The sequence below is a fragment of the Tiliqua scincoides genome, chromosome 2 (assembly GCF_035046505.1).
Source record: "Tiliqua scincoides isolate rTilSci1 chromosome 2, rTilSci1.hap2, whole genome shotgun sequence".
In the NCBI taxonomy this organism is placed as follows: Eukaryota; Metazoa; Chordata; class Lepidosauria; order Squamata; family Scincidae; genus Tiliqua; species Tiliqua scincoides.
In genome coordinates, this window is record NC_089822.1 from 206,145,118 (window position 1) to 206,288,874 (window position 143,757).

A 143,757-nucleotide genomic window follows, 5' to 3' on the forward strand; every position below is an offset into this window, starting at 1 on the left:
ATAATGTTCTTGAAAGAGCTTTGTGCTTTTTGCTGTCAGGAATTGTATTGTCAGAAAATATTTGCTTCAGTGCATGGTCAATTTACATCCTGAAACATGAGAGACACCAATCTGTATATTGTGTGACAATTTTAATCCAGAAAAGAAATGTGTCTCAGAGATCAAATTTGGAAAGCACCATTTTCAATTATAGCTGCAAACCATATACCCCAAATATTCAATCTGTAACTTCCATGTCACTTCACATTTTATGGCATTGTACTTTGGAGCTTGCTTTACGATGGCTTCACTTTACAATCAAATCACTGGATTCTCCGTAGGAAAACAAGCTTTGCTATACAATACATTATTCACTTTACGATGGGCTCCAGTTTGCTGCCAACAGGACCTCATGGGTGTTAGATAAGCCAATCAGTGATGCAAATGTGTGCATATGGTATCATCTCAGCCAACAGCAACATTTTCAACATTGCGGCTGTGTGTCTGGAGAGAAGGATACCGCCAATGAGAAGGCTGTTGCAAACGCAAGACTTCTAGGTAGCATCTCATTCAGTTGCAGTGTCTTTAACATTATGACTGTGCGTATGGAGAGAAGGATACACAGCCTTGTGATTTGTGTTTTATAATTTCAACATTGCATAAATGGCTAACCATGGCCCCTAAAGTTAGGGGCCCATGCAGTAGGAACCTCTGAAAATCATCATTTTGAGAGGGTAATAGCTTAGTTCTTTAGCAAAAACTTCAGCATCCAATGTCTTAGAATGAATTACTATATAAAAAAAAATACATTATTGTTTTGACATTGCAGTGCAGGTGCGTGTCACTTAATGACGGGGATACGTTCTCCTATCCCTGTTGTTATGTGATTAGGTTGTTAAGTGAACATTTGACCCAATTTAGTGTCTTTGTTGTGTAAACAGGCACTCCCTACCAGACACCACTTGGCTGCATAGGCTACTGGAGATAGATTGCCTCTTCTTTGCATTAACCCATTTTTGTCTGGCCCACAGGTGTACACATTAGGTCCCTATTGCAATGTTGGGCAGAAATGGCTTAAGTGCCTCTCTGCTGTATAAGCAGACACTCTGCTGCAGGCTATGGGAAACCTGACTGCTTCACTAAGAGCTTCTTTGTTGTGCTTTGACCACAGTTGTATATGTGGTCCATCATTAAGTGACACACTCCTGTACAATAGTGTCCCTGGAACACAGAGGTCCACTGTATTTGTACCACAGTTAATAACACTGTCCTAAGCACCTGCCATGGGCCTGGAGTGTTAACATAGTTTCAGGTGTCACAAAATCTGTCGAAATTAGCTTTTCCAGCTAAATATGGCAATTTACCAAGGTCAACCTTGTGATGCTTGAAAGAACTCAGATGAAAGCAAGTCACAGTGAAAGGATGGACACGTGCCTTGTAACCTGTGTGTTGTGATGTGACATTATATAACAGCTATGCTGTTATCCTTTGATAACTGATCTGTGAGGATCATTTCACACATGTAAGGCACTTTATATTGTGAGTCATTGAGGGGTATTTCACTGGTGGGTAAATTTACCTGAAGGCAAATGCTAAGACAGCAGATCACATGATCTGTAATTGCTAATAGCATGAGGAGATGCAGCCCACAACTAATCCTGTCTCATGCCAATTATTATTGCTCCACTTTTTCATCTTTTCACACAGGAATTTATAGCACATGAAAGCAATAGAAATGTTTCTGGTATCAGTCTGGATAGATGTTCAGCTTCCATGATCTCACCCTTTCCCCATCAGTACTGAAGCTCCTTTCCTTATTTAAAGAAAATTCATTTTACACAAAGTCTGCATACTTGGCTAGTGCGATAGCAGAGAAGAGAGGAGCTTTTTATTCACCTAGTCCTAGACCAACTTCCCTTCCTTCACAACCTCATCTTAAGATCCCCATTTTTTTCTAGTATGCTGCAACTGAGTACAATACACACATTCAGGGGAGAGAGAAAAAAAGTAAAACCCAAGGCAAGAAATGTCCAAGAGAATAATACCAGAAGGGGCGAGTTGGGGGGAGGGACAGTGACACAGAGCACTGATGTAGCTATACCCTGGGCCTAAGCTAATCTGGATCAGCAAGTGTTTGTCCTCAATGTTATACCAAGGCAGACTCACAAAACACAGTATCGTGTCAAATGTTTAGGGTTGAAAATCTGTTTTGTCCAGCAAAGGTTTACAGTAAATCTGATAGTGGAGTTGCATTCCAGTATTAGCATTACAGAAAATGCTAATAGTGGGCAAATTGAATGGATTTCTTGTTGCATTTTCCTAACTGTTGTACAAAAGAACATTTTGCCCTTTGGCTTGTATATAATTAAGCCTGAATGCAGTAAGCAATATTACACAAACGCACACAGTGCATATTCTGTACAGAGTTAAGCCCATCATTTGCTTTCACATGCTATCTCCAGAGTTCATACCAGAAAGTGTGCCTTTCTCTTTTTTAATGGACTCAACAACATTAACAAAACTTTCAGGTGCAACTGGATCGATTTTATATTTTATTTTTTCATAATTGACATATTTCAGATTAGTAGGGAATGCTGCTTATTTGAAATGGGGTTGGTGCATCTGATGGAAGAGAAATGATATACTCAGGTCTTCAGATCCACCTGTAAAGGAAGTTCCAGACGGTTTGTAATCTGCAGTTACTGAATGCCCATAAAAACAATTCCTTCCTTAAAACACACACATGCTCACAAACAGCTGCTCACTGCTGCCACCACTACAGTTTGAAGGGGAACTGCTGGTTACCCTTCTCTAGAAGCTTAACCCACTTAGGAGGACTTTTTAATTCCACAACAGCCCCTTGCCTTTGCCCCAGTACCCTGGGTAGAAATACAGTTTCTGGAAATCCAGCTGAGCTGATTAAACTCATCCTACCAAAGGGTTTCCTTTCTTCCTTTTACTCTGGTAAGGATGAAACTAGAAGGTTGGTGAGTAGCACATACATGTGCTGAAACAGAAAGAATTACTAAGGAGTAGATTTTTGCTTTCAGCATCTGAACATGAGGGAAGATTTAAAAAAAATGGGGCAAACACATCTTTCTCTTTTTCTGCACAGATCCTCAGAAAAATCCCAAACAACTTCTAGCTTCTCTCTATGGGGTTGGAGCTCGCTCTCCTAACCCTTCACCCTGTTCTTACTCCTATTGAAGGTTCAAGCAAACTTGCCAAACAAAAGGATTGCCCTCATTGATCTGTCTTTCCCAGAACCCTCCCTTTTACTTATAGTCTGGTCAGTGGTTTTCTAGAGTTAATAAACTCTCTCTTCTCTGTCCTGCCACCTGCCACACTGAAGCATGCAGTCATGCCATGGAGGTCTCCTCAAACCTACGTCAGGTTATATAGCTAGCATAGGTCTCAGGAGAGCCGGTGGCATATCAGGTTGGGCAGAAAATGGAGATAACATCCAGCATGTGTGACTGTCGTCAGATCCAACCCTGTTCCTCCTCTGAAATACCATATTACTCCCCCTCCCTGCCCAGTGCCCACCCCTATTACCAACATATCACCTCCAACAGTGGCTAGGTGCTCCAATGGCAATGGTTGGCATCACCAACCATTCATGCATGCATTAACACTGAGTCTGCACCACTGATGGAGAGGGCCTTCCACAGACAAAACACTAGTTCCATCAGCAGAAGGTACCCATAAAATTGGGGCCTCTGAATCTTTATTTTCTCTCCTAAGCAGAGCCATTGATTAACATCAGATTTATTTACTGATGGGTATTGGTCTTAGTTTGAGCTGATTTCACATCAGCCAATGGTGAAGGGTTGGTTTCAGCTAACCTCAAAGCATAAGAGTACCAAATTAGGAGTTTCCTAACAAAATTAAGCAATTTTCAATGACAATCTCTGGGATTCACTACAGGGTACATACCTTTGTGCTATGAGTCCTTGTTTACATCCAGATATTTCTTGAAAACACAGCCAATGAACTTGTAACACAACCAACTGATAAATGTAGACTTTACCCTTCTTTTGTGTCTTCTCAGATTATGTTGCTCTTCTTTGCCACCTCTTGATGTCTTTCTTACAATACAAACTAATCTCTGTAACAAGCCTATAGGCTGTACAATCAACAAAACCCAAATTCATATGCCTGTTTCTTTAAGCATTTGCTCCTGTAATATACTTGCACAATTTTAAGTGTTGAGGCTGCAACTTTAATAGCTTTATTTTAGTTTCTAAAAAGTGAGTTCTGAATGCTTTTATCATCATTCATGCACTGAGCTTTCAGATGGGTCTGGACCAAATCCCTTTACCCAAAGATCCCTGGATGTTCTTCTGAAGCTGAAATCTTTGAAATACAGCAGGCCAAAGACAGTTGAGATAAATGGGTTTAGCTATTCAAAAGATCACAGTTTGAATTAATGCAGAACAAAACCAAGGCCTAATTTATCTGTGGTCTAAAGGTTTGGGCAGTCCTGATAACTGATTGCGATTTATTAAAAGAAAAAGAAAAGATGCTTTTTGGGGAGAGGAGTTCTGCTTTGATTTCACTGCTCATAAACCTGTATCTCTAGCAGCACCTTTGGGTCTCCAGTTCTCTTGGGCTTTGTGCTTTCACACCAGATGTGATAAGCACAGTGGGAGTGCGGGACATTTGCACATCACAAAGTTGCTGAGCTTTGACTGGTTTTGTCGACAAAAATATGAGATTGTGCAATGAGGATGAGGACTGTATGGAGCAGGCATGGATGAATGTGATAGTGCTGAATGAATGGCCCTGAGGAACGCTCTCTTCACACATTCTTCTAAGGCATTCCAAGTGGACATCTAAAAATGTAAATGCAACACACATGCATATTATACCAGTATACTTTGCAGGAGCCCAGGACTGTGCAAATCTTCCTGTTAAGTGTGAGCTCAGGTTTAGCTGACACAATATGCAATAACCCTCACCAAAACCTAATGCAAGATCCCCAAATGATTCACACCTCACCCTATCAGGCAGCACTAAAATTGAAAATGACTCAAGCATCTTGCCTCTTTTCTTAGTTTTGCCTACTACTTTCTGTTCTACCAGAGGGTCTTCCTCACTTTTTGCACTGGTGAAACGAAAAGCTGAAATGAGCGGATGGTAGAGGAAAAGGGAAAGAACCAGAGATTCTTCATTGTACTTTCATGGTTGGTCCACCATAGACCATTATAGCTGTTACTCCATTGGAGAAGCAGGGCGCCATTACGCATACTGCTTATGCTGGGTGGCCTTATTACAGACAGATATAGGCATACTGGTGTCCATAATGAGTAAAACTCTTCAAGAGCATCCGGGGAAAAGGAGAGCAAGTAGGGGGGGAAAAAGCTATCCCCACTTAGTTGCACATAAATACTTTAATAACATCTCAAATACAGAAACACAATATAATAGTTATCCTACATTATGCAGACACTTCCAAGTAGCATGTAAGAAAGGGCTATTGCATTAGAAGAATACTGCATTACAAGGCTAGCAAAGTCCCCTACTGCTCTTTTAGAAAAGGTCATCAACACTACATTGTCAGAAGGCCTCCAACTCAGGAAGGTGCCTTTTGAGCGAAGGAACCAGTAATACTCCTTTTCCTTTCTAGGAGCATTCATATCATAGTATATATTTCAGAAATAGCCCATGATCAAAGTTCATGTTCGTAACAAATATGCAGTAAGTTAATCACTCAGCTTTCAAGTGCCTGAGAATTGCAAGGATTTCAGTTAATGGCACTTCATGGAACATATTGTTGCCCTTGGAAAATATGCTACATTTTCTAGTTTTTTGTTCATTTGGTTTTTTTGCTTCATTGATGAGAACACTTGAGATCCAATGCCTTTGTCACTGTAAAGAGGAAAACAAGAAATCCAGTTCTTTATAGCAGTGGCAGTACTGCAAAACACATTGCTTTGGGAGAACTAAAATAGCTGCTGCCTGCAGGGGAGCTGTCCAACAACTCAGCATTGGAGGCCATCTATGTCCAAACTTTCAACTTCCAAAAACACCAGACATGGGAAGTGATTTGAGTCCGATAGTTGGCTGGTGTAAATGGACCTGCTGCCCCTGCATTTTGCACTCCGAAGTCAACTGAATAAGGTAATTTTACAGTGGCCTAGGATCTGATCCTCAGCTTTCATATACTTCCATCTTAGCAGCAGAGCAGCCCCCACAAAATGCAACTAAAACAGCATGGGTGGTCAAGGTGTAGATTCCAACAGCAGCTGTTGCGTGAATTGAAAGAGAAGTTGAATTAAGGTCATCTGTGAACTGTGGAATCAAATAAGCCCTTGGAATCATGTGACTGCCTGTCCTGGGATGGGGTAGGAAGTTTTATTGATGTTTGTGTGAACGCTCATAGGAAAAGATTCTTGACTGAGAAAGGTTCCATGCCCCATCTGAAGTGATTATACACAGCTCAAAACAGTGGAAGATGATACAAAGGGATAGAGTAAAACTGGCTATGAAGATCCAATATATGGAGACAGACATTCACCAAGTTAGTCATGTGTATACTGTATTTCTATTAAACTCTTCCATAGGTCCATAGAAGACCTACTTTTGACAACTGCACACACTGAAAAAACTACTAGGTGACAATATATTGATACCACTGATGTATGGATGCATGCCCTGAGTATTTCACACCACTAATCAATCTGTGTGACAGCTGAGTATCTTGCATATGTCACACAGGCACAGCATCATGTGAGTTACACCCTGCATCTTGCACAAAAACTACTTTGTCAAACAAAACAGTCTATGGTGAGAGAAACTGAGTTTAGAATATGAAGGAAGGGAGTGATATTTTTATACATTTCTTAGTTTCTCATTTCAGTGCCAAGAGGAGGCAGCAGTAGAGATGGTTTTCTTATGACTTGGTATACTGGGAACACAGAAAAGACTGAAAATACTCACCTACCCAATGTGAGCCATACAGATATCTGATTTATCTTGGCATGAAATAGCACTAATACTACATTGAATTTTCCTTTGCCTTTCCACATGTAAGAGCTATCCACCAAGCTGGGTTCCACCCACACTAAACCGTTTAAGCACCCAAAAATGCCCACACTTACACTGTATATTATCTTGGGGCTTTACACTGCTTAATTCTTGCTGCTTAAACCTGCCATCTTCTGTTATAGAACCATTGTCACTCATGCTTTCTCTTGGCAAGTGCCCAAACAGGATGCTTTGCTTAGATAATCTACCTATAAAACCAAGGCAGTTGGTGGGAGTTGAAGACACAATAGATAAATATTCCACTTACAGTGTAAACCTAATGCCCCAGAGAGCTGGCACAAGTCCCTTGTGCCAGCTCCCAGCCATCACAAATGTACCATAAAGCACATTCATGACAACTCAGGAGTAGAATAGGCCAGTACACGGATGTATGCTGACCTTGCAAAGTTGGCCCCACACCCAGAGGAGGTAGGTTTGTGCCAGTCCAGGCAGACCGGCACAGTGGGTGGGAGAGAGTGCCGGGAGGAACAGAGACAGTAAGGGAGTGTTTCAGGGTGCGAGGGGTGGCCCGGGGGGCAGATCAGGTCCAGGAGGGGAGTAGGGTTGGCCACACCGGCACAAGCTGAATCCCAACCCCCATCCCTTGTCTAAGCAGTGTTACTTGGGCTGCTCAGACTTACACCCGCAAAATTGAGAATGCAGATCTGAGTAGCCCTATAGGTCTGCCCATGGCGTTGTTCGGGCTAAGGGGACTAAAATCCCCTTACTCCGAATTGCACCCTGGGCCACACCAAACCTGCACTGGATACAGTACATGACAGTTGGCTTGCCTATTCCAGCACAAGTTAGGATGTACCCTAAATCTTCGTGAAGGAAGAAGGGAGAGCTGAGGGGAGGGGAGCTGTTGATTTTCACAGTGATGATGATCAATGAGAGAGATTTTGATTGGACAAATCCCAAGTTTGAGGTTCTGGGTTTTTCTTGCTCATGATATTATTACAGGACAACACCAACTACCAGGAATAGATGGAGGGTCCAGAATGAGGAAATAATTGAGGGTCCTCATTTTCTGTCAAGAATCATTTTCCACATGAGAGTTTCTTATATTTGGTATAATTTGCTGTAACTGCTTTTGTGTAATGATGATTTCATTTACCCTCTTGGGCATGAAAATGGAAAGACCAAATACAATAATAAATATATAAATAATAAATGACCAGTGCATTTAGACAGAGGCATACCCGCAATCATACCACAGAACATACTGAAATCAGTCACGCAGAAGCTGGTTGCCACTGCAGATTCCCATGAATCTAAGTCTTTACTTTAAAAAGAAGGCTTATAGTGAAGAAAAATCTGAATGCTTCTTTTTGGCTAAACAATACAAAACTTTAGGCATCTGTACAACTACAGTTCCTTTCCATTTTGTGCACATTCTAATCCTTTTCTTCCTTGACCCTGCGTCAAAACAACTGGCACAAAAGTAGATAAAAACTTGGGACCTACCAAATAAATGGGAAAGCAAAACCAGATGTGTACATTTCATGGAAGTTTCACCTACTTTGTTGAATGTATTCAAATAAATTTGTCTCACTTGTCCCAAAATATACTTACACCCCCAGGACAAAACAGTGCTTAAAGCATAGAATTCTCCTGCAGTTCACTTTGCTTTTAATGTTCACACGGGGGGGGGGGGGGGGTTGGAATAAACCTCTGAATGCAGACCCTATGAATCTGAATGCAGATCAGGATCAGGCTTTTAACACTTTTGTATGGTGATGAACTGATTTCTGATTGTTAAGTATACACAAGAACATGCATGTGCACACAATATTTTTCCAAAAGTGACTGCTGTTCCACCAAATTCCACTGTGTTTGGTTGGAGAGGGTTGTGATATCTCAACATCATATTGCTTTTCTTATTCTCTCTTCCCTGTAGTATCCATGTAGTGCTATTCTCTCTCAGAAGCGGCGACACTGTTGATATACGAGAGCTCCACCAGCAGCATCCACTGCCATACAACCATGTTCCAAATTCTTCACATCTCTTCTAAGGCTAGCTAGCAGAATATCTGTGCTGGAGTGATCTAAATGATAGTCACAAGAATACTTCTAGACTTTATAATCGTGCTCAAGGGCAGCTCTTACTGCATAGAAGAAATTTGAGATGGGACAACCAGGTGCATATTTATGCCCTGAGACAATATCATATGCTTATGCAAACATGTTGAAAGTAGCTGCCCAGACTTTCAGCTCCAAAAAGTTACATCCATAAACACTGGCCGTAGGAATTGCTTTTTCAGCCTGCTGCATGGAATGGCTGGGGTAATCTGCAGGACTCTGAAGTTAGAATACTAACAGTTAAAATACTTCCTCCCAGAGAAAGGTTTTGGAAACTGATGCTCTGGTTTCCAACTCTAGCCTGCGCTACAGATATTCTGGCCACTCTATCTACAAATAACCTTGCACTTTCCATCGTACACAACTTGGTACTGGTATCACCAGTCAACCTCTGAGTACAGCAGCATAGGCCACTCTGAAAGCAATAGCTATACCAGCAGTCATCAACCTTGAAATGCATTTATTCCAGTGCCTTCTCTCTGGCTGGAATTTATGGTTGGCAGTATCATCTTCCTGTGTCAAGTAGAGGAAGCACTGTTCATGCATTGATGGCATTTGCCACATCTGTGAATACCAGGCGACTAGGTCTCTGGAGCACCCCTGGATTTGTCTACAATAAAATGAGAAATAGTTGAAGAAAGAACAGATTTGAAAGGAATATGTGCATACTTGTTCTCACATTCCACTCTGCAGCCTGTCAGGTTTTACAACACTAGCTGATTGTAAATCAATCCTACATAGGTCCGCTCAAAAGCAAGTCCCTTTAAGTGCAATGGGACTTACACTGCAGTATAGTAGATGGTTGCAGCCTTACAGTGCAATCCTATGTATGTTTACTTAGAAATAAGCTCCACCATGTTCAACAGAGCTTAATCCCAGGCAGATGCATATAGAATTGCTGCCTTCGTCTAAGGAAAACCTGGACATAGATTCATAAAGTTGATTCAGTAGCGCTTAATCTGTTCATTTTCATGATGACAATTTGCTCGCATGAGCATAAAGCACTATAATATTCCCAGGAAAAGATAACTGGCAAAGAAGTTTAATGTAAGGCTGCAGGATAAACAATAGATGTATCTGCAATTATGCAGTCAAACTTCATTTAGATGTGTTTATAGAGAAAATGTGTTCAAAGTTTTATACAGATTATATTATGCCAGCCAGATTATCCATAACATCAGGTATGGTTTCTGATCTTTGTTGGAAATTTGCAAGAGACACTTTCGCATTTATTGTAGGAACCTACATTAGTAAAAATCTCTCAGAGAAATACTTTGTGGGTTGTGAAAAAAATATTACAAACTATGAAATTACAATTACTGCTCTTCTGGGGTACTTGTAAGGGACATACTAGAAGTCATAGGGTTCTGGTGAGCAATATGTGAATCACAGCACAACATGGTTGGCTAAGCACGGTGAACAGCACAAGGACTACCTGTAGCTATTTGGAAATGGAAAGTTGGGAATGCAGTACTAATGAACAAACTCACTTGTCATAAACATCTCAGGAAACAAACTCAAATGACAGAGATTATTTATAAGCATCTAGACCAGTGGTTCCCAGACCAGTGGGTCACGACCCACCAGCCTAAGAAGCACTGGCTAGTGCCCCTTTAAGGGGCAGGAAGACAGCAACATGATCCCCAGGACTGCACTGCTGCTAGGGATGGGAGGGAGTTTTTCTATTTACCTGCAGCCAGCGCTGCAATCCTCAAGGGTCCTCTGCAGGGCTCCCTATGCCTGCAAAAGTGTATGGAAAGAAAATGTGCACTTCCGGTTTTATTGTGGAAAACCAGAAGTGCCTTTTTAACCTTTTTTTACACTTTTGCAGGCATGGGGGGCCCTGCAGAGGACTCTCAAGGACTGCAGCGCTGACTGCAGGTAAGCAGAAAACCCCCTCCTGTCCCTGGCAGCGGTGCGATCCTGGGAATCACATTGCTACCTTTCAACCCCTCCCCTGCAACTTACAGTGTTCCAAACTTCCTTATAGGAGTTTGGGAAGCGCTGATCTAGACTCCATTTACAAAATATTGGAATCAAATGCCATCCAGAGAGAATGTGTTTAAGGCCCAATCAATTAAATGGTTTTTGTATTTGAACTCTGCAGTTCCCTATTAAAGATAAAAGAGCTGTAAAAGCCACAAAATAATGTTATCAGAGCAACCACTATTCTATAGGTTGGGATCTAATACAAGAGAGGGGTCTACTTTTTAAAGCCACTGCACTACCAGCACACCACCCACACAGAAACATACCTGGTCCTCTTGTCCTTGCTGGCTAGGCTTTTAGTTACAGATGAACTTTTGTTAATTACAGAGAAAACAAAGAACATTGTGAAATCAGCTAAAGGCCCTCCCTTTCCTCTCTCCCATTAGATCTGTATGGGAGCTATGGCTTTGCTCTAGAACACATTTTCAATGACAATGCTCAGTTTAAACATACAGGGTCATAATGTAGTAGTACTTGAGCATGTGTAAACTGTCTCTGCTTTCTTTCTATTAAACTTTGAATTGCATCCAACATAGGTTCCAATGCATATAAAGCTGACTTCAATACCCTGATATTATCACATTAAAATACTTAATATAAAGTCCTTGCTTCTGCATTGTGGCATGAGAGGAGAGTCTATAGCTCAGTAACAGAGGCGTGCTTTATATGTATGGGATTCTAGGTTCAATCACAGGGGCATGAAAAAAAAAAAACTCTGCCTGGATGCCTAGAGAGTCACTGTCAATCAGAAGAGACAATTCTGGACTCCATGAGTCAAAGGCTTGCCTCAGCAGAAGGTACACAGAGTCATCAAAACTGTCATTGGAACAGCTCTGCAGTATGAAATAAAATGCACTGCAGCCATTTCCATCTATTGAAGTTCTGTTATTGCAGCTTAACATGAAATATTTTCATTTCAAAATATTTTTAATCCAAACTTAAGCTTAAATATACCTGTGCATCCAGGTCCCACTCACACAACAAAACTTACAAGTGTTAGAGGTGGTGACCCTAAGTACAATTATTGGAAGCAAATTCCATTTAATTCAATGGAACCTACTTCCACTCAAACATGCATAAGATCAGGTTGTAAGCATATCTAAAACTAGGACATTTATTTAAAAACTGTATTTCCTAAAGTAAAACAAAAGTGATTGCTAAAGTCTCTATAATAACTTCAGCCAATCCTTTATTGCCCATATAAATCTACAATTTTGAGGGCACTAAAACTGAACAAAAATGTATGCTCCTCTCGGGTGAGTGGGGGGGGGAATGGCAACAGCAGATCAGCTGTGGCTTGAGGAGGGCAAAAAGCACAGGCATCACCCTCCTTGTTTAGTGAGGATCTTGCCTGGAGTCAAGCAATGGGGGCAACTCCAGTCTTCCCTGAGGTGTTTCTAGTTTGCTCTCCAAGGGAAGGACATGCATTACCTTGTTCTGGGAGGCCTGCAAGGAAGCAGCATCTCTGCCGTGCTCCAACAGCTCTTGTTCCAGTTCATCCTGTTCTTCAGCAGGATCAAAGTTGTACATGGGCATGAGTTGGTGTCGTAACTTCTCTAGCCTATCAAAGAAGATGGACAGGGAAAGTTCTGCCATTAGGGAGTATCAAGCTGAACAGAAGTATTCCAACATCTACGCAAGGACCATTTACAGCCAAAGCCCTGTTGAGCAGATCTCATGTCAGTTCTGCGAGTACTCAAGTTGTACGCTAAGGAAAAACCATCCTGGGACTTGTTCCGGTATCTGCTTCTTACATGTGGAGTTTTTGTAAGGAAGAATTCCTGAGATGGAAACTAGCAGACATTTAAATACTACTTTATTCCAGTGCAGGAAAAGCACTTACCGTTTCCTCTTCCTAATGTACAGAACCTAGAAAAGACAGAGAAACAGAGCTGATAGCATACTTAGAACAGAACTCTTTCAGCTGGATAATGTAAATATATACACATAAATATACTATCTATCTATCTATATGAGCACAGTTGTGCATATAGGAAGTCCCAGGTTTAACCCCTGGCAGCATTTGCAGGTAGGGCTGGGAAATACGCCTGTCTGACACCCCAGCACAAGGCTGGTCCATCCATGAGTCCAACTGGAGGCTGCTTCAGGCAGCAGTTAGATGGGGGGGGGGTGGCACTCCACATCCACAGAACCTGTCACATTATCAGGTAAGGGTGGCCAGCATTTGGCACTCTGCCTCAAGTGCCAGGAGGTCTTGGGCCAGCTTTGTCCTGGAGAGCTGCTGCCAACCATTGTAGCCAATACTGAGCTTGATGGATCACTGCTCTGACTCAGCTTCATTTTTAATTCTCAGAAGACATTTTTAGGCCACACTTCTATTTTTAAAAATAGGCAAAGTAACATACAATAAACACAACAAAAATAATGAAAAAATTATTTTTTTCAATACAATAAACACAACAATACTTAAAATATAACAGCAAAATTACACACAGAAGATTAAACACTGAATGCAGCTGTTGAACAAGAACTAAACCAATTCTTCCTAAAAGACTGGGAAACTAAAAAAGTGTTGACCTACCATCCGAAAGGACATCAACAGAGGACAAGGCAAGCCTCCCTGGAGAGGGAATTTCACAAGCAGGGCACTATAACCAAGAAGGCCTTCTTTTCAGTCACAACATGCCTGACCTCCAGGGGCACTCCAAGGAGAGTCTCTAAAGGAAACCTCAGCGGATCCAGCAAGAAACATGTGGATGCTGGCATTGCTTCAGGACCCAGGTCCCAAGCTGGGCAGGACTTTAAACAGCACTTTGAACTGGGCTCAGAAATGAATTGATAGCAGTGCAGCTGCTTAAGCCATTTCTGCCCAACGTTGCATATACAACACAGGGATCAAATGTGTACACCAGTGGGCTGGGCTAAAATGGATTAAGTACAGCAGAATATGTTGCCGGCAACAGGTCTCCATTAGCAGCCTTGCAATTGTATTCTGAACTGCAGTTTATGCACCATCTTCAATAACAGCCCAACATACAACACATTATGGCCCAAATCCTAACCAACCATCCAGCACTGGCGTAGCTGTGCCAATGGGATGTGCGCTGTATCTCGCAGTTGGGTTGCACTCATGGAGGCCTCCTCAAGGTAAGGGAATGTTTGTTCCCTTACCTTGGAGCTGCATTGCCCTTATGTTGGTGCTACAAAGTGGGTTAGGACTGCACCCTGCATCAATCCTAGATAGGCTCAAGTGGATCTCTAACAAAATTTTCTCTGCATCCCAAACAAACTACAGTTTCCAGGATTCTTGGGGGGAAGTCATGACAGTTCAACTACTATAAAGCTGACTAGAGTAGATCTGCCCAAAGTCAGGCCCAGTCTTCAACATTAGGGAATATTAAAGAATGGAGGTCCTGAGCTTTGCAATCCTCTGCCTCCTATAGCAACCAGCAAAGAACTATACCTTACCATAGCAACAGCCAACCCAATCACAGTGATGATTCCAAAGGATAGCAGCATGGTCCCCATGCCAGGACTATTACTGGTTACATCTGGAAGTTTGGTGCTGTTAAAGCTGCTTGTTTCAGGGGTCATTGTAGCAGTTTCTGATCCAGTGCCATCAACAGTTGTTCCTCGGTCTGGCTCAGAAGTGCTAGTGCTGCCATGGTACAAACCATTCACAGTGGATGTGTTGTAACTCATCTTGCACATGAGCTTTTGTCCTTTAGTATCTAAATAATGTCTTAACCTTCAAAGGTCTTAACTTTCAGTTCTGAAGTCACTGACTCTTCTCTTCTGTCAAGAAGTCTGCTGGGAAAGCTGTTTTCTTGCATTTTCTTCAGTCGTTCTTCTGAACTGAAATCCTATTGGCTAATGCCTAGTAACAAAGATAGAATCTTACATTAACTCAGGTTATCTTTAGAACAACCCTGTAAGGTAGGCCAACATCCTCATGTCATGTTACAGATAGAGAAGGGGGACTACCTAATGATTGCCAATGTATATTTGAAGTTGTCTGGTGTAAAGGGGCCTATCCTCTCCTCTCCCAGAAGGCATAAGATAGACACAGGATTGCTCTGTTCAGCTTGATGTTTACAAAAATGGACTCTTCTTCCTCTTCCTATTTAGGCTTCTTCTGCATGCAACTTTAAAGTTCTTCCACATGAATGGAGTTTCTTCAATGCTTGGGTGCGCTCATTCAGCACACTGCAGACCCACAAGACACATGGCACCCATGCACAGCCTGCCCTGGTCTCCCATTCATCAAAATATGAGACTGAAGGGAAACTGGACAATGATTAGGTGCCACTGTCCAGCCACAGAAAGGTGCATTGTTGATACAGCTGAGTGATATCAACATCAATACCCAGCAGTACCCCTGTCTCTTCTCTGTACTTCTAATCATAAGGAATGAAGCATAAGGGGTTGGCTTTCGGTTAACTTTCAGGGCTGAGGGTTAAAAGGACAGAATAATTAATGTTAACACTCCGATAGAGAAAAGTTATGTTTCTGTTTCTCTCTCCCAAGCCTTCAGGAGCATGGAATGTGCTAAAGTGGTAATGTACATAAGTGAGGCCAGGGTGCTCAAATCAAGAAATACAATAGGACTTTACAGTGTATAAAGTGTGTGCACTTCAAGTGCATTTCATCTTCAGGGTCAGGAGGCCAAAGAGAGCAAGACATCTGTGAACTGGGATGCAACAGAAAGAGCTAATGGTAAGTCAAAATGAAAGCCAATGTAAGAAAGTGTCACTCTTACAAACATTTTCTACCACAAGAAACCAACAATTGTTTCAGGGGGTTGGGACAATTGTTTGTTTGGCTCTGCTATCTGTCTTCTGATCACCAAGCAAGTACTGCAGCAAGGCTACAGGCAAGGCAGGAGAACAATACGGATCTCCCAGGGCCACTGTTAATCCCCAGGGCCTGATACTCTGAAGGACACTTTTCTGAGAATGGAAATGGCACCGCTGGCTGTCACACTTCACAATAAGTGACACATCTGTCCTCAATGTATGAAATCAGACATTTTAAAGGTGTTTATGCTCATTATCACCACAGACTGTGGTGAGGAGTTACAGAAACTGGTGATACGAACATCCCCTTTGCTGCCTGTAAATTTCAGTGGATGGTCATACATTTTTCCATTTTGAGAATGTATTAATATTTTTCCTTTGATCATTCTCTCCATATCATTATAAATCTCTAACATTTCCCCCTTGTTGCTGTTGTCCTCCTATGCTAAAAATACCTACTGGTTAAGCCTTTCTTCATAAGAAAGATGTTCCTTCCTCTGGAACATTCTGACTTCTCTTTCCTGCAGCTCCTCCAATTTCACTGTAGCTCTTTTGGAGATGTAAGAGACTAGAATTGTACACAATATTCTAAATGTGGACATGAGCTGCTTTGTATTCAGGGAAATAAAGCAGGGTATAAAGACAGCAAATAAATAAAATACAAAACGGCATTAAGAGACTACCAAATGAACATGCATATGATCACACCAAAAGTAAGGCTGCAATCCTATACACACTTACCTGGGAGTAGATCCCAGAACTCAATGAGACTTGCTTCTGAGTAGACAAGCCTAGGAATGGATTGTGATTCTCTCTGTGTTTAGTGGGACTCTCTCCATCTCTCAAAATTGTGTTTAGGATTGCAGCCTTAGTGCCCAAACCTATCCAATTTAACAGTGCCAGTGCAGCTATGCCAATGGGGTGTGCAGCTATGCCACTGCATCCTATGGTGGAGAAGCAGTCACAGAGGCCTCCTCAAGATATGGGGACATTTGTTACCTCGGGACTGCATTGTGGCTGCACCAGTGCTGGAAAATTAGATAGGATTGGGCCCTTAGTTTAATTTCATCACTATGGCGATAAAGCCTACCACTGTATGTCTTTACTTTTACTGTACTGGACTTACACTGCTGCAGCTGTCTTAACCAAGCTGACAATTTCAGAGAACTTTCAACTACAACCACAACATCCCTTTCTGAGATGTCACAGCCACTTCAAAACCCATCCGTCAGTGTACTTGTGTAGTTAGAATGTTCTGCCCATTACTTCAGGCTTATTAAGACTGAACCTCACCTATCATTCTTTTGCCCAGTCACCCAGTTGAGAGAGACCCACCCACCAGACGCGGTACCCTAACAAAGGCTACTCATGAGAAAGGGGACAGGAAAAACAACTGGGACACTTGATTATACTGAAATGTTACATGCCTGTTGAGGTCTATTTCTGGCTAGAATCAGGCAAGGCTCCTGCCCTCCAGCATGCAACATCATGTTTCCTGCAAACAAGCTTTCAAAAAGTAGCTAGGTGACATTTGTGTTTACCCTGTGCAGAAACTGGACCCTCTCCCACCACAGACTCTGCATGGTGTCCTCCAAACCAGCAGCTGGACATCTCATCCCTTGGCCTGCTTGGCTGGACCTGGCAAACGCCCTGGAACACCTGCTCGCTAGAGTTCTGCTCCTGATGGGAGGTTGTGCACGAGGAGGAGCCGCTCTCTTGCCCAAGTCCAGCTCCTCCCACCCTATTTCCCTAATGCCTGGCCTGGCAGGGAGAAGGGAAGGGAGAGGGGGAAATGAAATCAGGGCTTCCCCCCGCCCCAGAGAAGTGGACAGGCAGCAGCCGGTGCAGGGTGGGCCACACTCCTGCCCTCCTCCATCACTCCCTGTGGCCTGCTCTAGAGGGAGTCAGCCCCGTCCCTCTGCACAGCCTCCACACAACCGTGACAGCAGTACTCACGGCGATGATTCCCAGCAGGCGAGGAGGAATCGAGAGAGCCCTGGGAGGGCAAGCAGCCCCAGGCCCAGATCGCCAGGAGTGGGCAGCTCCCCTTCCCTCCACCCACCTCTGAGACCCACTCGGGGTGTTTGTGGAGCGGAGGGGCTTCTCCGCTTCCTTTTCGCAGCGCAGGAGGAGATGGAGCCGGCCCTCGCCTGTGCCGGCCTGCAACTGGCAGAGGAGGAGTGACACTGGTGCAGTCGTGCCTGCGTGTGCTGGGAATGGCCAGGCTCCAGCCTCCCCCCCTTCAGTGGCCGCCCGCAATGGGCTTGGTGTGCCTCGGATCCCTGCTGCCAGTCGGATTACCTGCACCGAGGAGGCAGGAGCTGCTGCTGCTGCTGTCAGGCTCTGACTTGCTATTGTGTATTCCAAGATGCTTGGAGCAGCCCAGTCGGCTCGCCACTTTCATCTCTCCCTGGCCCGGGGTTGGCTCAGAGAACACAGCGGTCTGGCTCACGATTGGAAGCTGCAGTGTCAGTCACGACCAGCTGCTGCTGCTGCGAGGGGAGAGGTGGGCGCGCCAGCTCACGCCGGGATTTGTGCGGGCCTCGCTGTCAGTCAGGGCAGAGCGCGCGCCCCCGTCCGCCCAGCAGGCTGATGGAGGAGGCCTGGGATGACCTTCGCGCTGTCCCCAGCCCTGGCTGGAGTCAGGCCGCCACGTGATGCAAGCAGCTTGGCTTCTTTGGCTGCTCGCGCCTCCTGCCAGCTCTGCCGGGGCAGCATTTTGCACTGGCCGGGCCAGAAAATCAATCTCCCTTCCCACTCAGTTGCCCTCTTGCAGCCCCATCCTATGCATGTCTACTCAGAGGTCAGTCCCATCAAAGCCAATGGGGCTTACTCCCAGGAAAGTGTGGAGAGGAGTGCAGCCTCAGAGCCCAAGCCTATGCATGTCTACTCAGAGGTCAGTCCCATCAGAGTCAATGGGGCTTACTCCCGGGAAAGTATGGAGGGGCGTGCAGCATCAGAGCCCAAGCCTATGCATGTCTACTCAGAAGTCAGTCCCATCAGAGTCAATGGGGCTTACTCCCGGGGAAAGTGTGGAGAGGACTGGGCTGTTAGCAGAGCCACAGAGACAACTTGTCAGTGCCATAGGAGAAAAGGCCGTGTCTACTTTTAATATTTTTTACAGGCCTGATTCTTATGATTTGCTGCTGCTCTATGCTCTTTTTTACCTATTTTTTGTCTGACTACTGTTTTTATGATATCTGTTAATATGTTTTTATTTGTTTTAAACTATGTTTTTAATCTGTTTTAACCTGTTGTAAGGCGCCTTGAGTCCCTTCGGGAGAAAGGTGGGGTAAAAATAAAGTTGTTATTATTATTATTATTATTACTACTACTACTCCTCCTCCTCCTCAGGAGTGAATGCTTCATGGCACTTACTCCCATGTAGTGTGTGCGTTGGACGGCAGCATGAATACGAAGCTCTGTTGTGGGTATTTGTCAATGTTCTTTTAAAAAAAAAGAACAAAAGAAACTTGTGGCTCTTGGAAGCTGGCACTCTGCACAGGCCTAGGAGCACCATGTCAGGCTTTTTTAAAAGCCTCCCAGCAGTGACAGCAGTCGCTGGCTCCATTCACCCAAATCCAAAGCGTTTCCGTTCTCTCGCCCTTTCACAACACTGTCGAGGGTGGTTGGAGAGCGGGCGACAGGCAGGTTTCTCATTTAAAAACAACAGCACTTCCAGAAATTGGAATGGCTGAAATTCTGGTGCTTGCAACCGCTGGGAGCCAGAGCATGGTGGGTGCTGCAGAAGAACCCCGTGCTCTTCCACCCTCCCTTGTGTGCAGATCGGGGTTTCTCAGCCATGTGGCGGCTGGAGCGACGCTCGGAGCCGCTGTGATCTCCTCGGGCTTCCGCGCGGGGTCGCCCCCGCCCCGCTCACGGCACTGAAGGAGGCTTCCAGGGCGCTGGTGCGCGCGCCACTCCAGTCCCTGCAGCCGCGCCCGGAAGTGCTCTACGGGAGAGCCTCGGCTGCCAGCTTCGCCTGCTGCGGCCCCGGAGGAAGTGCTCGCGGTGGGCTGGCCCCTTTGGGAGCTCTCAGGTAAGAGCTCGCACTCACGGCTACCCTTCTTCTGGCTGAGCTCCTCTGCTCGCCAGGAAGCCACTGTACACGTGTACACACACACAATATACATACACGCATACAGACATTATACACACGCTACATAAATACACACATGCAGACACAATGTATATATATACATGCACACACTATACATATATGCACACATACAGACACAATATATATATACACACACAATATAGATACACACAATATATACATAGGCACTTTATACATATGCACACATAGTATAAATACACTATCTATACAGGCACACAGACGCTACATATATACACACAGACACTATATAGATACATTCACTATACACACACACTTTATATGCACATACATTCACTCTTTCTCTAGAAATAGGAAACTGTTCTCAAGTCCAACTTCGTTTACATTTTATTTGGTATTTCTTGCCATGCCTTTGTGTCTGTCTTCTGTTGTTTTGTTCACAAGTTCCTCCTGACAAGTGCATTGGTTGGGTGGCATACCCTGTGTGAGGACAGTAACAAGAGGGAAGTTAACAGTGGAAAATGATCCTTTTAAAAAAAAATGACACCAATCAGCAAATGAATAAAGCCCTTTTTAAGAAGAAATTTCTCTTTCTGCTAGTGATTCCTTGGTCCTGATTCCCACAGGAGACGTGACAGTGTCTTCCACTCCATGTTTTCTTCAAAAAAAGAGGATTGTGACCATGGTGGGCAAATGTATGCCAGTATCCTGGAATCCTGTCCTCTTCCAAGTTCTTATAACTTTGATTTCTTGCTTTGATCAGACATGACAACAGGACAAAAGAAGTCAGGTGTATGTACATTAGGAGGAGCAATAACTGTATTATGTTGTCATCTTTTATTGTCTCTTGTTATCTGGTGTGCTCCCTGGGGCATTTGGTGGGCTGCTGTGAGATACAGGAAGCTGGACTAGATGGGCCTATGGCCTGATCCAGTGGGGCTGTTCTTATGTTCTTATATATGTTTTCGAATTACTGGGAAAGGGGGCTATGGGGCAAAGTTGGATTCATATCGATTCTGAAAGAAAAGCTTTTTTAAAATGCAAAACAAAATGCCTGCATTCATGTAACTCAGACTTCATGTGTCTTCTTTTCTTCCACTCTTTATTTCTAGCGCTATCCATTACCATGTTGTTGTTTTTTCTTTTTAAATAGTAATAACCTATTAAAGAGAGAGGGACCTGGCCACTTACAGCTAGGTCAGTCTGACATACTGACATACAGTCTAACACGTATTGGAATACAGTACCATGAAATGTTTAAAGGAATGTTTTCTAGCCAGGTCACTATAAAATTTGCCAAATAGTAGACTTACAGTGAGCTAACTTGTCTAGCTCTAACCAGGCTAGCACTGATGGCATTAGCACACACACTTTTGCAAATGTTCCATAAAGCATGTTGCAGCATAAGAAGAGCCCTGCTAGATCAGGTCTAGGGCCTTTCTAGTCCAGCTCCCTGTATCTCACAGCGGCCCATCACCAGATGCCGCAGGGAGCACACACGATACTTACATCTCACTGGCACTTCCCTGCATCTAGCATTCTATTTACACTCTCATCCCCCAGTGAAGACACCAGATTGCAATTAGGTTTAACTTGTGCTATTTTATTAAACACAATGACCAATTTTTAATGCATGAAACCTACTGAATATACCTTCCTCACCAGTCTGGGGTAGGGGAAAAAACTGCCATCCATGGCAATTCGGATGACAGAAGAAAATTCCTACCCACTCATAATTAGTGACCAGCTAATCTCAGATTGTACATACTCATCATGGTTTGTAGAATGTAAAGGAGTTTTCCTCCAGAAATCTGTCCAATACCATTTTAAAGGCATCTAAGCTGGATACCATAACCACATACAATGGCAAGGAATTCCACAGACTAATTATACACTGGGTAAAGAAATGTTTTCTTTTGTCTGTCCTAACTTTCCCAACACTTAATTTTAGTGGATGTTCCCTGGTTCTGGTGTTGTGTGTGAGAGAAAAGAGCATCCCTCTATCCACTCTGTCATTCCCCTGCATAATTATATATATCTCAATCATGTCCCACCACAGGCACCTCTTTTCTAGGCTGAAGAGCCTCAAGTGTTGCAGCCTTTCCTTGTAAGGGAGATGCCCCAGCCTGGTAATCATTTTGGTAGCTCTCTTCTGCATCTTTTCTACGTAGTTCCACTATATCCTTTTTAAGATGTGGGGGCCAGAACTGAACAGAATGCTCTCGGTGTGGCCATATCATCGATTTGTACAATGGCATTATAATATTAGCTATTTTATTCTCAAACCCCTTTTTAATGCTCCGTAGAGTGGAATTGGCCTTCTTCACTGCTGCCACATATTGAGTTGACGCTTTCATAGAGTTATCGGCACCCCAAGAACTCTCTCTTCTGAGCATTCATAGACAGCTCAGACCCCATTAGCCTATATGGGGTGATCATGGTGCCTGTGGGAAGTCCTGCACTGGCCTGTCACCATAAGTGCAGGGCCTGTGCCTGACGGAGCAGGTAAATCCTGCGCCAAGGGGCAGGAGAGGGCAGAGAGTGGGGCAGATCGGGCCCAGGAGGCATGTGGGATTGGAAATCTGGCTCTCATCATATCCTCCTTCCTGGGCCTACTTCCCCAACACAAGTCTGCTCAGACTTGTACCAGTGATTTTGCTGGTGCAGGTCCAAGTAGCCCCATAGTGGCTGCTTGGCCGTACCCTGGGGGAAAGGGAAAAATGTCCCCTTACCTTGGGATACAGCAGAGGCCATTCTGGCATCACAGCACAGAAAAGTTCGTAGGTTTGGGCTGCCCCTCAGGCAGAATAACTGTAATCCATATCCATTTAAGTAATTTTGTTGTTATTCTTAAGAGTATTTATATACCGCTTTTCAAACAAAACAATTCACAAAGTGGATTACAGATTTTATGTAGTGTATTTGTTGGAACTTGCTTCCCTGCCTAAATAGTTCCAAGCTACAAGTCACTTCACAAACTGCAAAATTCCAACACATAAGGCAATTCTGAAGTGGCTTCTGCATGTAGACCAGTGGTTCTCAAACTTTTAATACCAGAACACACTTTTTAGAATGACCATCTGTCTGGGATCCTCTGGAAGTGATGTCATTAACCTGGAAGTGATGTCATGGCCAGAAGTGACATCATCAAGCAGAAAGTGCTTTCATGAGAATGCAGCAATTGCTGAAATGTGCCATTTTCCCTAGTTAGGTGGGATGTAAATAATTAAATAAAATAATTATAAATAATTACATTAAAGTAAAACAAATTATTAAATAAGGAAAGATGAGATGGGGAAGCCAGCCCTGTTCCACCAAGTGAATTCTCTCTGTAGCCTGCCTGCGATAATCTCAAGCTCCCCCCCTCCCCAAAAAAATCAGTAAGATTTTCAGCCCTACCCAGAGACCAGTTCAAATTCTTATATTAAAACCAATTCAGTGTGATTTGGGCCAAAATCAAATTTAAATCCAACATGGTTTTTTGTTTGGGCTGAATTGAGATTCAAAGCTTCTCTCTAAACAGAATAAAAACTCTAGAATGTTTAGGAGAGAAAATGAGGCTCTACTGTAGGGGTGGTGGTGTTGAGGAATCTGGAAAAGATAGCAACCTTTCTAATCAGGCAGTGGTTCCCAAACCTTTTAGCACTAGAACCCTCTTTTTAAACTTACCACACCATCAGGACCCACCTAGCTTTACTAGAAAAGAAAAAAGTCTTATCAGCTCAAGCATCTTTTTTACTGTACTGTGGGGAGGGGAACTGCCTTCTGGGCCAGTTGTTGAGCACCATGTTCATCAGATTGGGACCATTCTGGTAGCCTTGCATTCCCCTTTGCATGACCTTCCACAGGAGCCAAGGCACATTTGCTTACTTGTAAGTAAATGCAACCGTGTAGCTCAGTTTTGCTTTCCATAGGGCTCAATATATGCATCATCTTGGAAGATGGGACTTCATTCTTGGGTGTTTTTGGGGGGCTGTTTTTATCAGATTGGGACCATTCTGGTGGCATTGGATTCCTCTCAGCCTGCCCTTTGCAATGGGCAGGCGTGGCGGTCTCCTTGTTGGTAAATGTGTGGTGTGGCTCAGTTTCTCTTTCCACAGGGCTCAATGCACTTCCTAGTCTGCTATCAGCTTGTCAGTTTCACAACCTTTGTGATTCACCAACAATCAGGTTGCAACACACAGTCTGAGAAATCCTGATGCAAATAATCAGCAATCATCCACATTATGTGGGTGTTTTTTTGTGTGTTTTTTTTGCAGAGTGTGTTGGGAAGCTACTGTGACTACATGTGACCTTGTGTCACATTTATGATGAACATGACGATGTAAATACAGACTGTGTTGAATTAACACAGAAAATGAGTTGTTGCCTGGAATGTTGTGAGGAAACAAGTCTGGGTAGTTTCAATTATGCTTAACTTGCTTGTAAATATTCTTGGAAGTACAGTTGTAGGAAGGGAAACGTGTTCTATGTTCTCTATAGGCAGTGTTTATAATGAAATTTTTCTTCTCTTTCATTCTAACCTGTGTTGGAAGTGAGATTTTTTCACATCTGAGAGGATTGCCTTTGACTCTTTCTAGGTTTCTGTAGGATGAGTGAATTGCCTGAGTGCTGAGCAAAGACAAGGGGCATCTGAAGTCTTCTGCTGACAGTCTGCTATATGAGCAATTATGAGGTTTGAGTGTTCTGCAGTGATTTTCAACCAGCACTCTTGATAGAGGTTTTTAGTATACCATGATGAACCAGAGAAGAATCTGCTCTTATCATTGATGTTGTAATCTTCTGGAGGCATGAAGGTTCTTACCAGCCTTTTGTACAGGAAACTTTTGTATTTATTTCCTCACCATGGACCTTTTGGAATGCATCCTGCCAGAGACTCCATCCAAAGTCCTTGCCACAGGCTGCTACGCAACTGTTCTTACTATAAGACGGGTCTGGTTACAGCCTCTGAGCTGGTCAACTACTGGACAGATGTGTTTGAGAAGAATGAGATCCCTGAAGCACAAGCATCGTCCCAATATATTGTTTCCCATGTCCTGGGAGCAAAAACAGTTAAGTAATGTGTGTGAAATCATGGCAGTTTATACAGAGAGCTAAAATGAATGTCTGAGACCTGTTTCATACCTTTATCTCAAGCCACCACTTTTGTGCTCTTAGCTCCATCACAGATCTCTCTAGAGAGGAAAATATATATACAAGGGCTTTTTTGAGAGGTTGTCATGAGTACGTCTTTAAGAAACTAACAGCTCAATACTATGCATGTCCATTCAGAAGTACCATATATTTGTGAATAAGTTGAGAAATTTAGGACTTAAAATTGTTCCTAAAAACCTGGGTCAACTTATATATGAGAATATATGGAAAATCTGGTCATGAACTTGCTCTTAGAGGAGAGAGAGAGAGAGAGAGAGCCATTACACCCCCATCCACCTTTGTTTTTTGAGCTGCCCAGAGTGCGTTTGCAGCAACACCAGCCTGTGTCGGTTGAGGGAGGGAAGCCTGTATGGAATGGAACATTCCATTCCATTGCAGCAGCATCCAGTTTGGTTACAGCAACACCAACCTGGGTAGTTGGAAGGAAGGAAAAAAGCAAAGCCTGTATGGAATGGAACAGAACAAAATGTTCCGTTCCATTGCAGCAGCATCAAGTAACTCCATGGAGGCAATAACCTCCCCCAAACTTGACTTACCTGCAGGTCATAGGAAATGTGTGGATTTTTGGTTCCAGACTTGCCCTTGACTTAACTACAAGATTGACTTGTACACAGCTGTGTGCAATAAGTGTAACTGAGTGCGGTGGGACTTGCTCCAAACTAAATGTGTATAGGATTGCAGCCTAAAAGAGTCTTCAAAGATGTTGGCTGTTTCTCAGTAGCATCTAAGTATATTTTATTCCATTTGCAGACGCTTACTAGATTGCTGTATCCACTGGATGAAAACTGTCAATTGTTTGCCATAAACTGCAGCTTATCATTCCAGTAAATTAAAATTCATTTTAATGCTCAGCACCATGCCATTTAGCCTTGAAACTATGTAGTGCCCAAATTTGCCTTACTTTTGGGAAACCCAGAATTTTGGCTGTGAAATACTAAAAGGCAGTGAGTGGTTCTCGCACTTTTAGCACCAGGACCCACTTTTTAGAATGAGAACCTGTCAAGATCCACCAGAAGTGATGTCATGACTGGAAGTGACATCATTAAGCAGGAAAATTTTAAACAATTTTGTTAATGGGAAGAATTAGGAGGTTTTCCTTTCAAGGTGTTCATGTGTCTCAGATAAATGTTTCCTGCACTCCTATAGTACTAGAACTTGGGGTCATCCAATCTGATTGATTACTCATAGACTGAGAACCAAAAAGCAGAAGTATTTCATCACACAATATATAACTGATGAAATTCACTACCTTGACTGGTAATGGACATGCTAACTGGACATGATGACTAAACCAAACCTCCACATTCAAAGGCAGTATATATCTGAGTGCCAATTGCTGTGGGGCAGCAGGAGGAGAGAGTTATTGTCTCCATGCCCTTCTTCTGGCAATTACTTGCCAGAAGCATTTGATTGGCTGTTGCAGGAAGCAGAATGCTGGCCTAGATGGGTCTTTGGTCCAGTCTCTCATGACTTTCTTTATGTTCCTACAACTAACAGATACGTGTAGGTAAGCAGACTCAGAAGAAAGTTTTGCTTGTGGGCTAATAACATTTAGGAATATACTGTAAGTGCTTAAATTGGTTTCCTTTTCAGTTCCAGAGCCTGAGTGCCATTAGCAGCTCTACTCCCCTCTCAGCAAAGCAACAGGAACAAGTCCAGCAACTCTGTGAAAAGCGGCTACAAAGGTGGGCACTTGAACTGATAGGTTTCACTTTTTTCAGTACTTTGTATAAAAACAGGAGAACTGTGAGTTTGGTTTAGAGCAGTAGTTTGTACTAGGATGCCTGTGGCTAAAATAATTTATAACTGAAGTCAGAGATTGAGGCCAGTGTTTTAAAAAGTACTGAAGGAGGAGAAGTATACTTAATTTATGGTTTCCTTTAAGGGGAATTAATCCTAATTTTTCTTTTAGAGGGTGCACCTGTTACATACATATCTAATAATAAAAAATGCAAGACCAAATTACTCAACCCAGTAAGTGCTATTGCTGGAGAGAGCTCCTGAGCCATATCTACCATTCTGTAATATAACAGTATGACCTTCCATTTAGCCCTTCAATAAATTATGAACTTTGAAATCCTTTGAAATCCATAGAGTCTGGATGAGAACTTAGCCGGCAGAGAGGTGCAAATGACAAGCAGAACCATTAGACTTACAAGAACGCCATTCAGCAATTAAATGGTTTTAAATAATTGAGGCATTTCCAGCAAAGCATGAACCCTGAGAGATGGAGAAGGGTAATCTTTTGAATATTGAAACATTTATGTACAGTGGCTAGATCATTCAGTGCCATAGGTTTCTTACAACTCAAATTAGAAGTTTAATTAGTAATGAAAGGCATGAAAAATGAAATAATAAGTAATGAAGGAGTCCTAGATTGTCATCAAATTTGTATGAGTTTTAAATTAAAAGGCACAACCGTTCTTTAATTAACTATTTGTAGTCTTGAAACAATTAGGATTCTGAAAAATATGGCTAAGATAGGGTAGTGGAACTGGTTTATCTTGGATGCTTGAGCTTAATTACTTGCTTTCACTTTGGTTGTCGCTTTATGGGAATCTGAGTACTGATGAATCCTTTGGTCAGAACAAATATGTATATTGTAGCTCTGTTTTGTTGTTGTTTTTTTGCTTTAAAACACACGCAAAATACAAGCGAAATGTCTGTTAATATCCCATGTTCTTGACCTCATGGACACTGGCAAAATACTGGAATTTTTGGAATCTGTTGGCTGGTTTATTTTACTTCAGCTCCAGCCAAAAACACAGCCATATAAGCACGAGCTATCTAATCCTCACACCGGTTAAGAAGGGTTTGAAAATGTAGGTTTGTGGCTGCTAAAAGCTTATAAACCAAGGGAACTTGGTCCGGGCTTCCATTGGGGCACTGAACTTCTCTATCACAAACTCTGAGGTTGCAGTTGCACAATTCAAACATCATTGCTTTGAAGATATATGATTTCATCATACTAATGTGTGAGTCTGAGTCACACACTCTGAACCAGCACAACCTCTTAATCTGGATTAATGGCTATGCTTTTGTCATCAAATTTTATAGCAAGACAATTTTGGAAATGGGAAATATGTAGAGGGTCCCAGAGCTTGTGGATAATGCTGTTACTCTTTCTTTCCATAATAAAACTTTGTAGACAGCCATCTTTTAAATGTATTTACAGATTGCTGTCCAACTCTTCCAACAATCTGTCAGAAAAAAACTAATGATATTAATAACACTAAATATAGAACACATTTTGAGAGAAACTATTTAGAGGGCAGTTTATGAGAACTTAAAAATAGAAATGAAAACAATCCAATTAAAATAATAAAAAACAAAAATGTAGAACTACACAAAAGCAAAAAAGAATATTAAACCATTACAATGCTATATAAAATAAAATGCAGTGTTTAAAATATGAATTTTAAAATCTCTGTTCAAATGAGTAGATGGCTATCTACTCATGCTATCTGCTCTGACTCATACATGGAAGAGTAAGTTAGACCTTCAGAACAAATGTCTCATTCTAGATCTTAACTTTGTAATGTAAAACAGAGTAATGTGCAGGAGGTAGAACTGGTCAGGCTGTTGTTCAGGGCGCTGAAAACCAAGTAGTCACCCTGATTGACCAGTTGCTTTTGGACCATCTGATGGGCTTAGGTACGAATTTGGTCCTGGATAGGTGCAGAAAATGCGTTATAGAGTTAGCAGAGGGATTTCTTTTAATACAACAACTTCTCCCATTTAAAGAAAGTGCAAGCTTTTAAGCTTGATCATTTTTTTTAATGTTAAAGAAGAGAGCAGAATAAAAAGACACAAGACACTGGACAGCCTAATCCTGTACTTCCCAGTGCTCAGGGCTGCAGCGGTGGCGAAATGGCACATTTGTAACACTGAGTCCTGTCACGGGCCTGTACAATTGGACCCTGAGTTTATATACATAAGAACATAAGAACAGCCCCACTGGATCAGGCCATAGGCCCATCTTATACCAGTTGATATACCAGTTGATATATTAGGTTTGCGGAGCATTTCAAATATGTAGTGTTTTAATCAAAATGTCTTGCGACGTTGAAGTCTTGTTGAAATGATTTAGCTATCAGGGGATAATCATGTGTATAGTAAAAATGCCAAAGATCTGTAATCTGCACATCTTGCATCTGAATGTGTCTGAAAGCTAAAATCTGAAATCTTGTTGGATTCTTAATCCATGAATGGATCTTAAACTGGGCACAGTGGATCCTTGACTCTTAAGTATGCACATGAATGAGCAAGAGTGGGGGAGAGTGATCCCCTGGTTTCCAAGAGTGAGTGGTCCCCTGGTTTCCAAAATGTGACCTGTTGGGTAAGGCAAAAGTAAAGGCCTGATAGAGAGAATATAACAGCTGCCTGACTTTCCTGCAGCACCATAAACCTGAGAAATAAACTCCTACATAGGGGTGCTGTTGGTAGTGCATCTCCTGCCACACACACACACACACACACACACACACACACACACACACACACTAGCCCACTCCTATCCAACTTTCCAGTGTTGATACAGCTGTGCCATTGGGGCATGCGCTACATCCTGCAATGGGAGCAACATTTGCTTCCTTACCTCAGGACTGCATTGTGGCCGCATCAGTGCTGGATTGTTGGACAGGACTGGCACGTATGAGAGATGAAAGGCAGAGTCCTCGTGTACCTCCTGTCTTTGCATAAATTAAAAACAAAAAGATCTTTCACTAAAGAAAAGAAGCTGATGTTGATACACCAGAGCTATAAGCAGTTTCTGAATCAGAACCTAAAAAGGAAGTGTAACAAAAAGGGAACGCTTGAGTTAGATGGTGATGGTTACTTATTAATCATAGCTTGTGTGGGCTACAGATGAAAGCAGTATCTACCCATAGTTATAAATGTTTGCATTCAGTGAATATAGTTAGGAAAGATCAATATTATACAAATTACAGTATTGCCTTATGCCCTTCATTTAACAGCGCAATCCTACCTTGTGCTGAAACAGGCAGGCCAGGAGGCCTGCACTGTATCCTGGCCAGATTGGGACCAGAAGTGGCTCAACCAGAGGCAAGGAGAAACTCTTCCCCTTACCCCTTGGTAAGCCACCATGGCCCCAATGGGTCTCCTCAGACTTGCATCACTTCCGGAGATGACATATGTCTTAAGAGAGCAGAGTGGCTTCAAGCCACTCCGTGCTGCTCAGGGAACAGGGTTGGGATCTGGCATAACAGCCGGGTCCCAGCCCCGCCTCCCGCCCCTGCCTGCCCACACCCAGGACTGCCCTCTGCCTGCCCTCCCCCAACCTGGAACGCCTCCCTACAGCCTCCTCTCTGCCTCCTCCCCGTCCTCCCCAGACCCCTGCATCAGCTGATCTCAGCCAACACAACCCTCCCTTCCCAAGTCAGCATAGAGGCTGGATGCAGCCTCCTTGGGCCAGTACGCATCTCTGCGCTGGTCTAGCCAACTCTCAAAAGAGGCCAAATGTGCTTTACGGCACATTTGCGACCCTCCTGGGCTGACGCAAGGAACTTGCACCGACCTAGGATGCAGTTAAAATTGCACCCTAAGAGGCTTAACAGTTTGCATTTTACTTGGTGTTTGACCATTTCTGTGGGAAAGTTGGAATTGCTTTTCTGGAGCATCTGGGATGGACTGAATGTCAACTGTTCTCTAGTGATGGAGAAGTGAGTGAAATGAAATATGAAACTCCAGTTCAGAAGTTGGCAGAGCTGTGAATAATCCGATATGATATGGCCATAGTAAACCTTTTAACTCTTCATCAAAGAACATTTGGAAACTGCCAGCACTGAATGTTTTGTCTTTCCCTCCCACTCCACCCTTTGGAGAAGGTACTTCCAGTGCATTTGTATGTGGAGGATGATGGTAAACTGAGTGTGATAACTATAACTTGTATGTAATTGGAGTCCTGACCAGGTTCACTGTGTAACTCTCTCCTGTTCCAGAATGCCTGTTCAATATATTCTTGGTGAGTGGGACTTCCTAGATCTTACACTCAAGATGAAACCGCCAGTCTTCATTCCTCGACCAGAAACAGAGGCAAGTCCATCAGAAGCAAAAAATTTAAGCTCTTCTTAATGTGTGACCTTGCTTTGCACGTACCCACACTTCTCTGTTCTGAGGGAACCACATTATGAGGTCACCAAAAAGAATCCCTTTCTTTTTCCCAAGCTCCCCTTGAAGTGAGTGATCTTTGTTGCCTGATGCATAGAAGTGTGAACTTTCTCTGCTAAACATAAGCACAGAGTTTGTTATTAACTTGGGCAGTTACAAGTTCCAGGTAGAATATGATTAGAAATCAGTTGCTTTTTCTGTTGCTGTGTTAATGCCCAAGTATATTTTCATATAGATCTGATATGTGGAGTTTTTATAGATAAATTTGGGTTCCGTTTGTCTCCCTAAATGAGCTTGAATGGCTTGAATGAGGAGGAAGTGAAAGAAATCTATCGTACTGAGTTTATCTTCTTCAAAAACTTACATGGACAACTGATAAAGAGCTGCCAACCATTTTTTAAAGTAATAAAATGTAGTGATCTGCCTTTTATTCAATCCCGGATGCAACTGAATGTTTGTCCCAATCACTCTCTTATGATAGCTAACAAGAACAATGGATTGGGCCCTATGGAAACAGATCAGCATGTGTGTATTTACGTGTGAGTGAGACTATGCCTCAGTCCACTTCAAAGAGTAGGTTGAGTGGAACAGAATGCCACCAGAATGGTGCCAATCTGATGAACACAAGCCCCAACAAGAAGGAAGGCTCCAAGCTGACAAGGAAATATATTGAGCCTTAGGGAAAGAGAAACTGAGTCACATGTGTGCATTTACTCATGAGTAGGCAAACATGCCTCTGCTCTTTTCAAAGTTCAGGCTAAGGGGAATGCAAGGTCACCATAATGATCCTGATCAGATGAACATGAAGCTCAACAAATGTTCCAGAAGGCGATCCATCCATCCACCATAGTAAAAAGGATAAAAACAGAGGCTTGAGTGACTGGTACAGTGAAACTTTTTTTTTGTCTCGTAAAGTTAGGTAGGTCCTGATAGAGTGTCATTTTAAAAAGTGGTTCCCTGCGCTAAAAGGTTTGGGAACCACTAACCTAGATGCTAACATATGCCACTAGGTGAATTTTTGTTTGCCTCCTGCTGAGGCAAGGTCCTTCCAGTTCTTGGCTCTGATGCCCCTGTGCAATGGTATGGAGAAAAGCCTGCTCAAACCATGCTCATAGCAACTGCATGGATTTAAAGTCAGCTGGCCAGCAGGACATGCATAGGTCAACTTGAGAGACAGATACTTGGGACAAGAATAGAAAAGGATTGAATGTTCAGGCAGCACCCAGTGAGATAATGCTGTATGAATATGTGGCTTCCTGGAACTGCTAACATTGTATTTATGTATAATTTTGTTGCGCAAGTTGAATGATTGACCAGCTCCAAGCTGAACCACCCAGGGTTCATGGTCAATGCAATCAGTGTTTTGTGTTTCAAAACTGGGGACTTTTCTTGTGTGTACTATTCCAGGAATTTCATTTTAACTGTAGATGATGAAAGAAATTGTAATTTCAGAATTAATCTCTAACTTTCAGTCTGCCTAAGAAGCACGTAGCATGTTCTTGCTCCCCAGTGTAATTCTTTGACTCAGTTTTCTGTTGTGAGAGAAGTTTCTCATTAATAGTTGGTGAAAGCTGGCTGTTTGCCACAAACTTCTCTAAAATAATCTTGGCTACTAGATTACCAGAGAGGCTCCATGTTTTGTTCAGTGCCTGCCACAAATCAGGTTCTATATGTATGGCTGGGGAGGAAGGTGGGTAGAGATCTCCATTTACTGAGCAGTGGGGTAGAAGGAGAATTTGAAAAATATATGTTCTGTTTAGGGGCATTCCAAGGACATTTAGAAGTAAACATACTATTTAATGTGGTTTTGTTGAGATAACAAACTCTGTACTTGTTAAACTTACATGGGGCATCTTTCTTCCAGTTGTCCACTTTCTGTTAACTGAAATCATGAGCTCCACAGTGAGATGGCATGCTAACTATCAAGTCAGTATAGGATGGTTTGTGGCCTGCAACCAAGAAGCTAAGAAAACTGGAAAATTTGAGTTTAATTGTAGAGGGATCATTTGATGCAGAATCTAATTAGACTTCTAAACTCCCTTCTTGTCCAATATTTTTTTACTTTGAACACTCTAGGGGCAGCAGCCAAGCTCATTTTCATATTTTCACACCATCTAGCTAATTCACAGTTTGCTGAAAGCCTGTGGCTCAGCTTGGGTTCAGGTTTTCATGTAGCATCTAGTTTATATCTCTTCTCAGATATCTTCAGCGCGTTTCCTGGGCTGCTGGATAAATTTAACAGGAGAAAACAAAGTCAAATGACACTTTTAAAATGTGCATGTCTGAGCTAAATTATACTGAGGTGTTTATTTTATTTCTAGGAATTTTCTCGATGCACTGCAGTACTGCCTGCTGTTTGTGTCTGTGTACTATGCGTAAATAACAGAAAGGGGTCCACCACCAGAGGGCACTCTTGTTTTAAATTGGGAGAGTTGTTTTGACTTCCAGGAATTCTGGCAAGCTTTCCAGTGCCTCTTTCTCTTCCCTCAACATATCCCCATTTGACATTTTTCTTTGTACAGAAATTGAAAAATGTCAGACTTTTATTTTTATTTCTAAAAAGCCCTCCAAACCAAATCTTTTCTTCTAGGAAAGATGTATGCTCACTTCTTGTTCCATTGGTTCAGAGAATCACAGAACATACAAATCCCCTGAAACTTTATGAGACTTTCCAGGGATATGTTTGTACTTTACACCTACAGTGATTCCATAGAAAACTTCCAAAATATGCTGGAGTTTTTCTCTGTAGGATACATTGAATACATAAACATTCTTAAATGCACTCTGACACATTCTCATCCTATCCATTGACTGTTCTCTCATAAACTTCTAATACAGTGAAGTCTTTGGGGACCATGTCAGTCTTAAATGTCGCACCTTCACTACTCTCTCTGACTCTTCTTCTCCAAATGAGTGCTTTTTGGTGGACTTTTCAGGCCTGTATCTCCAAGACCATTGGGTCCCACAGACTGTTAAGGCTTTTACATTCCTGCAGGCATGTTTTATTGCTGTGCTGTTTCTGATTCTGCATTGTAAAAGACCCCATAATGATTAGTTTTCTCAATTTCTTGATCAAATTAGTTTATTTCTTAGGGAGAGTAGAACATCCATTTTTATATTTCATAAAGTTCTAGTAATATTCACATGATCTATGTCTGTTACAGCTGCCAAGAGCTGAGTTTCCTTTTAATACTACAAACCTTTTTTGTAAACGTTATGAGAGTATTCTCTCATTTGTGTTTCATCAAATTGCATCTCAAGGATTTGTAAGCTTTATGTCAACACATGTTATAACCCCAGAGACCTGGGAGGCTTCCCTTTTTCATATGAGTTTTACCCCAGCTAAACTAAGAACCATCTTTCAGACTCAGCTGCATATTCTTCAAGACAGCAAGGTCATTTTGATTCTATATGTGATGTGTCCGTCTGTCCTGATCCCGTCCCGTACCGTCCCCCAAATAACAAAAGAACATACCTTGCTGCTTTTGAGAAGCTAAGTGGGAGATCTTTTATTTTCAGAATGGAGAAAATGCCCAGTCTAATGATAAGGTGAATGAAATCAGAAGAAATACTAGGCCCAAGTTCATGCTACATTGGCCCATGAGCAGCAGAGAAAGGGGCATGATGAAATAGTTAATGACATATGGTGGAGTGTGTTTTGGCATTTAACAGTATTATCTAGATAAGAGCAGAAGGTTTTGTTTTGTTTGCCTTTTTAAAAAAAATACTGCATTATCACATTTAGCTGGAATCTGTCAATAAATTAGTCAGCAAAAACAACCTTTTAATATCTGTTCTCCCACACTGCCCATAAATGGCTTGTAAAAATTTCCAAATGCTTTGCCAGATGGTTTCAGAATTATCACTGGCTCTGCTGAGTCTCTGCAAGTCATTGACCGTAATGTCTGGAGCAAGGCTGGTAGTTTGTATAGATAATGTTTCTTGTAGAAACTCCCAGAGTAGACATTCTAGAGAAACTGTTCTCCATGTTGGAAACTTTCTTCTTCTAGGAACATGTCTTCTGGTGAAGGCCTCTGCTATGTTTGTGGAGCAAAGGGATACATTGCCTTCATCATTCTCTCTGTTACATTTTATTTTAAGTAATCTATGCCAAGTTCACATATTAAAACACAGTAAGTACTATAAGTGTTTTTAAAAACAAGATAGTAAAATAGGCTGAGCAGGAGCAACAGTCAACAAAACAGAGTGAAAAGCAGAACTCAGCTAAAATTCCATTAAAAGGCTTGGAGAATAAAAAGATCTTGCTTAACCTGGTGGTGAAAGGACAGCCAGGGATGCCTCTCTCCTGATCTTTCTGGGAGGACATTCCATAGACAGGGACCACCACTCAGTGATTACCATGTACCTGATTTCTAAAGACAAAGGCACCTAAAAAAGGCCTCTGGTTGGCAACCTTCAGTCTCGAAAGACTATGGTATAAGCCTACAGCACCCTGTATTCCCAAGCGGTCTCCCATCCAAGTACTAACCGGACCTGACCCTGCTTAGCTTCCGAGATCAGACAAGATTGGGTAACTGCTGGTGTTAAAGACTAGGCAAGTTCATATTTATCTATTTATCCATCCATTTTATCCACCTTTCATCCAAAGGTCTCAAGGCAGGTAACATAAAAATTAAGAATGCAATAGAACAGAAAACCAACTGTCTAACTCAGGGCTTTTCAAACTGGGGTGTCGCGACGCCCCAGCCTGTGGGCCCTGGCCTCTGCCCCCTTAAGGGGTGGGGGCAGCCTTGAGGCAGGGAGGGGGCAGCGGCATGATCCCCAGGATTGTGCTGCTCAGGGGGCTGCAGGGGCTTGGGTGCACTTACCCAAGCCTCCTGCAGCCTCCCGGGGGTGCGGGGAGCCCGGTGCAATCTTCAGCAGGGCTCCCTGCAGCAGCAAAAGTGAAAGTGGAGCGATCGCGCTCCGCTAAAGCCGAAATGGAGTGCGAGCGCTCCACTTTCACTTTCACTGCTGCGGGGAGCCTGCTAAAGATCGCACCAGGCTCCCCGCACCCCCTGGAGGCTGCAGGAGGCTTGGGTAAGTGCACCCAAGCCCCTGCAGCCCCCTGAGCGGCGTGATCCTGGGGATCACACCGCTGCCTTCCCCCCACCCCCACTGCCTCCCCCTGCCCCCGAAAGTACTTATAGTGGCTCAAATTCTCCATGAGAGTTTGAAAACCATTGGTTGAACTAATTAGGCAGTAAAGTCAAAGAAACCCACTTAACTACAGCACCACATTAACCACCGCCAAAGGCCTAAGGCTTTTTAAAAAAAAAAACTGGCTGGGTGGAGATACCCCTAACTCCCTGCTGAAGGGTGTTCCAAACCCTTGAAGTCACCACAGAGAAAGCCCTGTCAGTCAACAATGGTGCGTGAAATCTAACCCCCCAAAACTATTTTAATAGTTGGCTCAGCTGGCTCAGGTGATTCTTAAGATATTCAGGGCCCAGATCATACAGAACTTTAAAGGTGATAACTAGCACCAATTGAACCTTGAAGCAGATGAGAAGCCATGCATTTCACACACAGTTGCAGTTGTATCTGCCAATGGCAAAGTCCCTGGCAGCAAGCTCACTGCAGCTTTTTGCACCAGTTGCAGTTTCTGAATGTTTTGTGAGGGTAACCCCATGTCAAACACATTGCAGAAATGCAGCTAAGAAATTACCAAGGGATGGATAACATAGAAGAATGTGATCCTTCCTAAATTCCAAGCTAGGCCTTTGGAGCTTAAAAAAGCAAAACCACTCAGAGTTGTGCCTGGAACAAATTAGTAGCCAATGTAGATCTTTTGGTACTGGCAAGACAGATTCTAACCAGCACATCCCCATTAACAGTCTAACTAACTTATTCTGAACCAGCTGAAGTTGCCAAATAATCAAAGGCAGCCCCACATATAATCTATTACAGCAGCAGTTTTTACAGCAGTGGGTCTGGGACCTATCAGTAGGCTGTGACCCAATTTTTGGTGGTTCATGAAACTGACAGGGCAGATTTCAAGGGTTAAAGAAGCTGCTACTTGAGGGGAGCACTACTGTCCAATCACCATTATAACCACACCCTTTGGGGTTTATAAATCAGGCAGCAGCCTCTAGGGCCTCTAAAAAGTTTGAAAACCACTGTATTACAGTACTCTAGCCTGGCTATTACTGTAGTAATTCTGTCTAGAAAGGGCCATAGATCTAGCAAATGTGAACAAAGGAGAGCAAGGGAATTTCAGTTGGCATTCTGATTTAGGAGATGCCTCTCTCCTGCTGTGTGCTGAAAACATTATTGTGTCAGGTGAACCTGTGGAATGCCTTGCCAGAGGCTGCCGTGATGGCACCTGGCCTTTAAAAGGGAATTGGACAGATATATGGAGAAAAGGTTCATCACAAGTTACAGTCGTGATGACTGTACGCAGCCTCTACATTTTAGAGGTAGCTTGTTTCTGAGTGCCAGATGCAAGAAGTGGTAACAGGACAACAGGTAGAAAGCTAACAGGCCTCTGTGTGCTCCCAGAGGCATCTGGTGTGATACAGGAAACGGAACTAGAGGGCTCCTCTAAATCAAGGGAAAACAAAGCAACCTTTTTGTTTTGCTAAAAAAAAAAGCCAGGAACATTGGAGAATTCAAAGTCCAGAATTCTTTCCCCCAGTCACAAGCTTTCCAGGTTCAGAGAGTTTCTGATGTGGAAGAACATTCTCATCTGGATTACCCTTTGAAATGGTACAGTCCTGGAGGGTTATGCAATCCTTTTCTGTATAGGCTAGATTTAGCAGAAATAGCCTCTTCCCTTTGGAAAAAAACAACACTGACAGCAGAACGACTGAGAAATCCAGAGAAGCTGTGGGTCCTCGACTCCACAGGCATGCTTTGTTCCATGGCATACAATTATTCATTTATGTAGCATCATCTGTGCACATGGCATTTCACACAGTGAAAAAAATGGACATCCCAAAGGCTCCCAATCTAAGAGAGAGGAAAGGAGGGAAGTGGACTAGGGAAAAATATGGAAACTAATTTTCAAATACAATTTCCAGAAAGTTCAAGACCTCCCAGATCTGCCCAACAATATTAAATAATCAGCACACGCACATACATATGACATTGCTTTAGGTGCTCAGCTCCCAATGTTCCCATGTTTTACATGTTCTACCATCTCATAGATTGTGCTTGTGCACAACTTAGTCTCAAGGCACCCACATCCCATCTGCTTGCATTGTTGCGTGGCCTGCTTGGATGTGGAATATTGCGACAGGCAGGTAGCACATTGTAGCACCTGCTTGCATCACGTGTTGAGGTGGAGCATCCAGTAATTTTAAAATGGTGCTTGGCCCAAAGGGGGAAGGGCTGCTGTTGCTGTTCCCCCCTCCTCCAAGTGGTGAGTAAACTATGGGGTTGCTTAACGGGCAGTGGAAGGGGGGAGCCATAGCAGGTGCCCATGACACACAAAAGAGAACTCTCCTCCATCTTCTACGCAGAGACAGAGCAGGGCAGGGTGGTGTTTACTGGAAAACTTAGGGTAGGCATCCTATGTTACAGTTCCCAGGCTTTTTAATACATGAGCAGATGTATAAGCACCTTAATTCTTCTCTAAAGCAAAAGATTTTTTAAAATGCTAGAACTGCTAACTCAATAAATAAGGAACACTCAATAAATACTAGCACACAGTTTTTGGTTCTATTTAAAGCTGAAATCAAAACCTTTTATTGTGATGAAACAAAACCCACAAGGGCTTTGTCCGTAAGCACAGGAGTAACCTTTAGTCATTTGCTGCAATCATTTGTATTTTTGAGGTAATATTAGCATAGCGGGTGTCATGGCAGATTTCTTTACCTCAGGGTGACAGTCTGCCTTTACCATCAGAGAGCCCTGTTCGCCTGCGCACCTGTGGATGTTGACACCTTCTGTTCTGAAAAACAAGCAACTGGAAAGTGGGTCAGAGACCAGCAGAGGCTGCAGGAGCCTGGAAGAAAACCCATCTGTCTCTCCCAGTTATTCCCCACCATAAATGTGTTTGTGGCACTAGAATTGGTTGCTGTAGAAACAATTAGCATGTTGCAAACACATGAAAAGGTAGCAAAATGGAGCAGTTGGGTAAAAAAATCCCTGAGGGTTTTTTTTACAAAAAAAAACAAAAACATTGGTGGTGGGTAATTGGATACATTCACACTAACATGAGCGAAAAGATAGGTATTAAACTGGGTGTTTGCTCAGTTAGGGTCTTACATCCATAGGTTACTCGGTCCCAGCCATGTTTAGGGAGCGAAACAATCCCCCCAGCCAGATTGTTATGCATTCCAGAATTCACTCTCCCTAAGAATGAGGTGGGGGGAATGAGTCCCAAAAGACATTTACCCTGGGCTGTGGTCTCACTAATGGCAAGTAGTAATGATAAAAAGGAATTAATAGGAATCTCTGGGATATAGGAGTAATGCAGGGTTTTGTCTGTATAGAGTAACCACTCACAAAATCTCAGCACAAAACTTTGAAATGGAATTAAGAAACCTTAGTAAGATTTCACTCTCTCAACAACATCTGGTTTTATATGACAACATTAGTATGAAGGCACGATGCAGTCCAAGATCAGTACAGCCTGTCCCCATTCATGCCAGCAACCCACTCTCCTTTTCATACCACTTTCCTCAATGTGCATCATTTCCCTCCTCCCCCCAGTTATTTATTGCCATGTATCAACTACCAATCCTTGCCCCCCCTCTTTCATATAAACACATCAGTCTCTTGTGTAACCCACTCTTGTGGAATGACTTCATCACACCATTTTTGTGTGGGGTGTGTTTAACAGAAATTGTCCCAAAATGAAAATATTCAAAGTTATTAGGTTAGTAAAAAAGTCATTTTGAAGTTTCTTACACGGTGTAACACAGTAACACAATGATATTGGGGGTTTTTCATGAGAAAGCAGTTTCAGTTAGACTGGTTTCCTATGTGAAAATGAGACAACACTTCAGATCCACAATAAATGTATGCACTAGACAGCATCCTCTCATTCTGTCATGCCCTAACACACCTGCTGCTTTGTCCATCTTCCTCAATCAGTGGCTGTAGAAGAAAGGAAGGGAAAACTAAGTTCTGAGGACCGTTCAGATCTTTCCACTATGTCCATAAAGTAGAAATTGCAGCAGCACAGAGGTCTAAGTGGGTCACCAAAAAGAGAGCCTAAAAGAGATCACTTTAAAACACACATCTATTTCCTCAGGTTCTTGGTCTGAAAGGAAATGCTTGTATACTTCCTCAGGGACCTTCATCATCCCATTTAGCTGACATTGTTGATGTTATGCAGCAGAGAAACCTAGTGACCTATCAGCGAAAAAGGATTTGTAGTTCAGATCAGAAATAGTGGTTCACAAACTGACTGGTAATACATTAGACCGGCCATTTTCAACCACTGAGCTGTGGCATATTGGTGTGCCACGACAGATCCACAGGTATGCCGCGAGAGTTTGGGGAAGAGTCATTTATTAGTTGGGCCATTGAGGGATGTGAGCACCCCACCAACAGTATGGTGTGCCTTGTCAATTGTCAAAAAACTGATGGTGTGCCTTGGCAATTTTAGTCCCTTGTCAGTATGCTGTGAGATGAAAAGGCTGAAAATCACTGCATTAGACATTGTAAGCCAAAAAGGGCGAGCTTGCATTCCTCTAAGATCTCTGAAGTAGGACAACTTTTCAAGCAGGTGAACTTTCTGTAAGTCAGGGGAGAAGTTGCTCTTCTGGAACTGAAAGGGGACACATGTCTTTTTTTTAAGAATATGGTTGACTTTGTTAGAAACTATGATCAAAGCAGAATTTCCTTGCATTATAGGGAGGAATGAGGACAATAATAGGGTGGAACATTTACTGTTCTAAGAAAATGGTTTCTGGAGGACTAGGAAGTATGTTGCTGACTCCTCTAATAAGCAACATTACCTTGCCCTGACCTGATTATAGTTAAGGCAACTTTGACTTCAGTGGGAAAAGTCTTACCTGGGAAATAGTCATACAGCTGCTGCAGGAAGGTCCAAGAGCACACATAAACTTGAAAAGACAGGATTCCATTACCCAAGTACTTTCAGCTGTTCTGCTCTCTTGATTTTCACAAAAGCAATGTGCTGCTGGCAGCAGTGATAACAACAGTTTTCCTCGAATTTGCTGACGCAGTTTGCACCTACACCAGGAAAGCATGATCAGCAAAAGTGTCCTTAAACGATCCAGCCTTCTGGCACTTTATAGCAACACAGAGATTTCAGCACTCCAGGAATTTCATGTACCAGGAAAGAGTGCAGTTAATCAAGGATATAATCCAAAAGCATATATAGTAGTCACACAAGGTAGTGTTGCTCTGGGCTGCAGACTTAGGGTCAAGATTAGGCAACATGCAGCAGCAGCAGATTCCTTTGTTGATACCTGGGCCTGTGCAAATAAAGCGGAAGCTTGGGCCAAACAGGAGTGTGCAATGTGCACTGCAACACTTTCCCCCGGGCCCTGCCTGTGATTTACTCTTTTTTTCTCTCCACCAAATGTGAGCAATAAAAAAAAAGATACATAAGCAGACTGAAGTGTGCTGAAGCACTAAAATATGCCAGAATACAGAAATGTCTTGCCATTATAACTGATAGGATATTATTTCTCTAATGTTGCTCGTCAGTTTGGCCATCAAAGCGAAAAACCCACACCTTTTTTTGCCATTCTGTAGTAGATGATGATGGTGATGCCATAAGCATCCATAATTTCACATAGAGTATTCTGGCAATTGCAAACTAGATATGAAGCTAATTCTCTGCTGAATAGCATCATTAGTCTATGCTAGCAAAAAGAATAAAGGAATCCAAAAGGAAAGTATTTCTAACAGTATTTTTTTCCATTGAGTATATGCATTATGTACTGCAAAAATCACCTCAGTTTTTTGGGTATTTCCCAAAAAAGGTGGGTTGAGACTGGTCGTTAATTCTTTATAAAACCTGGAACAGAATATAACATGAGGAACTAATCACTTCTCATTTTTGTTTCAAGCCATTACAACTATGCTGTTCTATTCCTTGTTAATTTTTGTTAAGCCTCACTAAACCCAACATCATCATGGTCTTACAAATTGGTTACTTCACAATTCCCTTTCAAGGCCCTTCTTTCAAGCAGACTATATCAGATTTATTGAGGATGCACAGTTGCAATTGCACAAATTCAGCATTGATGAAGAAAATATGCTGGCCATTCCAGGAAGACAAAGTCTGCATGCCCAGGAAATGCACAAATGCATCTCCTAGAACAGTTAAAGATAAACACAAAATGAAATTAAATGCATCAAGAACTCTGGTCTGGAAGGAGCTTTAACTGTGCAACTGGAGAGGGTGAACCCTCTCTGCCATAATTACACTAAAGGCTGAAGATACATACAACCTAGGCCCAAATCCTAACCAACTTTCAAGAACTGGCACATGGCAATGGGGCATGTGCTGCAATCTGCAGTTGGGTGGCACTCATGGAGGCCTCCTCAAAGTAAAGGAATGTTTATTCCCTTACCTTGGAGTTGCATTGCCCTTATGTCAGTGCTGAAAAGTGGGTTAGGATTGTGCCCTTAGTTTCATATGTATCCCCACAGCACTGGATCGACAGATCATCAGCTTGGTAGAAAAATGTTCAACCCACAGGGATATTGCAATGCAAAGAACTGCTTGACTTCCAGTATTTACTAGTCACCATGAGTACATCCCACACACCAGACACCTTGTCAATCTAAATCAGGGGTCTCCAAACCCTGCCCTGGGGGCCAGATGCGGCCCACAGTGAACCTTTATCCAACCCGCAGCCAGCCTCTTGTCTCCTGAAAGAGGACTGAACACTCTGTTCAGTCTCCTGAACAGGACTGAATATGACCAGAGCTGTGTTCTGATTACATCTGGAGGGTGTTCTGAGGGCTGGAGAGGCTGAGTGAATGAGCCCACTCATTCATTTATTCATTCACCTAAGTTCCATCTCTAATTTATTTATTAAAATTTTATATTTAAATTTTTTTCCAACCCTCAGCACTGCACCAGGTATTTCATGCGGCCCTCTGGCCAAAATGTTTGGAGATCACTGATCTAAATAACTGAAAAAAATGTTGCAAAAGCAGCTTTGGATTTCAGTTCCTGTTTCCTAGAACTGGTGATTCAGTGAAAGCATTTCAGAATAAAACCTCTCTTCTATCTACCTTGAAAAAGCATCATCAGCTTTTCCAACAGCTTTGTTCTGGTATATATTGCATCATTTTCTTTTGTTGCAGCCAGGAGCAATGACATAAAGGCTAGAAGGTAAAAGGGGCACAATTATACTTAGACTACTATCTAAAAGCAGTTCATTTCAGAGACCAGAACACTGGTATGTAGAAGAAAGAGAACAGAAAAGCTTAAGATGGAGCAGGGGAAATAGGAAGGAAGACAGGAAAGTGTACTGAACCAATGCCCTGTCCCTGAAATGATCTCTTGGGTACTGAAAGCATCACAGCTACCTAGCTTGATAGGCAAATAAGAACTTAAAAGACATCCTCTCAAAATGTATGATGTTTTTGAGGTACATGAATAAATACTGAAATTAGATAGCTTCATAACTGGATTTCTTTCACTGCACTGGACTTGTATGTTTGGCTTTGCTCTTTTTACTGTTCTATATCTGAGCAACTTTTTCATTCTTTTTTTTTTTTACATAAGAAATAGCCAAATATGTAATTATATAAGAGTGGCATCAGAAAGGCTTATGTTGAGAACTGAACAGGAAATACAAAAACCTTGCCTTTCATGTTCCATTGGATCCCCACCATGTCTCCTCTGGTATACTGGGCCAGGGCCTACAAAGTTGAATTCCTCAAACCAGCTAATCTCAAAGGTGTCATAACATATTTTGCCTTCAGAAGAGGAACTGAGAAATCACAGATCTTGTTTTGCCTTCTAGGAACTAGTCTCCCTTGTTGTGAATGAAGAATTTAGCAAGAGATTACCCTCCGCGTGCTGGAAGATGCCCTGGCTATCCCCAGAGACTTGTGGCCCTGTGATCTTAGAGGTTGGCTGCGGCTCAGGGGCAATCGCTCTGAGTCTGCTGAGAAAACTGCCCCATGTGAGTTAAATTATTATACATACGAAAACACCAAGATACTTCATCCCCTTCATTAAGAAAAATAAATAAAAGAATGTAAATGAGAAAGAAACAGAAGAAAGAAGGGCTACTGTTTCCAAGTGTTTGTTGGCTAAGACTTTAGTAAGCATGGTCAAATACCACGTTCACATTTGATCTTACAGGTGATATCCACAGGGGATAGGTTCCTGCCAGTCACATCACTAGGGTTTGCTTCACCTGTGCAGGAGGCCAGTGTATCACCCCCATGATGGACATCCTCCCATACACTGGCAGGAGCAATGACCCGGGTGGTGGGCATGGTGATGCACTATTGCCCTGCCCCCACTGGTTTTTTGGCTATATCTTTGGCTATATCTTTTGATAGAGCACAGATATTTCACTCCAGTTTTTTCATTGCATTCTGCTGTAAATTATGCATTGAATGATATTATATAACATGATTGTATCATTCCTACAAACCGCCATTTTAGCAATTTTGGTCACTAGTGGTGTCACCTTACTAACTCCTTATTGGTTCCATGCTGTGTCATAATAACGTCTCATTGGCTCTTCAAACAATCAGTCTCATTGGTCCATTTTGAATTAAGGAAATGTACTTTTTTAGTTACATAAGACAGTTGCATTTTTGTTTTCCGGTTTTTTGGCCATCATTTTTGTTAGAATGGAGATATTTCACTCCAATTTTTCAATGCATTTTGCTGTAAATTACTAATCAAATTGTGTATAGCATGATAGTATTATTCCTATAAACCGCTGTTTTGGTCACTAGTGTTGTCACCCCCCCATATGCATCACCTGGTGCAGTCCGCACTCCCTGCACCCCCCTAGCAACGCCACTGGTTCCTGCTGTTGCTGTTGATACCTGAAGCAGCAGATAGCAGTGAACCCTGTTCAAATCCCCCTCTCTGTCACTCGCCTCTCTTCTTTGCAAATATTTCTGAGTCAGTCAAATCCTCAACCAACAGCACTTCCATCTTGTCTAATTTAGACTGACTCAGAAATGGATTCACACCCTTGTTTTGAATGGGGTTACATTCCCCTAGTAAGAGCACATTTGCCATTTGAGAGTGCTCCTTAGACCCAGTCATTCTGATGGAAAACCAAGTAGCGGTGGTGCCAAGGAGTACCTTTCACCAACTTTGATTTGTGTACTTCAACTTATGCCCCCTGGGGGCTGGAGATAAGAATAGGCCCTCAGTTTGGCTGTACTTGTCGTAAGAGGCGACTAAACAGCCACCGGGTAGATGGGACTCGTCAGCCTGGGAAGGCAGCTCATCTGAGAGAAGGAAAACTCTGATCCCAAACCTCCACTGCCTTGTGGCTACATCCAGTTATGGAAAAGGCTTCAGGAGTCAACCTCGAGGCAAAATCCGGAGCCGGAGTCCCTGAGGCAGTTCATGGCTGAACATAGTCACGTTCTGGCAACTCCTGCGACGCCGCTGGAACCAACCGTATTGGCTTCTGCCTTTCCATTGGACCATTTCAGCGACGTGGAGAGGGAGGATTTGCTGCATGGGTAATAGCCTATCCTCCATACCTACTTTACCCAGGCTTCACGCACTGGAGAGGACACTCTGTTCCAGAGCCACCATTCAGAGCGTGACACCATGGTCTTCCGAGACTGAAGGATGCCAACATGCACTTCAACTTATTTACAAATATCCAGTCTTGTTGTCAGCATATTGTTGTTGTTGTTGTTGTTGTTGTTGTTATTATTATTATTATTATTATTATTATTATTATTATTATTATTATTATTATTATTATTATTATTATTATTATAATACAGGTATTTCTATACCGCCTTTCTTGGTCCTCAGATTTCTCCTTAGTCTTTATTCAAGGCGATTTACATAGGCAGGCAAATTTAAATCCCCGTAGGGATTTTTACAATTTGAAAGAAGGTTTCTGTCTTTCAAGAAACCACAACATTCAGATGTTTCTTTCTTGATCTGGTCGCACATTCTGGCCTCCATCCTCCCATGCTCAGAGCAGATGGAAATAACTTGGCTCAGCTTGTCAGCTGCTTCAAGGTCGCACGGTGCCGGTGTCCTCAATCTGGCAACCTTTGGATGTTATCTTCAGGCAAATGGAGGCTCAACCCTCCAGACCAGACCTCCTGCCTGCATACTAGTGACACGACAACCCAAACCCCCAGATTACTTCAGTGGCTTCACGCAGAAGTTAGAAAGCCTGGGAACAGCATATTTCTCCTTGTGGCACCCCATAGACCAAAGGTCAGGAAACCGAGCAAAAGTTCCAAAGTACCTCCTGGGACCTGCTGTCAGGGAGGGAATGGAACCACCTGTAAACAGTGGCCCTCATCTCCTTTCCTTACAGCAGTCCCAGAATAATACCATAGATCTGGGGCTCCAAACTATGGCCTGGGGACCACATCCAACACGCCACAAGATTTTATCTGCCCAACATTTTTTCCCAACCACATGTTCTGAAAGTTAACATGTTCAATTCTATCCGCTACACTCATTTCCATATGGTCATAGTGGTGGGGCGGCCCAATCCTGAGCTGCCCAGAGCTATGGGACCTGGTGGCTCCACGGAGGGCTCTGGCCGGATCCAGTGCCTCCCGCGCTACCGCGGGAGTCTCCTCAGGAGAAGGGGACGTTCATCCCCTTCCCCCGAGTAAGGAAAGCAGTCCCACAATGGGACTACTCACTTTAGTGGCGACTGTTTGGTCGCCGCTAAAGTGAAGGCGCTCATGTAGGGCGAGCAGCCCTGCCCGAGCGCCCTGGATCCTGCGGAGCTCAGTTCCATGGACCGGCCTCTCCCCTGTCTCTGAGAATGCCCCCCACACCCTCGACCACGCCTCCCCCCTCCCCGGAACGCCTCCCCCATGCCCCCGACCACGCCCCCATTTCCTGTTCTGCAGCCCAGTGGTCACAGAGACCGCCGAGCCGCAGAACGCAGGCGCCCACCGCACACTGGCTCACATTTGCGCCGCAGAGGCGCAGCATGGACCACAGGATTGGGCTCTTAGCTGGCTGAACCTCATTTTCAGTCACTTGGGCCGTATGCTGTAAGACCCTCAAACCATAATTATTCAGTGTTAATCTCATCCCTACATAAAACAAATTCGGTTTCTGCATGTAGACTTTTCAACAATGCTGTAAAATGACCAAGGTGAGGAAATGGTGTCATTTGTGCACATACATAAACAAATCACTACAATCTGAATTTCTGCAATGGATTGGACAAAGATAGTATGCTGTGCATCGCTCCTCTCTGCCTTATATAAAACGGATTTTTTTCAACCAGCAAAAATGTGTAAAATATGCAATGTAGCTCTCATATGAAAGTTTGGAGACCCCTGCCATAGATGATGGTTATCAAACACCAATAAAAGGTCCAGGAGAATCAGCAGGATTCCCCCCCCCCCATCCATTTAAACATCACATTGGCATTGCTTATCTCAGTTGATTTTTTTCAGCAAGAACTTCATTTTCCATTTGCACTTCTTCTTCCACCAGCTTGAGAAATGTTTACATGTTTGCTTGTGTTGTACTTGTTTCCTTTCTTTCTCAGAGCCGGGTCATTGCCATAGATAAATTAGAATCGGCTGTACATCTCACCAGGGAGAATGCTGAAAGGTAAAAGTGCATCTGAGCTGTTTGTTTGTTTCTTAGTTGAAACAAGAACTGAATTACCCATTTGGGGGGGCTCTTGAGCTAAACCACAAGACAAATAAGAAGCTCAGCTAGTCTTCAACAAATAGTCAGCTTACCTACCAAAGCACTTAGTGTAGCTGGAGATACATGAAACTAGTAGAGAAAACACACTGGGCCAAAATAGTGGAAAATATCACTAATAACCAACGATCACATAAGTAGCTCATAATTCTCATGTTGTCAGTACAGGCAAACAGCTTGATTGGATTAAAAATGATAAATGGGAATTGATTTCAAGGTACAGGAGTACCCCAGTATCTACGGGGGTGCCATTCTGGAAGCCCTCACAGTTAAGTCAGTTATGTCAGATGCAAGGGAGGGCACCAGGATGAGGTCTCTTGTTATCTGGTGTGCTCCCTGGGGCATTTGGTGGGCCGCTGTGAGATACAGGAAGCTGGACTAGATGGGCCTATGGCCTGATCCAGTGGGGCTGTTCTTATGTTCTTAAGTGAAACCATGGATACCCAGCCTCTGCCAGGCTCAGAATGACTTTTAGAGGTAAAAAAAAATGCAACTTCCGTTTTTTTCAGAAAAAAACAAACAGAAGTGACATTTTAATGTCTTATAAGGCATTAGGAGGCCAGGGAAAGCCCTCAGTGACCTTATAGGAGCTCAGTGGCTTTCCCTAGCAGAGCTCCCCCTGCTTCCATAGGGAGTGCATGGTTGGGCGCACGAACCCAATCTGTAGATACAGGTCTCCCTGTATTTCTATTGAGCTACTTTCCTCATCTCTCTTGGTTGAATAGATACAGGGGTTCCCTCTTTTTCATTATTGAGGAAAGCTTCAACTTGATAGTATGTTCATTATCAAATTTTGCTCTCTTATGCCAAATGCTGAGTAATTCTTCATCTTATGGGTAGAATATCCCATCTGTAAATGGGGAATAGGAAAACAGCTTCAGGTCACTGGTAATATTTGGTTCCATGAGGCCTAAATAATTACAGTCGTGTTGCCATAATCCTGGGATTGGGTAATCTCAGTGTCTGTTTTGAATTGGTAAATTAGACATTGAAAAGTGTAAAAGAGAGTTGCCAACCCTTGCTCTGTACTTACTCTTATTTCAACCAAGAGAGAAGCGGAAAGAAGGAATGACTTGAGATGGGCAGCAGAAGGCTATAGCAAAAACAAACATCCTTGTTTGTGTACGCAGGCAATCTTGTTTTAGGCTGTCGACACTGGGAGCCTGAAAGCTGTCTCCAAATCTTGATCATGTCAGGGAGCCCTACGTGAAGAAATGCAATTGTGGCAAAGCAGACTCTGTCTTTTGCTCAAATTTGGCCCTTATGGTGATGCACAGTGCAAGGAATCCACCTGAATTCTCTAATTTTTGGGTATTAATTGGGTAAACTGTCTCCCTCCTTGCTAACACAGCAGAATATGTGAAGGAGCTGCTGGTGGGAAGCAAGTATGGAGCTTTTGCAGTCAGCTTCACCTTTTTGTTTCTCGTTACAACCTTGAGCTATTTTTCAGGAGAACAGCATGTTAAGCCTTGTTATCTTCCCATCTCCAATTGTGGACTCACCCTCCCTTTTAAAACTATATGTTTTAACGTTAGTGTTCCCCTTGGGTAAGACCCATTTTTGGCTAATGACTACCACACCTGTAACTCCCAAAGGCATGTGGTTGCAGATGGAGGGTGTGTTTTTTTTTTCTTCTCCATTTCTAATGAAGATATGCCTTGTGCTTATGATCCCTCGTAGTGAAACATGGGGCTTGGTCATGAGTCTTAGGTCCTAAATATCACCTCTGACTGCTTGTTATTTTTGTGGTCGTGTAAGAACTTGCTAAACAGCTCTTCTCTGCTCTTCCACTCATATAATAACTACTCTGCAGCCACGCCAGAATACTGTACAGCTGCAAAAATTTGACTTAATCACAGTCCTATGTGCAGTATCTGTCCATTGTCCAAAGAACTCAGGGTGGCTTACGTGTGGGATATCCCAGGTTAGTCTCACAACAATCCTGTGAAGTAAGTTAGGCTGACAGGTAGCAACTGGTCCACAGTTGCACTGTGAGGCTTGTGACTCAGCTGGGGCTTGAAGTCAGATCTCTTGGTCCAAGTCAAAGGCTGTATCCACTATACCACTGTACCCTGCCATGATATTACATGCTATGGCATTTACCACATCACTGCTGCCAATACACAAACCACACTCATAGTGCTAGTTTCAGATAACCTCTGTTCAGATTCAACTTTGTGACTTGTGGGCAGATGGGAGCAATGTGCTCTGAGGTGTTGGGGAGCTGGTGGCGGTAGATATTTCTCTGCACTTTGCTCCCTGTTGCTTTCTGCATCAACTGAAAAAATGCGCTTGAAATGCTGTAAGCACTCCCCTGTTCCTCCTGATGGCTTCTCTTTTTTATCTGTATACCATATATCCTTTCATCTTCCCTTTCTGTACTTCTTGATGGCTCAGTTTGTTTCAACCCAATCTACCTTGCTGCTTCTTCTTCCCCTCAAGATGTCTGACATTCTGAAGCTTTTCTATAAGTCAGACAGGCCTTCCCACTCCTGCATCAAAATTTCTGTCTTTTATTCTCTTTTAAAAATTTAATTCCTGCCTGTCCTAAGGCACAAATTCACCAACAGTTCTGGGAGTCAGTTACCTCTGCAAGGTGCATCTTACCCTATCCAAGAGAGAATCCAAAATCCTTATATGTTTATTTAAAATGGGGCATTTATGAACTTGGTGCAAAAGAAAAAAGAGGCAAATGAATCTGCTACAGGAATCTGCAGTTATAATGAGCTAATAGTGAAGCAAATAGAGTCCAGTGGACAGAATACTGGCTCGGCTAATGCAAGACTCACCGTGCAAGCTGGATGCAGCCTCTGTGTGCCAGTGCACCTCTGTGCGCTGGCACGGCTTGCTCCTGAGGAGGCACAAATGTGCTTTACGGCACCCTCCTAGCCTAACTAATGGTTCAGATTGCGCCCTGAGAGAACTACAGCAATAAGGAATGCAAAATTTGTCACTTAATTAGAAGTTCTGTAGAAATGGTAGGTGATGCATAAGTTTGTGCTAAAAGAGAACCACATGATTACTTCACAGTGTGAAGATTAGATAACATTGCTGCTGATTACAGTGGTGCTTTTGCACCTGCAAGTTTGCTGTGATGGGTTTTAATGATGTTTTATGTGACTTGATATCCATAGGTTACATCTGCAGGAGAGACTAAAAGTATTTCAGCATGATGTCTCTTCTAGTAAGTCCCTTTTGTATTTGCCCTTTTAAAATACTGCGAAGAGGGAGAGATGAAATATGTCTTGCATGTAAGTGCAAGAGAGCCGGAAGAATGCCACCTGCATGCCAGGTCACCATGCAGCCACCTACAGCATACAATTTCTGATAATAGCTTCTGAACCTCCAGTCGTCCATCATGCAGTGTCCCAAAACACATACAGGTGGGACCTCGATATCCACTGATTTGACTCACCGATACTGAGATCCACCTTTAAATGCCTTGTAACGAGGAAAAAAGCACTAAAATCCAATTTCCCACCTTTGTGCTGTTAAATAATTATAATTTCATTCCACTAGATTCCATTATTCACCCTATCTAGTGGCTGAATGTGGTATAGTATCTATACCAATGCATTCTGGGGTGACAGCAGTTGTAGATCTGGGGGGGCATGGATGTTTACTCCCCCCAACTGTCTGCAGCAGGGAAGGGTGCCAGTGGGCTGGGGAGCAAAATTGGGCATGAGGGGAGCGCCCACTTGACAGTGCGCCAGCAAGACTGGCTGGAATGGGAGCTCAGGTCTACCCAGCCGGTAGACCTGGACTCCAAGTCCAGGCAGGAGCCCAAGTCTATCGACCCAGCTAGCCTTGACCATGGAGGTCATAAAGTTCAACCCAGAGCCCAGGTCAACCTGCCTGGTTGGTTGGTTAATCTGGGCTCTGGAGTTGGTAGTGCTCATGGCCTCCACGCACCCCCCACCCCAAACACAAACACTGGATCCACCTCTGGACAATGGAGGCTGGAATGGCGGAATGTAACCCCCAGTGGATAACGAGGCATAACCTGTAATTAACAAACTCAGCATCAGAAAGAGTAACATTTACTATAATGTTACAGCAGGCATTCATACAGCATCAAAAAAGTGAGGAAGTTGCATCTGAGAAGCTCACTGGTATACACTACTAAGCCCCCGATGTACATACTAGTTCTGTTCTGGAGGTCTCTCCGGAAGTTGGAATACACGTCTCTCAAAACAGCCATCTCTTTCTGACCTAGCGCTATCATGCCTGCATGAGAGCACCACAAAGGACATATTGTGCCTGCACAAAAGCGCCGACACAGCTGTGCATCACACAGCTGCCCATCAGTGGGATGTCCATAACTGAGGAAGCCAGTGGATATGGTTTCAAGGATACGGTTTCATGATGCAAGCGCTGAGTGCATTCTTGCACAAAGCACTCAAGCTGAAGCCTTGTATGGTGCTGTAGGGCAGTGCAGTATTTTCAATGCTGTCATTCTGCCTGGTTTTGAAAACAAAGCTGCTTGAGCTGCAGCCACAGATTTGCTTATGAAAACCATAGTCTGTTGGGATTTGTGGGCTTTACTGCTGGGAAACACTTTATTATCTGCAGCCTTTTATAATAAGACTTTTATAATAAGACTTATGTTTACAGTCATTGGTAGCTCCAGTATAGCTCTCAAACTATTACTTATTCTAAAATTACCATATCTTACTTTATAGGGATTATTTCCATTTCTGAATGTAGCCAGATGCTATAGTTTCAAGTTCCATTAAAACTTATTTTGCAGTCTGCCATTTATATGTTTGGATGGGACTTTTTATGTGCTTGATTATTTGGGGGGGGGGAGAGGGCATGTATATTTGCAAGTTATTCTGGCAAGATGGGGAGGTATATGTCAACTGATGGATAAATGCATTTAAGTTGATAGAAATCTTTGAGCTTATTATGCCTATACATTTGTTTTGGTCCTTTGTTTAATGTAGGTTCTTGGAAATGCCTACTGCCTTGGGGTTTGGTAGACACTATAATCAGTAATCCGCCTTATGTTTTCCATGAAGACATGACTCACTTGGCAGCAGAAATCCTCAGGTACTCGGGCACCTCTTCCCACTGAGCTCACTTCATTTTGTTTTTCTCTCTTTTTAATGAAAACTGCTGCTGGGATACTAAGGTACATACGTGATAATCCACGAGAGGCCCAAAAATAAGATCTCCCATGATTTTTAAATTGTTAATAGCAGCCACAAGGGTTCTGTTTTGAATCAGGAAAGTGGCACAGGGGAGGTCCTCTCATGCTATGTTCCTGATGAAAATCACTCCCCCCCCCCCCGTGTGTGCCCCATAAGGGGAGGGGAGGAGGATACAGGTACTTTATGGGTAACTATGTGTTTTGCTTTTTGGGGCAACTAGAGCAGCTCATGGGGGGCAATTTTCATCAGGAAAATAGTGCATGAAGAAAGGATTAACACCCCACACACACACACACACACACACACACACACACACACACACACACACACACACACAATGTAACAGTCCTGATCCGGATCAATCAGCTCCACAGCTGCTCTTACCTTTTAAAAAAAAAATCCAAGAGATCTTTCTCATAGACGTCAAAATGTCTCGTTTGCTCTTTAACTGGCTATCTGCACTGGTACCTGGCACTGCCAAAACTGCATTTCAGTCTCTGGAGAATAGTTGAATCAGCTGAAGGCATTTGCAGGCATTTATTCAGAGAGCTATAATCACCATTACTAAACTGAAACAATATGTCAAAACTGCTAGTTCAGTTTGTCCATATGAGTTGCTTCTTATATTGTCAAAGATTTCAGGTTCTCCTAAACATAGGACAAAGAATCAAGTAGCAAATCCCATCAGTAGCTCATCTGCCCTCAGTCCCTCCCTCACCCCCTGGTGCTTTTCTGACTCCCATCAAGTTATGGTTTTGGAAGTTTGCGCAACTTGGAGAAAAGCAATTAGGGAAAAGGGGCTTTAAGGAGGTAAGATGGAGAAGAGAAATGTTCTGAACTCATTACCCCGCATCCCTTTTGCTGTTAAAATACCCTCCTTTCCCCCATTTTCTTTGTCTGGAGCAGATCTGTGTTGAAACTCATGGTTCTGACTTGGTCATATCTCATTTTTGTTCATAGTATTCAATGTAAACTAGTACTGTTACTTGTCAAAATGAGATGATAGTGAAACTTGGTCACAGCCACAACTAAACTCATGTAGTGAATCTGTTCACTGTAAATCAGGCAGTATGTTACAGTGAGAGAAAGAGCAATAATCACCACCACCCCAAGACACACTGTTTCCTAGTGAAAATTATATAATTGCTCTTTGTTCTCCATATTGCATTCTTGCTGGACTATAAAGTTAAGTGATGCTTTTTGTTTTTTGACCTTATCTTTGGTCTCTAGCTATGAGGATCTTGGGGCACTGGATGGAGGAAATGATGGCATGAGTGTGATCAAAGAAATTCTGCATCTGGCTTCTTACATCCTCAAAAACTGTGGGTGAGTTCTGGTACTGACCTCTTTTCGTACTATCAGTGTATTGAAGGGCTCAAGAACTGGGTATGATGCCTTCTGAGATATGCCATCTGGCCTTACAGGCCTTAGGGTGCAATCCTGAGGAGGTGGCGCAAGTCCGAGGAGACCCATTGGGGCAAAGACACCTTGCCCGGAGGTAAGGGGAAAAGTTTCCCCTTGCCTCTGGCTGAGCCACCTTGGGCCCCTATCCTGTGCTGGATTCAGCGCAAGCTCCTTGGCTTGCCTGTTCCAGTGCAGGGTAGGATTGTGCCCTTAGATGGAGAGAAATCAGGCTGTATGCAAATGAGAGCAACTTCTTTCTTCCTCAGTTCTCTTCCTTTTCTATCCCACCCAGCCTGAGATGGAGAAGGAACACACAAATGAGAGAAGAAATTCTATCCTTGCCCTCTTATTTTGGTCTCTTTCTTACTTCTGGTATTCCTCACACTGGACAGGAATGACCATTCTTACAAACAGTAAGAATATAGAGCTGGTGTGTCATAATGGCTAAGACACTGCGCGGTGAATCACATGTCTCTGGTTCAAACCTAGTCTGCTTTGGGCAAGCCTCTGTGTCTTAGCCATCTGTCTCAATAGCTGCAATATGGGAAGAATAATACTTATGTATCGTACAAAGTACAGTAGTTGTAAGGAACAGCATAATCATGTGAAGCATTTTGCACACCAGTGCTAAATAGTTCATAATTTCTGTGAACATACTCAGTTCTGCTGATAACTAAACTGTTTAAAGTTGTTCCTACCTTGTGGCTCACTCTAAGGGAGTGACCTGATGACAAAAGGAGTGGGGATCCCATTGGGTAGTCCTCACACTTGGCAGTAAATCCTACATGTAGGCAGGATCCGAACACATTGGTGTCTTTCCTTTAAAGTTAGAGTGAACAGAGAAATTCCTATATTGCGAAAGCTTGAACTTCCATATTCCAGTAACCCAGACCGAGAGAAGACATGTCGTCCTTCCTTTTCCCATGATAGAATACAATATAGCAGATAGCAGGTGACAGATTATATGTCTAACCCAGGGCTTCTCAAACTGGGGCGTCATGACCCCCAGCCTGTGGGCCCTGGATTCTGCCCCCTTAAGGGCCGGGGGAAGGCAGCAACATGATCCTCAGGATTGCATCACTACAGGGGACTGGCATGCACTTACCAGTCCCTTCTGCAGCCTCCCAGGGGTGCAGGGAGCCCTGTGTGACCCTTTGCAGGGCTCCCCAAGCTTCAGAAAGTGAAAGTGAAGCGATACACTCCGCCTCTGGTTTGCAATTGCAATCGCTCTGCTTTCACTTTCTGAAGCTTAGGGAGCCCTGCAAAGGGTCATGCAGGGTTCCCCGCACCCCAGGGAGGCTGCAGCCAGGACTGGTAAGTGCATGCCAGTCCCTGCGCCCCCCTTAGCGACACAATCCTGGGGATCGCATAGGTGCCTTCCCCCCACCCCCCCACTGCTTTCCCCACTCCCCTGCAATGACTTACTGCTGTCCTCAAAGTCCCTGAGAGTTTGAGAACCACTGGTGTAGCCTGATTGGTGTAGAGCAGTGTTTTTCAAAGTGGTGGTCTGTGAACCAGTGGTGGTCAGCAAGCCATCATATACTGGTCCCCAGCAAATTGTCAGGAAAGAAAGAAACAACAGTAATAATGCAGCACAGATATGGCACCAGTCCCTGGCACCTTGTGGGGGGGGGAATTTACAGTCCACCACATCAAATTGTTTGAGAAGCACTAGTGTAGTGGACAGGTGAGGTGTTTGAATTCTACTGCTCTGTTGCCACTGACAGTTCAAGCTGGATTAGTACCACCAGTTAGGTACTTTGACACATGTTTGGCCCATGAATATGTGGGGTTTAGAGCAGAGACTGTTGGGCCACATCCAACACTCCAAGCAAGTTTCCCAGTACCTTCTCGCTCAGAGCTTCCACTGCTGATGCAAGGGTGCTTGGGTGCTTGTATCAAGAGTGGTGTGGAAGGTGCCAGTTCCAAGCCAGCTTGTCAGCCTTTTCAGTACTGAAGGAAAAGATGCCTTGAGACTGAAGCTAACTAAAGTACCCCTCTATAGGTCTCCCAGCAATTTTCCCTTGACTGCAGGGAAACCTGTTGAGCAATCTGGCTCAGAGGTGGCACTTGACTCTCCGATGGGCTACATTATGTAATGTGCCTGAGAGTCATTTGCCACTTCTGAGCTCAGCCATTGCTTGGCCTTCCTGGCACTGGAATAGAAATGTTGTTCCAGAAGCCTCTGTGGTAATAGTTGCTCTTCATTCCAGCACTGGAAGGAAAATCTGAGAGTGGCATTGGCCTGGTCAAAATCAGCTTCACTTTCCTTGCAGCGGATGCTCGCAGAACTCAAGGCAGTGCACCTTCTCTGATCAAGGTGTGCGTGTGAGCAGCAGTGAACATAATGACGGCAGCAGTGAGAGATAATGGCAAGGAGAATTTCAGTCCCATTTATCAGCTTGATAGGCTGAAAGGTTGGCCTCCCTGATTCAGAGTATTTCTTACCAAGCAGACTACAGGAATGCTTAAATCAAAAAGAAAAATGAAAGTGTTAAAGCTTCTAGCACACGTCTTTTTAAGTTTCAAGAATCAAGCATGGAAGATGATTGAACATTTTCCAGCTGATTCTCCGGGGGGAAAATAAAACTAGTTGGTAATGTTTTTTCTGGAGCATGAGAATGAAAACTGGTAACAAATATAGTGCTAGTTATTTGTGGGTTTTCAAAAAGTGCTGATGATTTAACAGCCCAAAAGAAGCACTGGTGTTTTAGAAAAAGCAACTTCAAAAATCTCTTCTGTAAAATGGGAACTGGAAACCTGTAACCTCAGGCTTCAGGGTTTATAATAGTGCTTTTGTTTATAGCCTAGACCTGCGGTTTTCAAACTCTCCGGGAGTTTGAAACCCGCAGTAAGTCTTTGCGGGGGCAGGGGGGAGGCGGCAGGAGCAGGGGGAAGGCAGTGATGCAATCCCCAGGATAGCGTCGCTCAGGGAGCTGCAGGGACTAGGATGCACCGTCCAGTCCCTGCAGCAGCTGTCCCTGTGTGCGGGGAGCCCTGTGCGAGCGCCTGCAGGGCACCCCAGGTCAGGGAAAGGGAGAGTGGGGCGATCGCGCTCCGCTCCCGCTTTTGCGGAGGCAGAGCAGATCGCCCCACTCTCCTTTTTCCTGACCTGGGGAGCCTCTGCCGAAGGTTGCGCAGGGCTCCCCACACCCCTGGGAGGCTGCAGGAGGCTTGGGCAAGTGCACCCAAGCCCCTGCAGCCCCCCTGAGCAGTGCAATCCTGCGGATCGCGCTGCTGCCTTCCCCCTGTCTCCTGGCTGCCCCCACCCCTTAAGGGGGCAGAGGCCAGGACCCACAGGGTGGGGCATCGCAACGCCCCAGTTTGAATACCACTGGCCTAGACATATAACAACTCTTCTCTGAAGGTTTTTGATTTTGTGTTTTCCCCCTCAGAGGTGGAGGAGGCATTGAGGGGAAAAGCATTTAAAGTCACAAATGAGATCCACACCCATATGTGGTTGATTCAAAGGAAGTGTTTTGTGTGGGAAAGCTCTGGAATTCTGAGAAGCACTTACTGCGAGGGTTTGGCTGTTTCTCTGTCAGTTTATTTTGTAGCCTGCAAAACTGCCACAGGCAGTTATCCAGTTGAGATTCTTAGGGATGGGTGTAAGATTATGCAGTCATTAAGGTACACAGTCATTCAGATGACTATCAGTGCAAGCTCAAACTTGCATTTTGAGATTCTTAGTATGATAATATAGAAGATAATTTTATTCTGGTGATAGTTGATAAGTTCTTAAGGTCTTGACCACTGGCATCGTGAAAGTGAGCCGTAGCGCGTGTTTACTCACAAGTAGGCATACCTGCCTAGTCCATCGGAAAGGGCAGGCTGAGAGGAATCCAATGACACCAGAATGGTCCCGATCCAATGAATGCAACCCCCAAAAAAACACCCGAGAAGCTCCCCTCTCCCAGCTGCGAGTCTGAGCCCAAAACAAAGCCACGTGGTCATGTTTACTCACAAGTAGGCGAACTTGCCTTAGTCAAGGCAGGCTGAGAGGCAGGCTGAGAGGCTCCAAGGATGTCGGAATGGTCCTGATGCAATGAATGCAGCCCCCAAAAACACGGAGAAGGAGGTCCCCCCCTCCCAGCTGTGAGTCTGTGGAGCTCTATGGAAAGTGAAGCAGCCTCACATCATGTTTACTCACGAGGAGGCAGATGTGCCTTGGCTGGTCGTCAGGCCAGGCAAAGGGGAATGTGAGGACACTGGAATGGTCCCAATCCATGGAGCTGGAGCATAACAAATGCTCCAGAAGGCAGCCTCCCCCCCCCCCCCCCACTAAAAAGGACAAACAAGTGGCTTGATCTGGTGGTAAGGGGAAGTTCTCTATTTTGCACTTGCAAAGCTTTAAATATTTTCTCTTGGTCTAACAATGAGCTATCACTTTTGTTATCTCAAGGCACAGGCTACTCTAGATCTGTGGATATAGTTATGGGGGCTTTTTTATTTAACTTAAGGCGCAATCCTAACTTGTAGACAAAGTCCCTTGACAAAGTCCCTTGGGAGGGCCTCCGTGAGGGGCCGTGGTGTTGTGGGGGGGGTGCGGGGGATGCGGGCCGCACCGGGTGATGAACCGGGGGGGTGACGCTCCCGGGGGGGGGGGTGACGTGCTAAAATCACGGCTTTAGGAGATAGCCTGTCATTCCATACACCGTTGGATGTGGAATGTCCAGCGGAATGCAATGTGAAAAACAGAATTGAAACAACTCATTTCCTTCAAAAGGTATGGCCAAAAAACCGGAAACTTGGCTGGTGGTCAGGCCAGGCAAAGGGGAATGTGAGGACATCAGAATGGTCCCAATCTGATGGAGCTGGAGAGCAACAAATGCTCCAGAAGGGGGCCAGCCTCCCCCCCCCCCCCCCCACTAAAAAGGGGAAAAAAAGAGACTTGGGCTGGTAAGGGGAAAGTTTTCTATTTTGCACTTGCAAAGCCAGGTGGGTCTTTATCTTGATATGCCTGAAATAGAAGAACTTTAAACTGGGCACTGGGGAGGGCTGGAAATCTCACTGATTCTTTTTTTTGGGGGGGGGGAGTGTTATTGCAGGCAGACTACAGAGTAAGCTCCATTGACCACTGTGGGACTTACTTCAGAGTAGACATGCATAAGATTGGGCTCACAGGCTGCAATCCTATCCACACTTTCCTGAGAGTTAGCCCCATTGACCACTATGGGGCTTACTTCAGAGTAGATTCACTTGGTGGAACAGGACTGGCGCCCCCTCATGTAATTATTTTATTTTAATTTAATTATTTATAATTATTTATTTTAATTTCTTGATGATGTCACTTCTGGCCGTGACATCACTTCCAATGGGTCCTGGACAGATTGTCATTCTAAAAAGTGGGTCTCAGTGCTAAAAGTTTGAGAACTGCTGCAATAAGGTGTTAGTAAGTTGACACGGGGGTGTGTGTGTGTGTGAGAGAGAGAGACTCTAAAAGTTTTCAGAATCACTAAAATCAGAGTTTGGAGGAATAAGACCATCATGCTATATATCAATCAATGCGTAATTTCATGCAGAATGCAATGAAACAAACCACATTGAAATATCTGTGTTCTAACAAAAGGTACAGCCATAAAACCGGTGGGGGCAGGGCAATGGTACATCACCACACCCACCTGGGGCATTGCCCCGCCCACTACATGAGGTGACACGCAGGCCTCCCCCACCGGGTGACTAAAATCCTATTGACGTCACTGCTCTTGACCAAAAGTGCCCTCTTGGTGTACTCCAGGATAGATGCAGCTTTAGTAGAAGTGTAAACTCTTATACTGCCTTATGCCTAGTCTGAAACTACTGATTTGGAAAATGATAGGGAATTATGATGGTTAGTTATGTGTAAAATTATGCTTTGCTTGTTACCTTCCCAAGTCTGCTTGGCCCCATTAAGAGACAGAATGCCAATCTAGATGAACCCTTGGCCTGATCCAACAAGAGCCCTTCTTTTTGTTCAGCTTTAGTTTTCTGGCCCTAAGGACCAGATGGCTACAAAAAAGCTATTATTTGAATGTTGTTTTGTGCTGCTACTTTTATTCAGTACTTCCTTACACTTCCTTACTTCAGTTGAAATCCCAAAATATTTTTGGGTGTGAGCTTTTTCCTTGCAACCCCATTGCTTCATTGATGTCATAGTCCTATGGCTGTACGGCTTTGTTGTTTACACAGATGGTGTGCTTTGCCCATAGGAATAAAGATGGCTTGAAGTGGAAGTGTTTAAAATATCGAGAGACTACAAATCGTTTGGCACAGTGAGAATATAGATCATTCTGTGCCTATATATATATATATATATATATATATATATATATATATATATATATATATATATATATATATATATATATATATATATATATATATATATATATATAGGCACAGTGGCACAATATAGAGCATTCATGGTGCTCATTCATATAAATATGATTTGTTTGTTTCAAATTTTGGGTATATTTCCCCACCCAAACTCATCGTTTCATTATATCCCATTATGACCTCTAAAATCTACTTGGAATGATGCCTCCAGTACTTGATGCTCCAATGATATTGTCAGAGCTAAGAAGACACATAGAGAGGCAGTGCCCCTTGAATCAAAGAATTACTTTCCCCTAGAGACTTTTCACAAGTCTGAGCATTTTTTAGAAGTGTTTTATTATGTTGGGGGAAGAGGAGATTTTTATACCTGAGTTTCAGCACACATAGTATAATGTTAATTTGTTTCCATATATAGTATTTTTGTAATTCAATGGATATTTTAATTTTAATGCGTTTAATTTGCGCACATTGTGTTTAATCTGCACACATCCTGTACGTTTAATGTGGATTATGTGCTGTGGAATAGATTTAGGAAATGAAATTCAGAAATAGACTGTCATAATTCAGTGTCATAATTCAGATGCAAAGTCTGTCAGTTAAAGATGAGTGTTGCCTGCATTGTTTCTTTTAAGTGTTTTGAATTGGGAAGAAACAATACTGTCTTCAGTAGATTGCAAGTTCTAAAATGTGAGGCAATTTCCTTTTTGCTTATTCTATTTCCTAATACCAGTTGTTTCCCCTCCCATTTTTAGTTGTTCACATGAATTAGGCCCATCTCAGATGTGCGGTTATGCTATGGGAAAACACATCCATGAGTCACAATGATGACCATACATTCAGTGCAATCCAGGGATTCAGTGCAATCTAGGGATTTCTTTATAGCAAAAGCCATACTGGTCCCTCCTCCTATGCTGCCAGTCATCCTTTGGCAGACATCCTGTATCTGTATGTACCCCATCAGCACTTGCCGCTCTAAAAGTGCGGGAGCATTCCCCCGGGGGTTTGCTCAGAAGCACAGACTCCTTAAAAGAAATATAGCATATATATTGGTCCATGCTGCTGAGCACAGACCTGAGCCCTTTCTAGTTCCTCAGTGGTATTTTCATATGATTGGTGAGCACATCGTATGTCATCACAGCTTTCTGGGAACACTGAGCGGCACAGACCTCAGCTGAAGGCTGCAAAGCCTAATTGGAACAGTGCCTGGGAGTGGCCCCCATTGAACATAATGGGATTTACTTCTGAGTAGGCACACATAGGATAGTGTCAGAAAGCCCTTTTCCCCGCCTGGGAAAAACAATACTGTGCCTCTCTGTTGCTCTGTGAATCTTGTTGGAACCTGGGGCAGAGGAGGCGGAAGCCTCCATCAGTGTTCACTTTGGAACAACGAAAAGGTGAGTGAGAAGAGAATTAGATCAGGACAGCGGTAATCCCCTTCTTTCTGAGCTGTGCCGATGCACAATTTGAACACTTACTGCTAAGTGGGCCTGCACAGGATTGTGTCAGAAAGACCCTTTTGCTGACTGGGGAGAAAAAGTGCCTTGCCTCTGCCATGCTCTCAGTTGGAATGTCTAGGATGGGGAGAAGAAGAATGTCTAGGATGGGGAGAAGAAGCTTCCATCATTCCCTTTGGAACAGTTAAGAAGCAGTAACCCCTTCGTGCTGAGGCACACACATACACACAGCGTAACCCTCATTGAAGTCAGTGACAGCAGCACACTGTACTGGGCTTGCACCTAGCTTGTTTCTCCTCTGTCCTGAGGGGCTCCTTGAGGAAAGAAGAGACAGGGCAGCCCAAGCCACAGGGTGCTGATCCAGTTCACACACACTCATCCCCCCTTTGTTTTGGAAGATAATATTTCTTTGATGGGAACTGAGCAGGGAAAAAGAAGACAGAATCGCTCAGTGGAAGAAAGCTATGTATTTAATGCAGGCACTTGCAGTCAGGAGGCCAATGCAAGTGGAGAAGCAATAGATTGCAAGAAAAATTGTGAGTCAACTTAGCCGTGACTTGATCTGCAATCCTACACACGCTTTTCTGGAAGCTAAGTTCCATAGAACACAATGAGACTTTTCTGTAGGCATACCTAGGGTAATATAAACAATGGCACCCACGGCATCTCCCCACTTCTCCTTTCAGTGGGAAGAAGACCAAAGCACTGACTAGAGGGGCCTCATTGGCAATCCTGAATGGGGGCTTCCTTCTCCCTTTCTGCTTTCCACCAGACCCCAAGCAGATTCACAGAGCAGAAGATCAAGCAAAAGCCACTTTTCCTGTTGTCTCTCCTACTCACCACAAGCAAGAGGGCAGAGACAGCTACCCATTAAAGCTGAAAACAAGGAAAGATTGAGCTTTGGAAATGGGGGGCTCCAGAATGATAGAAGGGGGAATCCAAATAAACGTATTATGAAAAGCAAACTGTCATAAAATAAAAAGGAAAGGGTAAGGGAAGTCGTCCCACAATGGGGCTATTTGATTCTGCGGTGGCTCTTGACCCATCACAGAATCAAGAAGTCTTTTGTCAGGTTGCGAGGCCTGACACGGGGCTCAGGATCCAGTGGAGCTGAGTTCTGCCAGTCCCGCCTCACTCCCTCCCCCTACTGTACCCCTGCCCCAGAAAATCTTCTCCCCACTTTCCCCCACTAACCGCCACCCGGCAGTCTGGGCAGCAAACTGCCAGTCTCCCACTGGTGCTGGCCCAGTGTGGGTTTGTGCTGGGCCAGCTCCACGGCTCACTGGCACTAACCCTCACAAACGTGCTTTATAGCACGTTTGACTGGGCTGTCAGTCACTCCAGGAAGGCAGTTTAAGAAGGAGCTATTTTTATTCACGAGCAGAGAAAGGCTTCTGTTATTCAAGGTGGACGCATTGTGTATGCTCCAAGAAATATACTAGATTTGTTAAGAGAACCTGGAGGTTGGCTCACGGGGGTTTTCACCTATGGCAGCTAAAGGGATAGAAAAAATGCTGAACAGGTGGGAAGAGGGAAGAACAGATTGCGTAGTCAGTAGGCTGCACTCAGAAAGCATGGGGGCCCCTGGCCAAGATTGCTTTCCCAGTCTGCTGAGAGAAGTTGATACCTGAGGTACTGAGTTCAGCTGCTCAGGCTTTGTCAGCCAGATGAATCAGTGACCAAGGATATCTAAGGAAAGGAGTAAGGGTTAGATGAAGTGTAGAGAAAGAGGACCAGTGTGCATGCTCAGATTGTATCCATGCGCAACTTGGCTTGGTCCAAGGAAGAGAGGAGTGGAGAGGGAACAAGAGAATCGGAGAGACTGGTTCAGGATAGAGAAGAATGGAGAAGTAAGGAAGAGAGGGAAATTGGCTTTCAGGCTGTTGGCATTTAGATTTATCAACATGTTGCTTCCATGACCACATTGATTGGCTGTCGTAATGATTACTAGCAGTAAGCAGTACTGTGTAAGTCACTCCTAAGAAAAATCATTACTCAAGACCTCTCTCTTGTTTAAGTACTTTTTAAAATTCAAATTTCAGTTTATTTTAGATCCATCTTGAATTAGGCAAATTCAAGTATGCTCTACCATTAGAATTTATATAATGAAATACAGGTGTTTCCCACCTATATCCGGGGATCCGGTATCCACTGATTCAGTTGTCCTCGGATCAGGGGGGCATGCCATGAAGAACGTGATGTGCAGGCACCCAACCTGCATGCTAGAGGGAGATTAACTGAACATTAACAGGAAGTGCTTCCTGTTAACATTCAGTTAGTCTCCTGCCTGAGGCATGTAGACTGACTGCCTACAAGTTGCTCTTCAGTTTAGCAAGAATGTTGCTTTGGTAAAGTAAGAAACAGCCGCACTTCTAGCAATACTACACAAAAACAAAGGTATTGGGCAAAGGGGCTGCTATTTTCATAGGGTTCCCCGTATCCACAGTTTCCATATCCACAGGGGCGCTGGAACGGAACCTCCACAGATACAGGAGGCGCCTGTACCAAGTATTTGCCTTCCCAAGTAAAAACTGGAATTTGGTTCCAAAGGTCTTCCATCAGTATCATAATTTTCTATTGGATTTATGAACCAATTCATGATAGTTTTAGAGGCCCAATTCGCACAACCAAAGTAATCTGTGGAAAGTGAGGCAACTGTTGAATTGGACAGTGTTTGCCTCAGTGTTTGCCTGAGTTTATCCATACTTAACATGCAGCCACAAAGCTGCTGAAAGCAAGCCACATATGTGGTTGTGCTGGAAGCTTAACATGTTTGAGCAATCATACACATTACTTCAGTATGTGCTTTAACTCTGCACAGTTCCACGGATCCCACTGAACATGCCAGTTTGCTCATGTGAAGTGCCCTCCTCTTAAGAAAGTTTTGCTCGAGCTAACCGTTTTGTCTGCTTTCAGGAGTGTGTTTCTGGAAGTTGACCCCAGGCACCCAGAGATGGTAAAGAACTGGCTGTGCAGTCGCCCTGACTTGTCCCTCTCTGTGTCTACTACCCACGAAGATTTTTGTAAAAAGTAAGATTGGGGTGTTTTCAAAATCACAAATTTGTAGTGTCAGTGTTGGTCCATTATAGAAGAAAAATCCAAAGTCCAAAGTAGTTCTTTTTGATTGGTCCTAATAAAGGCAATTTCCATACTTTTTCTCCTAACGAACCAATGCATCCACCACACTTCTGTCCCACAAAAGTGGGACATTGCATTGCTTGGTAAAGCAACTTTATGAAAGGAACTGCAGCTTTGTAACCTCTTCAGTGGTATTTACTGTTGTGACTTGCCTTCTTCCTGTACAGGCCAAGGTTCCTGCATATCCGGAAACATGGGAGAGAAGACAACAGAAGTTAATGAGCTGTTCCATCCTCCGAGAATTGTTGTCTTTAACATCACATAGCAAAATAATGAATCTTTTTTTCAGAACTCAGTGCTGCAACAGGAATTTGAACCATTAATCTACAAAAGTGTGGTCTCAGACAGTCAGTTCGTTTATGGTGAATGCATCAAGTGTTAACTCATCTCACAGATGGAGACTTCATTTGTATAATACAAACACCCTCTCAAGAATGGATGCTAAATGAAGAAAGTCATAAACTATAAGTTATGTGTCTGTTGCGGTTATAACACGGAAGATATATTCCCTGCATCAATCAGAGTTGTGTGTGTTTTTTGTTTTTTTGGGTTTTTTTGCAGTGCTTTTTTCCTGGCAAGGGCTTTGCATCAGCAAGAATCAGTTTGAAGTTGGCACTGCTATTCAGTCACAGTCCAAACATGGCTAGGCAGAACATCTTCGGTGAACATAAGAAATGCTTTGCTGGATCAGGACAAAGCCCATCTAGCTGAACTTTCTGTTCCCCATAGTGGCCAACTAGCTTCCTCTGGGAAGCCCATAACCAGGAGAGAAAGGCATACTTCCTCTCTCTTGCCATTGCTCCCCTGCAACTGGTACAGTGCCGTAGAACCTGGAGCTTGTGCATAGCCATCATGTCTAGTAGCCTTTGACAGACCTGGGCCCCAGGAATCCCTTTTAAAACCATCCAAGTTTTTGATCTTGAGCACGTTTTGTGGCAATGAATTCCACAAACTAATTATGCACAGTGTGAAAAGGTATCTCTTTTGTCCATTCTGATTCTCCAGCCAATCAGTTTCAGATGAATCCCACACACTATGCTAGTGTAAACATTGCAAAAATGAATAAACTTTGATGGTAAAATTTGGCAGGCAGTTTGAACTTTGTATTATTAAATCTTGCAGCTATAGCTGTCCCTTTCTTGACATGCACAGCTTATTTTTGATTCCTGTTTAGTTGAGGAAAGCTAAAAAAAGTTTGTTTCTGTTTACCTTGATCTCTTAATCTGGCTGCTACCAGAAAAAGAAGCCCAGGGCAAGCCCAGTGATTCCAGCAACCAAAGCAATTCAGGTTGGCAAATGTAAAGCTGTGTGTGGTCCAAGAGGTGAATCTGACCTTGGTTTCCTTGCTGTGCAGCCGAGGATGCTAGTGTGCATCTCTTGGAGTACTCAGTGCAACCAAATGAGGTGGCAAAATGGAGGCAGCTCTGCGTAAGCTTGTATGTTCAGTTATGAAATACAGTATCTATTCAGCTCATTACTTGTAAGAAGTGTTATCCCAAAGGAGAGGGGGAGAGAAAATTTATATGTATTTCGACTGCAGTGACTTTGAATTAAACTTAGACCTTTGCCTTTAGTTCAGATCCATGTTCAGACTTGTTTATCCATAGTTTTTGATCAGAAAAAATTACTCACCCAGGAGGAATGTCTGGAGAAACAGAAGATGAGTTTGCCGAAGGAAAGAACCAAAGTGTGTGCAAGTTATAAATAATTGAGCAGTTTCATACTGAGTTATCTTTTTTATGTCTCAACATGTGGCTCCATATCCTAGCTGGCCAGTGGGATATGGTCTGAATATCGGGGGGAGGGGGTTAGTAGTTTCAGGGATAGATTCACTAGTTTGACTATGAACCCCTGACCAAGGATTTAGAGCATTCCTAAAACCACTTATAAATCTGGATTTAGGAAATGCTGGGTCTATGCAGTCCATTTAAAGATCACAAACAGTACAGCTTAGAAGTAAGTTCCCTGAGATCAATAGAACCTACTCCCAGGTAAGTATGTGTAGGATTGCTGCCTTAGGGCCCAATCTAGAGCCCTTTGCGACAGCTCAGCACTGGCACACATTGCTGCAAACATGCCGTAAGACACATTTGCAAGCCCCTACCATGGGCCCAGTGCCAGAGCTAGCCCAGCACGAGCCCACTATGGGCCAGCTCTGGTGCTAGGCCTGCATTCCACCGCCTGGCAGTTGCCCACACCGCCTGGTGGTGAAGAGACTGGGGGTGTGGGGGAAAGTGGAGAGGAGGTGTGACAGGAGGGGGGGGAAGCAGGGAGAGGGTGGGGAGGAGGATGAGCAGGGAGGGAGGGGGAAGGACCAGTGGAGCTCTGCTCCACCAAATCCTGAGCCCTTTGTGGGACCTTGGAGTCTGACACAGGACTCTGATTCTGCGGCAACTCCAGAGCTGCTGTAGAAGAGCTGATGCATTCACCATCTTAACACCCAAATTCCTTAAAAGTACTTTGAAGAAGTTAACAAGAAGCACACCATATTACCCATTAAAGTGGCTGAAATGCACTGCAGCAGATGTTCAGTGTTCTTGAGGACATGCCCTCGCTGGCTGTAGTCTGTTGCACTGTAGGTGAGGACAAAGGGCATTTTGAACTATAAAATTTTAAAACCACATGCTCAGGTTCTCTATCTAAAGGAGCTTGTGATTTCTTAAAGAGGATTTTCACACAGCTGGAAACCATTCACTAAACATCACTTCCTGTGTTAAGATTGCTGAAAGGGTAAACCTTTCTGATTATGAACCCTATCTACAATTTCACACACTGAGATAGCCATTAAAGATGTCATATTGCATATTTCAGATTATGTTCTAAGGCACCCTGTGCAAAGAGGTACTCACTTGACTTAAATCATGGGCTGATTTAGCAAGTTTGTATTTTTTAAGCTTGCAATGTGTTTTTCTATTCTTATTTCCTTTCTGGCAACAGCCTGGTGAGGTTTACTACCATTCGTGTATTTTCATTTTAGGAATGCTAAAGGGATGCTGTGGGTGATTTCCTTCAGGGCCAAACTATATGTCAGAGAAAGCGCATTGCTAATTGATGATCTGAACTCTGGAATATAGCCACCCTTCCTCCTTGCACACTGCAGTCCCAAGGCCCCTTTTGTTTGCTGTGTTTTCTTTGCTTTTTCTTTTCAGCAAAGGGGCACTTCTAGCTTTTTTTTTTTTCCTCTTCCAGTGTCAGTTAATGACTGTCTTATTGTAACATGTAATTTTGGGCAGCCACTGAGTTTTGCCACTAAAGTGGGATCTAGAACCCAGGCTAAAATCAAACATGATCTCCACCAATCCATACTGCCTATATCCCTATATTTGGCCTCCTGTTTTTCTTTCTTTAAGCCATTTCTGCCCAATGTTGCATATACACAACATGGACCAAATGTGTACACCTGTGGGCCAGGCAAAAATGGGTTAATAGATTATAGATTATATCAGAGTTGTTGACTTCACAATTCTTGTGCCAGTGATGTTGCTGTCTGCTCCTTTTACATCTTTTATCTGATTGCTGTTTTTAAGAATGTTCTTGTTATATGTTTTTTATCTTGTTTTAATTTGTGCTTTTAACTGTGTTTTTAATTATTATTGTAAGCCGCCTTGGGTCCCTTCAGGGAGAAAGGCGGGGTACAAATGAAATAAATAAAGAAATGGTCTGTAAAGTCACAGAAATCGTGACCTTTTTTTAAGGACACAGGTAGAGATAATTTTAAGGACGTAGGTAGAGAGAGAGCACTGCTTGCTTTTTCATGTCTGTGATGCAGTAGCAGCAGCAAAGAAAAGGCCAGCCTTGCTTTATGCAAGGCCTTGTATAGGCCTTGCACAAGGCCTTGTATAGGCCTTGAGCTATTGCAAGACCTTCATTCATTCATATAAGTTCATCTTTAATATATTCATTTATGTAAACATTTGTAAATTTATTCAAATTTTAAATGTAAATTAATTCTTTTTTTCCCTGGCCCCCGACATAGTGTCAGAGAGCTGATGTGGCCCTCCTGCCAAAAACTTTGGACACCCCTGGTCTAATTGCTTAATAAAGCTGCAGGGAGGTATTATTGCTGTATTTCTCATTTCATATAATTGTATCAAAACTTAATACACCTTATTCTTATTCTGGCACATATTTTAATACCTTGGAGCTTCCAACAGGAACAGCGAGGAGCATTTTTCCCCCCTGAAATAACATTTGCCGAGTCTGGGTTTTGTTTTCCTTCTGAGGCTACTGGAGATTGGGTTTCTTTGGGGACAATGTACCGCATCTGTTTGACCGTTTCGGCTTTCTTGGAAAAGTGACTAGAAATAACATGGGTTTGGCTTAAGTACCAGGAGGTGGCGCAATAATTTTGACTATGGATGCATAATAATCAAGAGTTGTTAAATGGTCACCAGGAGGACCCTGGTCTAGTCAGGCAACTACTCTGCTGTCTGTTTCTCGGAAAAGCATTTTGGTTGGGGAATTTCATCTCTTCCTTTTGTATCAAATTGTTTAGCCTTATTGAAGTAATTGCAAATTGTGTGATTAACTTCATGCAAACCAGGACTGTTTGCAATTATCCTATTTAGTACTCGTGTAGTGTGTTTGAATGTTCAAAGTGCTTCACATTTATTCATCTTGCAATCCTTACTGCAGCCAATTCTGGTGATTATTATGATCCCTGTATTACAAACTAAGGGAATGGGGGTGGGGCAATACTCAGAGGAGTGACTAGCCTAACAAGTTCATGAGTAGAGGTGATATTTCAACTGTGGAAATTTGGATTTGTCACTCAACCTTCTTGCCCAGTCCTAACAATCTTCAGCTCTCAGTGGCACTCTGAAAATAGATATGCAGCAGGGGGTCAGGAGAGCTGGTCAGTTTGTTGGTGGGAAGGACCACAAGAAATGTCACAGTGTATGTGATCCCAGAGCTATGTGAAGTAGTCTTGGGAGCAAAGCTTTCAAAAATGGTTGGACATGGGATAGCCAGTGTAGTGTAACGGATAGAGCATTTGACTTGAACTAGAGAGATGAGTGCTCAAATCCCAGTTTGACCATGAACCTAACCTTACTGGATAATCTTGGGCAACTCACTGTATCTCAGTTTAACCTGTCGTATTGGATTGTTGAGGATGACATGGGATAACACCAGGTAGTTGTACCATCACAGAAGCCCTTCATTGTGAAAGGAAATTGGAAAGTGGTGAAACATCAGTCAGAACTTTTCCCAAACTTCCAAGCAGCATAATGCCTTTAAAGCAAGCACAACACTATTAGCAAGACTGTGGTTTCCTTAGATCCATAATACATAGTAGTACATAATATGTTTAGTATGTAAACACCATAGTAAAAGCAGGTTAGTAGGTGAAGGAAAGTCTCTTATTTGTGCAAATATTGTGCTTTGAATCGTGCTCTTTCCCTGTAAACTACAAGTGGCATTGCATTTGGCTAAATAGTATTTGAGTTTACTAAACCCTTTGCCCATTTAATCTGGAATGTTAATTTTACCATAGTCAATGGAGTCCTAAACCCTCTCATACCAGGAGGTTGGGGCAGGGAGGAGAGGCTCTCCACCATTTTACAAGTTCAAGATATACACCATCAGTGACAACAGAATTATCAAGCCTTTCCTTGGCATTTATCAAAAATCAGGAGGAACATTAAATAAGAATCTAGCCTTTAATTCATAATGGATTTGAAGCCCCATGTAGTATATTGACAGAGGTGGCAATCCTATCCACACTTACTTGGGAGTGAGTGACAATGACAATAATGGGACTGACTTCTGAGTAGACAGGCATAGAATTGGGCTGTGAGAGACTGAGGGCGCAATCCTAACCAACTTTCCAGCTCTGGCATAGCTATGCCAGTGGGGTACGTGCTGCATCCTGCAGTTGAGGGGCAGCCATGGATGTCTCCTCAAGGTAAGGCAATGTTTGTTCCCTTACCTAAGAGTTGCATTGCCCTTATGTCAGTGCTAGAAAGTTGGTTAGGATTGCAGCCAGAGAGTTCCCTACAGAGAGTGGCTCAGCCACTAAGGCTGCAATCCTATATACACATTCCTGGGAATTATCCCCTTTGAACACAATGAAACTTACTTCTGAGTAGACCCACATAGGTTAACCTTGAGCAAGCTGCTCACTACCAAACCCAACCCCCATCTTCAGTGTGGGGATTAAAACAAATGACCTCCTTTACAGGTTGTAAGACTACTGAAATTATATTTCTGAAGTGCTTTAAAATACTTGAAAAGTGCAATATAATATTTATTAAGTTCTAAACACTTGCCCAAATATTTCACCCTCCCACAAGATCACCTACAACACAAACCTATGCATGTATATTCAGAAGTAAGTCCCATTGAACCCCCTTTCCAGGTATTTATAGGACTGCAGCCCCACAGTTCAGCTGCACTGATTTCATCTGTTGAGAGCCCCCCCCCCCCCACCATTTGATAGATGGGGTTTTATAAATTACGTAGCTATAGCAGTGTTTCTTAAACTGTGGGTCAGGACCTACTAGGTGGGTCGTGAGCCAATTTCAGGTGGGTTCCCATTCATATCAATATTTTATTAAAATACATTAGACTTGATAATATCAAGGTATGTGACTGCATTTGGGGAAATGTTACCAATCTGTACTTTTAACAGGCTACTATGTATATGCTTTTAATAATAATAGTCAATGGAACTTACTCCTGGGTGAGTGTGGGTAGGATTGCAGCCTAGGATTGTTAAAAATGTTCCTGCCTGATGATGTCACTTCCAATCATGACATCACTTCTGGTGGGTGCTGACAGATTCTCATTCTAAAAAGTGGGTCCCGGTGCTAAAGGTTTGAGAACCACTGACTAGAGCTTCAGCCAGGGTTAGAAGTCATCAGGTAGACAGGTTTTTGGCTGCTTCTTGTCCACAAGTGCAGATTGATGTCACAGATTATTTGAAATCCCTTTTCGGTATAAGAAGAGACAAAGACAGTTTCTTCTCAAGTTCTCTGCATCACCACATGCAGTTTTAACAAGTCTTGCATTCATCAATGGGAATATTCTTTCTAATATACATCAAGTAGAAAATTATTCTCAGCCTGAGTTGACTCCCAGTGATTTTTTTTTTTTTTTGTCAAAAAAGCCTAGGATTAGAAAGAGCCCTCTTGTCACAATTTTTCTTTTGTAACAGTATCTCTTGAGAGCTGCAAACACAGAAAAGCTCCCTTTCACATTGTGGAGAACATCTTGTCGACATAATGGGAGACCTTATAGGGCAAAAAAAATGGGGCCTGATCTCTAGTCACACGATATAGCCATCTTGTGGAAGCTGAACAAATCTCCGTCCAGGCACCAATGCCGCCTAGGAACCCCCATGTATGCCACCTTGAGGTATGATGGCAGAAAGGTGGGATACAAATGTAGGAAGTAAATAATATGCAAACTGTTCATATAAAAGATGGTTAAGCACATGAACTAAATGCATCCAATTTCTAATCCTGTTACAGATAACAGTAGAGAGAGAGCAGTATGTGATGGGTTTCAGAGTTACAATGTAATACAGTATTAAACCTGTTTATTCAGAAGTAAGTCCTACTGAGTTACCAGTAAGAGCACATACGATTGAAGCCCTAGTCCAAGCATTCTTCTTCTTCAGCTCTTAGCTGGCATTTGGGGAGCAAGTTGTCCTCTCCACCAGTATGCTGCTGTAGGTGCCACTAGGATCCTTGCGTCATTCATGACACACCTCCATTCTTGGTGATTGCTGGTGATATTTCTAGCCTCGTCTATGGTCAGTTGCTGGTTCCTTAGATCTTCCTCAATGTGTTTGAGCCACATTTTCTTTGGTGCAATAGTCCAAGCAAGCACTGTTGGTTTGTAGTTGGAACAAATTACTTAAAAGGTTTCAGGTTTTCATCTACATTTTAAGCACAAAGTCAACTGGTTTGATTCATTTGTAAGCTGTTTTCTCAAAAGGTCTGAGAATTCTATATATTCCAGAAGCACTGGGCTCCCATAGGGGTCTGTGCCAATATTCTTCACCTGTGACTACAGCCAGTTGCTTTGCATTCTAATGATGTCCTCCTTACCATTTCTAACTACATTTTTATTCTAGGAAAGCAACAATATACCCCAGAGTTCCATGTAAGTTGAAAATGTGGGCATGTCTGCTTTTGTAACCAGTTTTGGAAACTGAAACAAATCACTCATTGCAACAACCCAAAATGTTATTCTCAGCTTTTTGATAATCTTTATGTGTGCTGTCTTCCAACTGGTTGCCAAACTAGCAAGCGTGAAATGATAAAATGTAATTACATGCAGTACACACTGTTCATCCCCTTGTCTGCCACTGGCCTGGGAAGAAGAGTCTTTGTTCTTGTGGCAAAGCATAGTTCATTCCATTCTTCAGGTCTATGTAGAAAGATTTGTTCCGTTCTCAAGCTTCTTACAGGAACCATTAAAAAAGGCACCATGAATTGCAGCAAACATAATATGAACTCACCATCCCACACAATGCAGAGGCTGAAAGAATAATAAGGTTTTGTGGTGAACACAATGCAGTGTAACAGTTTAGGATCTCAGGCAAGTGGTATTTTCAAATAACGAGGGTGCCATAAGAACAGGCCTGCTGGATCAGGCCATAGGCCCATCTAGTCCAACTTCCTGTATCTCACAGTGGCCCACCAAATGCCCCAGGGAGCACACCAGATAACAAGAGACCTCATTCTGGTGCCCTTCCTTGCATCTGGCGTTCTGACATAGCCCATTTCTAAAATCAGGAGGTTGCGCATACACATCATGGCTTGTAACCCGTAATGGATTTTTCCTCCAGAAACTTGTCCAATCCCCTTTTAAAGGCATCTAGGTCAGATGCCATTACCACATCCTGTGGCAAGGACTTCCACAGACTTAACTATACACTGAATAAAGAAATATTTTCTTTTGTCTGTCCTAACTCTTCCAAAACTCAATGTTAGCGAATGTCCCCTGGTTCTGGTGTAATGTGAGAGGGAAAAGAGCGCCTCTCTATCCATTCCCTCCATAATTTTGTGTCTCAATCATGTCCCCCCTCAGGTGCCCTGAGACTGAAGAGCACCAAACGTTGCAGCCTTTCCTCATAAGGGAGGTGCCCCAGTAATCATTTTGGTCACTCTCTTTTGCAACTTTTTCATTTCCACTATATCCTTTTTGAGATGTGGTGACCAGAACTGGACACAATACTCCAGGTGTGGCCTTACCATCGATTTGTACAATGGCACTATAATATTAACTGTTTTATTCTCAATACCTTTTCTAATGAACCCAAGCTACACTTGGCTTTCTTCACATTGGGTTGACATTTTTATTGCACTGTCCACTAGCACCCCAAGATCCCTCTCCTGTTCCATCTCAGATAGCTCAGAACCCATTAGCCTATATGAGATCTTTTGATTTTTTGCCCCAATGTGCATTACTTTACACTTACTTATAAAGCACTGCCAGGGATTGAGCCCAAGGCCTTCTCCATACAAGGCACATGAAATAACCCCCTCTTTGCCAGGGGGCTTCAGCCCTCTCTGTAGCCCTCTGTTCATAGACTTCAACCAGCTAGGGCCAGCCATGGTGGGTTGCAAATTATGATCAAGTATCCAGAGCTTACTTCCTGCCTAATCCATTTGTTTACGCTATATTCACACCATGGAACTGACACGCTAGATCAGTGTTTCTCAAACTCTGAGGGAGCTTTACTCCCTCAGTAAGACTTTGTGGGGGAGGTGTTTGTTGGAGTTGGTGCAACTCCATCTGCTGTCCAGAGGGGGCAGGATGCTGTCCAGAAGGGGTCAAGCTATGACCCAGTGACTCTGACCTTTCTACCTGTTTTCTCTGTGATCCTTGTGGGGTGTGGCCCTAACCCTTTATCCTTCCTTCTCCTCTGAGCACTTGCTCTTGTCCTCTGATCACTGACCTGTTAAGATGCACACACCAGGGCTCTGATGCCCAGGCCATGTTGAGCACAAGGCATGCAGAGCGAGGCAGCTCTAAGGCCTTGCTATCTCTAAGTGTTAGCTGAACCTCTGATCCTAATCAGATGCTGTAAATATACATTCAGTGGAACTGTAAGTAAATAACTTCTGTTTTGCAACTTTAACAAGCCATTGCCTCTTGGTCTTTTATCATTGAATAGCAGTCAGCCGGGTGAGGGAGGTTCCCTTGGGTGATACCCAAAGGGGGGGGGTGTCAGCTGCTTAAGCTACTCTGCTTCCCCCCCAAAGAGGAAACTATTTTTAATTTCCTCCAACGAGGTTAGGGCAGCAACGTGATCCCCAGGATCACATCACTAAGGAGGGGACAAGGGGGGGGGGTACTTTTCACTTACATTTATGGAGATAGGGCTGCAGAAGGTGCAGGGAACCCTGCACAGCCCTCCACAGTGCTCCCCAAGGCTTGGAACGTTCACTAAAAGCGGGTGCAAAGCACCTCCTGCAAAACAGAAATGCTTTGCAACAGCTGTTACCGATGATTCCAAGCCTCAGAGAGCACTGCGGAAGGCTGTGCAGGGCTCCCTGTACCTCCTGCAGCCCTACCTATGTAAGTGGAAAGCACCTCCCCTTTGCCCCCCATAGGGACACGATCCTGGGGATCATGTTGCTGCCTCCCTCCTTCCCCTTAAAGGGACAGGAGAATCTTGTTTGAGAAACACTGCTCCAGATGCCTCGCTGAGCTGATGCCAGTTTTGACCTTGTGAAAATCACCTTGTGTGTAAGATTTTTTCACTTTCTCCTATGTTATCTTTCCCTACTGAGCTTCTACAGTGGCGTCCCTACATGGGTAGTGTCATGAGCTGCATCAGGTGCAACCCTCAGTGGGGTGTGTGTGACACCACACCACTCAAACCTCTGTTCAGCTATCTTTGGGCTTTCCAGGTCCCGCTGCCTTGCGCTCTGGCTGTTGATCACATTTTCGCAACTCACCATCAAGAACACAAATTAATTGCACCTGAAAGGGCCATAGATCACCAAACATTTAAACCAATGTGAAAGCTAGGAAGGTCAGAGGCAACATGATTGCACCATTATGCCACCCCCAAACTTCTGGAACACCAAGCATTGCAAGGTAAGTGCTGCACCAAGTGCAAGCCACCACAGGGACACCTCTGATTTTCTATAATGTGAAGTTAATTTAGTAATCAGTAATGGAACATGACACAGCTTGGTAGCCCATTGTGGGATGGAGTGGACTCTCTGTTCTAGCTTGTATTTAAACACTCCAGAATCATGTGGCAGTACTGTATACAGTGGGTTCTCAGTATCCGCAGGTGATCTGTTTCTAGACCCCCATGGATACCATATCCATGGATACAGAAAACCTTCAAAGCACCTCCTGGATGCAAACAGAAACACCTTCCTTGGCCTCCCCCAGGCCTTAGAAGGCCTCCTGGAAGCCTCTGAAAGGCACTTCTGGTTTTTGCAAAAACCGGAAGTGCCTTTCAGAGGCCTCCAGGAGGCCTTTTGAGAACATCTGAGGCATGGAGAAGCCATATGTGGCCTTCTTACATCTCAGAGCACCTCCAGGACATGTCCGGTATACTCTTCCAGTTGCATCCAGGAGGTCCTTGAAGCCCCTCCAATGCTTCAGGGTTGCACCCACATTGGGTCAGATCTGCGGGAGCCAAACCCACAGATGAGAAGGACCAACTGTACTTCTGGAAGAGAAATGTGGTAAGTCGACTAAGGCTGCACTCCTATCCACTCTTTCCTGGGAGTAACCCCATTGAGCACAATGGGACTTATATCTGAGTAGGTGTGCTGTAAATGGTGTGTAAAGAAAGGCAATAACTTTCACTGGAGAGAAAAAGGTTGAAAGCTTGGCAGTCATGAAGAAACTGAGAAAGCTCCAGCAGTGTGCATCACAGGATGAAGTAGAAGGGTGGGGGGGATCTAGTTTAACCACCCTCTCTCCTTAGTAGTCTTGCACAAACCGAGATGCATATAGACTCTAATAATCTGATAACATGTGATTAGAATTGGCAAGACAGTGGTGATTATCTGAATTTCAGATAAACTCAGTGATTAGTGTCTGGCTGTGTATCCTGCAGATGATATTGATACATGCACCGTATGCCCCACGGCACTAGGGCTCAAACACAGTACAAGTTTACATTATAAGGCTGTATCTGCACAGGCAGGGTGACCAGATACAATGGAGGAAGAGTGCCTGTACCTTTAACCATTTTGATGGAAGGTGACAGAATAACCAGGGTAATATGCCATTGGGGTAAAAGCTTAAAAGCCACACTGCTAAAGCATGAAAGGCACGCAGAATAGTAAAAGCTGTTTTTATCTAAAAGCAAATTGTTAGTTTCACAGAAAAGCTGCTTGAAAGAATCATTTTGGAAGCTGTTAGTTAGTTTCACAGAAACTGGGACTTTGGGGCGTCAAAGGCTGTGTTATACACTTTGGAATTTAGAAAAGATAGTGCAGCTAAGGCAACGAAGAGATAGGCTTCATCTTGGCAGAAGTACATGTCTTGCCAAGGACATCACTATGCTTGCCTGCTAGTCTATAGGCTAGTATATATAGGCAAAAGCTAGGGCAAAATAGTCTTTGCCCTAAATGTAATTCACATATGGGAGCATATTAGGCATAAAAGTAGTTCTTATGGAACCAAAGGTTTGCTTGATTTTAGAAAAGTCTTAAGAACAGACAAAAGCTTTAACATTGCAGGAAGGCTTCACAGGTGTTTCTATGCTGACATTAGCATAGGAGAAAGGCATGCAGAGAGAGATAATGGTACCAGTTGAAGTACATTGTGTCATCTCCTTAATGAGGATGGTATAGAGACCTGTCAAGAAAGTCCCTAATTGGATTGATGGATGTGAGTAAGGATCAGTACTGGATAAAATCATATTATAACAACACCTGCTGGTTTTTGAAGACTTTGTAATTCAGTATGCTTAATTGTTTAATTTCACCTTTTTTGGAAACCTGTAACTTGAAGCTCACCTATCAGGTGTCTCTAAGGTTATCTACAGCCTTTTAAGAGTTAGCCCCATCTATGATGTCAAACTTCAGCTAATGAGAAGTTCAGATTTTCAAACAAAGAACCCAGAATGCTATAAAGGGTCCAGCTAACATTGGGAAAGGGCTCTCAATGCTTTGGACATTAGTCCCGTGAGATGCCTGTTGCTAGCAACGAAATAAAGCCTGCAAATGATCACCCTTGAGTACTGAGTCTTGCTTTTTTCCAACCTTGCAACCATTTAACCTTTAACTCTCACGTAACACCAGAACCAGGGGACATCCACTAAAATTGAGTGTTGGGAGGGTTAGGACAGACAAAAGAAAATATTTCTTTACTCAGCGTGTGGTCAGTCTGTGGAACTCCTTGCCGCAGGATGTGGTGATGGCATCTGGCCTGGATGCCTTTAAAAGGGGATTGGACAAGTTTCTGGAGGAAAAATCCATTACGGGTTACAAGCCATGATGTGTATGCGCAACCTCCTGATTTTAGAAATGGGCTATGTCAGAATGCCAGATGCAAGGGAGGGCACCAGGATGCAGGTCTCTTGTTGTCTGGTGTGCTCCCTGGGGCATTTGGTGGGCCACTGTGAGATACAGGAAGCTGGACTAGATGGGCCTATGGCCTGATCCAGGGGGGCTGTTCTTATGTTGTTATATTCATGATATAGATATAGAAGAAGGAATTTTGGCAGGTGCAGCTTTTAAAACCCTTCCATATTGAGCTGCACTTGCCCAAATTCCCTCTTCTGGTTAAAGATACAATGGAGGACAGAGTGTTGTATCTGGTCACCCTGTGCACAATGCTCTGTGGGGAGGGGTTCCTTACAAAGTTGGCATTCAACCTGTACTAGTTCCCTCTCCATCTGTATGGCAGGTGAGCACCTTCACAGGACTACAACAATCTGTGATGTGGGAATGGCAGAACAGTGCTTCATGGTTTGAGTTTAACTTTTGTAGATCCTGCCTTACATGGTTCCAGCGTAATGCAAGAGGGCTGCAAGGTCTTCCCAAGGAGGTCTTGAGAAGCAAAATGCTTCTCTCTCCAAAGCTGCATGCTGTCCTTCTTTCTTATCCCATGCCTATTACAGAACTAAAGTTTCTGAAAATAGAAACTAACCTGCTTCAAATTCAGTCCTGAACAAAAGCTGAAAAGAGGCTCTGTACCTCTTTGTAAAGAACATAGTGCCAGAAAAGGGCAGGATATTCTGAGGAGGAGACAGTGGCATCCAGATTAAGTGATTTCTTATGCAGGTCACATGGAGGGCTGAGTAGCTGCTACAGGGCAATGACTGTCAATAGGTCCCCATGGAGTGCCCAGTAAAGTGCCTATGTGGCAGCTTTGCTTATAAGGCAAAGCTTCGGGTAGAGGATTTGGATCCACAGTGCATCGAGAGGCATGTCTATACTACAATGGTAAATAATTTTCATATCTACTATGGCTCCTGCTTCAAGGAGCCTGATATCTGGAGTTCTATCGAGATACTGACAATCAGCCTGAAGATCGAGAGACTGACAATCAGCCTGACAATCGAGAGACTGACAATCAGCCTATCGAGAGACTGACAATCAGCCTGAAGAAAACACAGGTCATGGTTCAGGATGTGGACTCACCTCCCTGCATTACAATCTCTGAGCATGAACTGGAGGTTGTCCATGACTTTGTGTACCTTGGCTCAACGATCTCCGACACACATTCTCTCGATACCGAGCTAAACAAGCGCATCGGTAAAGCAGCTACCACGTTTTCCAGACTCACAAAGAGAGTCTGGTCCAACAAGAAGCTGACGGAACATACCAAGATCCAGGTCTACAGAGCTTGCGTCCTGAGTACACTTCTGTACTGCAGCGAGTCATGGACTCTTCGCTCACAACAGGAGAGGAAACTGAGCGCTTTCCACATGCGCTGCCTCCGACGCATCCTCGGTATCACCTGGCAGGACAAAGTTCCAAACAACACAGTCCTGGAACGTGCTGGAATCCCTAGCATGTATTCACTGCTGAAACAGAGACGCCTGCGTTGGCTTGGTCATGTCGTGAGAATGGATGATGGCCGGATCCCAAAGGATCTCCTCTATGGAGAACTCGTGCAAGGAAAGCGCCCTACAGGTAGACCACAGCTGCGATACAAGGACATCTGCAAGAGGGATCTGAAGGCCTTAGGGATGGACCTCAACAAGTGGGAAACCCTGGCCTCTGAGCGGCCCGCTTGGAGGCAGGCTGTGCAGCATGGCCTTTCCCAGTTTGAAGAGACACTTTGCCAACAGTCTGAGGCTAAGAGGCAAAGAAGGAAGGCCCATAGCCAGGGAGACAGACCAGGGACAGACTGCACTTGCTCCCGGTGTGGAAGGGATTGTCACTCCCGGATTGGCCTTTTCAGCCACACTAGACGCTGTGCCAGAACCACCTTTCAGAGCGCGATACCATAGTCTTTCGAGACTGAAGGTTGCCAATACTGTAAATCGAGATACTAGGTACCTTGCATAAGAAAGTATTAGTTTTCATATTCCCGGTATTGCTATTTTTAGACTTTCAAAACTACAGTTTGAAGGATTTTGTTTTGTGGTGGAAGCCATCATAGTTCAAACATTTCAAACCATTTGAAATGTCAAGTGCGGTTCTGCCCCATGGAGTATCAAGTACTTCGGCAGAAATGTATTGATCTGGAGTTTAGCTCTGGTAAAAAGATTCTGCTTTGCTTCCTGCTGATTGATTACTGAGATATTTAGTCAACCTTCAGGCTTTTTGGGTGCATCCATCATAGGGAAAGAGTCTCCCAGAATTCGTTGGGGGCAGATGTACAAAAGACTACACCAGTGGATCATTATATTATGGTATAATGTTTTTTATCCTAGGGAAATTTGGCACATATTGAGCCTGTTAAATGAGCAGTTTATAAAGTGCTTCACCTCTTAAAAAGAACCCAAAACAGGTTCTTCTCACGTTCTAGGATCGACCACAACTTTCAGAAGGCAGAAACTGATATGTTCCAGGATATTCATCTTGGTGCCCAACCCTGAAGTGAGATAGAACAAAGCATTCATTCTGCTTCCACTTTTCAAGAACAGGAACTGCCAAAAAAAATTAAAATGCCTATTTGCATATGAGAACACAATCCATGCTCAAATAATTGTCTTGTTTCCCTTTTGGTCAGAGATGGCTGGACTTTTGAAAAGGAGATTGTGGTGTCTCCTTTTCAGAACTAAGAAACTCTAACAGCACATTTCTACGAGCACATGTTTCTCGTACATACGCAGAAACTCTTACTATGATGAGTTGCACCAAGCATGGACACATGCAAAGGCAAACAGGGTGTCTGTATCTTTAATAGCTGTATAGATGGAAGACTTTGGCTGATACACATTTTCTCATCCGTACTTGACCTGTTGAATTTCCCTATTCTGATGTCTTTTGCATCTGGTCTTCCCTGTTTCGCATAACCATAGATACCTTTTGCACCATAAATCTGTACTACTTAGTGAATCCTCACTACTTTCTGTAATGTGAAAGCTCAGCTTGAAACATGAGGGTGTTAATTTTTCTTTGTCAATAGTTACAGAGTTTCATCTCACTTCCTAACAAATACATCATCATAAATGTATTGGGTGTTAAATGTTCAAAATGCTATTGAATTACTGCAACAGATTTTATTTATATATGCTTTTAGATGTCTCCTAAAACTGCGCAAATTCCATCTAGACATGCAATGCCATAACCCTCAAAGAATTATTTTAAAAATCATGATTGTGTCGTGGCTGCAGGCTACAAGGAGCTGTAACAATTTGCAACCCTGTGAAGGATTCATGCATGTCAAACAATGATTTTAACTCAGTTTAGCAAACCACCAAAAATTGGGTCTAATCCCCTTTTACAACTGTCTAGACTAATGACCATTTTATAGCACTGAATTCCATAATCAACATGTTGTGGTGCTGTTTTCGTCTACGCAGCCCTTAAGATTTATAATTATTACTCATATCGCAACAGTTAGACTATTGAAACTGATTGATAGGAGATGCAGGACAGACAAAAACAGCACCACAACATGTCAATTATGGAATTCAGTGCTACAAAATGTGATGGCCACTAAATGGTTGTAAAAGGGGAATAGACAAATTAATTTGCTGTGTGGGAGTACACTTGATCTGTAATTAACCTAACAGATCTAGATTCATTCACTGTCATATTAGGATAATAAATCCAGTCCTCCTTGTGAATAGGACCGGAGAGGGTCTATCCATCCCTACCATCTTCCTATCTCCATCCATTCTATGTAACTGAACAAAATGGCCCTGCTACACAGTATAGTCTTCCTCCAAGTTTGACTAAAGTTATTCCAACCTGCTTACAATAAGAAGGAAGAGTGTTGTTTTCTCTACACAGTTGCTCCCTACAATTGTCCACTAAAATACAGGTCGTGCCTCATTATCCAGTGATTTGGTATCCATTGGTTTGACTCACCACTGATACTGAGGCCCACCTTTAAATGCCTTGTAACAAGGGAAAAAAGCACTAAAATCCAATTCCTATCTTCGCACTATTAAATAATAATAATTTCATTCCATTAGAGTTCATTATTCACCCCATCTAGTGGCTGGATGCAGAATAGGGTCTATACTAATGCATTCTGGGGTGAGAATGGAGGAGCAAGAAACCTTTAAAGCTATTTTTCCACTGTTTTGGTATCCACTGATTTTTTTTTTTATCCATTAGGGGTTCCTACCATGTTCTTCAGTAACCTTTATGCTCACTAAATAACATTCAAGCTAGCTGAACCTTTCTGGAAAAAAAAAAAATCACCACCAGCTTGTGGCATGTTTCTGTGCGCTAAAGTAAATGTTCTGTTCTTGGAAAGCACAGGTTATGGACCCTGTCCAAACAGAACATCAGAGAAGTATAAACTTGGCAGTGCTGCTCTTCCTTTAGTCTTCTCCCTTACAAAATCCAATGGGAATGTTGATCACAAGAACTTCATGTGAAAGGCATGGAAGCCTAGAAGGGTTTTGAATGCTTTTATCATTTCTGTGTCAGTGGAGAAACAACAACAGAAAAGCTTTCCAATTGCTTCCGGGCCTGTGAAGCTGGCTTTGCTTCATAGAAGCTCAAGCATGGTAGTAAACCTTTCTTCATATGCTGAGCTATTAGCAACAGCTTCTGTATCACTCTGCCTCTTGGCAGAACTTGGCGTCCAAAGGATTAACATGTTCTCTTATTAAAGAATGGAGAGCACTCCCTTGGGTGGAAGAAATAGAGTTCTATAGCACATCAAGAAACAAAAGAGTATGTGCGTTGCATATGATATGTAGTGGCTACACCCTTTCTTAGAAATCTGCAGCATAGTTAACACAATTCCAAAGTGTAAATACAGGTGATATCGCTCATGTTTCCTTGTCCCAGTTTGTCTTGGCACAGTCGTTCTCTAATTGTGCTGAGAGAAGATTGTTCAAATGTTGTAGAAAATAAATTCTACCCTTGAAAACTGTCTGGAAACAAGCACAAGTTGTATCTGGCGTGCATAGCCCCAAGTGTAACACAACCTGCATTACTCCAAATGCACTGGTTGCCAGTATGTCTCGGGACTCAGTTCAAGGTACTAGTTATTACTTTTAAAGCCCTTGACTTCCTAGAACCAAGTAAGGACAACTTGTGCCTGTATGAAACTACCCCCAAGACCTCAAGGTAGCCTTCTCAGGCCCTGTTCTCTGGTCTGCATCTACCACAAATGCAAGAGTGGTTGGCAAGGTCTAGACTAGAGACATAGGCTTTTCTGTGGTGGCACTGCAGTTATCTCTTTCAGCTGTAGAAGTCTGTCAGTTCTCCACACTGAATGCTTTCAAGCCATTTCTGCCCAACTTTGCATATACGCAACAGGCAACAAATGTGTACACCTGTGGGCTGGGCAGAAATGGGTTAAGTGGGCCCTGAAATTATTTCACTTGGCTTTCAATATATTTTAGTTGTATTTGCCAGGGATGGAAACTTGAGCCAGGTGACTGGGACTCGAGTCGCGTAAATGCACATTTTTGATGACTCATTGACTTGTGAGTCACGTGCATGGAAGACTTGGAAAAACACTCAAGTCAGGGCCTCCTGTCTCAACAGTTGTCCCCACACAAGCTGACTCGAGTCTGCCTGTGTCTGGGTGTGCTTACTTACTTTTTTTGTGGTGTGAAAAACCTTGTGGGGGCTATCAGATTGGGTGAGCAGCAGAGAGTTCCAGCCATGAGGCAGGGAAGGGTTAATGTTTTCCTCTTGCAGTCAATTGGAGGAGGGGAGGCAGGAGTGGACTGCACTGGTGCAGCTAGAGGGGGGTGGGACACTACGTTTTGCAGGGAGCTTCCCTGCACATGCAAGCCTCCCCTCCCCTTGGGAGCCATTCGCCTCCGTTTCCCCCCCCCTGGCTCCAAAGGGGAGGGGAGGAGCCACTTGCATGCTGTGGTGCGGCTCCCTGCGAAACTTAGTGCCCCCCTCTAGCTATGCTAGTGGTGGACTGCCATCTGTAACAGGAAGGAAGAAACAGATGATCGTTGGACACTGGAGGAGGAGCCAAGGGTGTTCTTGCTTTAGGATTAACTGCAGAAGCCAAGGGAGGGGGAAGGGGATTTTTTTTCCCTGGACAAATGAGGGGAGAAGCCAGGGGGGAGGCGGTTCCTAGCCATCCCAGAGAAATTTGTGGCATGGCTCCAGCAGGTTCATTGACTGCCCGGTTGCAGTGGGACTACTTCTGAGTAGAGCTGCCAAGGATTGGGTCGTCCTGGTACAAGACTTGCAGCTGCTGCCCGTGACCTTTCTCCCTCTTGCGCTTCTGTCCTCACTCTCTTGCAGTCCCTCCCACCCTCTTTACAGATGGGACAGAGCAGCAGGGGAGTCTTGAAAGTGAACTCCCCCCCCCCCACTCCAACATATACATATGCGGAGAGAGCTGGCAGCAGCCCTGTTTTTTCCATGGCAGGCTTTTTAAAGAGGGGCGGGATGACTCGAGTCCTTTGGAGTTGTAAAGGGATGACTTCGCGACAAGTGCTCCTGTTATGACTCCTTTTCAAGTCTAGTCGCAGGGGGCAGTGACTCTCGACTCAAGTCAAGCCCCACAGGATTTTCCCATTCCTGGTATTTGCTGCTGTTTTATGGTTCTAGCTGGCAGTGTTGAATTTTATGTTGTTGTTGCTACTGCTGGTACTACTTTGTGTCTTATTTACTATTTCTTTTGAATTTTAGAATTCTGGTTTTAGGTTTTTATAACACATAAAAAGCACCATTTTCAAGCTACCATTCCAGAACAATCCCCTAAAACCCTTCTCATCCAAAGAAACAGAAGCTATAAGTCAATTCGGCATCCATTCTACATCCTTCCCATGAGAGACGATTTAGTGGGAACAAATAAAGATGGATTTGCAATTAAATAGTCCCTGGAAGTCCTCATGGAAACAAAAGTTTGGGTGCATCCACACCCTGTTGAACGCCCCAACTCCACACACCCTGTTGAGAAGGATCCTTGGCCCACTTTGGAAAGTGGTGAAGCACTGCTTCCAAAGTTTGTGCTATTGCATGTCTCAGTACTTCCATAATCCATAGGAAATAGCAGAAGATGAATATCAGGATGCAGAACTAGGAGCCAGCCATACCACTAGAAGCTACAGTTGTGTAGTACAGAGTTTGACTAAGGACTTTTCACAGAGTTGCGCATGAAAAGTGGGTTGCAGCAACCCATTCCTCTTCTGGTGCAATTGGAACTGTCCCTTAACCCAGCCAGTCACCCAGCCAGTTCTTCAAGCAGTCACGCTGCTTGACCAAAGAACAAAGTATTCAGTCACTACATCTAAAGAGTCTATGATTTCATATGACCAATGTGGAAATGTTTTCGGATGTCTGAGAAAATACTGCTGCTTAGGACAGCTCAAAAGGGAGTCATTCACCATTTATAGGACCACTCGCCTTTGCATTTAACCCATCAGCCTACAGGGGGAGCCTCAAAACCAAGCCTCTGAGAAGTGGCTCAACCTTACTGACTGTAGATCTGTCTGGTACAGTTCATCTCCCTGAATGTGAAAGTATGTGGTCATTCATTCCTCCAGCATTAACTGTAATCTCTGAAACTTTGCTTTCTAATACCTGTCCAGTATTCCATACAACGCCAAACCTTTGGGACATGATAAATGCGTGGGGTTTGAAGGTGAGACGTTTAGAGTATGGGTACAGCCTGCACTATATTTACAAATGCTTTCTTCCTTCTCCTTTCATGACTTCTTCTTGTGTATCTTTCTGCCTGAGATTCTGAGAATGCAATCTATAGACCTCATTACGTACAGAGCAACACGTCTCTTAGGAGATCTGTTTTGATTGCTTCATGCAGTGTACTGTACTTTAAATATAGAGACAAGTCTAAATGCAAATATGAGCTCCAAATGCCAGGAAAATCTAGCCAGATCTGAAGTCTTGCCAACCCTCTCTAATTAAAATTAATGGTCCAGATTTCTGTTCTGTTTTAAATTATCATCACTGTTGAGTCGGCAGGGTAATGACATTTCACACCAGTCAAGACCCTGACCAATGACAGGTTGATAGCCATGTGTTGTCACTTTTTGCTTCAGCTATTTCAGGACATTTCATCAGTGATCTGTCCGTCTTGATGGAAGAAAACAGTACTCGCCAGGGATTAGCTATCAGCTCTGCTGTCATGAGCCCCTGCAGCAAAGTGAGATGAGAACCTTTAAGCATCTTTGGCACCCTCAGAGTCCATCTGCCTCTCAGCCGTCCTATAGATCTGAAAGTGCTGAAGGAACTGGGCAATACAAGCGTTTCCCCTCCTCCTCTCTGTCTCCTGAGATGAACTGTAGTTCTGCCTTCCCTCCAATGCTTCACAATGGAAAGTAGGAATACTCTTGGGTTCTTGGAACCTATTCTCAGACGAAAGCTGCTCCCTGAACACATGCCCCCTCTTCCACTATCACAATGCTCCCTTCAGCATTACGTGAGGTGAGCCCCAGGGGCAGCATGGCTTCATTATTTTTCCTGATGGCCCCCCTCAGTTTCTGTTTGTAGAAGACTACAGAATGAACTGTATTGCACTATGAATGCCACAGCTGCCCACTGACTTTAGATGGGCTGTGATAGCAAGTGGAATCCAGGTGCAGAATGCTCCCAGATTGAGGGTCCAAGATCAGATCTCAAACATAGCCACAGTGTCAGGGCCTCTGTCTTTTTTTATACTCAGTTAAAACAAAAACTTGTGTCAAATTCAATGATGCTCACATGGCCTTCCTATAATTAGGACAACTCCATACATTATGACAGCTGTGGGAAACATTAGCATGACACTTCTGTTTCCTACAGCAAATATTTACTGTGTGGAAGTCACACACACCCTTAGATGCTGGGGTACATACGTCTAAGAAACAACAACCAGAATTTGGGTTTCCCAGACATGTACATTTATGTTTAAACATGTGCATGCACTCATGTGCAATGTGCACTTATTACATTTTTGTTGTAGGAAATGGTGTTTACCACAGCAGTCATAACATGGAACTGCCCTTACATGCCTATATAAGTAGAGTTTAATTTGAACTTTGTCAATGAAATTTAACTAGACCTTAATACTGAGACACAAGGTAAGCATAAGAAGGCAGCGTCTCATGCAATTATCCCTCTCAGGAGTCCATGCCGGTGCGCAGACCCCTTCAACTGCTGTGCTGGAGCCCCACAGCATTTCTGGACCCTTGGCAATGACATCTCACATCATCTCCATACTTCCAGGAATGCCAGCTTCCCAGGCCCTTAAGCTGTGTGGGCTGCGCAGCTTAAAGGGAACAGTACTCTCATGGGTCTGGCCTGTGCCTCACTTTTTGAAGTATAACCCAGAGCAACCCAGCAGAGCTTGTGTAGTGGTCTCAGTTCCAAATTCTTTCTGCTTTTCATTTTCTCAACCCCCCTCCCCAACGTATATGTTAATGCTTACAAATGTGTGATTTTAAATAGGGATTGCAACTGATCAGAGGTGTGGCTGAGGTTGCATGGCTTACTATGCATCAGCTCTCCTATTCTCATACTGCTCTCATACTACTCTCCTCTCTTATACTACTCCTATGATCAGATCTCCAAAAACAAGATCAATCTCCTTTTCCATTTCCCTTTGTGCCTTTCCCAAACAATCCAAACCCAACTCTTTGCATGAGGCCTGAATGGCTTAGAATCCACATGCGTGGATGCCACAGATGAGCATCCTTCACATCTGAAACAAATTATTGCTTTATATTATAAACCTAAACCAGAATGTCAATTCCATAGGGAGCAGTGAGGGGGTTGTTCTAACATTTCTTCAATGGGCTTCTCTTCTGGGAATGGGAATTCGTATAGCACATAAATGAAAAGAACTTGCTCTTGGGCACACATGCACATACATCCCATGATTTCCCATCATAGCATAATTGTATGCACATTTACTCAGTAGTAATTCTCTCAATATTTGACGGGCCTTTCTCCCCTGTTAAATGTGTATAGAATCATTTCCTTAATAGTTTAGGCTGCAATCCTATACATACTTTCCTAGGAGTAAGCCCCATTAACCTATTTCTGCACGCCCACAGGGGTATACACTTGATTCCTGTTGCGTATAGGCAGCTTTGGGCAGAATTGGCTTAAAAACAATGGGATTTACTTCTGTGTGCATAGATATGCATAGGACTGTGCTGTTTGTGTTGGCATTTATACGTAAACTTTAGAGCAGGAGTGTCCAAAATTTTTGGCAGGAGGGCCGCATCATCTCTCTGACACTGTGTTGGGGGCTGGGGGAAAATTGATTTACATTAAAATTTGAATTTACGTAAATGAATATATTAGAGATGGAACTTGAATGAATGAAGGTCTCATGATACAGGCCTATACAAGGCCTTGCACAAAGCAAAACCGGCCTTTCCTTTGCTGCCGCTGCCGCTTCACAGACATGAAACAGCATGCAATGGAGGCAGCCCTCGGCCCGCAGCTTGCGTGAGAGATCAAATGGTTGGCGCTTGCACTGACAGTAGTTGTGTTGGGACAGCATGGACTCCAGCAACTCTCCGGAGGGCCAGAGACTCATTGGAGACTGGGGGCTCCCCTTGGACTGGATCGGAGGTCCCCGAGGGCCGCAAATGGCCCCCAGGCAAGGGTTTGGGCATCCCTGCTTTAGAGTAATGTTTCTCTAAAAACATTTAGAGTAATGTTTTCAAAATATGTTCAGAGAATCTTCCAAAAACATCCCTGAGAATTTGCTTTAGTGCTCTATGACTTGTACCAGCATGTATGTTTCAAATGCAAAACCTCATGTGTGACGTCATGTGAAGCAATTGATCTGTGTTGGCTCATTCAAACATGCAGCTTAAAACTGATCTTAAGCGGGAAGCCAATCAACATTGCACTGTTGTTGATTTAGGACAATTCTCGCAGTGCAGGCAGGCATTGTCAGTGTAAAATACATAACATACAAGCTGCACTGTGAGTAAAGCATACAGTGCTCCACACGTTCCCTCAACTTAACTGGTCTTTGCTCCACTCAGCTGCCACCTCCAATATTTCCTTGTCTGCTTGATAAAATGAGCACACTTGAGTTTTGCATTGCAGAGCTGTCAGGCTTGTTAGTTTAGCACAGGGAAGGGGAATTTGTGCAACCCTGGCAAAGGCTTGTTTTTCCGGGTTTTCCAAGAACACAGTTATGTTCTATCCCCAGCTGCCCCCTCAAATATTGCTGGGAAGAGCAACTGAGTTTAGCTCACTGTTCCTGGAAGTCAGTAAAGCTTATATTGAGAAAACCGACATTCTCTGTAAAGAGGAGCTGCTTGAATGGAAAAGATGAACAGCGCTGAAATCTCAGCTGCCCTTTCCCCAGTTTTTCTGGGTTGTATTTATCTGTTTAAAGGGGGGAAAAATTAACTTAAAGGAAAAAGGCTGAAGATTCTTAGCTGCTGTGTTTGCTGCAGAGAAAGAAAGAGGCTAAGGCTGCAATCCTAACCACGTTTTCCTGAGAGTGAGCCCCATTGAACAAAATAGGACTTATTTCTGGTTAGAATTGTGCCCCAAGTAAATAAAGACCTGCGCTGAAATCTGATATCTTTTTTCTTTTTATTGCATGAGATTGTTTTTTCCTCCATAATTATTGTAAAATATACTGAGTTCCTCTTTGCTTGGATGTTCAGTACAAATAGGCCATTCAGAACTAGTTTGCAGAATACAATTAGACAAAAACCATACTTTATTTCCATCAATCTAGGCTTCCAACAAGAGAAAGAACCCAGAAGTCCTTATGCCTAATATGTAAAACAGTTTCTAATCTTTTGAACTCATTGACCCATTGACTAATTGTAATTGCGTATTTTTTGAGGAACATAACTAAGGGCCCAATCCTGTCCTCTCCCCTCTCTCTGCTGATGCAGCAATGCTGAAAACGGGTGTGCTGTATCCATTGGGGGAGGGAAATCAGAGGCTTGGGGGGGAAGGGATTTATTTCCCCTTGCTCCTCTGTAAGCCTCTGGCTCTGCAATGGGTTTCCTTGAACCCGTGCCAGCTTTGTAGCTGGCGCACGTCTGAAGAGAAGAAAAGGGCAGTGAGGCTGTTAAATAGGGAATAGGATCCAGTGCATGCCATCACTGCCAGGTAAGAACATAAGAAGAGCCCCATCAGATCAGGCCAAAGGCCCATCTAATCCAGCTTCCTATAACTCACAGTGACCCACCAGATGCCTGAGGGAGCACCCAAGACAACAAGAGACCTACAATCAGGTGTCCTTCCTTGCATCTGGCATTCTGAGGAAACCTACTTCTAAAATCAGGAGGTTGCACATCCCTATCATGGCTTGTAACCTGTGATGGACTTTTCCTCCAGAAATTTGTCCAATCCCCTTTTAAAGGCATCTAGGTCAGATGCCACCACAACATCCTGTGGCAAGGGGTTCCACAGACTAATTCCAGAGATTCACCCCCTCCTGCAGACTCCCCACCCCCATTTCTCCCCCTCCCCACCCAGTTTACCTCCTTTCTACCTACCCCTGTCTCTTGCTGCAGCGCTCCCAAAATGACCGCACAAGGAGCACTCCACATGCTTTTGGCAGCCATTTTCCAATAGCGGAAGTCTGAAGTCTCCTTGTTTATCAGATCCAGCAAAGAGCCTGAGGGCACAACCCTGAGAATGATTTGGGCTGGTGCAAGGGCTTGTGTCAGCCCAGGATGGTCGCAAACGTGCTGTAAAGTGGCCCCAGGGGCAGGCGGGTGGGGGGCAGGAGGCAGGGCTGGGATTCAGCAGTTAGGCCACATCCCAACCCCCATTCCTGGGGAGATCGGAGTAGCTTAAAGCCGCTCCACTCTCCTCAGGCTTGCGCCACCTCAGGAGGTGGCGCATGTCTGAGGGAACCCATTGGGGGAAGGGCGCCTAACAAGAGGTAAGGGGAAAAATTTCTCCTTGCCTCTGGCAGAGCCACCTTGGGCACCTATCCTGCACTGTATTCAGCACAAGCCACAAGAGCAGGATTGTGCCCTGAGTCTTTTTTTTTCCTAGGAATCTGGCCCCAGTACAGTATTTGATCACATCCACATTTGACCTATCCATATTTTCTTCAAGAAGTTCCTTTAAAATATGGGACTTCCCTGCAAGGTCTGTCTGATGATCATCCTATAGTTCCCCCTCTTGTGAACTCCTGTTCAGTGGTGGTGTGCAGCCTGAATTCTTGCCTGACAGTCCCCAAAGCCTCCAGGACCACAGCATGTTTGAATGTGGATGTTACCTCTAGAGGTGGATGATTTAAAGAATGGTTGACTTGAAGTGTTGTTTTCCATCAAAACGTTTTCTGCAGGAGTTTCCATTAGCAGCTAAAAATAGACCATGATGCACAACCGCACTTGAAGCCAGTATCTGCTCTAGCACTACTGCAGACAAGCCAAAAATTTGTGTCAAATTCTGTGCCATCAGTAGCAGGAGGAGGAGAATATATAGAGTGAGAATAATGGACAGCCCAAACCTATTCAGTGCTGGCACAGCAGGGCCATACAGCCTGTGCCGGATCCAGTACTGAAAGGGAGCAGGCTGGAGGACTCCAGATAAGGGAACACCTGTTCCTTTAACCTGTGTTGTGCTGCAGCCTGCCCAACAGAGCTACTCAGATCTTCACCGGCGCAAGTCCAAGATGCCACGTGTAGGGCTTTCAAGCTGAGACAGGGGTTAGGATACAGTGAAGGCCTCCCTCTCAGGTCTGAACCACCCCCTCCCCCAACTCCCAACACCCCCCCTCCGCCTCTAGCATGCCCTCCCACCATCCTCTCCTTGCACCACTTGGCAGCATACATGGGTTTCAGCACCGGTGGGACGGCTGTAGGCCTTCCCACCAGCACTGCCTACGGAGTGTCAAAAAAGTGCTTTATGGCACTTTTGCAACAACCCAGCAGCAGCGCAGCAGCACAGACTGCTGGGCTGACAAACTCCAAGGATATTATTGGGCTGCAAAGCCTATAGTTATGATTTGTGATTAGTATTTTGATTCAATAGCAGTTGTCTCCAGCGGCCAGTTGTAGCACTATAATAGAAATGATTGAAAGTGTTGTCATCTCATGCTGTAGCAAAACTGTGTCGCAAAATTGGTATTCAGACAATACCAATTTCACTGAAGCAAGTGGAGCGGTTGCACTCATTTATCAGTAGATACAGCTATAGCTCAATCCACAATAACTCCCCGTGAAGTGATGCAGAGTTGCTGGTGTGGCATCCACTGCATCCTGCAGGGGATTTTCAGCCTCTAGAGCCTCCTTGGGATAAGGCAGGGGTGCCCAAACCCCGGCCTGGAGGCCTCTTGCGACCCTCAAAGACTCCCAATCTGGCCTGCAGGTAACCCCCAGTCTCCAATGAGCCTCTGGCCCTCTGGAGACTTGCTGAAGCCCTTGCTGGCCCAGTGCAACTGCTCTCAGTGTGAGGGCAACTGTTTGACATCCCGCATGAGCTGTGAATCAGGGCTCTCTCCACTGCTTGCTGTTTCACATCTGTGATGTAGCAGCAAAGGAAAGGCTGGTCTTGCTTTGTGTAAGGCCTTTTATACGCCTTGAGCTATTGCAAGACCTTTGTTCATTCATATTTTTTATCTCTAATGTAGTCATTTATGTAAATATATGTAAATTTATTCAAATTTGAAATGTAAATTAATTCTTTTTTATTCCTGGTCCCTGACACAGTGTCAGAGAGATGATGTGGCCCTCCTGCCAAAAAGTTTGGACACCCCTGGGATAAGGGAATATTGGTGCAAGTCCAAGTTGCTCCATGAAGGTAGATCAGGCCCAGGAAGGGGGTAAGGATTTGCCGGGCACCACTGCTTCTGAACCAGCTCCCCTGCTGGGTCTGATCCAGCTTCCTCCTCACCCCGTCACCACCCTGTTCCATATCAACAGGTACACATACGTAAATTTTGGTCATCAGCCCCCAGTTTTCTTTTTTCTTTGATATTTTCTGTCAAACATACAACATAATTAACTGTTATTTGTCTCTCTTTATGCCATGTGTGTGGATTTGCTTAAGTATCTTCTTTAACAAGTATAGGCAGAAGTCCAGAGCCTGTTCTGGCCTCCGTGTGGTCTGAGCCAGCAACCTTTTAAGGATTTCAGCCTTTTGGGGATATCGTCCCTCTTTTTTCAGGGGAGTTGCATTCCTGGTTGAGACTGTGGGCAAGCCCCCCACTGAGAATGATTTTTGACAGAATAACAGTATCTTAGATCACTCTTCTCAACCTTCCTCCATGTTATAGAAGGCCGTGCCACAGCTACATCTCCATGCCTCAACATGTGACAGTTACAGCTACCCGACTGAGCTAATTCTTGTTTAGTTCCTCATTCCTTCCTTCTCTTTCCCACTCTCCCCAAACTTTCTCTTCTCAAAGCTTTCTGCCTCTGGCTTGTTCCTTCATCTTCCTATATGTTCATGTTCTTTCATGTACACTCAATTTCCCTGACCTCCTTCCCCTCCTCCATTTTGCATCTGCCTCTTCCTTCTCCCCTCTGAGCACCTGGATTTCCACCTTCCCTTCTCTCGGTACCTCCTAAGTGTGTGTGCGTGTGTGAGCTATAACTGTATGTGTAGTGTAACATTTAGTTATTTTTACGACCTTTTTTTTTAGGGAAGCTTTTGAATGCTGGCATCAAGGGGCTGGTGCTTTTTTATGAAATGTAATTTTAATTATGATCCATTGTGTTTATTGTGTTTTATAGTTTTAATTGTTTTTATATTGATGTTTCAGTATTGTTTGATTTACAACAGTATTGATGTTTTGTTTTGTAAGCTGCCTTGAGTGTGGTAGAAAGGCAGATGTAACTTCTATAAATAAATAAATGTGCACATGTGGTAACACCTCCTTCCAGAATCCAGAAAATCTTTGATTGTGCAGAAAGTTGGCAAACAACTCATTGAAATAGCCCGACATTCATATACTTGATAGAGTGGTTCCTAGGGCAGTGTTTCTCAACCAGTGGTACTCATACCACTGGTGATACTTGAGATGGTGTTTAGTGGTACACATGGGGCCCCTCAGACTCCTGCCACCTGGCAGCGACATTTGAAGGAGGCACTGGGGACTATATTGGTCTTCTTTTTACCAGTTTGCTGCATCCCTCTCAATGGGTCCTGATGCTGGGGTCCCAGCCCCTAGCTTACCATCTACCAGCGGCATAGCTAATGATCATGTAGCCCAGTGCCAAGCTCAAAATGTTGTTTCGGAAGTGATGTCACAACCAGAAGTGACGTCACACCCAGACTTTTTAAAAAGTGAAAATGTTGCTTCGGAAGTGATGTCACAACCAGAAGTGACGTCACACCCAGACTTTTTAAAAAGTGAAAATTGGGAGGAACTCACTTCCTCCCCCCAGTAGTTTGCCACCTACTTGCTCTGCTGCCTCCTCCCAGTCAGTGGCGTAGCTAAGACATCTACCTGCTACCTGGGGTCAAAGAAGATTTGTAGCCCCCCCCCAGACAAAATCAAATTAATTGATTAATAAAAATGTGCCCCTGATCGGTTTGAGACACTGTGCTGCTAAATATAAGAGGGGGACCTTGCTCAGCAGCAGGACAAAGACATACTGGCAGCAATGCCCGCAAGGGCAAATCCATTCAGTTTGCTTCTGCAGCAGCTGCAGCAGCGGTTCTGCCCATACAAAAATGCTACTTCCCAGGCAGGCGCTCAGGACCACTGTGTGACGCAGCCAGCTTACTACACAGCCTTGGGTTTCCTTCTGAGCTTGTGTGGGTGGTGTGAAGCAACTGCTGGAAAGTACCAAATCTTTGCATTCTTGACAGCCCAGTAATAATACTACATTGTGCTTAACTCTTTCCACTGTTAACCCACTCATTTATTTTTCTACTTCTTGGATTCCTTTGAGGGGGGTATGTTCCAAGCTCAGGTGTGGTTTAAATTTATTTTCTATACCTACTCAACCTCACTTTCGTTACTGAGTTGTGAAGGCACACATGCTAACTCTTTGTTGGACTGTAGCTATTTTTCTTTACAAAAAACGGAAAGAAGGTAGTCCCTGCCTGCCCTCTTTCAACCATAAGTGCAACTTAATGATAAGTGTACTGTAGTTTCTTTATCTCAGTGATACTGTGACATGGCATCTTTGGACAAGCTGAAGACCAAAGAAAGAAGCAAACCCGTTCAAAGTAATCCCAAAAGTTCATGGTTCATCTGGGACTTGAAACAAACCCTTAGCTGGAAAATCTTTCTGCAGCTGATCTCAGCATAAATTGAGTTTCCAGCTATATTTTTATTTCTGGCATTATATTGTTCTCCAAAGACAGACAGACAGACAGACACACACACGCACGCACGCACGCACGCACGCACGCGCACCCAGGCATGGCATGACATGGCATGAATGGCTTCAAGGAAGGGCTGAAGCCATCCACTTCTTTCTTTTCCACCCACCAGTGGGCCCATTTGTGAATCAGTGTCCCAGTATAGTGTTCCTAGAATGCGTTTGTGTATGTGTGTTACACAGCTACAAATAGTTGGTTAGGAGATGACTAAGACAAGAGAGGAGAATCTTGAGCAATCTTGTTCCTGGTAAGAAGTAGGCTAGTGTGCACACAGCCTCTTTACATAAGTCTTCTGTTCCCTGAATGGGCTTTCCCTGTTTTCCTTGTCCTCTCAGCACCCACAACCTCTTGCTCTTTCTTCTTTCTTTAGACAACATGCTTCAGTGATTTCCAAATGGTGGGCAGCAGTTATCTTGCTAAGCAACTGGTTAGAGATATTGGAGGCAATGGCAGCCTGGCGGGGGTGCTGGAGCAAAGCCCTACGCTGGCCCTGCCAACCCTCTGATGGTGCATTGGGCACTAAGCAGCCGCTGGTACTGAGGGATTAGGGGCAGGGCCTTATGAATCCCTGGCTTGGCCACTAGGCTTTCAGGTATTTCGGGCCCCCTCTAGCACTTCAGACTTTCACCCCATTATGGCTAGCAGCCTGATTATGATACAGTAGGTACCAGACTGCAGTAAATAGCCCTATATCCATTTTGAGGGTCTCCTGATGAATTCTATTCACAATTCTTAAAATATTTTTAGTAGTATACTTACGCGTGTTTGTGTGCATGTACTGCTACAGCACAGAGTGTAAAGTGCACCTTGGATGGTCATGACTGTCTGCCCTGGCTGGTCCCTGTTGCCGCTCCTGATTAGAAACAATGTGAAAGCAGAGTTCAGTTCTGTTCAACAAGGCATTAAGAAAGCTGTGACTTCTGGGTCGAAGGACAAAAGCGGCCACTGTGTGTCAATGAAATGCCAAATTCTACACATTGGCTTCCTTGCAGAAAGTGGGGCGCCACATCTGCCTGCTTTGCCCCTCCTGAACCCAAGTCTCACTCCTTCCCCCCAAAGGTATCTTTCACTGGTGTATTTAGCCCCTGAAAACTGCTGAGGAAGAAAGATGTGAGCCCCCACTGGCAGCATGGTGTGCCTTGTCAATTGTCCAAAACCTGGTGGTGTGCCATGACCATTTCAGTGCCTTGTCAGTATGCCGTGAGATGGAAAAGGTTGAAAATCACTGCCCTAAGTTATTTAAGGTACAGCCCAAACCTATGCCTATTTACTCAAGAGTAAGTCTCACTTTGGTCAACAGAGCTTACTCCCTGGGAAGTATTAGATTGCATGAGGTCTGTGCCAAAACTTTGCTGAGCCCTTCCTAAATCTGATACTTCTGTGACTCCTAATTCAGCTGTCAGTGTGGGCAAGTAGCCTAGTATCAGGGCCATCAATGTGGTGAGCTCACTGCATGTTGGGGTAGCTTATTCTAAGAAATCAGCTAACATACAGTACTCAGTAGGAGCGCCCTTCCCATGGGAAGATCAGCAGATTTAGAATGTACAGTGAGCCGTCTTTATGAATTACACAATTTTTAATCACCTCCTGCAGGGCCCTTAGAAAACAAGGCCAATGACACAAACAATGAATCACTCTTCCCTTTGAAATTGCACAGGTTCCCTGACTCACTTCCTCCCGGCTGTTTCATTATGGCTCAGTGACAAAATAAAAGAATCTTACCACAAAAGGCACAGTAGGAACCAAGGGTAAAAAGGCAGTCTGACCTCTAAACCTGGTAGGAAAGGGTAGTCAGCTTCAGAATAATCTGCTGTGCTGTCTCCATTGATTCTAAATGAAGAATAATCTGCTCTTCTCTCCCTCCCCCAGAGGAAATCGTCCCATCTAAGTGGCCCTGAGCAATGGGGATGAAGCATAGTTAGTGCTTTGGTTGGTTGGTTGCTGGCTGAAGAGTGGTACTAACGTTGATACCAAAGGTTGCCCAAAGTGGAAATTGGTGGCTTCTTCTTCTGAGCAAAACAGATGTAGAAATTTATGTTTTAAAATTGAGATTCATGAACATTCTCGAAGGAGATGACAGTTTGAACATCCAGTTTTTGCAGGGAACCTGCAAAATAGTACTCACCCCAAAAGAGTGTTTAGATTTTGACAGGAAACACTACACTGGTATCTTGATACTCGTGACCAGCATCACTGCTTTATTGAGGATTCCAGGACTCCAGCCAACAGCCTGTCAACTATACCTATTGGCTTTCCTCCATGATTCCAGTTTTGCCTCTAATGCTTTGCCTTATCTTTTCTTGTTGTGGTGTCTGAATATTGCCTCCAGATTCTTCATCTACTCCTGGATTAAATAACTGGTAGGTTTGGTTGTTCCCAGAATTTGCCCTGATGAATTAACCTAAGAACCAGTGGTACTTCAATTTTAAGACCAGTCATAGGATATGACTGGCAGGGAGACAGTTCCACTGTATCCTGTTTAGTTTTGTTCTAAGAAATAACAGAAGGTAGACAGAAGGGGGCAAAAACCTTCTAGTGTAGAGTGCTCATGCCATCCTCTAAGGGCCCACTCTTATCCAACTTTCTAGTGCTGATGCAAGCTGTGCCAGCAGGGCATATGAAGCATCCTGCGATAGTCGAGGAGGCCTCCTAAAGGTAAAGGTATGTTTATTCCCTTTGCAACTCCATCATAGCTGCAGCAGCACTGGAAAGGTGGATTGGATTGGGCCCTAAGTCAGTCATTTTCACCCACTGTGCTGTGGCACACTGGTATGCCGTGAGTGGTCCACAGGTGTGCCACAGGAATTTGGGGGAAGGTCATTTATTAATAGGGGCAATGGGAGATGTGAGCCCCCACTGGCAGCATGGTGTGCCTTGTCAATTGTCCAAAACCTGGTGGTGTGCCGTGACCATTTCAGTGCCTTGTCAGTGTGCCGTGAGATGGAAAAGGTTGAAAATCACTGCCCTAAGTTATTTAAGGTACAGCCCAAACCTATGCCTATTTACTCAAAAGTAAGTCTCACTTTGGTCAACAGAGCTTACTCCCTGGGAAGTAGTAGATTGCAGTCAGACAGCCCAATCCTGTGCTCCCATGGTACGCGGCTGCTGTGGCACAAAAAATGGCTGCCGCCGCATCCAGTACACTCACAGCAGCCACAGGCGGCACCTCAGGGGAAGGGGACATCCCCTTCTCCTGGGTAAGGGAAGTAGCCCCATAATGGGGCTACTCGATTCACCGCCAACCAAAAGGTCAGCGGTGAGGAAAGAGATTTTGTGTAGGGCGCTGAGCCCTGCACGACTGATCTGGATCCAGTGAAGCGGAGCTCCACCAGACCCACCTCCCTCCCTCCCTGCTCCCTCCCCCCAGCACGTTTTTTGTTAATCGCGCTGAGTCACGGAATGGAACTAACGCGGATAAATAGGCTCCACCTCTATTTCTAGACTGAATAGTCCACCTTTCCTATCCTAAAAAAGAAAGATGAAGGCAGCTTACAAATTAAAAATAATAACACAACACCAAAAACAAACCAGGGTATATCACAAAAAAACAGAAAAGCAGTGCATCAACAGACAAACTCAACAAAAGGCCAGTTGGAATACAAAGTTTTAACACTTTCCAAAATGTCAGCAAGAAAGGAGCTTTCCTAACCTCCACTGGGAGGGCATTCTAGAGAAGAGGCTCCACAACTCAGAGAACAATCCTATTGTGCTGAAGTGCCAGTGCAGTGACCACTGAGCCGGTTGTAGGTTCTGCAAACATGTGAGTAGGCAATGCTGGTGGGGAAACCTGCACCACCTCACTGATGGTGCAGTCAAAAGATTGGCTGCTGGCTGCTGGCAGAGGTAAGTAAAATGCCAGGCCGTGGAGGCCTGGAATGGAAGTGGAGAAGGGGCATTTCTGGGTGGGAAAGGGCGGAACAGAAGTGGATCATGCCCAGGAGGAGCTGGGATTGCAAAAGAGGCCTCAGTGATATTCTATCCTTTCTGGCCTGAAAGCCCTACGCAGGACAGACTTGTGCCAACAAATTAGCTGTGCAGATCTAAGTACTGCCTAAGTAAGTATTGAGCAGGCTGGCATATTACTTGGAGTAAAGGGGAAAAATCCCCTTACCACTAGGACACCTCCAGCCTACTCCCAACAAGCACTAGATACAGTGGAGGCCATGTGGCCCTGCTGTGCCAGTGCTAGTTAGGATTGGACTATGAGAAGGTAATCATGAGTAATCATTGACTGTACTCCCATTGGCAGAGGAACATACAACAGGGCCTCCCAAGATGTTCTCATGGGACAGGCAGATTCATGAGGAGAGAGGCAGTCCTTCAAGGCACTCAATCCCAAACCATAAGGGTTTTGTAGCTCATCACCAGCATTTTGAATGATGCTTATGCAACGACCATACCACTGATTCTGCCAGTTCTCCCATATAGATTGGAAACATGAACTCCGCTCAAATCCGACATGAACAAGCTCAAGGTCTTCCAAATGCAATGCTTGAGACAGATCCTGGATACTGGAGACATTTCAGCTAAGGTGTGGTCATCAACTATCAGTTGAAGAACAAATCAAAAAATGCAGACTGCAGTGGTTTGGCCACAACTGCAGAATGAATGCCAGTTGGCTGCCACACAAGCTCCTCTGGCAAGAATGATTTCCTTATGGAGGATTCAAGGAACATGGCTCAAACACACTGAGGAAGATCTAAAGAACCAGTGATTGATCATTGACAAGACTAGAAATATAGCCAACAATAGTCAAGAGTGGAAGTGTGTCATGAATGACACACGGATCTCAGTGGCACCAGCAGCAGCATATTGGGGGAGAGGACTACCTGCTCCCCAACACCATCTAAGCACTAAAAAGAGAAAAAGAAGACTGTAAGTACTCTGGAGGCACTGAAATGTTAGGCAGAGGTTTCACACATCCTTTGGACAAATGCAGATGGTTTTGAGGGCCATACTTCCTGTTAGCACTGGAGAGTCAAACAGTACCAATGCTGGTGTTAAAGGGCTAGTTCTGCGATTTGGGCCCAAATCCTAACCAAACTTTCCAGCTCTGACACAGCTGTGACAATGGGGCATGTGCTGCATCCTGCAGCTGGGGGGCAGTCATGGAGGCCTCCTCAAGGTAAGGGAATGTTTGTTCCCTGACCTTGGAGCTGCATTGCCCTTACCTCACTGCTGGAAAGTTATGCACCCTTAGAGTTATGTTTTTGTCAGCAGAAAGAATTGAAAAGATGTGCTCCAGTCTCCCTGTGCCAACACAGGCCCTAGGCCCGGTAAGTTTCCAGGCTGGGTCTTGGGTGGGGCATGGGGAAGGTGAGGAGGAGGTGTTTTGGGGTAGGGGAGAGTGAGTGGTGGGCAGTCCCGTAGATGAGTGGGTGGGGAGTGGGAGGCAGGGCCAGAGTTCAACTCTTATGCCAGATCTGAGCCCCATTCCTGGGTCAGCTCCGGGCAGCTTGGATTTGCACCACCGATTTAGGTGGTGCAGATCGGAGTAGACCCAACGGGGCTGCTGCAGTTCTACCCATGGTAAGGGGTATTATTTCTCCTTGCCTCAAGCCGAGCCACAGCCAGCCCAAACTTACACTAGATACAGCGCAGGCCCACCAGCCTGCCTGTTCCAGCACAAATTAGGATTGCGCTGCCCATGTATTAAACTTAGTAAAGAAGTGTCAAAAGCCAGGGCTAGCCAAGTGAAAAGGGGCAAGGAGTGAAATAATGAAGTGAAATAATTTTTATTTCATCTAAATGGGAAGGTAAGAAGACATCTATCCCAAACCAAACACTTGGCTCAGCAAGGTAGTTTAACAAACGTATCCATGCAGACATCTCTGTATGTGTGACAAAGCTGCAGGGACAAAGTCTGAATAGGCCTTTTTGATGTCAGGATCTGGGCACATTGCCCTGACAGTGAGAGGTGGAGCAGGAAAAGGGAGACTAATCCGATCTGGATTACATTATGTATAAGGAGGGGGCGGGAGAGCTCCTGCCCCCTTCTTTCCAGGAATAATAGTGTTTATTTCTGTTTTATTCTCTCTAGCTCAAGTTACCAAGGTCAGGTTTCAACTTGCCTGCCTCTCCCACAGTCACTGGAACCTTGGCAAAAACTAAACCACAATCCTGAGCCAACTTCTTGAAGCGCATAAAGAATGTTGCTGTGCATTTGGTTACTTCTTTTTCTTCATTTTGCTCAGAATGTATTTTTTGATGCATTTAAAAAGAAATATATATTCTGTGGTGCTAAAATAACACACTGCATAAGGCTGTAGCCAAATGATTGTGAAATAATCATTTTACAGATGTTATGCAGTCCATGTTAGGATGCCTTCACATGCACTGCCTCTCAGCAAGGTGCCAGTTGTGTGGCACAACTCAGGTAGTCAGGTGGTCACATTATTCACAGACGCACACTTGTAGCACATGATTGATTGTTTCATGCAGAAGTCACTCTCCTGCTGCTGGCTATGCATGGGTGGGAGGCTCTTGGTTTCTTAAGGCAAAAACATGGAAGAGTCCCGAGGGTCCTTAAAGACTTATTGTGACATAATTGTTGGTGAGTTAGAATGCAGTTTGTCAAATATTATTCAGTTGTTGTGGGGAGATCCAAATGAATTTTGACCAACTCGTGCATCTGTTACAGGAAAATCCCATTTTCCCAGCACTCTAAAAAGCAATATTTTATCACTGAAAAGACTGAATTTTCTCCCATGTTAGCACATTCATTGCCGTATGCCATATGTACTATGATTGCATGAATGGGATGTTGTGTTTGATAGCTGCTTACTCTGTGCATTGACCAAATAGTGTGGAGACTATACTAGCAGCACCATGCATACCTGGCACAACTAACGCATATGCATGTGGCAAATGTTGGCCAAAGCATTTTTCATAGGCCATAATGTTTGAGTATGATTTTTCTGGCTCCTACAGACTTTTATTTTTCTGTTTTGAGATGATGACACCCTTGTAATGCATTAGAGCCCAATCCTGAGCTCAGAGCACCAGCTCCCTGCCGGCGCACACTGTTGCCAACATGCTGTGAGGCACATTTGAGGGCTCTAGTACCGGTGCTAGCCTAGCACCCAGCGCCGAGTGAGCACTGGAGCTCCACCGCTTGGTGGTTGTGTGGACCGCCAAGCAGTGGAGAGGTAGGTGGAGGCATGGGGGAAGGCGTGGAGGAGGCGTTCTGGGGAGGGGGGAGGTGGAGGGACGGTGGAAAGAGGGTGGGGAAGCGGAGGTGTTCCGGGGGAAAGAGCGGGGCGGGAGGGAGGTGGGACTGGTGGAACTTCACGCCACCGGATCCAGAGCCTCCATGTCAGACTGGCCTCCTGACCCAGAGGCTCCTGATTCTATGCTGACCTTTGGGTCACTGTAGAATTGAATAGCCCCATTGCAGAGCTATTTGCTTTGCGTGGGGGAAGGGGATGAAAGTCCCCTTCTCTTGAGGAGCCACCAGTGGCTGCCTGGAGTACGATGGATGCGGCAGCAGTCATTTTTGGCACCACTGCAGCCCCACGCACTGGGCAGCTCAAGATTGGGCTGTCATTAAGGATACAGTCATTGTCCCTCTGACAGCACAATCCTATACATGTTTACTCAGAAGTTAGTTCCACTATGCTAAATGGGGCTTACTCCAGGTAAGTGTGTATAGCAGTGATTTTCTACCTTTTTCATCTCACGGCACACTGACAAGCTGTGAAAATGTTCAGGGCACACTATCAGTTTTTTTCACAATTGACAAGGCACACTGCACTGCCAGCTTGGGGTTCACATCCCCAATGGCAATACTAATAAATAACCCTCCCTCAAACTCCCACAGCACATCTACAAACCTTTTGTGAAACACCAATGTGCTGCAGTACACCAGTGAAAATCACTGGTGTATAGGATTGCAGCCTGAGGTTGCAATCCTAACCAACTTTCCATCACCAAGGTAAGGGCAATGCAGCTCTGAGGTAATGGAACAAACATTCCCTTACCTTGAGGAGGCCTCCGTGACTGCTCCCCAATTGCAGGATGCAGCACATGCCCCATTGGCACAGCTATGTCAGTGCTGGAAAATTGGTTAGGATTTGTGCCTTAGTCACATTTCTACTATTGGAGACTCCGTACTCACACTGCAACTGGAGGTTGCAGGTGAAATGCAATATTACTCCCACATTAGTACCACAATTTTGTGTAACATGTTTGGCTGTATAAGAACATAAGAACAGCCCCACTGGATCAGGCCATAGGCCCATCTAGTTCAGCTTCCTGTATCTCACAGTGGCCCACCAAATGCCCCAGGAAGCACACCTGATAACAAGAGACCTTCATCCTGATGCCCTCCCTTGCATCTGACATAGTCCATTTCTAAAATCAGGAGGTTGCACATACACATCATGGCTTATAACCCGTAATGGATTTTTCCTCCAGAAACTTGTCCAATCTCCTTTTAAAGGCATCCAGGCCAGATACCATCACCACATCCTGTGGCAAGGAGTTCCACAGACCAACCACACGCTGAGTAAAAAAATATTTTCTTTTGTCTGTCCTAACTCTCCCAACACTCAATTTTAGTGGATTTCCACTGGTTCTGGTGTTATGTGAGAGTGTAAAGAGCATCTCTCTATCCACTTTATCCTTCCCATGCATAATTTTGTATGTCTTAATCATGTCCCCCCTCAGGCGTCTCTTTTCTAGGCTGAAGAGGCCCAAATGCCGTAGCCTTTCCTCATAAGGAAGGTGCCCCAGCCCAGCAATCATCTTAGTCGCTCTCTTTTGCAGCTTTTCCATTTCCACTATGTCTTTTTTGAGATGCGGTGACCAGAACTGGACACAATACTGCAGGTGTGGCCTTACCATTGATTTGTACAACGGCATTTTAATATTAGCTATTTTGTTTTCAATACCTTTTCGAATGATCCCAAGCACAGAATTGGCCTTCTTCACTGCTGACGCACATTGGGTCGACACTTTCATTGACTTGTCCACCACCACCCCAAGATCTCTCTCCTGATCTGTCACAGACAGCTCAGAACCCATTAGCCTAAATGTGAAGCCTATATATGATTTTGGCTGTGGTTATTGGATAGTGTTTGTGATGCCACCAATGACAACAGGCACCACACAATTTGGAGTTTTTGTTTTAAGGATTATTTGCTTTTATTTTGTTGTAGTACATTTCAGGATAAAATACTTCCTGGCTGTCCTGCCTCAGTACTCATTTAGCTCATGGTTTTTATTTGTTTCTTCTTCGGCATCCTAAAAAATGTTTCAATCAAATTCAGATGCTATGGTTTTCGTTTCCAAATTGGGCTTTATGTTCGCTTCATTTTTAACAGTAAGTAGGTCTTCCTTCACTGTTGTTTCCATATATGTTTTATGTATGTTTTGTGACCAATTAATAATAAATGTTTATCTTGCATATTCTGAATGTGCAAATGTGCTTCACATGTATAATCTTGATATTATCTTTCTAACTTGTAAAGGGAGTAAGTAAGTATTATTATCCCTACCTTGTAGCTGAGGCTGAGAAGGAGCAGCTTGCCTAAGACCACCTCGTGAGAATTTATAGCAAAGCTGAGATTTGAACAGGGGCTGGTGAGGGAAACTCTCCAGCTCTCCCCATTAACACATAAAACCTCCCCCCCCCCCGCCAAAAAAATTTTGTCAGTATGTTATATTAAAAAAGTTGCACTCAACTGATCCAGAACATGCAAGATTAACATGCTCACCAATTTAGTATTGCATGAAACCAGCCTAAGCATCTTTCTCAAGACACAAAAGAAAGCAAATAGAAGTTTCTTTGACATCTGATGGGATATTATCCTAAAGTTGTAGAACAGGCTGATATGCTGCTGCTAAAAGTTAGGATTAGGGTGGAGAGAGATTTTCCTTTCTGATATAATGCCTGCCCTTAATCTAATTTGTTAGGCATGATTGTAAAACGACTAATGAGAGAATTCACAGGTACATAATTTGGATTAGGGAAAGAAACTTAAACATTTGACTTGTACTTGAAGACTGCAAGCCTATGGTACATAAGATGGGCTGATCTCCATGGGGGTTCTCTTCCAAAAGTAGAAACTAGAAAATGTTCTATTAATGTATTTATAATAATATGTTTCATATTTATAAAGCACATTTCTTCAAGCCCTTTAAGAGTATGTTGTATAATAATACATGTATTAAGTAAATGTATTATCTTGGCAATACTTATGACAGCCATATAAGGTAGGCCAGTATTCTGATTTTCCTGTCTCTACTGCAGATGAGGATGAGAGATAATGTCTAGGGATGCCTAAAGTTGATGGTTGAAGTTGAGCCACGTTACATGGGTCTCTCTAAGACTGAGATGGAAGAACAGTAAATATGTTACATGAAAATCCCCTTTTTTCTCTGTAACCTGTGATTTTATGTCTGGTTATGTATTATGGACTAAAATATCATGCAGGCAAAACCTCAACATACAGGCCACAATCAAGTCGAGTCACAAGCACATGGCTACAGATCATCCAGTTCTCTAGGGACAGGTAAATGTCTCCTATTCTCCTTAATGTCTCCTAAATGTCTCCTAAAAATGTGTATTGTTTAACCCAATCACTGTGTCTCCTAATCCAATCACTGTTTATGCAAACACATTTAAACTTCTCACAATCAGGTCAAGTCACCTCCACTTCCCTGTGGTTAAATCCACCTCCTGGATCATACATTGTAGGAAGAAGTCTGATGATTCATGGTATTGTTTAAGCCAGCCACAGACCCCATTGATTTTGCTGATAACTGACAAATCCACTTCCCTGTGAACTTATTCCCAAGTACCACCCAGCTCAGCCGGTTTGGAAAATCCTCTCTTTAAGAGAGGGCTCGCTGGCACATGCTCTCTCTCTCTCTCTCTCTCTCTCTCTCTCTCTCTCTCTCTCTGGCTGCCCCTCCAAGGCAGAGGTCCTCCTCTATAGGATTCTTCCCCCCACCCATCCAACTGCTCCACAAGACAGGTAACTATATCTGTGTCTAGAACCTTTTCCCTTCTCCCCCCCCCTTTTCTCCTCTTCTCTCCCCATCTTTAGGCAGCAACTGGGTTGGCAGATCAGGGACCCCTAAAATTCTTCCCTATAACCTATCCTTTTCTGATTTCCTCGGATGCACCAAATACACTCCATACTCAACCACCATGAAGGTTAGGTACACTGGATCCAAGTACTAGGATTCAAGTAGACATATATTTACCATTTTTCCATGTGCATTATGTATACCTGTGTGTTTTTATAATAAAAATATTATATTTGATTGAAAGTTATCTTTCTCTCAGTCTCTTTTCAAGCTAAAAGGAAATTTCTCTGCATTACGCCGTCTTGTTATCTAGCCTGCAATCCTGAAGTTCCAAAAGGGTAGTGTACTAATTCCCCTAAACCAAAACTGCCCTTTTTGGTAACAAATATTCCATCCCTAGTTATATTAATAATAATACTGGTATTTATATACCACCTTTCTGGTCATCGGATTACTCCTCTGACTTTATTCAAGATGGTTCACATAGGCAGGCTATCTCTAAACCCCAGAGGAGATTTTTACAATAACAGAAAGGTTCTATCTTTCAAGAACCACACAACATTTCAGATGGATCTTTCACAGTCTGGTATCACTTCTGGCCCCCAGTTGCCTCCCATGCTGGCTGACAAGCAGCTCCTTCATCTCTCACTTGAGAGGCAGCCAAGACACTTCTTCACTCACACCAAAGAGCAGGTGGAATAACTCAGCTCAGCTTGTCAGCTGCTTCAAGGTCTCGCCATTCACGGAGCTGCAGGTGGCCTTGAACTGGCGACCTTCAAATGTTATCTTAGGTCTAACAGAGGCTCTACCCTCTAGACCAGACCTCTGACTTGTCTAGCTGTACTATTGCCTCAGATTGCAATACATAACCAAACACCTTCCACGGTTAATTGTCGTGTGTGGGCATTCATTTGTGCTGCTATCTGTATGTCTCCCCTGTTGCATATAGGAGATTTCATTGCTAACAAAACAGGGTTGGTGAACTGTGCTTCTAGTGCAAAAGGAATTAATGCATCTGGTTATTGTATCTGACAGTGTAAATATTTTAGGCACTAATCTTGATTATAGTTGTATGTTGACAATGGTGATTTTAAAACAGATATTAAATTGGCTCACTCTTTTGTAAGGTTACTAGAGTGTGAACAGATGATGCAGCACTCCAAACTGCTGTTTGGAGTGGGGTGCCATCAATATGCCGATGACACCCAGCTCTATCTCTCCTTTCCTCCAGACTCCAGGGTGGCGGTTGAGGGCCTGGAGCGCTGTCTGGAAGCAGTGAGGATCTGGATGGGGGCTAACAAGCTGAAATTAAATCCGGATAAGACAGAGGCTCTCCTGGTTCGGAAATCCTCAATGCAGGTGCTGGACTATCGGCTTGCGCTGAATGGGGTTGCACTCCCCCTGAAGGAGCAGGTCCGCAGCTTGGGGGTCCACCTGGACTCGCAGCTGCTCCTGGATTCCCAGGTGGTGGCTGTGGCTAGGGGGGCTTTCGCTCAGCTTCGGCTGGTGTGCCAGCTGCAGCCGTACTTGGATCGTGCAGACCTGGCCACGGTGATCCATGCCACGGTGACATCAAGGTTAGATTATTGTAACACGCTCTGTGTGGGGCTATCCTTGAAGACGGTTCGGAAACTGCAACTAGTGCAAAATGCGGCGGCCCGTGTGGTTACTGGAGGTAGGCGGTTCAACTCTGTCAGTCCGCTTCTCCAGCAGCTGCATTGGCTGCCCATTCGTTTCCGGGCCCAATTCAAGGTGCTGGTTTTGACCTTTAAAGCCCTATACTGCTCTGGGCCAGGGTATCTTAGAGATTGCCTGCTCCCGTACAATCCAGCTCGTCCTCTTAGGTCATCAGAGAAGGCCTTTTTACAAGTGCCGCCGCCTAGGGAGGTACGTGGGGCGGCGGCAAGAAATTGGGCCTTCTCAGTAGTGGCACCAACGCTATGTAACTCCCTTCCCCTTGACTTAAGAATGGCTCCCTCTGTTGAGACTTTTCGGCGAGGCTTGAAGACACTTCTGTTTAAACAAGCCTTCTGAGTTCTCGGCATTTTAACATCTTTTCAACATCTTTTAATATTTTTTTACAGGCCTGATTCTTTTATGATTTGCTGCTCTATGCTCTTTTTACCTGACTATTTTTTATCTGACTGCTGTTTTTAAGATATGTGTTAATATGTTTTTTATTTGTTTTAAATTATGTTTTTAATCTGTTTTAACCTGTTGTAAGCCGCCTTGAGTCCCTTTGGGGAGAAAGGTGCGGTAAAAATAAAGTTATTATTGTTATTGTTATTATATTGGTCCACTGGTCCAGCAAGTTCAGTATCATCTTTGCTGATTGGTAGTGGCTCTTTGTGGTTTCCGACTTCCAACTGTAACGCCACAAGCAACAAGCAATATTCAAGCAACATTACTTGGCCTGAAGAGGAGTGAAAAGACAATGCATGAAGAAAGCAGGGGTAATAGATCATGTACCAGAATAAGCTCTTTATTAATAAGCTCCCCAAAGAAGACACTTGCCAAGGTAGAGAAATAGCATTTAGGGGTCTCGTGGCAGCTCTCTGACGTAATTTAATTCAAAACTGCACATCCTGTGAGCAGACTCCCTCAGGTGAGCAGTCTTGTGCCAGTGATCTTATATTCTTTTTTCCATGGGTAACTGCCAGCAAGTTCACATTTTTACTACTACTGCTTTGAACATTAGTAATGCAAGATTATACTCCTTTGCTAACATGCTGATCTAAAGCGTCTGTTAGCACAAGGACACCCTGTACCAGTACAGCTTACCCAGCAGGAAGAAGGCATCATGCCAAATTTTTTAGGCAAATACTCAATTACCTTTGTTTAAACAGCTGATGGGTGCTCTAGGGTTTACTACAGCTTAGAGCTATACAGTAGTTACCAGGGGCATCACTAGAGGAGTGCAGGGTGTGTGGCTTGCACCGGGTGTCATCCTTAGAGAGGGTTACACCAAAAAACCTGAGCCTCCTTCAGCATGGGCTGCAAGTGCACAGAATGTTTGACAGCTGCTGCTCATGGTTTCATGTTCTTGATGACAATGAGGGCCCCCTGCTCAGCCCTTTCCAGGAACGTTTCTCCCTTTGCGCTGGCTGTTGTTGCCCAATTAGTGCAGGCTGAGCCTTCGGGCCAGTTCGGTCCTGCCCAATCTCCTCTGCTGGGTTTCTTTGCCCCCACAGCTTGAGTTCCGCACTTATCCCCTTCAGTCTGCTCGCTAAGGGAATTCCTTTGCACCCAGCTAGTCTTCTTCACCTTCCCAACAGCTAATCCAGCTGCTTCCCGAGTGACAGAGAAACAACAGCCCCCAGTCCTGAGCTCAGGGTTCCCAGCAGCCCAGGTCACCTGCTGCGCTGCTCTGCCAAGCTGCATGCTCAGCCTCTTCTGCCTGCTTCCTAAGGAGCTTCCTACTTACTTGGATAGTCCTCTTTGCCTACCTGACAACTAATCCAGCTCAGATAAACTTCCAACCAACTTCCAGGCTTTACACACATGGCATAAGATTCTTGCCTCATTGTTGCCAAGTTTCTTGCACTTCAATCCTAAACATGTTTGCAGATGTGTCTGACAGCTTTGTGAATTTGCAATGGTTTTGGTGTTCGTTTAAATATTTGCAGGAATGCATTGGGCACATTGGCACCTCCCACTGCATCTGCTTCAATACAGCAAGACAAGGCTCTACAACAGGCCATACCAGGCCCATCAATACATTTTGACCAGACTGCTGAGCCGAAGGCATTATAATTACATGGAGTTCCCACCCCCCACCCCATTCCTTCTGCTTCTCCCCCAACCCCACCCATACACCATCGGCCTTCTCCTGGATGAAGGGACTGCTGGGTTGGGTCACTCTCACTGAGAGCCCACTGAGAGACAGAGGCAGCAAGCAGCCCCAATGGTGCAAAAATTTTCCTCCTAGTATGAAAATTCTTAGTTACACACAAAATACAAAATACACTTCTTCTTCTTCTTCTTCTTCTTCTTACTACTACTACTACTACTACTACTACTACTACTATTATTATTATTATTATTATTATTAACATCAAAATGACAACACAGCTGATAATGATCATATACACACAAAAACGACATTGATCAGCTGGTAAATCCTCATCCACACGGACATCTGCCTGACGTCTAGGTGTAGATGAGGTCTTATTGTTGGTGTTGTTGTAATTGACCATGCTACAATCGTAATATGGCCAAACCACTGTAAGAGCAAGACTACGTCACATGGCCCTTGCAGTTGCAAGTTTAGAGATTCCTAGTCTACAAGATATCTGGGAAAGCAAAAGCACTGCACTTTCCCTGGCCCCTGTGTAAACAGCAGCAGAGATGGACACTTCCTGAGGTGATGTGCTGCATTTGCTCATATTCATCCTTTGTTACTCCTGATTGTCTGCCCTTGTGGGCAGGGATGTATTGAGACCATTGTCCATCCTTTTCTTTACTGCCCCTTCTATACTGAGATCCGTCAAAGACATCTGGCTCCCATCTTGAGAACAAGAGGAGGGTTTACTGATGTGGCAAAATCACATTATCTTTTAACTGACTTCTCTGCTGAAACAACCTTGCCTATGGTGGCAACCTTCCTGTACCAGCTTACCAAGCTGTGCAACCAAGAAGTGGAATTGCTTCCTGGCTGACCTAATGTATGTAGTCTGCAGATTTGTTTGTTATATATGCCAATAAATTATCTATTCTATTTGTGTTTGTCTCAAATCTCCCCCTATTGTTTCCCCACCAGCAAGTTCTGGATTAGATGTTTCTCGGAACAGGGACTTGTATTTTTGGCTTATGCTGTAAAGTATCATATATAACAGGGGTGCCCAAACCCCGGCCCGGGGGCCGCTTGCGGCCCTTAAGGACTCCCAATCTGGCCCGCAAGTAGCCCCCAGTTTCTAATGCGCCTTTGGCCCTCCGGAGACTTACTGGAGCCCTTCCTGGCCCAATGCAACTGTTCACAGTGTAAGGGCAACAGTTTGACCTCTCACATGAACTGTGAATGAGGGATCCCTCCACTGCTTGCCGTTTCACATCTGTGATGCAGCAGCAGCAATGAAGGAAAAGCCAGTCTTGCTTTGTGTAAGGACTTTTATAGGCCTTGAGCTATTGCAAGACCTTCATTCATTCATATAAGTTCCATCTCTAATATATTCATTTATGTAAATATATGTAAATTTATTCAAATTTGAAATGCAAATTAATTCTTTTTTATTCCTGGTCCCCCTGACACAGTGTCAGAGAGATGATGTGGCCCTGCCAAGAAGTTTGGACACCCCTGATAAACGTTGATGGCCTTTTAAGAAATACTTGATTGCACTCAGGATCCATCATCTTTCAGCTCCAGTTTACAGCAGCAGACAAGGTTGTGTTGATGCTTTGAGGCAGTTATGTACCAGCCTATACTAATGCACTGTCCTAGGGGACCACACCAATACAAGCATCACTGCTCCTTTGCATCTCTACAAAACAATGCAGGTGAAGAAGCAATCTTATGTAGTTCCACAGATGAAATGGTATGAGATCTCTCAGTTGATCACTTTCTGCTATTAGCCCCAGCCAAGGAATTTTGCACAATTAAATACAGTACAATAAGAATCACCTTGGAAAGATGTTCTCAGTAGATGTTGAGATGTTCTGTCTCAAAAGATGTTCTGTCAAGGAAGCCAGAGGCTGCCAAAAGGGAGTAGTACCTAATGATTATTGCTCAATGCACCTTTTCCTGCATTCCACATCTTGGATTTACAGGGTTACAAGCTGAAAGGGGTGGGGGAGAGATTGGTAGGTCTATCTGTTGCAACTATCTCAGGCTGAGAAAACCAGGTGGAGGGGGGGGCTATTGGGAAAAAAGTCCCTCCCAGAAGAGCACAGAATCCAAGAATTCTTGATTAAAACCAAACACAGTAGCATCTACAAGCAGTCAGTCATGACAACCCACTGAATTGCCAATGGTCATGAACTCAGCTGCAGACCTCCACAGCCCTGCGCCTGGGGCAAAGCTCTACGATGGCGCCCACCCCATGGGCTATCACCACCCCCTGCATAAATTCCCCCCCCCCACTCACCAGAGACTCATGGAGCCTCATGCAACCTCCACCCACGCTGGAGAAACCTCTGTGAGATTCCACAGCGCTATAAACTGTGCTTCCGGCAAACCGTCGGGAGCCCCAAAGAGGCTTCCGCGGGGTCCTAGCAGCTGGCACCTGAGGCATTTGCCCCATCTCACTCTATGGTAGGCATGCAACTGCCTGAACTAGGCAAGCAAGGAGTCAAAATATAACTACTTTATTAGAAATCCAAAAGAAAAAGGAATTAAACAAAACAGGAAGAGGGTGTAGAAAAAGACAAGGAGGCTGATGAAAAATGCCTACAAATTTGGCTGGACAGGCACAAAAGATAGCTTGACCAAATTGGATGCAATAACTAGTAATGTCCAGGGGAGGAGCTGGGAAGCTACTGTACTAAAGAGCAAAGCACACAAAACTGTCACTTTCCTACATGGATAAAGTTTGCAAGTTGGATTGGAGTAAAATGAGCAAACAAAACAAAATGAATTCCCGAAGCTCATGTAGCTAGAAATACAGTCCCTGCTGCCAGCTATTTATGTTGTCCCTGGAATTCTGGCCTCTGGACTCACTGGAGAGTGAGGGGGTGTGCCTTCTGTGAACCAGCAGCTGGTCCCAATGGCAGGATTGGTTAAGCATCCTTGGGCTTGATCGCAAGTAACCTAGATTGATGATGTCATGGGGTTACCTGAATGGATGAGTGGGACCACATGGCCACTCAATTCCACCCCTTTACTTAGGCAGGTAGGTATGGTTGCCCAATGAGGAGGGCACATGCCAATTACAGTAGAAGGCCTGGCTAGGGGGGAAACACAGACACAGAAAAAGATCATTCACATCCAGCCATGGTGACTCAAACAAAAGACAAAGGCTACAGTTAGAGGATGTCCCAACAGCTTTTAGAATTTGGCCTCTGGAACTTTTGCCTCTGGGGGAGGTGTCAACAGATGAGGAAAAATGGGGGGAACCAGGCATTTATAACAGGCTCCCATGAGCCTGATAAATATATTTTAAAGTTCATTAGGAATAAGGAGTAACAAGCGACTGTTTATTTCATTCAGAGGTATTTATGGTCATTGAAAGGGTTTTATTTTTCTTCCACTGATATGCCACCACAGCAAAAAGCAAGATGAAGATTGGAAAAGTTATTGCAGGGACTACTACAGAAGTCATGCATAAAATATTACAGTAGTGAAACTGTGAAGAATAATCATGGTGAAGTTTAAAATGTAAACACTGGGGTTATAAGTACTGTTTTAGCATTGTCAGGATATAGGACTTAATCTGCTCTTGCCTGCTGCAGGCTCCCTTACACATTCAAAAAACATTTCCCCCCCAAATCATTTTAATGTTTCTAATGTTGATTTTATAAACTTTGCTTTCAAAGAATAAAGTAATCTTCATTTAGAACGTAAACAGCAAACTTAACTATCATAAGCTAGTCAAGGATCTTCCCAGTTCTCTCTATCCTGTGCACAAGCTGTTGGGACTATTTGTGATAGTTGAACTTGAGGTGTGGCCCCTCCAGTAACTGAGCCAGAAGCAGCTGGTTAGGTCACTGCTCTCTTTTGGGTTCAGCAAATCTCTCAGGCCTGAGAAACTTTGCTGGCTCTTTGTCCCTTCCTGTCCTTAAATTAACTTCCAATTCCTGTGAATTTCTTACAGTACATACTACTATGTACAAGCTACAAGCTACAAATATGATTGTGCAGCAACAAGACTGCCAGGGTTTGCAATGGGGAGATGTTAGCTCATCAAAGAGTAACAGGGTTAGTTCCCCAAGGTCAGAAGCAAGCAAATTAGCCAGGTAGGGGGCTGGGTCAAGGGGTGGCATCAGAGGTCAGCCAGGGTGAGCACTGGCATGGGACCATGTGGGTAGACAAACCCCTGAATCTCAGCATCAATGGCAGTAGCAGTATCATCAGGAAGCTGGCAGAAAGTGCCATGGGACCAGTGCAGGGCTTTGCCCCCGAGTTTCCAACAACCTGGCTCCAGCACTGTCAAATGGCATATATAACATAGGCCAAAAGGTTATGTTAGATTCCAGCTAATGAGCAGATGGGCCAGAGGCAAGCAGCAGAATCAGTGGCAGGCCAAAGATCAGCCTGCACAGGCAGCATGCATGAAACTCTCACTGGAAGGGACATCCCAGCATGTGATAATGACACTGCTTCTGTTGCAGGGGTGGGAGGGCTGACATGGGCTTCCAATGTGATGACGAGCATGTGCCTGGCACACAGATGTTTTAAAATGGGTTCTGTTGATAGTGTTGCTCTAGAGTGACTGGTCTAGGTAGCTGGCATAAAATCCCCTGCCTGGTCCCACTGGAGAGGCTTTCCTCCTGCCACCAAAGGATGAGACAGCCAAGTAGATGTGCAGGGTGTGGGATGGATGAGGATGTTGACTGAGAAGAGGCTGAATAAAGGAGACTGGTGCCAGGTTTTCTTGTCCAAGGTAGCAACAATGGTACAGTTGATCTTGACAAGAGATTCATTGAGCTAGCTGCACATCCCTCCTTTGTTTGAGGGTGCATTTTTTTTTTTACTCCAGTGGAAATGTTCCCAGTATTAATTCTCAGGGCATAACTACTCAGTTACATGCAAACAGACACCATCATGTAGCAAAACCTTAAACAGCCTTTTCTGTTTGTTTGTTGTTAATGAAAAGCCACTTTGGAAGGACATAATTTTGAGTGAAAGAACAATGTAAGTAGGGTGCCTAATCCTTTTCCTTATAGCCAAATTGACATACAAACTTCATAAGATACATTTACACCAATGCAATCCTAGGGGCATGTTTACCCCTGCAATGTGGAACCCTGTGATAAGAGGGAGTGCTAAAAGCAGATTCATGGGGCGATCTGGAGCCACCTTTAAACACACATTCCTTAACCCTCCCTCCCCCACTGATCCATTTAAAATTGCCCATTAAGAACATAAGAAGAGCCCTGCTGGATCAGGCCAAAGGCCCATCTAGTTCAGATTCCTGTGTCTCACCACCAAATGCCCCAGGGAGCACAAAAGACAACAAGAGACCTGCATCCAGGTGTCCTCCCTTGCATCTGGCATTTGAGATAGCCTACTTCTGAAATGAAGAGGTTGCACATACACATCATGGCTTGTAACCCGTGATGGATTTTTACTCCAGAAATTTGTCCAGTCCTCTTTTAAAGGCATCTAGGCCAGATGCCATCGCCACATCCTGTGGCCAGGAGTTCCACAGACTAACCACACAAAAGCCGCTTTACAAGCGCATGTTTTGCCTTTGTGACTCGTTGGCATGTGATCTTTGCTTTGCTCTCCGTTTCAAAGAAGCCATGAGGATGAGGGGCTTGGGTGGGAGAATGCAACGCAGGTTTAGGAAGAAAAAGTCCCTTTGAGGACCTGCACCAGGACTGCGGATGTCTCCCAGCTTGCACAGTACAGGATCTTCAGAAACCTGGAGGCTTATCTCCCCCGCCCCCTCCCCCCCTACACGGAAGCCGACTCCTCAGAATGGCCCAACCGCGGCTTCTAAGAGTCATCGGCGCCTCTTAGAATCTCGCTCCCTGCAGGCTGATTGGAGAGCTTTGGCACTGGCCAGGCCCGAGTTCCTGGAAGCCTGGAACCGCAGGAGGGAGGGAGGCGAGGAACGCCCTGTTCCGAGGAACGCGGGCGGCGGGAGCGCTCTGGCTGGGAGGGGGCGGTTCTCGGAGCTCGTATTCTGGCGCGGCCCGAGCGAAGAGAAGGCGGGCGGCAGGAACTGCTGCTACTCAGGGCTGTAGAAGTCCCAGAGTGTTTCCAAGTCACATACCCGTGCTCTGTACTCTCCTTGGAGGAGGAAGAGAGTAAGGAGTAAATCCAGTAAGGAGAGAGAGAGAGAGTGTGTCAGGTACGGTGTAACCCAAATCCATGACGCGTGGGAGTTGTGCTTCCATTGTCCTCTTATTCTCCGCTCGCACTGTTCTCTATAAGAACAGAAGCCCCCCTGGATCAGGCCAAAAGCCCATCTAGTCCAGCCTCCTGTATCTCACAGGAGGCATCACCAGATGCCTCAGGGAGCACACAAAAGACCTGCATCCTGGTGCCCTCCCTTGTATCTGACGTAGCCCATTTCTAAAATCAGGAGGTTGCACATACGCATCATGGCTTGTAACCCGTAATGATTTTTTCCTCCAGAAATCTGAAGTCCTGCCAGCATCCAGGCCAGACGTTACCATCATCATCATCGCATCATGTGGCAAGGAGTTCCACGGGCTAATTATATTAATTAATTCTGTGTGTATAACGTGTGTGTTATAACCTAGGCTGTGTCTAAACGTGTGGATTTACGCAGGCACATTGGATCTGCACTATGCCACCTACTCGCAAACCCAGCAATCTGAACCTGGTTCAGTTTTTCAGAATCATGATAACAGAGTTGCAAAGGATCTTAAGGGTCACTAGAACCCAACCTCCTTCTGGAAGCAGGAATCTATTCTTATGAAAGGACAATGCAGTCTCATATCCAGAGAAGGACACCATTGGGTTTATGGCTGGAGGTTGCAAGATTCTTGCAAGACCAAATGACTCAAGCGGAGGAGGCCATAGATAAGTGGTAGAGCGCATGTGGCAAGTCCTAGGTTCAGTTCTGGGTATCTCTGGATTGGGAAACACTCTTGTGTGAAATATTGGAGAACTGCTGCTAGCCAGTGTAGAGTACAGTACTGAGGAAGTTGGAATGGTGGTTCGACTCAGTAAGGGCACAATCCTAATCAGGTCTACTCAGAAGTAAGTCCTGTTTTGTTCAATGGGTCTTACTCTCAGGAAAGTGTGGTTAGGATTGCAGCCTAAGGCATCTTCTTATGTTTTTATCTAACCTGCTCTTAAAGTGATGGATACTCAATAGCAGAGGTTCCCAAACATTTTAGCACCGGGGCCCACTTTTTAAGACAACAGTCTTACTAGGACCCACCTAGCTTCACAAAACTAAAAAAAAAAGTTTCACTTTACCAGCCACTCAAGTATTTTTTTATCCTTTTTACTATGCTGGAGGATCCACCTTCTGGAATGTTTGTTGAGCTCCATGTTCATTGGATCGGAACCATTCTTTTAGCCTTGTGTTCCTCTTTACCTGGCCTTTGATCAGAGCCAAGGCGCATTCAACTACTTGTGAGTTTTGCATTCCACAGGGCTCAGTTAGCTTTTTAGCTATCAGCTTGTGAGTTTTGCTACCCACCAAAATTCAGATTGTGACCTGCAGGTGGGTCCCTAGATAGTTAGGGAGCAGCCAGGAATTAGGAGTCAGGTACAGTATGTTAGCAAAAGGTGCTGTTTGTTCTGCTGTAGCAGGAACACAGTTGTTTGGGGGGGCGATCTGTAAACAGAATGGAGTCAATTGAGGCCTCTTTTACTTCTGAAAGCAATTTTGTGTTGCAAATTAAAAATTCTGGCAGATGTATCAGCAAGGTAGCAAACACTGGCACTTGAAATAAATAATAAGATGACAATGTTTGACTTTGTAGCTCACATCACTTGGTTCCAAGCTGGCTCCGGATGTAAACAGCTAGCAGTGCATCAGAATTACTTGGCACTTGATTCATATATTCATAGTTTGCTCCAGAGTCATAATGCTAAAAATGTAAAGGTTTTCAAAATATGCAGTGATGGCTGCTTTTTAAACACTTTTCACATAAAGAGAGCTTTTTTCAAATTGGAGACCAGCAGGTGGGTATGATTGCAGCAAGAAACAGAATTTATTGTCTGTTGACAATATGGTGACGGACTGACTGCAGTTGTGGATTTGCATCTTGCAGCAGTTCCCTAGTGACCACTTAAATCAGACTGTTTTTTCTCTCTCACTTTCATACATGCTTTATATGTATCCAAACACTTTCTTGAAGTGGCAGTTGTGTAATATGTTCTTCTGGGTCACTCTGACCCCAAAAGCATGCATCCAAAATTGCTAGTCACCTCCGGTTGAATTTGTCAGCCCTGTGGAACGTTGCTTCACAGCTCGGCCCTTTCCACAGAACTTTTTGCTAATACTGTACTATGACAGACTTCCTGAAAACATGCTATAATCAGATTTTTAAAAATCCCACGATCTTTAGCTACTGTTCCATTAATGCTGAGAGTAGACCTTCAAAAGCATACCAAGCCAGAAGAGCAGCTAGTCGTAATACTACCAAATTTTGGAGCTCAGAGTCATGTAGAGAAGTGGTCTTCAGCATGTCAAGAACTGGGACCCACCTTAAACCCCAACCTGCAATATCAGAACTACTTTGAGGAGTTCAGGATGTGTTGAGGCCTGAACAAACACTGAGTGAGTGGCAATGAGTGAGTGGTAATGGTTCCTCTTCATTTCCTTCTGGATGGTGGCTAATTAGTGTGCACTGCTACTGCTATTATAGTGTTGTTATTATTAACAGTATCAATAGTATTTATTTACCACTTTTCAACAAAAAATAGTTCACAGAGCAGTTTACAGACAAAACTTTATTTATTCTTTATTCAGGTCACCTGAAAAGAGGAGAGAGTGGTGTACACAGTGTACACCATTATAACAACAGTGTACACTCAGCTGGATTTCACTCATCTGGAACTTCTACCCTGGCTACTATTCTAACTCTACAGCCCTGAGATTTGAAATAAAATGTCAGCATTGTTACAATCCACCTGAGCTCTGTCTTTGACTCATCTACTGAAGACCTCTGCTATGATATTCATTACCTTTAAAAGAGCAGAATTTGCTTCACCAAATCCCAGCATTCTTGTTCTCCCCTATCACAGTAGGTGCTGGTTTAGTTTTCAGTCACTGGAAGCAGACCTCAGTAAAACAGGGTGTATATCAATAGAGAGAAACAAGAATTCTAAAAGAGCAGGCTACAAATGAAATCTCTGTTTCTAGGACCAATGTTAGCAGCAGCCCTAGACTTTGTATTTCATATTAAGAATCCTTCACAGCAGTATTTCTCAAACTGGGTTGGGACTCACTAGACAATTGGGTAGACCCACTGACTGTGGGTTGGGACCCACAAAACCCGTGAGACAATTTCAGATGTATCCCCATTCATTTCAGTGTGCATTTTATTTTTAATGTATTAGACGATGTTATGTGACTGCATTTGGGGAAATGTTACAAATCTGTACTTTTAACCGGCTACTATGTATATGCTTTTAACAATGATAGTCAATGGGGCTTACTCCCAGGAAAGCAGATAGGATTGCAGCCCTTGGGATGTTTGGGGAACTTTTTTTCAACAGATCAGCAACTGCTTGGGAGGGTTAGGAGTGTTCTTCTTTATTTTAAATAAATTTTTAAATTTATTGCAAATGTTTAATTTACTTAATTGATTTACTTTTTATCATATGGAGGTGTTAAAAATCCTGCTTGATTATGCAACTTCTGGCCATAACATCATTTCCAGGTTAAGGACATTACTTCCAGTGGTTCCCGACAGATTTTCTTTCTGAAAAGTGGGTCCCATTAATAAAAAGTTTGAGAACCATTGCTTTACAGGAAGAGCGAATTTAGGTTTTGTTTATGTCATTTCCATCATATGAAGAATAAATTGTTTTCCATTTTTGAGCTCTCATTGCCAGCCTTGGAATGCTAGCACTTGGGTTGAAAGGGATAGAAATATAAAAACGGACTGACTAAGAGCCCGATCCTGTGGTCTGTGGCACATCTCCGTCGCAAACGTGCCATAAGTCATGTTTGTGGGGCTTACCGCCAGGCTCCCACCGGAGCTAGCCCAGTGCCAGACGGAGCTGGGCTGGCACACAGCGGGCGCCCGGGTTCCGCGGTTTGGCAGTCTCCTAGACCGCCGGGCTGTGGAACAGGAGGTGGGGGGGGTGGCCGGGGATGTGGGGGAAGTGCCCGGGGGAGGGGGGAGACATGGCCAGGGGTGTGGGGAAGGCATGTCAGGGGTAGGGGGTGGATCCACAGAGCTGAGCTCTGCAGGATACAAGGCGCTAGGACAGGGCTACTCGCCCTATAGGAGCACCTGTACTTTAGTGGCGAGCAAAAGGTTGCCGCTAGAGTAGCCCCATTGTGGGGTTGTTTCACTTACTCGGGGGAAGGGGACAAATGTTCCCTTCTCCCTAGGAGCCTCCTGCAGTAGCACGGGTGGCGCAGGATCTGGCGGGAGCCTGCCATGGAGCCACCAGACCTGGGCACCGCAGGCAGCTCAGGATTGGGCTGCCCAAAAGAAAAGTTTTTTTTAAAAGTTGCCTGCCTCAGGCATATTTTGTGATTCCCCCCCCCCATGCTCTCTTTGTGGAACTTCATTAAACTGTAAATAAATATTTTCAACATTGATTAGGACAGTGAAAACACAATGGAAGGCATCTCCAGAATGTATTCTTAAGAAACAGCTGTTCATTCCCTTGCAGACTGAATGCATAGCCCTTGTGGCAAGCATTGTCAGCAGGCTTGTACCAGTATGGCTGGCCGGCTAACGCTATCCTACAGAATGCAGAGGGGATGTTGTCTGCACAGGGCTATTCATGTAGTGTCATCTTATTTTTATTAATATGCATGTTTCAAAGACTACATGAACTTAAGCCATTTCTGCCCAACGTTGCATATATGCAATAGGGACAGAATTTGTACACACCTGTGGGCTGGGCTAAAATGGGTTAACTAGCATGTACAATGTTCTTTCAAATGGGACTCAAATATTCTTCTATAACAGAAGGTGAAGTCCATAGACCGCCATGTTAATTGCACATTGGTGTGCCACAGGAATTTGGGGGAAGGTCATTTATTAGTAGGGCCAACAGGGAATGTGAGCCCACCACTGGCAGCATGGTGTGCCTTGTCAATTGTCAAAAACCTGATGGTGTGCCTTGACGATTTTGGTGCCTTATCAGTGTGCCATGACATGAAAAGTGTTGAAAATCACTGCCGTAGACTTTGCCTCTCTCTTCAGAGCTATAGCCTGCTGGAGCAGTCTTGGGTCTCAGTAATGATTTGACTTTGAACACAGAAAGCTGCCTTACTCTGAGTCACACCATTGGTTCATCTAAGTCACTGTTGTCTACTCTGACAGTAGTTCTCCAGGCATTCTTCCAGCCTTTCCTGGAAATGTCAGGGACTGAGTCTGGTAGTGTCTGCATGTAACTCTTGGGCTCTGCCACTTAGTTACCGCCCTTTTCCATGTCTACACACCTTTAAACTACATGTCACTGGCAAGACATCCATGTCACATCCTGGCAAGACTGGCATGTCACATCCAAAGTCCAGCTGAAATGTCTGCGTGACTTCCTCTTTGCCGACGATGCAGCTGTCACTACCCACTCTGCCAAAGATCTCCAGCAGCTCATGGATCGTTTTACCAAGGCCTGCCAAGATTTTGGACTGACAATCAGCCTGAAGAAAACACAGGTCATGGTTCAGGATGTGGACTCACCTCCCTGCATTACAATCTCTGAGCATGAACTGGAGGTTGTCCACGACTTTGTGTACCTTGGCTCAACGATCTCCGACACTCTTTCTCTCGATACCGAGCTAAACAAGCGCATCGGTAAAGCAGCTACCACGTTTTCCAGACTCACAAAGAGAGTCTGGTCCAACAAGAAGCTGACGGAACATACCAAGATCCTGGTCTACAGAGCTTGCGTCCTGAGTACACTTCTGTACTGCAGCGAGTCATGGACTCTTCGCTCACAACAGGAGAGGAAACTGAGCGCTTTCCACATGCGCTGCCTCCGACGCATCCTCGGCATCACCTGGCAGGACAAAGTTCCAAACAACACAGTCCTGGAACGTGCTGGAATCCCTAGCATGTATTCACTGCTGAAACAGAGACGCCTGCGTTGGCTTGGTCATGTCGTGAGAATGGATGATGGCCGGATCCCAAAGGATCTCCTCTATGGAGAACTCGTGCAAGGAAAGCGCCCTACAGGTAGACCACAGCTGTGATACAAGGACATCTGCAAGAGGGATCTGAAGGCCTTAGGGATGGACCTCAACAAGTGGGAAACCCTGGCCTCTGAGCGGCCCGCTTGGAGGCAGGCTGTGCAGCATGGCCTTTCCCAGTTTGAAGAGACACTTTGCCAACAGTCTGAGGCTAAGAGGCAAAGAAGGAAGGCCCATAGCCAGGGAGACAGACCAGGGACAGACTGCACTTGCTCCCGGTGTGGAAGGGATTGTCACTCCCGGATTGGCCTTTTCAGCCACACTAGACGCTGTGCCAGAACCACCTTTCAGAGCGCGATACCATAGTCTTTCGAGACTGAAGGTTGCCAATACAAATACTGGCAAGAGTTTGTTTGTACACATGCACACATGCCCCACCAGATCTGCTTGAGCAACTACTCCAGATAGTCTGGTTTGTCAACCATGGGAGCCCCCATAAGTTATTTGAATAATTAAATTTATACAAAATAATGGAAGGATTTTCTTCTGAGAGCTAATGATGAGAGTTAATGATGAATTGGGGGGGGCTGTAAATCAATAAACATGAGGAAGGACCACTATCTGTACCTTCACTATCTCTTTTCTAATTTTCTAATGTTGTTGGACATTGTTTTCCTTGCTTTCCATTCATGAATTCCAGTACCCAACTTTCCCGGCAGCCAGCAACATAGTTTCCAAATTACTTCATTGCATTTGTGGTGACTATGGCTTCCCAAAATGATGGGTGGTGGGGTGAAGCAACCATAAAACTCCCTCCAGTTCTAAAGCTGGGAAAGCACTCCCCCCCCCACACATGATTATGACCATGATAGGTAATATTGTTAACCCACTGCTTGTTTGTACTGTATTAACAAGCTGGGGGAAAATTGGGTAGTAAAGGGAAAGGGGATGGGACTATAGTTCACTGGAAGAGCACTTCTTTTGCATGCAGCAGGTTCTGGGTTTAGTTCCTACTATCTTCAGGGAGGACAATAAAAGACCCATGTCTGAAACCCTGGATGATAGTTATCAGTCAGTGCAGAGAATAAAGAATTAGAACAAATAGGCCCAAATCCTAACCAACTTTCCAGCACTGGCACAGCTGTGCCTATGGGATGTGTGCTGCATCCTGCAGTTGGGTGGCACTCATGGAGGCCTTCTCAAAGTAAGGGAATGTTTGTTCCCTTATCATGGAGCTGCATTGCCCTTATGTTGGTGCAGGAAAGTGGGTTAGGATTGCACCCTTAGGGGTCTAAAAGGCAGCATTCTGTGTCCCAAGAATAACCTTCAGGATTTGGAGAAATTAAGTTCTGATGCCTGTTTATAGAAATACAGAGTGGGTAGGAGCCCAATGACTGTTGAGTAGTTCAACCCTATGCCACAAGGAAGGAATACTCACCAACCCCCACACATTGACTCAAGAAATCCAGATCACATTGTGATACAAGCAAAGAATAAAAATATCATGGTAAGATGCAAGTAGCAGCCCAGATGACTAAAAGAAGCTACCCAAGCCCAGTGCCCCAGTTGGGGAAGGATGTCATCCCACTTCTTTTCAAGCAGATCTAAAACCATTCTGTTTCTTTTCAACAGATGTAACTGATTCTGGCCTGATTTGAAACCAAACCACCCAACCCACTTCCTTTTTAATCTCATTTTAGCTCTGCTCAAGTCACATGCTACAAGAGAAGGCAAAAATATTCCTAATGTCATTAGCTAATGTCATCCGGAGAAAACTCCTACCCGCTCATAAGTGTGGTGAATGAGCAAACATTCTAAATATTCTCCTCAAAGTTCTCCTTTGTAAATGTTTGTGTCAAGCATTCAGCCTCTTTTAATGTTTTGCTCAATATTCACTGTCTCTATTTTTTATTTAAAAAATTATTATATTGCTTTTCGAACTCAGAATGGAGAACAACAATTAAAATACTATAAATAAAAGCGTTGAAGTAAAACCAATTAAATGATACTGGTGCAGTTAAAAGATGTAAAAACAACATATTTTATATTCTAGGTATAAACGTGCCATACAGCACATTTGCAAGCCCTCAGTGCTGGCACTGGGCTAGCGCTGGTGGAAAACTGGTGCTTCACCGCTCGGCAGTCGCCTGAACCAATGGGCAGCAGAGAGGTAGGTAGGGCTGTGGGGGGAGAAGGGGAGGAGATATTCCAGGGCAGGAGGAGGTGAGGGAGGGCAGGGAGAAGGCAGGGAGGAGGCATGCCAGGAGAAGGGAACAGAACAGGAGGAGGGTGGGACCGGTGGAGCTTAGCTCCACTAGATCCTGAGCTCCATGTTGGGCCCCATGGCCTGACACAGAGGCTCTTGATTCTGTAGCAGCCCAAAGGCTGCTGCAGAATCAAGTAGCCCCCAAAGAGTCACCAGTGGCTGCCCAGTGTGCTTAGGATACTGCAGCAGTCATTTTTGGCACTGCAGTAGCCCTGCGCACCAGGCAGCTTAGGACTGGGCTGTAAATCTAGTCAATGCCTGAAAGGAGACCACCAGAAAACCCCATTCACACTGAAGTTCCCTGAAAATGGGAAATAAATATCTGATTTCAATAGTTTATATTTGACAGATTTGATGTCATAATATTTAGCATTTAATAATATGATAGCTGCCATGCAGTGGTATTTTGTTTTTGATAATTGATATGCAGTGGTATGGAGCAACTTGACAATTGATAACTTATGGGATTTCATATTAGATGTCTGCAAGCACTGAAAATAACTAACAGGTCCCAACAAATCTAAAGCACTATAATTTCAAGTGTGCTATAATTTCAAATAATTGAGGTCAATTATTTGACTTCCAGTCATTCAGGGTTGTAATAATTACATTTTGACAAATGTTTTGTTTCGGCTCTAAGCAAAATCTACCCATCAAGTTTCCTAAAAGACAATTTCAGTTGTGAAACAATCATGCCATGCAACATCACTTTGGTTCTGGGGTAATCTTTACGCTCTCTAGCTAATGACCAATTCTGTCTGCTGTTCTGCAGGCATTTAGGGAGATTTCACTCACTAGAACCTTGAACCATGTCTTCTTCATTCAGATTCAGTTGGAGGTTGCTTGAGTTCCTCACAAGCGATGTGTAAACCCCCCAGCACCACCCAGCATTAATGTGATTAAGGCACACATGTAGGGGTAGGACACTATCATGTTGCTAATCCCTGCAGCTGCTCCAAGTGGGCAAAGAAAGGAATGTGTGCAAACTGGCAGTGGTGGGTGAAAGAGCTGGACAGGACCTGCTATGAGGATTTACTGTTCGCTGACCAATGTACATGCTTACCACAAATACCAGTTTTTACAAGCCTCTGAACAGCCGGCAGCCTGAAGTTCCAACTTGCTGAGCCTTTTGGATAAATGAAGCTTCAGAGTTGTATCATGATTTTTTTCCAGGTGTCTGTTCAGTGAGTCCCAATCTTTCTTGAAACTGCATTTGCCTACCTTCACTGTTGGTCCTCTACGCTCCAAGTGAATAATACTGGCTAGCAGAATGTTGGGTTGTTAGCTTTAGCTCCATCAGGCTCCAGGTTCACTGTGCCTCCCCCTTCCAGCTTCCAGAGAAATGACAGCATCTCAATACAAGGGCCAAGACATGGGGATAAGTCAACTTTACTGCTACATGTCCAAAAATTTCCCCATAGCACTATCTTAGTGTTGGGACAAGGAAGTGGTAGGCATGTTCTCCACTTCCCAAACCCTTCCACCACCGTGTAAGCTGCAGATGATTTCACCCACAATACTAGAAGTGCCTCTGTTCTTTCTTGCACTGTATTTCATTTATTTATACATACATACCCCACCTTTCCTCTGCTGCAGGAAATGTGCATATCTATGAAGGTTAATGAGGTTCAAAAAGTAGAAGAGAGCTTTTCTTTTCTTTTTAATCTACCATACATTGTAGCCAGTGTCAGGTTTACATTCAAATAATGGATTCTGGAAGAGCAAAAACGCACATTCAACATCACGCAGTGGGGAGGGGCGAAGGGAACACTTTCAGGCTACAATCTTAAACCTAGTTTCAGGGAAGTAAATTCCAGTGAAATCCATGCTCCTTTTCTAGGAAAATGTGTGTGGGATTGTGAGTGTTAGTTGCTTCTTAATACATGAGGCACACACATTATTATGCCATTAAGAACCTCTACTGAGAAGAGATTTAAGCAAGGCTTAAGTGCAGCTGTGGTGGCCCTGGTTGACTAACAGGGATTTACCTCAGGCCTTTCCTTCTCGAAAATGCTCTGAATCCTGGCTACAGGATGAGGAACCACATCTTGTGGTGCCGCCACCTGTGTCAGAGTCTTTCCAAAATCTCAGATCTGATTAGTACAGTCCCAAAAAAAAGCGCCACCTGCTGAATTTCTGCTTCTTTCCCCTCTGTTAAAGACATATGTGCCATACGTGCCACAGGGGGAGCTGATGTCAGATATGCCTTGACAAAGCTCAGGTCAGACTACAAAATAACTTAAAAATCATGTTGCTGGGATTGGAATAAAAACAAAAAAGTGTGTTGTGCTGGAAAAGGACAGCCCCCTCCAGCTGGAGAGGTAGTGAATTCCTATTCCTTCAGTGTGTGTGTGTGTGTGTGTGTGTGTGTGTGTGTGTTCCTCCCTCCCCCCTTCCCGGCCTGAGGCAATTATAAGCCCAGTTGTTCTAGGAAGAGCTTTGTGGAGTCAGCAGCTGTGAATTCCAATTCTAGGAATCATGGCTGCTAGTCTTGAAGGGAAACTTCCTGGAATCCTCTCTGCCATTCCATGGAATGCAATACACAAAAGAGCAATCACCATGTGACCTTAAAGAAGATTTAAGAGCAAGGATCTGAGGGGGAAGGGCCTGAGAAAAGGAGCCAGAAAAGCTGTTTTGTTTCGTTTTGTTTTCCTGGCTTTTTTCCAGGTGGTAATACAGTCGGGTTTTTTTCCCCTCTTACCTCATTTAGCTCTACAGTTATGCGGGAGAGAGAGAAATGGAGTGAGGCATTTTCACTGCAGAAGGTCACAAGCCTTTGGAAAGGGGATATCAGGTTAACAGGTGAAAGTTTTCAGCCAGATTGCAGCCTCCCGAGGGGTCAGCCAGGGAGCAAGACCCTTTGCGTTCAGCAGTGTTCTGAAGCCTGAATGCCCAGGCAAATGCATGCTTTCATCTCAGAGGAACGAAAAAGAGCCACTGTAATAATTAGGCTTAACATAGTCTCATTATCTCACCTCAACCCTGTAAAGTAGGTCAGTATTACTATTCCTGTTATGGTTGGTGTCCTGAGATGTGCCAAATGGTGCCCCCCCACCCAATGGCATGACAGCTTCTGCTCCTCCCCCTCTCCAATGTTCTAGCTCAGTGGTTCTCACACATTTAGCTCCAGGACCCACTTTTTAGAATGAGAATCTGTCAGGACCCACCAGAAATGACGTCATGGTCAGAAGTGACATCATCAAGCAGGAACATTTTTAACAATCCTAGGCTACAATCGTACCTACACTTACCCAGCAGTAAGTCCCATTGACTATCATTGTTAAAAGAATATACATAGTAGCTTGTTCAAAGTACAGGTCTGTAACATTTTCCCAAATGCAGTCATATCCCATGGTAGCATCAAATCTAACGTATTAAAAATAAAATATTGAAATGAGTGGGGACCCACCTGAAATTGGCTCGTGACCCACTCAGTGGGTCCCGACCCACAGTTTGAGAAACACTGTTCTATCTAGCTTCTCACTCCCCTCCCCATATCTTCTCCCTCTCTATCCCCTTCTCTGCCCCCTCTTCCTTTTCCATTCCAAAAAATGGAAGGAGAAGGAGGGACAGCGAAGGCAAGTAGGTGGACAGAGGTGGGTGTCCTCCACCAATCTGCTATCTAAGGCAACCACCAGTTGGCTTCATAGATGGGCTAGCACTTATTCCTATAGTAAGCAACATGTAACAGTACAGCTGTAAACTGACTGAAGGTTGCAATGTTATTACTTCAAGGCTTTGTCATGTTTTGCACATAAAAAGCACACTTGCTTTTCTTTTGTAGGATACATGCTACACAGTCTCCTTAATATGGAAGTACTATGTCACAAGGAAGCCCAACCCCTCAAGAGAAAGGTTGGCCTTCCAGGGAGGGAAGAGTCCTTATGCTTTTACAGTATTTGTGGGAAACTTAGAGATCAAGTGGACCACAATAACCCCAGCATGGGAAAATGAGTGAGATATGATGCAGCTCTCACATCAGGGAGGTGAGACAAAAAAACAAAAGCACAAGTGGTAAACAGTTGGCAGTGGAAGCTGCTTGCCCACACTCTGCCCACACTGTCGCTACAGGCTAGGCACCCTTGGTGAGGCTCCCCATGAGAACTTTATCTCAGGGTGTGCACTCTTTTCATTTCTGTGCTCTTTTTATTCCACTTTGTTCTGGTGTAGTTTATGTCTCTATTGAGAGTCCCCCATTTTTGAAATGGCATGTCCACATGTTTTGAAAAGTTGTTTACTGCAAAGCTCTGAATTTTAATGAAAGCGAAGAAAAATTTGTTTAAAATTACTGAGCAAACCTTTCTTTTCAATCTGCTGATATCCGAGGCTGGGACACAAGAGAGGGACTTTTTGGTGGTTGCACCATAGCTGTGAAACTCCTCCCTAGGAAGATTTGTTTTCTTCTCTCCTTGTTGGCTTTCGGCCACATTGTTAAAACTTACTTGTTCCAGTAGGCTTTTAACCCTCAGGGAAACAGGATACTTACCCAAGGTTTTTCAAGTATTTTAACAAGTTATTGGTATAATGTTTTTTGGATGCTGTTATTTATGACTTTATTGTTTGCAAGCCTCCTTGAGCATCAGTTATGATGGAAGGGCACGATATAAATTTTTCATAATGAATAATAATGATAATGCAATCATTATTATTACAGGGTGGAATATGCTTTCATGAGAGTTTCAGGCACCTGACTGATATAACTGGTAATGTAATTAATGCTAAGCAACAGGGATCTGATATCTGCAGTCTGGCTCAGTGTGGGTTCCCCTAACCTACATTGAGCCAGATTTGGCCCAACTGGAACCTTCCAAAGGTGACCAGAGCTGTGCTCCAATCACCTCCAGAGGGCTTTATGAAGACTGCAGAGGCCGTGCATCTCCACCCACTGCCCCTGCAGGCTTCCGAATGGCCCTGTAGCACAAAAAAAACCCCACTATTTCCAGTTTCCCTTGGGAAATGGGAAGTTATGTTTTTATGCCTTTTAAGACATTCAACGCTACTTCCCCAGGTTCCCCAGGTTTCAGATACAATCACATTCTGCTAGTTGTTCAAATATACCTTTTCTGAATTCTTTTGGAACTTTTCTTTCTTACCTGCTACATTTTTTTTGTTTTAAATGATGAAAAGCATCATCCCATCCAATATCCTCTGCCCACTCACCACCCCATCCTAAAGGGTACAGACCCACCTTTTTGGTTTTTGCCATTTACATGCATATTGAATTGCTGCTGAAATCTCAAGTTGCATAATGATCCATAATGATGCTCTGAACACACCTTCACGCAAGGGCACCGTGACCTGGGATGATGTCCAACACCACCTCTGCTGCAGTGCACCTGGGGAGACACCTAACCATGCTCCTTGCATGGTGTTCACAAACTTGCACCATAAAAGGAGCTTCATCTGCACTGCCCTATAAATAAAAAGAGAAGTCTTACACTTCTAGGTTTGCGAAAACCACATGAGGAGCACGGTAAGGAGGCAGGTGATCCATTTCCCACTCGAGTGAGCAGGAAGCAGATTGATGCAACTTGTGTCTGCAATGGGCTGGAGGGAGGCTGCAGCAGCTGACACAGCACCCCAAATCAACAGCCCCCTTGTGCCAACTCAGCATATCACGTTATCTCATGGCTGGGCTGGCACAGTGGCTTCAAACAGTGCTTTTCACACTGAGAATCCCTTTTGAGATGCTCTTGTGCAACACATCTGAGTGCTGAAATTGGGAGGATTTGGAAGAAAGTCCCAAATGTGCATAATTCAGCCGCTGTGGGTTTTATATTTGCATTTGGAGAAGATTTAAAATGGTCTGCCAGAGCCTCATGTTTGAAAGTGATCTGAGAGCCATTTCACACATTTACCATATGCACAATCAAATGTCTGTCTGTGGTATTCATGCTTTACGGTTTTAGAGGTTCACTCAAAATATCTCAAGTGAGCTCCTAATGTAAAGGAAGCCCCTGAGCATCTCAATATAGGTTAAGAGAACCTTTGTTTCACTATGGTGCTTGGCTCTATTAATTGTTCAGCCATTCCACTCAGGCAACTTCCCCTGTGTACTTTCCCTTCAGAACATGAAATGACAGAGAAGTTTATCTTTTTTCTGAAAAGCAATTAAGCTAATATACCCATCAAGATGCTTCCAGCTGCTCCAGCATTAAGTCCTTTGCTTCCCCCCCCCCCCCGTTATGCTGACACAAGGCAACATATACTTGTGCTGGCTATTTAGCAGGAGCAGGTCCAAATTGCCCCATTGCCGCAGCTGGGCTTAGCCTGAAGGGCTGCATCAGCATGGGGGAGGTCGGATAGGATTGGGCTGTCAGTGGTATATCAAGATCCACTGGAACTCTTCTTAATACAGGTGGGGCCCCAGTATCTGAGAGGGATTGGTTCTCGAACCCCCATGAATACCAATAAGGAAATCTGCGTTTTTGGCCCCTTTAGACCCCCGAAGGTGATGAGAGCTGTGCTTCGGTCACTTCTGGAGGGCTTTCTGAAGAACATAAGAACATAAGAACAGCCCCACTGGATCAGGCCATAGGCCCATCTAGTCCAGCTTCCTGTATCTCACAGCGGCCCACCAAATGCCCCAAGGAGCACACCAGATAACAAGAGACCTCATCCTGGTGCCCTCCCTTGCATCTGGCATTCTCACATAACCCATTTCTAAAATCAGGAGGTTGCGCATACACATCATGGCCTGTACCCCATAATGGATTTTTCCTCCAGAAACTTGTCCAATCCCCTTTTAAAGGCGTCTAGGCTAGATGCCAGCACCACATCCTGTGGCAAGGAGTTCCATAGACCGACCACACGCTGAGTAAAGAAATATTTTCTTTTGTCTGTCCTAACCCGCCCAACACTCAATTTTAGTGGATGTCCCCTGGTTCTGGTATTATGTGAGAGTGTAAAGAGCATCTCCCTATCCACTCTGTCCATCCCCTGCATAATTTTGTATGTCTCAATCATGTCCCCCCTCAGGCGTCTCTTTTCTAGGCTGAAGAGGCCCAAACGCCATAGCCTTTCCTCATAAGGAAGGTGCCCCAGCCCCGTAATCATCTTAGTCGCTCTCTTTTGCACCTTTGCACCTTTGCACCTTTTCCATTTCCACTATGTCTTTTTTGAGATGCGGCGACCAGAACTGGACACAATACTCCAGGTGTGGCCTTAATACTCCAGGTGTGGCCTGCAAAGGCCACACACGTCAGCCCGCAGCCTCTGCAGGCTTTAGAATGGTCCCGTAGCCCAAAATAACACTAATTCCAGTTTCCCTTGGGAAACTGGAAGTGACATTTTTGTGCCTTTTAAGGCATTCTGAGGCCTGGGGAACCCAGAGAAGTAGTGTTGAATGTCTTAAAAGGCATAAAAACATAACTTCCAATTTCCTAAGGGAAACTGGAAATAGTGGTGGTTTTTTTGTGCTACAGGGCCATTCTTAAGCCTGCAGGGGCTGTGGGTGGACATGCACGGCCTCTGCAGTCTTCATAAAACCCTCTGGAGGTGACTGGAGCACAGCTCTGGTTACCTTTAGAGGGTTCAGGTTGGGCCAAGTCTGGCTCAATGCAGGTTAGGGAAACCCACATTGAGCCAGACCATACTTAAACCTAAAGTTCTATTACTCAAATAATATCCAATGTGCTATAGGCTATGGTGATGGGGGGCTTCTGGAGCTTTTGTTGAGCTCCACTTCATTGTATTAGGGCCTTGCATTTCCATTCACCTGGCCTTCAATTAGAGCTGAGGCTGGTTTGCCCACTCAGGAGTAAATGCTTATGTGTGGCTCAGTTTTGCTTTTCATAGAACTCAATGCATTTTCCTTGTCAGCTTGGAGGAGGATTTTGGGGGCCTCCACTCATTGGATCGGGACCATTCTAGTTGAATTTGTTCCTTCTCAATAAATTCTGGATTTTTTCCATTCCTTCCCCTAAATAAAGATGATGTGATTAGGAAAAGGGACAGCATGATACATTTGTCTAGATAGCAGCTGGATAGGCAAGATGAAAGAAGTGATGCCCTAGTGCAATGCAAACCTTTGGTGGCTGAGGTTGTGCTTGAATTAAGTGATTGCAGTTGTGTTTGAATTGAGGGAGTAAGAGGTGCGGGTTCCTTAAGGAATTCCACAAGCCCCATCTCTGGCTCCCCCCAATTTTAGCAAAATCAAAATGTGTCCTCTAGCCTTCTAAAAACAGCATCTAAGGGGACCATCACAAAAGGGAAATCTCTTAACTGTACTTGGATGCCAGGGTTTAGACCTGGAACTTTCTGCTTACAAAGCATACTATCTACTATTACTAAGCTATGATCCCTCCCATAACTTTCTAGTAGTGTGACTATGCAACAGCAGACTGGATTGTGTGTTATTTAAATATGAGACTTTTAGAAATGCCTATTCTTGAAGAGACCATGGCCTTATTTGCAGGTCATCATCATACAATAGTACTGAAGGTGTAATACTGTGATGTCCTTCAGATGTCCTTGTAAACTGAGAAAAAATTCTTCTTTAATTTTCTTGAGAAAGATAGCTACCTTGATCCTTCCGGGAATTACATTCTACATTATTTTGCTATTAAATTTCTTCACAAGTTCTCCCGGAAGCAGCAAGCTGATAGTCAATTGTTGCATTCCTGTGCAGGAGGAAATACAGCTGCACTTAAATTTACACCTCAAGGCACTTGTATTTTAACAGCTTTGCTTGGGGTTTAGTGGGGAGCCTCAACTGACCCAAACCTTTCCTAGTTGGCTGTGCTACAAAGAATTCACTAATAAGACAGCTCTTCGAAAGTAGTGAAGGCTTGACTGCAATAACAACTAGTTTCTGCCTGTCATCTGATTGGATGGATGGCAGAGGTGTGCCACTACTTTCCTTTGTTAGAATTCGTGGAAAAGCATTGATTGTTGAAACAGAATTGCCTCTGGGAATAAGAGACTGATGCTTGTGAAAGTTAGAAGTCAGATGCTCATTTTGTTTATCCTTTTGGCAAAGGAGTGTCTGCTAGACAAGTCTTTACCTTTAAAAAAAAAATCTGCTCAATTTCTGTATTGCAGTGGAGAAGTTATATTACCTGGGTCCCAAGAGATACTCCCAAGAGATACTCTTATTCAGCGTATCTCAGAAAGAAATAAACAGTGATTTCTGTGGCAAACAAGATTGAGCCTGTGGATATAATTACTGACGCAGGCACAACATTGGGAAAAACCCATTGTACCGCTTTGTATGATCTCATACATTGTAAAACATACAAAAATGAAAAACAAAGTCACATAGTATGTCAGAAACTATCAGTGACAGAGGGACACTGTAAAACATAAAATAATAGGGGGTAGGGAAATCAGTAATGTTAAAAAAAACTAGAATTTATGAGTAACCAGTTTAATTTAATATGGCCCAAGAGAATGGCATTAAAGCCAAACACCCCAGTCAAACTTGTCCTGCTGGAATATACAGAGTCACTTGATATGGTGGTTAGAAGTTGTGAGACTGGTTTAAGTTAAGATAAAAGATGGGCATATCATAGCACAGCTGTCCTAGGTATACAATCACACAGACTTTTGATAGAAGTCAAAAAAGTTAATCTGAGTTGGTTCCCACTATTATAAGAATATTTTTGTACTGCTTATTAACAGGAGAAGTTCACAAAGTGATTTACATAATAAAACAATTGGGAGTTGAGCCTGACCTTCTTGGCCATTTGTCTCAAGATGAGGCATTTAGGCTCATCAAAGGGAGACTTTTGGATACTTATACTTCTAATATCCCACTTGCTGTTAATAAAACTTGTTCACCAGTATATCATCACCTACCGGTCAAAGTGGGGGAAATTCCCAATTATTTTTACATTTTGGAATGCCCAGAAATTAGAAGGGCCTTTTCTATGGCCCGTTGCAATTCTATTCCATCCGCTGTTCTTTGGGGTAGATTTCAAGGTATTCCTCTCCAGGAAAGAATTTGTCCTTGCCCCCAGCGAGTTGCAGAAACGTTAGATCACCTCCTTTTTCACTGCCTGCTTCATAGTGTGGCTAGGAGGAAATGCTTAGTTCTTCAATTTTAACTCCTCTTTTGAGGTCTCTGTTATATTGCAATTTCTATTAGCCTCTATTAGCCTGTGTGTGGCTGAACACAGTCACGTTCTGGCAACTTCTGCGACATCGCTGGAACCAACCGTATTGGCTTCTGCCTTTCCATTGGACCATTTCAGCAATGTGGAGAGGGAGGATTTGCTGCATGGGGAAATATCCTCCATATCTACTTTACCCAGGCTTCGCGCACTGGAGAGGACACTCTATTCCAGAACACTATTCAGAGTGCGATACCATAGTCTTCCAAGACTGAAGGATGCCAATTAGCCTCCACTGACCCTAACATCATTTTCCAGATAGCTACATTTATTTCACAAATAATGGCGTCCAACTTGAAGCGTGTCCCTATTTCTTGAAGTCCCTGGTTTATAACTGTCAATTTTAGTTTGGTATGTTATGGTTCTCTAGTCAGCTCTTTTAAGTCTTTTTTTTTTTTGTATATGTAAGTGTGTATGTATTGTAATTGTATGCCAATAAAGGTACTGAAACTGAAACTGAAAAATAAATCAAGAAATAAATCAAGAAATAGTTCCCTGTCCCCAAAGGGCTCACCATCTTAAAAAAATATACAGAAGAGACACCAGGAACAACCACTGGAAAAGATGCCATGCTGAGGTGAAGAAGGACACTTGCTCTCCTGCTGCTAAATATAAGAGGACACCACTTTTAAAGGTGTCTCTTTGTCCAGTTAGCAAGGGTTAACTATTGGACATGGGCTTGCTTCTGCAAATCTCGGTTCATACATGTTGTATATTCACATGAGCAGCGTAACAGAGCAAAGAAGCACATGAGAACATGGCTCCACTTCAGTTATCACAATATCACATGTTGTGATTTTTCAAGTTCATGGAAGAAGAATCTGATCTTATGTGAGTCCATAGCACCAACATTTCTCTGCTCACACTAATAAGTTATCCGCATGAACAGTTATGCTCATACATAAGTGACAGAATGGAATTTATACAGATGTGAAATCTCCAGGGGTGGCCCCAAATCTTGAAGCTTCAGATTAGATGCAAGGTGCCAAATGCCAGCTGCCCCACCCAATGAGCTCAGTGGCAAGAGAACATCTGCCCTACTTGCCTTCTTTAACCACCACAATTGAATTTGAAAAGAAGGAAAGGACAGAAAAAGAAGTGGAGGAGAAGTGAACTGGAGAGTCTCCCCACCCCTCTACTTCATCACCCCCTCCTTTACAAATCCAAGCAAGGCAGTGGTGGTGGATAGGTGGGCCTGGCTGTTTCACGCTGCTTCTTCACACAATATTGGCAACCTTCAGTCTTGAAAGATTATGGTATCGCGCTCTGAATGGTGGTTCTGGAACAGCGTCTAGTGTGGCTGAAAAGGCCAATTCGGGAGTGACAATCCCTTCCACACTGGGAGCAAGTATAGTGTGTCCCTGGTCTGTCTCCCTGGCTATGGGCCTTCCTTCTTTGCCTCTTGCCTCAGTCTGTTGACAAAGTGTCTCTTCAGACTGGGAAAGGCCATACTGCACAGCCTGCCTCCAAGCACAACACTCAGAGGCCAAGGTTTCCCATCTGTTGAGGTTCATTCCTAAGGCCTTCAGATCCCTCTTGCAGATATCCTTGTAGCGCAGCTGTGGTCTACCCGTAGGGTGCTTTCCCTGCACAAGTTCTCCATAGAGGAGACCCTTTGGGATCTGGCCATCGCCCATTCTCACGACATGACCAAGCCAACGCAGGCGTCTCTGTTTCAGCAGTGTATACACGCTGGGGATTCCAGCTCGTTCCAGGACTGTGTTGTTTGGAACTTTGTCCTGCCAGGTGATGCCGAGAATGCGTCGGAGGCAGCGCATGTGGAAAGCGTTCAGCTTCTCCTGTTGTGAGTGAAGAGTCCATGACTCGCTGCAGTACAGAAGTGTACTCAGGATGCAAGCTCTGTAGACCTGGATGTTGGTATGTTCCGTCAGATTCTTGTTGGACCAGACTCTCTTTGTGAGCCTGGAAAATGTGGTAGCTGCTTTACCGATGCGTTTGTTTAGCTCAGTATCGAGAGAAAGAGTATCGGAGATCATTGAGCCAAGGTACACAAAGACATGGACAACCTCCAGCTCATGCACAGAGATTGCAATGCAGGGAGGTGAGTCCACATCCTGAACCATGACCTGTGTTTTCCTCAGGCTGATTGTCAGTCCACAGTCTTGGCAGGCCTTGCTAAAACGGTTCATGAGCTGCTGAAGATCTTTGGCAGAGTGGGTAGTGACAGCTGCATCCTCTGCAAAGATGAAGTCATGCAGACAATTCAGTTGGACTTTGGACTTTACTCTCAGTCTGGAGAGGCTGAAGAGCTTTCTGTCTGATCTGGTCCAGAGATAGAAGCCTTCTGTTATAGTTCCAAAGGCCTGCTTCAGCAGGACAGCAAAGAAAATCCCAAACAAGGTCAGCGCAAGAACACAGCCTTGCTTCACTCCACTTCGGATGTCAAAGTGATCTGATGTGGAGCCATCAAAGACTACAGTGCCCTTCACATCCTCGTGGAAAGACCTAATGATGCTGAGGAGCCTGGGTGGACATCCGATCTTGGGGAGAATCTTGAAGAGGCCATCCCTGCTGACCAGGTCGAAAGCCTTCATGAGATCTATGAAGGCTATAAAGAGTGCCTGTTGTTCTCTGCATTCCTCCTGCAGCTGTCTAAGGGAGAATACCATATTGGTGGTGGACCTGTTGGCTCGGGATCTGCACTGCAATTCGCACTCTGCAAGTACCTGGAGCCTCTTCAGTGCAACTCAGGCAAACAGCTTTCCTACAACGCTAAGGAGAGAGATGCCACGGTAGTTATTGCAGTCACCCCTGTCACCTTTGTTCTTGTACAGTGTGACGTTGATTGCATCCCTCATGTCCTGTGATACTGCACCTTCTCTCCAGCAGAGGCAGAGGATTTCATGCAGCTCAGTAGCGATGATCTCTTTGCAGCACTTTTGGACTTCAGCAGGGATGCTGTCTTTCCCAGATGCCTTGCCAGAGGCGAGGGAGTCCAGGGCCACGTGAAGTTCTGCTAGGGTTGGTTCACTCTCAAGCTCCTCCAACACAGGCAGGCACTCAAAGTTGTTCAGTGCTTCCTCGGTTACTGCATTTTCTCTGGAATATAGCTCAGAGTAGTGCTGCACCCAGCATCCCATCTGCTGCGCCCAGTCCTGGATGACCTCGCCTGTGGCAGACTTCAGAGGGGTAGTTTTCTTCTGTGTTGGACCTAGGGCCAGCTTGATGCCATCATACATCCCCTTGATATTGCCCGTGTCAGCTGCTATCGGTATCTGGGAACAGAGTTGGAGCCAGTAGTCATTAGCACATCTCCTGACAGTCTGCTGGACTTTGCTGCGAGCAGCTCGGAGGACCTGCAGGTTGCGCTCACTGGGACAGGCTTTGTATGCTGCTAGAGCTCTCCTCTTTTCCTCAATGACTGGTGTCAACTCCTCAGAGTGGGCTTCAAACCAGTCTGCCGTCTTGTTGGTCTTCTTGCCGAATATGGACAAGGCGGTGTTGTAAACAGCATTTTTGAAACGTTCCCATCTGTTGGATGCATCTGCATCAGCCGGGCCTGGAAGAGATTCCTCAAGCGCCCGTGCAAATTCCTCCACTTCTCCCTGGTCCCAGGTGATGATGAAGAAGAAGAAGAAGAAGAAGAAGAAGAAGAAGAAGAAGAAGAAGAAGAAGAAGAAGAAGAAGAAGAAGAAGAAGAAGAAGAAGAAGAAGAAGAAGAAGAAGAAGAAGAAGAAGAAGAAGAAGAAGAAATCTATCTTCTTCACACAGCGCATAATTAATCTATGGAATTTGTGGCTATATGCTGTGCTGGTGGCCACTGAGTAAGATGGATTGAAAAGAAGATTATACAAATTCATGAACAACAAGCCCATCAAAGGCTGCTAATTATGATGGCTATATGCTAGTTACAGATTCATACTGCAGCTGACTCCGGATATAAGCCACAGTGGAACAATAGTGGGAGATGCCTTTCCTCTGCTTGTGGGTTTCCCTGAAGCAGGTGGTGGGCCATGGTGGGAAATAGGATCCTGGATTGGATGGGCCTTTGGTCTGATCCATCAGGTTTTTTCTTATGTTCCTCTGTTCTATGATTACCTCATTTTGGGGAAAGCTCCCCCACCCTCACACAAAACATGTACACTTAAGTTCCATTTGGGGAATTCACTCAAGTGGAAAAAAACATTTTCACTCCTGCCTCTGCTTGGTGACTTTGCTTTGTCACCAAACAGAGATAAAAGTATCATCATTTTAAAGCTGGCTTAGCAACAATCAACAAGCAAGTCCTTGAACTCCAGACAAATCCGGTTCTCACCTCCTCACCCCAACCAAATTCCTACAAAGAAGACTATGACTTTCCCATCTCTGGAATATTATCTGATGCAGTCTAAAACAAATTCTTTCTCATACTTGTTTCTGTGTAAAGCGAGTTCCATATTTCATGACTCTTGGTAGTTTAAGCTTTGAAAACTGCAAGCAAAACATGGACAGCAGTTTGGAAATCTGTGGCTGAGCAGTGCTGGTATGTACTATACTTACCTGTGTATACACCTACCCAACCGTTACCATTTTGCCATACTCAGAATACTTGAAAAGATTCTCATGCTTTCTAAAGCTAATGACTTCTCATAGAAAACTAGCTCTCTTATTGATTAGACACACCCTTTAATAACATGACAAAGACAACTCCTATTCCAACCTGACCTTATTTAACTTGACTTCTGACTAAGACTGCATTCCTGGAAAAAAGGGTTACACAACAGGATAATGTCTTCTTCCTGCTATCTCTACATAACGCAATTCCTTTCATCAATCTGGGTTGTTAAATATCATATCTATTCCTTCATTTATTTATGAAAGGTGATTCCAGGTCTTATTACAACACACTGTTAAAAGCTTGGATTACATTTTCTCTCCCTCTCTCCATTTTGCATAATAAATCTTTCCCTCTGGCAAGCACTGCCAGTTTCAACTTTTTCTCAGGAAATCAAAACCTGTTATCGTGTTGTCTTGGGCTTATACTCTGACCCACTTGCCTTTTAGGCTTTTACAATGACTATCAAGCATCACAAAACTTTTCATTTAGGACTATATTTTAAGTTTTTTTTCTTCAATTTTTACACATGGTCCAAAAAGCTCAAGCTAAAAAGATGGACACCTTAAATTTTTCACCATGTAAGGTGTAAAAACTTTGTACAGTCTCTCGATGCTGGCCTTGAACATTAGATTCCATGCACCCATACTTTGACTTGATCTTTCAACTGAACATTGGAAAGAGGCAACTGGTCCCTAGTTACCAGCAACGGACCCCCTCAGCCCCACACTCAGGGCAAAGGTCCATGATGGCGCCTCCCCCTGCACAGAAATCCACCCCCCCCCCTCATCTGAGACTCACAGAGCCTAGCATGACCCAGAAATGTGTCGGAGAAACCTCTGTGAGGTTCCCCGACACTGTAAACTGTGCTTCCGGGAAACCAGAAGCACAGTTTCTGCCCCCCTTGGGAGTCTCAGAGAGGCTTCTGCAGAGTCCTGGTGCCTTGAACCCAGGGCTTTTGCCCCACTGGAACTTATGATAGGTCTGCAACTGCTAGTTGCAAACATTCAAGATGTGAAGTATCCCCACTCACTAGGTAGAGATGCATCTGATGAATGTCTGCCTGATAAGCTCTTCAAGGCACAAATCTTTCACTGACTGTCACCTTCCACAGAATACCATGTGCAGGCATCCCCCCCTCATTTGACAGGTTAGGGACCGGAACAGTGGTGAAAAGCAAAAACAGTCAAAAAGCAGAACCTGTTAGTTTACAAACAACAACAACAACAACAACAACAACAACAACAACTTTATTTTTACCCCGACTTTCTCCCCGAAGGGACTCAAGGCAGCTATGTTGCTTCCAATGCTTTTTTAGTTAGCAAATTGCAAATGCCTTCTTGCATCTTGCAAATCTTGCAAATTCCTACAGTCACACAAAGATTTCTGCAAATGGACTCTCATTAATGACTTTGGGGAATGGGAACAGACCTGGACCTAATGCACACTCTCTCTCACACAAACACACAAACCAAAACAGTTTGAATCACCATGTCATATGCAAATCAACACAGGGGAGGGAAATTTTAACCTCTAGAACAGCAGAGAGAGGTTAAAAGAGCAAAGTATGTGTTGAATGAATGACTTTAGGGTATAATTGAAATGCACTGAAAGAGCGATTCGTCAAAAAATGAACTGTCAGAAAGCAGGGGATACCTGTACAATGGTAAATGTCCAAGCATATCCTAGTAGTCTAGTGAGACTACTAGTAGTCTAGTGAGTAGTAGTGAGTAGTAGTAGTAGTAGTAGTAGTAGTACAACAGCAACAGTGCAGTAGGCAACTCACTGTTGCCTGCATGGTTGAATGCACAGGTGTGTTGGTAGGGGCATAGCCCCCCTCCCAAAAAAATCATATTTAATACTTAATATGAAAATATGGCTCATTTCCTTGAGTTACACCTTAAAATACTACATCAGTAAATATTAGAGAGGTTAACATTTATCAACCCATGTCCCAAAAATACGTACACACATGCTTCATATCTGCAGTTCTTCATGAATCGGTTATCAGTGCTCCTGGTCAAAAGAAAAAAGAAGAATCAAACATAAAATCTTTGGTTTAAGATGACATTTAAGATGCCTTAAATTTATACTTGTGCTTCAAAAAGTATGGAAATTGAAATTTGAGGTGGTGTCATCTCTCTGTTTTCCTCCCAAGGAGGCAGTTCCACCTTGAAGGTATTCTGGAAGGCCATGGGGCGGAGAAGCAACCTGAGTCAATGGTTGGTTAATCAAGGCTTTACTGGTCAGAACATGGAACTACAGAAAGCAGGTCTCTCCCTGCTGGATTACTTCATCCTTAATGCTGATGGATGGTATCTCCTCAGCCAAGAAGACACCTTGCTAAGGGGAATAGTCTTGGTAAGGGCCTGCAAGGATAATGGGGCACCCAAGCCATCTGCTACCTTAGAGTCTCCCTAGGTAAAAACTCCTAGGCCATACCTTTGCCTGCCCCTGGGTGCAAGTGCTGCTGCAGTCCCACCTTGGCAGCGTCCCTCAGATCACTGATCTCACCCCCTTCCTGGGTTAGGCTTTGGAGAAAGTTCAGGACCTTATACAGTTCTATTCCTTCTCCCTGGTCTGTTCCCCTCCTGTCATTGGCTTTCCAGCCGGTTGCCTAATACCTCCACCTGTGTTTCACGGTTTCCCCCATCGGTCTGCCTCTCTTCAGAGCAAGTTCAACCAAGACCATGATGTGGAGGGAGGGATCAGATGCTAATCCACTGTTGATGCTGATCGGTGTTGATGGCAAAGCAGTTACTTTATCGTTTTAAAATACAAAAGGACTAATGATGCTTTTACCATCATGTATGTTTTGTCCATAAAAGACCAAGTCCTAAGGAAAAATCACAGTTCCTTAACTTTAATTCCCTTCCTCAAAAACAAGGGTCGCCAAACTCTGACCCATTGGCTGGATCTGGTGTGCTAGGACAATAGTTTTGGGCATAGCGTGCCAAATCTTTACTGTTCCACGCCTCCTATCTTCATGCCCAATCTCTGCAAAAAAAAAAAAAGTAATTTTCTTACAGATTTAAATAAGTTATGAGCTTGATGTTACTCTGCATGAAATGCATCTAAATCACTTCAAAGCATCTGAACTGAGCCACTTTTAAGTCAGTGTCTGAACCAAAGAGTTTAAAAATTCTGATGAACCTAAACTGGAACTGAAGCCCCATTTTATACTGAACAAGTAACAACCTGCTCACCTGCTCATAAGTAACAACCAATCTCATGGATGGTGCTAAAAATCAAGGTCTCCAAAATAATCATTCACGCTGAGCTGAGTTAAACAATGTGCTTTATATATACAGTACTGCAAAATAAGCCAAATGAAAAAACAGATAATGGCTATTTAGACTGGGAGACATAACATAACAGGAAAAGAAGCTAATGGAAAGTCTATCAAAATAAGAGTGAACAATCTACTACCATTTGAATAGGTCTCAGCTCCCCCTACTGTTGGGGACGAATACAGACATATCCACACCCATTGTTACTGTACAGATCTAGTTCGCATTCTGTTGCTTTTCTAACAGTTGAGTTTGCTGATTTATTTCACCATTCACTCAGCATGATTTGGTTTACTTTTTCAGAGTTTAGTTCACATCCTCTTGATATACACAGAGGCTGAGGATTTGAGTGGCAGCACAGAAAAAAAT

General features: G+C 44.1%; 2 protein-coding genes across 3 annotated transcripts; one reads left to right on the forward strand and one right to left on the reverse strand.

Annotated features, from left to right (window-relative positions):
• Window positions 1-5,353: 5,353 nt before the first annotated feature.
• On the reverse strand, window positions 5,354-18,430 carry C2H3orf18 (chromosome 2 C3orf18 homolog). The gene is made up of 5 exons (XM_066615119.1): window positions 18,138-18,430; window positions 14,509-14,917; window positions 12,923-12,948; window positions 12,511-12,640; window positions 5,354-9,700 (listed from the first exon to the last, which is right to left on the reverse strand). Exons 2-5 carry the CDS (start codon window positions 14,749-14,751, stop codon window positions 9,629-9,631), a joined length of 471 nt encoding a protein of 156 aa, XP_066471216.1. The 5' UTR covers window positions 14,752-14,917; window positions 18,138-18,430; the 3' UTR covers window positions 5,354-9,628.
• On the forward strand, window positions 18,429-67,037 carry HEMK1 (HemK methyltransferase family member 1). 2 transcript variants are annotated; one of them, XM_066615118.1, is made up of 11 exons: window positions 18,429-18,732; window positions 24,495-24,965; window positions 26,662-26,753; window positions 31,029-31,122; window positions 44,106-44,267; window positions 47,832-47,896; window positions 51,130-51,179; window positions 52,942-53,047; window positions 54,379-54,474; window positions 65,238-65,351; window positions 65,627-67,037. In XM_066615118.1, exons 2-11 carry the CDS (start codon window positions 24,705-24,707, stop codon window positions 65,676-65,678), a joined length of 1,092 nt encoding a protein of 363 aa, XP_066471215.1. In that variant the 5' UTR covers window positions 18,429-18,732; window positions 24,495-24,704; the 3' UTR covers window positions 65,679-67,037. The 2 variants fall into 2 exon arrangements, with proteins under 2 accessions (XP_066471215.1, XP_066471214.1); XM_066615117.1 differs by lacking the exon at window positions 18,429-18,732 and adding an exon at window positions 19,777-19,875.
• Window positions 67,038-143,757: the final 76,720 nt, after the last annotated feature.

Bases quoted from the DNA above. Each gene is read 5' to 3' on its own strand.
- C2H3orf18 (XM_066615119.1), bottom strand. From the start codon at position 14,751: ATGTGCAAGATGAGTTACAACACATCCACTGTGAATGGTTTGTACCAT. The intron at 12,641-12,922 runs GTAAGTGCTTTT...CTTCTTTGATAG, and splicing joins TACATTAGGAAGAGGAAACG to GCTAGAGAAGTTACGACACC. The intron at 9,701-12,510 runs GTAATGCATGTC...ATTTTATTGTAG, and splicing joins TGCAGGCCTCCCAGAACAAG to ACAAATCCAGGGGTGCTCCA.
- HEMK1 (XM_066615118.1), top strand. From the start codon at position 24,705: ATGAAGGTTCTTACCAGCCTTTTGTACAGGAAACTTTTGTATTTATTT. The intron at 26,754-31,028 runs GTGGGCACTTGA...CTCCTGTTCCAG, and splicing joins TGTGAAAAGCGGCTACAAAG to AATGCCTGTTCAATATATTC. The intron at 47,897-51,129 runs GTAAAAGTGCAT...TGATATCCATAG, and splicing joins ACCAGGGAGAATGCTGAAAG to GTTACATCTGCAGGAGAGAC.